This window comes from Mauremys reevesii, linkage group 27 (genome assembly GCF_016161935.1).
Source record: "Mauremys reevesii isolate NIE-2019 linkage group 27, ASM1616193v1, whole genome shotgun sequence".
Classification (NCBI taxonomy): Eukaryota; Metazoa; Chordata; order Testudines; family Geoemydidae; genus Mauremys; species Mauremys reevesii.
The window spans coordinates 6,546,049-6,682,439 of record NC_052649.1 but is presented as its reverse complement, the minus strand read 5'-3'; the positions used below and the strand labels follow the sequence as shown (position 1 = coordinate 6,682,439).

General features: G+C 56.5%; 8 protein-coding genes and 1 long non-coding RNA gene across 16 annotated transcripts in view; 4 read left to right on the top strand and 5 right to left on the bottom strand.

Moving 5' to 3' along the window:
• GRB7 (growth factor receptor bound protein 7) overlaps positions 1-37,743 on the bottom strand; it is a 44,580-nt gene extending 6,837 nt beyond the window's left edge. Inside the window, exons 1-9 of one of the 6 annotated variants that reach the window (XM_039516240.1) lie at positions 37,683-37,743; positions 32,929-33,019; positions 10,343-10,541; positions 9,107-9,248; positions 2,902-3,058; positions 2,359-2,480; positions 1,741-1,818; positions 1,282-1,419; positions 248-358 (exon numbers count right to left, since the gene is read on the bottom strand). In XM_039516240.1, the coding sequence (XP_039372174.1) occupies positions 248-358; positions 1,282-1,419; positions 1,741-1,818; positions 2,359-2,480; positions 2,902-3,058; positions 9,107-9,248; positions 10,343-10,541; positions 32,929-33,001 (1,020 nt within the window). In that variant the 5' untranslated portion in view covers positions 33,002-33,019; positions 37,683-37,743. Of the gene's footprint in view, positions 1-247; positions 359-1,281; positions 1,420-1,740; positions 1,819-2,358; positions 2,481-2,901; positions 3,059-9,106; positions 9,249-10,342; positions 10,542-10,729; positions 10,848-11,981; positions 12,013-14,407; positions 14,435-25,139; positions 25,339-32,928; positions 33,020-33,569; positions 33,699-37,682 lie in introns of those variants that run through there. The other 5 variants (XM_039516239.1, XM_039516241.1, XM_039516243.1 and 2 more) reach the window with 5 other exon arrangements.
• A 5,571-nt stretch (positions 37,744-43,314) lies between these two features.
• On the top strand, positions 43,315-44,781 carry LOC120392232 (zinc-binding protein A33-like). Its single transcript, XM_039516897.1, has one exon. The coding sequence runs from the start codon at positions 43,438-43,440 to the stop codon at positions 44,482-44,484; it is 1,047 nt and encodes a 348-aa protein (XP_039372831.1). The 5' UTR covers positions 43,315-43,437; the 3' UTR covers positions 44,485-44,781.
• A 1,724-nt stretch (positions 44,782-46,505) lies between these two features.
• On the top strand, positions 46,506-50,709 carry MIEN1 (migration and invasion enhancer 1). Its single transcript, XM_039516719.1, has 4 exons — positions 46,506-46,665; positions 47,613-47,710; positions 48,787-48,863; positions 49,461-50,709. Exons 1-4 carry the CDS (start codon positions 46,607-46,609, stop codon positions 49,542-49,544), a joined length of 318 nt encoding a protein of 105 aa, XP_039372653.1. The 5' UTR covers positions 46,506-46,606; the 3' UTR covers positions 49,545-50,709.
• A 2,359-nt stretch (positions 50,710-53,068) lies between these two features.
• Positions 53,069-91,116, bottom strand: ERBB2 (erb-b2 receptor tyrosine kinase 2). The gene is made up of 27 exons (XM_039516718.1): positions 90,246-91,116; positions 73,423-73,574; positions 71,678-71,864; positions 70,669-70,806; positions 70,064-70,132; positions 69,242-69,354; positions 68,823-68,964; positions 68,009-68,125; positions 67,619-67,745; positions 66,873-66,946; positions 66,403-66,493; positions 65,771-65,970; positions 65,303-65,435; positions 64,401-64,491; positions 64,054-64,214; positions 63,723-63,770; positions 63,101-63,239; positions 62,449-62,571; positions 62,105-62,203; positions 61,250-61,435; positions 60,250-60,405; positions 58,899-58,974; positions 58,662-58,808; positions 57,961-58,058; positions 57,091-57,264; positions 56,428-56,701; positions 53,069-55,173 (listed from the first exon to the last, which is right to left on the bottom strand). The coding sequence occupies exons 1-27, from the start codon at positions 90,331-90,333 to the stop codon at positions 54,803-54,805; spliced, it is 3,774 nt and encodes a 1,257-aa protein (XP_039372652.1). The 5' UTR covers positions 90,334-91,116; the 3' UTR covers positions 53,069-54,802.
• Positions 91,117-95,232: 4,116 nt separating this feature from the next.
• PGAP3 (post-GPI attachment to proteins phospholipase 3) lies at positions 95,233-114,143 on the top strand. 3 transcript variants are annotated; one of them, XM_039516513.1, is made up of 8 exons: positions 95,323-95,515; positions 97,807-97,904; positions 99,596-99,748; positions 106,305-106,367; positions 107,330-107,391; positions 108,878-109,014; positions 110,659-110,863; positions 112,313-114,143. In XM_039516513.1, the coding sequence occupies exons 1-8, from the start codon at positions 95,323-95,325 to the stop codon at positions 112,374-112,376; spliced, it is 975 nt and encodes a 324-aa protein (XP_039372447.1). In that variant the 3' UTR covers positions 112,377-114,143. The 3 variants fall into 3 exon arrangements, with proteins under 3 accessions (XP_039372449.1, XP_039372447.1, XP_039372450.1); XM_039516516.1 differs by lacking the exon at positions 95,323-95,515 and adding an exon at positions 96,027-96,058 and having other exon boundaries at positions 112,313-112,376; XM_039516515.1 differs by lacking the exon at positions 108,878-109,014 and having other exon boundaries at positions 95,233-95,515.
• Positions 114,144-116,982: 2,839 nt separating this feature from the next.
• Positions 116,983-118,234, bottom strand: LOC120392100. The gene is made up of 2 exons (XR_005591597.1): positions 117,918-118,234; positions 116,983-117,623 (listed from the first exon to the last, which is right to left on the bottom strand). It is a non-coding gene; the product is annotated as an uncharacterized LOC120392100 (long non-coding RNA).
• A 175-nt stretch (positions 118,235-118,409) lies between these two features.
• Positions 118,410-123,648, bottom strand: PNMT (phenylethanolamine N-methyltransferase). Its single transcript, XM_039516517.1, has 3 exons — positions 123,361-123,648; positions 122,572-122,779; positions 118,410-120,312 (listed from the first exon to the last, which is right to left on the bottom strand). Exons 1-3 carry the CDS (start codon positions 123,512-123,514, stop codon positions 119,877-119,879), a joined length of 798 nt encoding a protein of 265 aa, XP_039372451.1. The 5' UTR covers positions 123,515-123,648; the 3' UTR covers positions 118,410-119,876.
• Positions 123,649-127,031: 3,383 nt separating this feature from the next.
• LOC120392010 (telethonin-like) lies at positions 127,032-129,405 on the top strand. The gene is made up of 2 exons (XM_039516282.1): positions 127,032-127,294; positions 127,897-129,405. Exons 1-2 carry the CDS (start codon positions 127,146-127,148, stop codon positions 128,315-128,317), a joined length of 570 nt encoding a protein of 189 aa, XP_039372216.1. The 5' UTR covers positions 127,032-127,145; the 3' UTR covers positions 128,318-129,405.
• A 2,928-nt stretch (positions 129,406-132,333) lies between these two features.
• Positions 132,334-134,792, bottom strand: LOC120392014 (telethonin-like). The gene is made up of 2 exons (XM_039516287.1): positions 134,487-134,792; positions 132,334-133,892 (listed from the first exon to the last, which is right to left on the bottom strand). Exons 1-2 carry the CDS (start codon positions 134,633-134,635, stop codon positions 133,472-133,474), a joined length of 570 nt encoding a protein of 189 aa, XP_039372221.1. The 5' UTR covers positions 134,636-134,792; the 3' UTR covers positions 132,334-133,471.
• Between the last annotated feature and the right edge of the window lie 1,599 nt (positions 134,793-136,391).

Below are 136,391 nucleotides of genomic sequence, written 5' to 3'. Positions count from 1 at the left end.
GTCCTGACGCCCAGCCCTCCTTTGCGCTAACCACACGGCCTTAATGGTTGCCGCTGGTGTTTCTCCAGTCCCTTCCACCTCAAGAGCGCCCGAAAGGACTTTGCGCACGGGGCCCCTGGTGTAACCCTCCTCACGTCTGCTGGGTTTACAGCAGGGATGGATTTGGCCCTGTTTGGGCAGGGATTGCTTCACCCCTAGGGTGCCAGGCGGCAGCCGTACCCCCTTGAAACACCGTGGCCTCCCTCACCTTGATGCAGAAGCTGAACTCGGTGGGCGTGCCGTAGTGCTTTTTCCCTTGCGTGATGAAGTAGACATTGGACTCGTTGAGGTCAGCGAAATACTGTAGATGCCGTGGGTCCTGGGGAGGAGAGGAAGGAAGAGCATGTGCTGGATTAGGGGAGGCAGTCATGGGGCAGGGCGACCAGGGACCAGGACGCTTCCCGTCCAGCACCCTGAAGGGCCGGAGAGACCACACTCCAGACACTGCAGTGACCCAAGCACATGGCACAGGGGACTCAAACCCAGGAGTCACCAGGGCCTTAGAGCATGAACACCAGGAAGGGAAACCGACTGGCCAGAGGTAGGGAAAACGATCGGTCTCTAAGCAATTTGGGTCTCCCGTGCTGACCAAGGCTGTGGAATACCCATAATAAACGCTGATAATAACTGGCTCGAGGGAATGAAGGGCAGATTTAAATGGCATCAAAGGTCAAGGAAGGGTTTTAAAAATCACTTCTGCTTTAATAGCTCCCTGCGTGCTCATTCTGGATGCCGCTATTCATGTGGCGTCAGTCTGCTGGGCAGGTTCTCAGCAGGGGCACTGAACCAGGAACCTTTGGATTGAATTAGAGGGGCCTCTGGTGTCTGAGCTAAAAGCTCCCGCTCCCTTAGCAAGGGCTGCAGCAGGCTCATCAATAGGCGTGTGTGGCCCGGCCACCACTAGAGGGGTGACGTATGTGTAGCATCAATAGAGCCTGCAGAGCTTCATATTGGGATAAGAGCCTACTACTGCTACCAGCTAAGGGAGCTATTCCTTTAGTGCAAGGGAGGCACGTCCTGTGCTTTGAGCTAACTATCCAGGATTCAAGCCCCACTTGTGACTCATAAAGGGCACAGTTCAGGTCGCTACACCCAAAGTAAGTAAGAACTAGCCACTTCTATAGGAAACCCACGGCCACAGGATGTCTTCAGCCCCACCCCTCCTACGGTGCCCCCTAGTGGTGCTGGGGAGACCTGTTGGAAGGGGAGGGTCAAATCTGCCCAGGGTGGGCTCAGCCTCACCTTAGATGTGCCCTTTGTGGAGTAGTAAAGCCCTGAGCGCCGGAGGGAGAAGTAAAACCTCTTCCAGACCTTGCGCCCAACCTCCTTCAGGTGCAGGAAGCCCTGGATCTCTGGGCAGCTGCCGGAATTGAGGAAGTTCTGCAGGAGAGGAGGAGTTGGGGAGAGCGTGGGAAGGAAGAGATGACACTGAACTGGCCCCAAAGCGTGAGGCTGTCAGGCCTGCAGCTCAAGCATTAAGCTCTCTGACTAACAGGCTGCAGGGCGGGTTTATCCCAGGTGCATTCGCTTTCTCCCCACCCCACCGCAGGCTCATGCTATGCCTGTTTATAGGGCGAAGCTGCTTGTGGGCGGTGTCTGTGGACAGTCCCCAGGGTCACTTTCCTGCTTCAAACCGTGTGGCCCAGAGTCAGAAGTGGGCACCGGCGATGAGTGCCAGGAGGGCAGGCTGGCAGTGCATACCTGGATGAGCTCCGAGTGGGACATGCCCTTGTTGGCATCCAAGCAGCTGGAGACCATCACCTCGGGGAACAGGGACTGCTGGGATCAGAGAGAGGAGATGGTTAGCGGGGACTCTGGGGCAAGCCCAGGCTCTGCACCATAGCAGCCCCCCGCATCTGGCTGGGCACCAGGACCGGCTCCCCTGGGGTCAGGACTAGTGAGCTTGTGTAAGGATGACGTCCTGGTGCACTGGGCAGCTGTCCAGTTAATGCCGGGCGGTGCTGGCCTGCTGAAATTAATCCCCTGGCACTAAGGGGTAGATGCTTAGTCCGGCGGCTTTAGCATATTCAAAGCTCCTTTCCAGCTGGGCAGCTCGAGGACGCTGGGGTTTCAGGAGAAGGGACAGCAACCGGATCTCCCAGCAGCTTCAGGGATTCTTCCTCTGAGCACCACCAGGTCCTCTCTGGTCAGGTCAATGTGTGGCCGGGATTGGCTTCTATCCAGGCAGGGCTGTTCTGTGCCTGGGATGCTCCCTGGGTCCTGCCCACTGGAGTCCAAGGCATGAAAGGCCGATCGTCCCCCCCTTCCACCCCTCCAGGTCATGCTGGGCTGGGTCGCCCAGTAGCAAGGTCGGCTTACCGGTGAGCTTTTAAACAGCTCATACTTGGCAAAGTTCTTCCGGAAGACAAATCTGCTGTCTCCCCCAATGGGCCAGGTGGCCTGGACTTCCACCACCGACTCATGGTCTTCCAGGCACCGCTCTGTGGAGGAGAAAGCCACCGGCTCAGGGAAGAGCCCTGCCAACCATCATGCGCCACAGCACGCTGGGTTAGCGTGGGTCAGCCTGTCTCCTTCTAGTGGCCAGTCTCAGAGACTACAGCAGCTTGTCACCGCCCCAGCTCAGCAAGTTGCTCTTAGCACAAGTGGTAGGAGCTTGTGCTTTGGGGGCTAATAGTCCCTTGGCTAATAGTCCCTCACCCAAGCCTGCAGTTGCACGCACAGACGGGGCAGCATGAACCCCCCCCCAAAAGTTGTGTTTGCATTTGGGCATTAGTGGACACACATGCACAGAACCAGCTGTACACGTCTCCCCCCAAGCTCCTAGTTGCATACACACACTGGTGGCCATGTGCACCAAGCCAGCCGTGCAAGGCCCCCCTGGGGGTGTACACGCCTCCTCACCTAGAGCCAAGTGCTGATGGAGCTCCACCAGGGACCAGCTGTCGTCGTGGAGGGCGTGAGTCTTTTGCACCAGCATCTCGCAGACATGGCGGGCCGTGGCGCCTGCCGTGACCTCCAGCGAGCGGCAGGTGCCATCTTCGCTGAAGACCTTTACCACCTGTGGGGCAGAGGCCAGGCCAGGTTCATTCCCCTCTCCCACAGCCCTACCCCCTCAGTCTGGACACTCCCTGGGCTCCCTCCCCTCCTCACATCTCAGTTGTGAATGCACGAGTGGCTGGGTCAATGCTCTCTGCAGTGGAGGACAGGGTGGGGCGTGGAGAGCCAGATAGCCAGCCCCAAGGGCAAACCCAAGCTGGGCTGAGATTTATCACCCTCCCAAGGGGAGGCAGTGACGTGTGCAGCGTAGCAGGGCGACAGCAAACAAGCCTGTCTTAGCGCCTGCTCCCCTGCTGGCCAGAGCAATTGTCCCCCAAGACCAGTTCTGGGGCATTTGCACTGTTGGATCATACGGGAACTGCCAGCCAGGATCAGCTCCAGACTCCATCTAGCCCAATGTCCTGGCAGGGCCCAGCACCAGATGATTCTCAGGAAGGTGTAAGAACCCTGCAGTAGCAGTGGGGTAACCTGCCACCCCCCATTGGTGGGTCTTATCTTGGTCTCTAATAACTAAGAGATCGGAGTGTGACCTAAGCAGGAGATGTAAAATCTCAGCGTCGGTTTCAGGGTGGAATGAAGTGCTCCGGGCTGGCTGGCTGCAACTGCTCCATGCAGAGGATAAGAACCTTCTACTGCAGCCAACTAACGGAGGTGCCTCTTTAATACAAGTGTTAGCGGACTGTGCTTTTGGAGCAAAAAGTCCCAGGATTGATCCCTGCACGGTTTGGACTCCCCCACCTCCAAGCCAGAGCTCCCCGACACCAGCTCTCTCTGTCTCCCTCCCGTGAGGCCGGGTCATAGAGCAGTTCTGGGGTGCTGACTCTTTGGCATAGGGAGGTTTGACCCCCCGGGAGCCCAAATCCCTCTTGCTGTTCACTGGCCTCAGCCCAGCTATGAAACCCCCCAGCAACTCCCCGCTCTGGCTGTGAGCCCCCCCTGGCTCCCTCAGTAAGTGAGCGGGTAGCTTCGGCGTCCCTCTGCTCCCAGCGCCTGGGGAAGCGGTGCCAGGGATGTGGGTTGCCCAGTGACCCGGCTGCCAGGTAGCCTTAGTCTCCTTTTGTGTCACTGCCACAGAGGGAGCGTTATCTAGGGGCTAGAGCAGGTACTAGGGGTACAGGACTCCTGGGTTCTAATCCTGGCTCAGTTGTAACGTCCATGCTCATTACAGTACTCGGTCGCAAATTGAGGTGTGTAGTGCGTCAGTTGGGGTTTTTGAACGTAACAAGCTCACTGAGTTTCTAGCCGTACAGCCCTTTCACGGGGTGTCTCCTCTGTGTGTGTGTGTGTGTGTGTGTGTGTGTGTGTGTGTGTGTGTCCGTCCCAGCACTGAACCCAAACAGCCCCTCCAGAGGGAGCGGGAGCATTGCCCCTAGCAAGGAAATGGAGGCGAAGTGAGGTGGCCATGGTCACGCAAGCAAGCCCGGGAGAGAGCCAGGGGCTGAACCCGGATGTTCAGCCTCCCGTTCTCATCCCTGTTAGACCGTCTGCCTCCAGGGGATCCTGGCAGGAAGCAGCAGCATGGCCGGACCCTGCCCACAAGGGATTTACAACGAAATCAGCACCTGGGGTGAGGCTGAGACCAAATCCTCCCTGCTAGTCCCCAGTTAACCCACCAGAGGGGGCTAAGCACCCGCTGAACCGGGCCGTACGTCTAACAATGCCCTTTGCAGAGCCGGCCCACTGGGCCTGTTCTCTGCCCTGGCTGTGATGAGGGCCCCTGTGTGCCGGGCACTGCGCAGATACACAGCGAGAAGCAGCCCTTCCCCAGCCTGTGCAGACACCGGGGGAGAGCCAGGCGCTCCCCGAAGAGCTCGTGACACTGTAATCCCTTCGGGGCAGGGACCGTCTTTTCATTCTGCATTTCTACTGTGCCCAGCACCATCGGACCTTGCTCTGTGACTGGGGCCCCTGGGCGCCACTGCAACAGAACTAAGGAAGAGTGGGGAGGGGAAACTGAGGCACGGGTCACAAAGCTGCTAAGGCAACAGCACGAAGGCTACTTAACTCCCAGGCTGGTATCCCACCCCTTGGATCATGCTGCTCAGTTTTCTCTTTCTTCTCCCCCAAAAAATACTCTGATGAGGTGTGTGGTATTGGTATTCTGACAATTTCTCTCCCTCCTTCCTCCTCTGCTACAGTGCAGCAGCTGGCGATAGGGATTACTTCTTTCCCCTGCCATTCTGTGGTGCTGCTGTTCAACATCTGCTGCATCCCACCCCAGAGGTGGCTGAATGTCAGCAGCAGGTGGAGCAATTCAGATTCAATCCCTTCCCTGCCTGGCTGAGGGACTGTGTGAATATCCGTGGGCAAAGGATTAGGATTGTTAACACCCCTCGTCTCTCTGTGCAGCAACCCTTTTAGAATCTGCTTGAATTGAATTAGGAATCGGGGCCAAGGGACCCACATGGGTCCCACTGACTTCCAGATGAGCCCGACTAACCCGTCAGCTTCTCCGTCGGGCCCAACCCTGCTGCCCTGGGCCTTGTGTCATCAGTAACACCAGTGCAAAGCTCTCATGGGAGTGTGCCCATCTCTGCCCTGGTGCAAATGACCGTGCAAGGGGGCAGGGCGACAGGAGGCTGCCCTGCTCTGAACACCCAGACCCCAGTGGGGAGGGGCAGGGGGCAGCCCAGGCCAAGGGGTGGCTTGGGAGGCTGCCAGCTGCTGTCCTGAAGCCACAGGCTCCCCCTTCCCGCCTGCCATGAAGTCTGTGACCTTTGCAGGGAGGGTTCAGGTTTCCTTCAGCACCTTTCTCCTCTCTCCCCAGCTGGTTCTGCTACCTGCTAGGGGCCGGGGGAGGCTCTTTCTGTGGTTGGCTGCTCTCTACCAGCCACCTGAGCTGCTCCTTGCAGACGCCAGCCACGCCCTGAGTGTCTGCGCACGGAGGGGGCAGACAGTCGTTAGGACTGCAATAAAGCAGGTCCTGGGCTGGCCCCGCATGACACCCGCCGGGTGGCTGCTTTTATCTCTATCCAGCGGCCGTTGCCTGGCAGGAACCAGTCCAGGCGCTGAACCCTGCTGTCTCCAGGCCGTGTTTTGGCTATGTGTGCCATGGACCCCTTGCTCTGTGCCCCCAGACGGCCCCTGCGCGGCCTGCCATGGGCATTATCCACCCGGCACCACTGGAGCGCTCTGGCCCGGAGAGAAGCAAAGGGTAGAAAACCCATGAACATGACATGCCCACCTCCCCTTCTGTGATGGCTCATCCGCTTCCCTCCGGGAAGTGCTGAATTTCCAGAGGTTCCTCATCCAGCAGCCAGGCCAAATCAAAGCCAAAGGCACTCGGCTTCTTGGGTTCTGGCTGCTCCGATGCTGCCGACCCCAGGGAACAGGGGTCCTGCTTGCTCGTCCCCTCTGCCAGAGAGACCTTGCGAAGCATCTGCCCCCGAGCTCACAGCCCGGGGGCAGCCTGTCCTTGACAGAGGGTTGCAATGGTAACAGTGACGTGGGCTTCCTGGGAATGGCCCTGATTGGTCTCCCAGGGTTATTGGAGCTGGGAGGGGATGAAATATGGGGGGGGTGCTGCCAAAAGGGGATCGATTTACAGTCAGGCCAGCAAGGCCCCTGGGTGGTAGGACTCAGCTTGGGGGGAGCGTGCTGCCCATCTGGGGCTGTACTGAGCTGCTGATGGTGGGAGGAGTCTGTCACGAGCGTGTTAGGCCTCATGCTGCTGCCACAGGCAGGTCTCGGTCCCACTGGCTGAGGAGCCCCTGGCTTGTGGCCCCCACAGCCTGTCGGGATGGCTGCACTGGCCTCTCGGCAGGAGCTCCCAGTGTGTGGGGGAGGGACACCAGCTCCCACCCTCTGCCCGCTCAGCTAACCCAGCCCTGGGGGTGAAGGGCCACAGCCGAGCCCCAAACCCCGACCCCAGGGTGCCGGGACGCTGCTGGACCCCAGCACTGTCCCAGGGAAGATTCGGGTCTTGCGGCAGCCGTGGGTTGATTTAAGGCTCGTTGACTTTCCAGGGGAGGGGGCTGTGCTGTCCCCTACGCAAGGGCTCCCCAGAACCACCTTGACGCCTGCTACCTGCACTGCAGGTAGTGAGACGCCCCCTAGAGGAGCGATCCTAAAGTGCAATGGAAATGTACGATGGAGCACGCAGACAACACCCCTGGGGGCAATGGGAAGGGACGGGGCCGGCACCATGGGTGACCCTGTGGGAAAGTGACCTGTCCGTTGCTATGCAATCCCTCCCGCTGGCCATCTGCTCCTCACCCCACCCTGGCCCCACTGCTGCTCCTCCCGACTGTGATCAAATCCCCTGGGGATTAGAGCACTCCAGTGCCCCCTCCCGCTCACCCAGCAGCACCCACGCCCCAGATGAAAGGCAAGGGAACCTTTATAGTTATTATTCTCCAAAGCCCTTAATTGTAAGCTTATTCCTTGCCAGCGAGTCAGTAAATTGGCTGCGAGATCTGAGCACGTCGGGACGCACAGACCTCCAAGAGACGTCCAGAGACTCTTCCAGGGGCAGACACATAATCCCACTCTCCCCACCCCACCCGGGGTAGCTGCCAGCATCAAAACCCACAGAGTCCCTGTGCTATGTCCAGTTGTCCCTCCAAACCTGGAGGAACAGCCAAAGATCGACACATGGACAGAGACTGACATGTCTACAGGGCTTCTCGTCCAAAAGGATCCCAAAGCACTTTGTTCACATAGAAGAAATAGAGTCCGCTGTCCCAACCTGCTGAAATGCAGCCACCTCTGGGGTGGAACATGTCAGCACTTTGAGCAAGGCCTCAGTAACACTGCCTAATACTTTAGGGCAAGGAGTGAAGAAAGGTACTGATCTGTAGGGAGAGTTTAGCAAGGGGGAATGGAGCTTTTCAAATTGGGATTTGGCCAGAAAGCCAGGCGTTAACACCCTGGCTTCTTGCAAAAGGTGCCGTGAAATCCTCAGTGACCACGATTGGTTCAGATCTTGAGAAAAACAAGTTCCGGGGATCAGAGAGCAAAGCCAAGCAGATTTGCCAGGGAAAGGGAATTGAGCCTCGAAAGAGCAGCCACTTCCCTCCCTTGTGGTTCAGCTCATCTGCCCCCGCCGAGAATCTGCTGCATTTCCCAGCTGTTCCCTGGCTCTCCTGGGCTGCTCCAACCCGTCTCACCCATCTGGCTTGACTGTGAGGTCTTTGGGGCAGGGATGGTTTATTCAGCACCCAGCCCAGTGGGGCCCTGATCGCTAACCACTACACTGACAAAGATGTTAAATAATAGTAACCATCCGTGTTACTTCCTGCTCATGTTTTCAGTCTCTCTCTCAGGGTTATCTCCCAGCCCTCACCGCTCCTGCTTTAGTGGCATCAGTGAATTTCATTATCTTGTGCCACAACATTACAGGACCCATCTCCCACGTGGGGCTGCCAGCCCCTTTCCCCGCCCCCAGTACCAGCCCACCAAAATCTCTGCACAAGGGGGCACTGATCCAGGTCTCCAGCAGGGGCGGGGGCACTGGGCGGGCCACACTGTGTTGGGGCGCCTGGTGTTTTCAGGGTGCATTGTTCGGCACACCAGGGGTTAAGCGGTTGTGCTGGACCCAGCTAGGAGGCAGGTGATTGCCTGGGGCGGTGTCAGGTGGGTAGTGCTGGAAAGTTTCCAAGGGTGCCTGGAAACTCTCCCACCTATAATTACAAGCTTGTGGGTCGAAACACACCGGGATCCATGCCGACCATCCCTATGGAAACCAACCGCCTGCCTCGTCAAGCCCCGTCATGCCCAGCTGCCCTGCACATCCCAGACTGACCCAGCTCGGGAGTTCGATGGGGCACTAGCACCATTAGTATCTGAGTAACATGACAGGGGAAATGACCCACCCAGGGTCAAGCAGCAGGTCAGCGGCAGAGCTGGGAATAGGACCCAGGAGTCCTGATACCCAACCCCACTGCCCCAACCACTAGACTCCACCCCCTGCCAGAACCAGGGAGAGAACCCAGGTGTCCTGGCACGCAGGCCCAGTGATTCCCCATGTGTCTAACCACTGCTGTGGCCAATGCAGCAAACCCGTCCAGGAGCTGCCCTGCCCTCCCAGCCTCTGAGCAGGTGCACTTACGTGGGGGCCGCTTTCACACTGGGGGCCTTGCCCTGCCGAGGGGCTGCTGAGGATGGGCGACTTGGAGGGGCTGCAGAGCTCGGGGAAGGGGTTGGGGATGGACGGCAGCGACGAGGCTCGCGGCTCCTCCTCCTTCAACTTCCTGCCAGAAAGGAGAGGTTTGGGGTGAGGGCGCAGGCAGTGCAGGGGCCTGGCTCTCCACCCCCAGCCTGCCACGACCCTGCCCTGCGCAGCACGGTGTTTGGCCCAGTGAGAGGGTAAAGCAAGCCCATGGGAGCCACACAGATCCCCATGTAAGAGCCACGCTGAGATCACATGAGCCACACAACGTTCCCATGCAAACAACAGCACACAGGGCGGAGGATCGGGCCCAAAGTATCTAGCGCCTGAAGGCAAACGCGTGCCCAGACCCCTGCAGCCCCTCCCCAGAGACTGACGGCTGTGCCAGCAAAAGCTACCCCCCACCCCAGGCAGCAGTAGCAGGCCTGGTGATTTCAGTCTGCCCTTAAAGGGACTCTGAGCACTCCCTCAGCCAGAGAGCAGAGCGGGCCCAGGCGCTGATATCCAGAGGCGGGCAGGCAAGTTAATAATTAACCCTAAACCCCTTGGCTCTCCCTAGTGCTGTTCCTCCAGGCTCAAGAGCGGGAAAGGAACCTCCACAAACGCCCATTTCCCCATCCCAGGGGCTGCAGCACTACCGGATCCCAGTGAATAGGGGGTTAATGCCACACAGGGGCTGTACATTGGCTTCTTGGGAAGTAAAGGTGTATGGGACGGTGGGGGGGCCAGGAGATTCTGGTTTCTTTTCTGTTCATGGGGAGTGATTTGGTTGCCTTGTAACAAACACTCCCTCCTTGCAGGCTGCACCCCTGTCTCCTCCTGCTGGATCCCTCCCCGTGGGGGAGGGTTGGGGCAATAGCCTCCATTTTGCAGAGGAGGAAACGGAGGTATGAAGAGGGGAAGAGACTCACCCAAGGTCACCCAGCCAATCAGTGGCAGAGTTGGGACTAGAACCCAGGGGTCCTGACTCCCAGTTTTGTGCTTTAACATGATCAACCTTCCAGGACCCTGTGGCTTGGGGGCTAATGGTGGTGAGGGAATCACAGCTCCACAAGGGGACGGAGACACTCGCTCTCCCCCCCACCCAAGGGGGCCGGCCGGACACACTGCTGGGAAAATCATGGGACCCTGTTGTTGAGGGAAGGATGGCGTTTCCCACAATGCCCTGCTCCCAACCTGTTGGCTTGGATGACCAGTGGCTGTGAGCGCTTGACATCGCCGCCGGCCAGCAGCCCGGCCTTGTCCCGCTCGCCCGTGGGGAAGGCATGGCCATTGGGCAGGCTCCGGGCGCGGTCCTGCTCCAGGTGGTCCTGGTACAGGTTGTCCAAGGTGGTGGGCAGGTCGTTCCGCAGCGCTGCCAGGTCCATGGCATTATCTGCAGAGAGAAGGAAGGAGACAGGGATGGTTACTCCTGCCTCTGTGACTTCCCTCCAACCACCGCGCCTTCCCTGCCTGCCATGCCGAGCGCCACATTCAGCCACAGCCTGAGTCGCGCTGGGCCAGAGGCACCACGGCCGTTTGGAGGGGGCACCCCTGCGCCGCACAGAAGAGGGCTGGATGCACCTTCACCCACACCCCACACTGCCGCTGGATCTCGGGGAACTGCACTGAGGTGCACCCCCCTCCTCCAGCCTGGGGCAAAGAGCGCTGCCAGGCGGCAGGAACGGGCCAAGCTGGGGGATGAGGCCTAAGCGCCCATAGGAAGGTTGGGCACCTAGCAACACCAGGGAGAGGCAGCCGGCAGGGAGCACCTGGGCACCAGCCAAACAGTGGGGGATTCCCTCTCTCTAACCTCCCACCCTCAGGGGACCATCTGTGACCGGGGTGCAGAATCGGCAGCACTGGGCCGGGCAGCGATCACCCCATCCCCACGGTGCTTGCACCCCAAAGAGCCAAGCTGACGCTTCATCGGCTCTGAAAGCTGCAGCTTACGTTACCACCGGCTACTCTAGTCAGTGGGGTCCCTCTGGCTTGGCACTGGCGTGGCTAAGAGCAGAAAGCCCCATCTGAGGCAAAGCACAAAGTACCCAAACCTGCCAGAACCCCTCCCAGCCCTGGAGGGCCACCTGCTTGCCCCTGGAGTGTGCCCTGAACTGGGGCTGGATTCCTGTTAGCTCATCCCTACGGTGCGAAGGGGTGCAACCCGCACCCCTGCTATCGCAACAGCCTCGGGCCACATCCAGCAGCCCCCTTATTGAACTGGGTCAGATGACTCGGGTAGAAGCTGACGCCTAATGGTCCCAGATGACGCCGGCTTGGCCAGAGGCCTGTGTTGAACCAAGGTAGCGGGACTGGGTCTGGCAGGCATGGGCTGGAGAAGTCCAGTGGTAAGAGGCCCTGCTGAGCCACAGGGGCAGGCTGGCTTGTTCAGGAACCTTCCACCACCTTTGGTGCTGTCCCGGGAGGCTCGGTGAGGGCACCTGGGGCCTTGGCCAGGAATTTTAGAGCAATCAGGCAGGTCTTCTGGGCACAGTTGTCCCGATTGCACAAGTCAGTCGGCTAATTGCACATGGACTCCGTGCACTAGTGTGCACCCAGTCTCAGGCATGTGTCACTCGGCTCATTGCACGTATTGTTGCTGCCATCTCAGCCCATCAGCACCAAATTTGGTTTAGCCTAAAGAAACATTTGCTGAGGCCGGGTATCGTGCTCCCTGGCACTTCCAGAAACTGACCAGCATCCCCTCTGAGCATGAGCGGTTACCCTTCCATCTAGCCTGCTCCATGCCAGCTTTCTCTGGCAGCCTGGCCAGCTCAGCTGTACCAGATTTTTACAGGTGCCAATCTCCCAGTCTGGGTGTCAATCACTGACTCACCCTGCAGGCTGCACCATGCTCAGCTCTCCAGTTACCTGCGTTTCAGCAAGAGCAGCTATGCTGCTGGCACGATCCAGAGCCCATCTGGCTACAGCCCAATGTGCCGGGTGTCAGAAGGAAGAACTGCAAAGCCAGAATCAGAGGCAGGGGGCGCTGGCATCTGGCCCCTTTGGCCACGATCCGGCAGCTGGCTTCCACGGGGCGCCGGATCCCACGCCTGCCCTTGGCAGCTCCCTTGGATCATTGTTTTCCCTTGATCCACCATGATGGGATGAGCCAGCGTGTGGGCAGGTGACTCAACCCAGCCCCGCCCTTCTCACTGCAGACCTCCTCCACACGCCTCCAGGCTGGTGGGATCTGGAGCCAGGCCGGAGGCAGCGTTAGTGTTTCCTCTGTACTGGGTCCCTTTCCACCTGGCCCAGAGGTTTGTGTTGGCCGCGGAGGTCAGAGCAGGCATTGCCCACACACTCTGCTGTGGAGTAGCTGTTACTGGGGTGGGCATGGCCCAGCCTACCAGCTCCGGACCGGGTGCCTCTGCCCAGGCTGACGCACAAACACAGAGGCAACCAGTTAGCTGCTCTGTTATATCCTTGGGGCCAACCAACTACGCAACATGCTCCATCTAGTTGGTCGCTGAAGGAGCCAATGGTCGAACTGGCTGGCAGCCTGGACTGGGATGTCCAGATGATCCCCCCTGGCCACTCCTGGGCTGCTGTCAGGCCCCTCCCGCTGGCTCGATGACTCTCCCTTTTCCTAAGGTGCCCATCACCGTGGTGGCTGGGCTCCAAAGAGCCACGGATAGGTTAGAAAAGGAGCTTTCTGGATTTGTCTGTGTTGCCGTGATGTTGCGTCTGCCCCCTTCCATCTGGCTCTGGGCGCTGTCGTGGGACGCGGGGTTGAGCTGGAGAAGCTGTGATGGAGTCAGACAAGCTGGATTCTCCACTAGGCCCGGCCCCGGTGAGCACTGAGACAGGCCGGCCGGAGTGTAAAACAGACACTGGGTGGGTTGGATAATGAGGCCAGTCCTGTGGGCTCCGGGGCCAGATTCTGATCCCTGTTACTCCCCTGACTTCACAGGATTCATGCCAACCCAGCTGAGAGCAGGACGCGACCAGTTCAAGGCTCCCATGACACCGCTGCTCCTATCAGCTCAGCCGCCTCCTCTTCCTTCCCTCACACCCCGGGCCCCCTGTTTGCAGGCTGCGCCCCCAGCGAGAGGGGACTCCCTTTCCCACTCCCTGGTGTCTAAGCACTGCCGACCGACCCGGGGATGCTTGAAATGATTCACAGGGCCCCCGTGCTGGTGGGATCAATCCGGAGGAAACAGGATCGCTGGCATCTTCTGTTGCTAATTACATATGTGACCTCTCCTGGCTCCCAGGGAAGGTGAAGCCAGAGCGTGGTGCCAGGGGCGTAAAGACAAGGGAGGCGTGCTCGGCAGGAGCTAGCCTGCCCCACTCAGAGAGATGATAGGAGAGAGAATAGGGTGTTTGGTGGGTTTTCAAACTACCGATGGCTCTTGTGCGGCCTTTCATCACAACACCCCATGCTGCAGGGCAGGGCTTTATCCCCAGTATACAGGTGGGGTACTGAGAAACAGTGGCCAAGTGACCCGTCCCGGGAGTCTGTAACAGAGCTGAGAATCGACCCCAGTGCTCACGCCAGCGTCCTGTCTGCCAGACCAGACGTGCCCTCTAGCTCTGCATGGGGACCAAAGGGCTCCAGGGCCACAGAGCTTGTCACTGGTGTTGGATCCCTGCTCCGGTGAGTGGTAGCCGGATGCTGTCACGCAGCAGCCCAGGCCTGCTATGAGTCTGGGGGTCTGCACCACCACAGGCAGCCCCGTTGTCTCTCCAGGGCAGGCTGAGGCCTGTGGCTGGCAGGGCGGGTGTCTCATGGCGAGAGGGAAGCTGTGCCAGCCCAGTGGGGATTAGTAGGGGACTCCGAGGGCTGGCACATAAGCCGGCCCCCAGCCCCCGAGTTAACCCTTCTCACACTGTGCTGGGGGGTGCTGTCTACAAGCTTGCTCTGCTCACACCCCGTTGCCGGGGGCACGGAAGGGACGGCACAACAAGCCCAACTCATTCTGGCTGTGGCTGCAGCTGACACAGTTTTGGGGAGATAAACAGTGCCGCCCTCCCCCCCAGTGTCACTACACAAACAGGTTTTATGGGCCTGGGAGAACATCATTAAAATCACTGAAGTAGTAAAGTTGGAGGCGACTGCGGCTCCATGGGCATGATGGGGGCGGCAAGGGACACTTCCCCTGCCAAGCTGGCACTCCCCCAGCAATGCTAGGCTCCCTGCCAGCCGGTCGGAGCCCTCCCCACACCAACATCTCCAGCCACAGCAATGTTGCCCATCCAGCAGGGGGTCTGGGCCAGAAGGAGGAGGGAGCATCAGATGCGGGCAGGGGAAGGGGGCACCTGGATTCTCAGCTTGGCAACTTCTTGTTGTTTCCTTCCCTCCCCCGCTCTGCTCTGACTCAAGCCACCCTGGCCTGAAGGGAAAGGGGCAGGGTTCCTTTAAGGCGGGCCCTGAGCTGTGATTCACCCTCACGGCTTCCTGCCTTTTATATCCCGCTCGAAAACATCCACCCACCCCAGACAAACTGCAAAACAAAGCAGCGATCGCCAGGCGGATTGCGCAACGGGCACTGCCAGGCACCACCGAGACACTGGGCGTGGGACCACAACCCATCCAACCACGCTGGGCGTTTTCTCCCACTGCAGCTCCCTGGCATGGGGCGGGGGGGAGTGTAATGGGCAGTGGGCGGCAGATCCCAGGCCTTTGACTTGCCTTGGACAGAACAGGAGTGTTGGGGAGGGAATGGGACAGGAGGTGTGAAGGGAGGGAGTGACCAATCCCTCCCTTTGCTGTCTGGTTTCAAAGGAGCCATCGTGTCAGAGCAGGGTGCACTAGGGATGGCTGCAGGGCTGCACCTTGATCCCTAGGGAACCTACAGGAAATGGGGTGCGGTGCTCCCTCCGCAGGGGCTGGGGGACTGGGAACCACCGACAGGAGTCCCCCATTCATCTAACACCCTCCAAGCAGCGTCAGTCCCCGGTGCCGGACTGGGCCCAGTGATCCCATTCCAGTTGCTAGCCTGCATCCAGAGCCCCTTCCCAGTGGGAAGAGGGATCCGCCCCTGACTTTGCAGCAAGCTCACAGGTAGCAGGTGCCCTCCCCATGCCTGGCGCCTAAGCGTCCTGGGAGAAGAGTTTTTCCCTGGCAAGATCACCAGGAAATCCTGGCCAGGATTTCTGAGCCCCCCCGGGAATGGAACCTGTCCAGAGAGGGGGTAATCTGCACACAGTGGATACAACTTAGCCCCGTGCACAGGCTCAGCACAAGGGCTTGGGAGCCAGCTGTTTTTATAACTATTATGCTTGCTGCTGAGGTCCAAGCTAAGCAGTATTACACTGGGTTTGTGCTTGGATGGGAGATTGTGCTGATCCTGTGGGATAAAGTGTGCTGGCGATCTGGAAAATGGCACCCTTCGAACACAGGTACAGGGTGACTCTCCAGTAAGCGAGGAAGGCCTGGCCTTCGCCACTGAGAGTCCAGGGGCCTTCAATCCTAAATCAATTGGGCGCTTGTGAACATTTTCCCCATTGTCCCCATCGCATGGATGTGATGTAAATCTGAGGCACTTGTAGTGATTAAATCCTGTTGTACCTTGTACTGGAATCCAGGTGCTCACCTTAGTATCCTGGCAAAATTCCAGTCTAGGGTAACTGCGTTCTGCTGACCTACATTCCACCCCAGAGATTTAACGGGGTGCAAAATTCTCCTTCATGTTCTGACTGCACCTGTTATATAGTGTTGCTGTGAGCTGTTACAAACATCTGTGACCTTCTACTCCAAAGGTGGCTGCATTTGGGGAAAAGAAGACATGATTCCCAATCACAGTCAATCTGCTAAACTTGGGATCCTTTAGTAGGCAACAGATTCTATGGTTTTAAATTAATTTATCATAAAACCTCCCCAAGGCAGAGCAACGGGTTTTGCCTCTAATATTTACGTGGTGCTTAGACCCCTCTGCACAGGAGTGGATTCCCCCTGGAACCATCAGCAGGGTACCAGCGTGAGTGTGCTTGGAGATCTTTGCATAGCACATGTGCGGTACATGCAGTGCAGGTAGGACACTGCTTCACACAGCCTAATGGAGCTGATCATCTCTTCCCCCTACCCTGCAGCCCATACGCCTCCCTGCTTCTGGCTAAACCAGTTCTGCAGCTGGACCTCCCCAGCATGATGAACTGCTGGCCCTTCCCTGCTACAGCTCACCCCCTTGGTATCTGGGACATCCAGCTGGCCGGGACGTTCAGACACCAGGTCGCAACGTGGTCCTGAGCCTTTGTCAAGGAGAAGAACCCTGCTACACAAGGCCATACTGCTTCACGCGGCACAGGACTAAGGGGTGAATGAGAGAAATCAAAGGGACTATCAATCCAGAAGTCCATCTGGCCCAGCATCGTCCCCCTAATCTGGAGTGCTGGATGAGCCCACTGGCTCCATCCAGTCTGCTCTCCCCTGTTCCCTGCTGCACAGGATCAGAGCAATGGGCCCCTCTAGCCCTGCATCACACCTGATCTGCCACAGCCAGGCAGACCAGTGGGCCCAGCTGGTCCAGTAACTTGCCTCAGATGGTGACTAAAGCTGGATGAGTCAGAGGAAGGTGCAGTTTTCCTTCCACCCACATGCAGCACACCGAAATCTGCAATACTGTCCCAGGAGGAAAGGTTCCTTCCTGACCCCTGTAGGTAGCCATCGCTTTGTGCCCTGCAGCATGAGGATCGATACCTCTTGCGATTGTATCCTAGTAGGTGCCAGGCTTATTCAGATAGCGCCTCATGCCGCATGGATGCAGGTGAAAATGAACAGCCGCCGGCTCAGACTGAGGAGGGAGACGCCCAAGCCCAGCCATTAGCTCCGGCTGGAACAAATCCTGTAGCTGCCACGGCAATAAACCTGATGAGGGATGTAATCCAATTGGCTTGATTCCTTGGCTCCTTTTCTACGCTCGAGTGCGTTTCTGGGAAGTCCCAAGGTCGCAAAAAAGCAACTTCAGTTTGATGAGGAACAGTAGGCACTTGTAAACAGTGATGCCAGCTCTCCTCTGCAGGGTCTGCAGGTTCCCTGTACTGGCCTGGCCAGCCCTGAATTGTGCCCTTGCTCCAAGGCTTCTGTGGGGCTTTGCCAGGGGTAGAGGACCAGCAGAATGCAGATAATCTCCGGCCATTCCCCACCCCACTTCATGGCTCCTGCGCCCAGCGGCCCCCCTAGCTAGGGCAATGAGGGATCTGGGCTTTGCCTGTTTATGCTGGTTTTGAATGTGGCCTGTGGCTCCGTCCCGGTGCTAGATCCTCAAGTCCCTGGAGAAGGGGCTGCCCGTTTGTGCAGCGCCCGGCACGCTGGCGGCACCCAGCAAAGCACAAACCATCCCGAGGCTGGAATTCATGGCAGGCGCCTGGAATCTACTATCTGCCCTGATTGTGGCACTGGGGAGATCTGGGAAAAGGAAGAAATCCTAGACCCAGGCTAGAGTCACACGGGGGCATGTTTAGAAGATTAAGGGGATGCGTGGAGACGCATCTGCGTGTGGAACTCAGCCCAGCACGGCTGCTGCTTCATAAACCTCCCCGCTAGCACATACCGTACTGCAGCGTGAGAGAAAAGTATGAGCTGGATTAGAACAGAACCCACGAGGGGCCGGGAGGCAGACAGAGCCCTGGGGTTAAAGTCCTCTGAGGAGCCAGAGGCTGCAAACGCAGCAGAATTTCCACAGAGGAAAAAACATTCTCCCCGTAGACGCATCTACGGGTCTGGATCCAGCATATATATACGCTTGGAGCAGGAGACTGGTTAGGATGTCCCCATTTTATAGGGACAGTCCTGATTTTTGGGTCTTTTTCTTATATAGGCTCCTATTATCCCCCCTCCCACACGTCCTGATTTTTCACATTTGCTGTCTGGTCAACCTAAGACTGGTGGTCAGGACTCCTGGGCTCTAGACAGGCCTCTGCCTCTGGGTGAGTCCCCTCCCTTCTCTGTAACTCGTTTTCCCCAGCTGTAAAATGCAGGTGAAGATACTGACCCTAGATTGTTAAGCAACATAATTTTCAGGGATGAAAGTGCTATAGAAGCGCAAAGCAAGGTAGCTACGTTTCTCTGATGTCAGATCACACATGGCATCATGCCTGAAACACCACCCAGCATTTAAACTCTCACATGCCCGAAATACCTGATACATTGACTGTATTACACTTTACAGATATGATTTTCAAAACAGCTTAAGTGATTTAGAAGCACAAGCCTTATTGACCTGCAGTGGGACTTGTGCGTCTAAGTCACTTAAGGGGCTTTTTAAAACCCCACCCCAGATGTCTATCAGCACCTGGGTGCCGCAGTCACAGGTACTTTCAAGATGTTTATAATAAAAATGTTATGTGAGTGTGAGCCAATCATGTAAACTGTTTCAGTTTTATCAGTTGTTTACACAAACTTCTAAGGGTTTTGCACAAGTATATGGGAAATGTTTGTGTCTAAAGTTTGAATGTTGATTAGGCTGCTAATCCAGTAGCTACCAGCAACCGTACAACCCACTAGAGCGTAGTGTCATATGAGACTAGAGTCCTGCTGAGGGCTAAAACAATGACCCCAAAGCTGAGGAATGACCGTATGTTTACACTGCACTGTGAATCCAGGTGTGTGGACTTGGTAATTCCAAGCCCGCGCTTGAGTGTTCACACTGCATTTTAAACCTGGTTTACAATTGCTGGCCCTGGGACTGACAGCCGTGCTAAGGCGTCCACACTGCACAATGACAGGGCAGGGACCCAAATCGCAGTGGTGATGACCCACCCCCCTAGCAGGGTCTGAGGACCTGGGTGCTGACCCGTCAGACTGATTTATGTGTGCACAGAAAGGGAGGCTTGGGCTCAGCTCAGTGCACTACAGACATAGCAAAGGCTACAGGGAGGAAGGGTAATGTAGTGGTTAAAGAGCTGGAGAATTGGGTTCAGTGCCCTGTCTCTGCCACAGACTTCCTGTGTGACCGTGGGCAAGCCACTTAGGACCAGATTCCAAAGGTATTTAGGTACCTAAAGATGTAGAGAGGCTCCCCAGCAGGTGCCTAAATACCTTTAACCATGTGGCCTTTAGTCTCTTTGCATCTCATTTTCCTGTGCGTAAACGGGGGCCACAGACCTGTCCTGCCTCACACGGGATGCGAGGGGGAATGCAGTATTGATTGCACCGATGCTCCAGTGCCTCCGTGACAGACACCCTGTAGCTAGGTAGAAAAACTGCTTGTGTCCAACGGCGTGTCTGCTGCACAGTTTTATACAGGAGTGTAGAAAAGGTTTAATGCCTTTAAGAACCTGGTGGCTGGTTGCGAGGACCCCCAGGATCCTCCCTTGTTAACATATTTTCTAAAATAGGACCCATCTTCCTAATCTACACATGGCCCAAATGGAAATACCAAGAATGCACCCGCCCAGTACAGCCCACTTATAACGAGCACCAAGCCTCCAAAAGCCTCAAGATCAACAGCCTGTCATCATTGGTCTCCAGCAAGTTACAGCCTTGCCGTCTCCCAGTAACTTTGGCTCTTGTTTTGACATGAGCACCGGCACAAGGACTTTTGGTAACACTTTGCTGCCTCAGCCGATGTTCTTTGTCACCTCTCAGGTCCTGATCCTGCTTTTATCCTTTACACAGTGCCGGATCTGGTCCCTTCTAAGTGTTAGAGCAACCATGGTACCAATGTATTGCACGGAAACAGGGGAATACAAGTTCTCTCACACTGGTATAAATAGGAATAACTCCATTGACCAACAGAGCTAGGCCAGCATCAAACTGCAGTGAGAGAGGAGGATGAGGTCCCACTGATCACAGAGGTCCAACCCTGCACAATAATGCTCCTCCCTGATCCATACAGTCCAACAGGGGACATTTCCTTCCTGGCCCCAAGTTGGGTGAAAGGTTTGTAACCTGAAGCATGACAGTGTCCTGGTGGCCCGGGACTTCTTACCATGAAATAAATTCCTGTGCTCTGAGGTTGTGCTGAGTCACCATGCCAAATGAAACCAGCGAAGGGCTGAAATTAACCAGCTGGTCTGGGTAGGTTCTTTGGTTACAGGTTCAAAGAGGGGAGGATGGGGGTCCGTGGTTCCAGCGCTATGAAGACACCATAAGCCCTGCTGTGCATGCAGAGCTGAATGCAGCCACTTACACTGTGTCTACACTCCGGAGACTATATCAGCACAGCTCTGTTGGCGTTGCTATGGCGGCATAACCCCATAGTGTAGACACCATCTACACCGGCAGAAGGGGTCTTCCATCGGTGGAGGAACATCACCTCTCAGAACGATTCTAGCTACATCAACGGAAACATTCTTCTGTCCACATAGCAGCATCTATCCCGGGGATTAAGGCGGCCCAGCTGTGTTGGTCAGGGGGTTGTTAGGCGCTGACCCAAGTTTTAAGTGTAGACCATTTAATTCCCTTTTAATGTGGATGCGGATTCTTAGGGTCTGCCTGCCTAGTCCCAGGCCCGATTCCTTCCACCCCTCACCCAGGGGACCTGCTCCAAAGCGTTACTTTAAGTGATGCTCACAGAGGCACTGGGGGTGGGGCAGGGGTGTCACTCTCCAACCTGGCAAAACAGGGTTGAAGGTAACTGAATGCGTTCCGGTGAAAGGAGGCGGGCGCCGAACTGGGAGAGACACCACCAGAGGCACTATGTAAAGAGCATAGATAGATAGACAAATATCTTGTCTCTCTAACATCCTGGGACCAGCATGGCTACAACAAGACTGCAAACGGATAGACAGGCGGATACTCGGAGACATCAGTGCTTCCAGAATCTCAACTGCACCTCAGAAAGCCAGGTACCCGAATACTCCATCAAAAAGTCTGTTTCTCTGATCTCCAAGCACCTCTACAAAGGGCAGCTGAGAGGCTCAGGCATGCAGTGTAGTAGGAAATTGGGCCACCTGCCGCCCATTCCTAAATTTGCAAACTATTCTGCTCTCTGCCTGGGAGCCTACTCCTGGAAAACAACTTCCTGCCTAAAGGCAAAGCCACTGGCTAGGATGCAAAACACACACCCACACCCTCCCCCCGCCACACACAGAGATGGATAAATAAAAAGACACACACAGACATAATACAGACACACACCCACACACAGACACATGTGCACACACGGACCACACGCACACACAGCCGGACCACACGCACACACCTGCACGCACACACACCCCTCTCTAAAAAAACCAACCCTGATGAAATCTGCAGACGGCCAACAACAGCACGTCCTGGAGAAAGCAGCCCCATTTCAAGTTTAATTTGTTCAACAGGCCGAGGCGAGAGGCTCATTGATCTCGGGGTTTAATCATTCATTTCTTATTTACAGTTCCCAGGGAGGAGGGCACATTTGTCTCCCCACAGCCCTTCTCAGGTTGCTGCCTGCCCGCTAGGGCAGGAAGCTCAGAGTCCATTGTCTGTCTCTGGTCAAGGTCCCAGGCCCATACTCTGTCAGGAGCAACTTCCCAAGATGTTTGTGCTTGAAAGTTCACGTGTGCCGCTGGAGCGGGGAGCAATTTCAAGGCCTGACGTTGCAAAGCGGCTTTCCAAACAACTAGATTCAGAGCTTGGTTTTGCCAGTGGAAATCTACAGTGGCCTCACTTACTGTGGATTTAACGCAAGCCAAACTGAGGTTTGAGCCTGGTTTGCTAAGTGCAGGAAGCCGCTCACTTTCCATTGAATGCAGCCACCTCTATGGTGAAACACAGCAGCTGTTTTAACAGTCGCCGCAATGCTACACGAGAGTTGAAGTGACGATTGCCGCATCCAGTTGAAACATGAAGGAGAATCTAAGGAGGCAGAGCTGGAATTTGGCTAGAATACAGGCCTATAATGCGAAGCATGAGCAAAATGATATGGCCACAAGTGGCCGGGACCTCAGTTCTACATCTCCCCTGAAACACAGCTGGCGAGTTACGATTTGCACTTAGCATCACAAATCTTCAGATGCATGAATTCTGTGAATCCCAAGCTGCCAGCAAACAAGAGGAGAGACAGGAGCCACAAAAATGGATAGAGACACCTGATCCAAATAGTTTGAGAACACGGCCCTCAAGTCAGCATCCTCCCCAGACCTTGCTGCAATGGGCAAGTGCAGATTATAGAGCGGCATCCCGGCGTGGAAACAGCTCATCCTTGACAAAACGACAAGCAGGAAAGACTGTGACGGATCAGAGCTCTGCAAATGGAGAATCTGACTGGAGGGCTCAGAGTGGGGAAATGCACTGGTATATGGGAATCAAATGACCAAAGCACAAAGGCACTTCCTTAACCTCACAGAGAAACACTGTCTGATGCTCCAAGCAACCTGGATGCCATGCCTGAAACTCAGCCCATTATCTCAACCACCTCCTGCAAGACGCTGCCTCCGGGACCTCACAGATCTGTGTGATCTCCTGCCACAAGGGAGCCTGCACAAAAGGCAATGAACAGCTGTGCTCCCAGGGCAAACAGGGGCTCCAAGATTGAGATGGCTGAGAGCACAGAACTGGACAGGTGGGAAGCCCCCAACCAACCACCTGACAACATCCTGGGTTCTAGAGTATGGTGCCTTTCACGGACAGGTTCTTTGACTTTCTAAGTTTCTAATCAAAACAAAGAATCTCTCAGGATAGTACAGGCTCTAGAACCTTGAACTTTGTGTGTTTTCAAAATGAGAACAATTTAGAACTTCCTGGGTTCTACAATGGAGACCGCCTTAAACCTCGGCGGGTTCTGGATTTTAGAACCCTTAAGAACTTTGTTTTGGACAGTAAACGCTTTGGGGCAGGGACAACAGGCCGAATTCTCGGCTTGTCTAAATCAGCAGAGTGCAATGGATGCCGGCCAATTTACACTGGCTGACGCTCTGGCCCCATGACTTGGAGCGCTTTGTGCACTGCTGGCAATTATCAAAACACAGATACTATCAATAACTTCATGGGCTTAAGGAGCTAGGTCCTTTTAGAACCTCCCAGGCTCTTGGATTTCGAACCTTTTAAAATCCAACCGTGCCCATGAAAGCTGTTTAAAGTTTAAGCACGACTAGAGCAGCCACCCAGCCTGCCCGTATGGGCCTTAGTGATGGTTGACAAAGCACCAGCAACAACCAGCCAGCGTGCAGCATTTCTTGGCTCACGGACACGCTGCTTCTTTCATCCCTGCCCTGAATGCCCCAGTGCTCTGCAGCCTGCTGGTGAGCTCAGGACAGCCATGCCTGGCTGAGCGGATGGGCTGTGGGTGGGGAAGACGGGTGCCCTGGAGCTTAATTCATTGGCTGTTCTGTCCCTGCCACCCACTGAGAGACCATCCAGCACTGACAGGCCCCCCAGCAAACACAAACCAAGGGCTTTAATCAGTAACTTACGCCCTCACCTGCCCCCCCAAGCTCAGCCATTAAAGCGTCTCGTAGAAAGGCTGTCTGCCTGCATTTCATGTGCAAGCAACTTCCCAAGGGTGCCAGGCCACATGGGCCAGCAGGGGTCGGTGTGATTTCGACCACAGGACTGAAGGCACTGGCTGGGAGAGGCTAGGAAGTCTCCCCACCTCAGCGGGAGCAGAACTCTTCTCCTGGCAGCCGCGTGGATAGCCAGACTCCGGTTCACAGACCTCGGGACGGGGGACACACAGACATGCATGTAGGCTCCTGCCGGCCCTGAGCAGTCCCCGAGTGGGTGGGCAGCACCCAAAGGGTTAATGGGAGGGAAAGGGAGGACTGGCTTTGGGGACAAAGCCCTGCTGGGCTGCAGGAAGGATGCGGGCCCTTTGTTGACATCCTTGGGCACAGGCTCAGCAGCAGAGGAAATGACCCGAGGGAAGAGGCCAAAGCACATTGGCCCCAGCAGGGCTCAGCCAGGGACTTTCCTGGGTCCCAAGCGGGCAGGCTCGGCCGGCCCCCATTGGCTACACTGGAGCGGGCTTCCATTTGTACCATGTCTCGCTCGTCCGTTGCCCTGGCTCTGAGCAGGGCGACGAGAGACCCAGCTTGGGGCAGGAGTAGAGAAGGGCTCCCCTCGTCCCCCGGCTTCCATGCCCTTCCTCTTTGCAAGCTCAAAACCTGGCCCTCAGAAAGGTCCTCCAGCCATCGCTGTTCTCGTAGGTAACCTGGCCCTGCTGGGACATTCCTGGGGAGAAGCAGCTCCTGCTAGAAGCCTCCTCCCATCCTACTCTATTGTATTTCCTAGTCGGGCCTAACTAGGTCCTTACCCCCCGCCCATCACCACAGCATCAGGTCAGCGCTCGCCAGCGTCGGATTGCTCAGTACCAATGGTGCCTGTTCGCCCTGGGTGCCCCTGACGCGGCCTGCCCATCGCCTGCCCCTGCAGGTACTTTCCAGCATCCACGTTGTGGAGGTGCCAGATCCACGCGTAACCCAGGCAGCTGGAGACGATCGATGGAGCACAAAGGCAGAGGCCGGGGGGGGGGCCCCTCAGCCGCTGAGATAATAAACCCAGCACACAGTCAGGTGCTGGACTCTGGGCTTCCGGGTTCACTCCCGAGACTCACGATCAGCCCCCTGGCCCTGCAGGGAAGAGTTTGTTCCCTAGGTGACGACGTCGCTCGAGGCCCTGGCTTCCTTAGGGTCTGCCTTGCAGTTGCTGCCGCCAGAAGCAGGTGCTCGCCGGGAACCCCTCCCTGTGGCTACTCCCTTTCCCATGGCAGACGGGGATCCCGTTCCCATCTATCACCCACCTCTGCAGACACCCCAGGAGCAAGGCACCGCACGGGCCCCATCTCTCCTGCGTCCCCTCTGCCCGGTTCCTGTCTCTCTCGGCTTTCGCTTGGCTAGGCCGGAACGGCAGGAGCAGGTGGGAAAAGCAGGGTGGGGGAGAGAAACGAAGGGACGAAAGGGAGGAACGGAGGGAGGAAGAGGGCGAGGAAGGGGAGGATGGAACAAAGAACCGACGAAGTCAGAGAAGAGCTACGGCGGAAGAGAGAGCGCGTTAGTCTGGAACTAGGGATACTGCCCCCGAGTCCTGCCGGCCGGAGGAGCACTGGCTCACACACCTGCCCTCGCACCCACGTTACAAACCGTGCCCCGCGTCCCGGACTAGTGTGGGGGGGGGAACAAACCAGCCGCCTACCTGGCCCCAGCGGTGGGGAGACGCTTCGTCTCTGCTGGCTTGACGGAAAAACTGGGGATTCCTGTTTCGCTCTAATCCTTTATCTACCTGCCTCGCTGGCGGCTGGCAGCACACGCCCCCTGCTTGACATCACGCCGGGGAGAGGAAAAACAGCTTCACCGGCCTGGCAGGATCAACAAAAGGCCCCGTGGCAGGTGCAGGGCCCCGCTGCGGCTGCCTGCTTTGCTATTAACTTTGTAACTCAGTAGCTTTGTTGATAACCCGCCCTCCCCCCCGTGCACACACCCACGCCCGGCCCCTGCTCCTTAGCCGAGCCTCTAGGATTCAGCATAGCCAGGAACTGGGATATGCCAACTATCCCCAGGCACCCCATGGTCCCGCTGTTTGCATCAGGCTTTGCCCCAACCTTGTGGGACCAGGCGGGAGACAGGGCCGTGGGTTCACTCAGCCCGTGTGACCACCACAGCCCCGGAGAGGGAGGCTGACCCAGTGGCTAAGGCACCGGGCGAGGAGCCAGGGGAGCTGGGTTCGCTCTGCGTGACCTTGGGCCGGTCTCCCCCTCTCCCCTGTCACAGGCTTAATTCTTCAGGGCTTTCTTAGCAGGCTGCATGTGCCCCCATGGGAACAGACCGCTCTGCGGCAGGCCCTGCCCTCCGGGGGTGCCACCCTGCCTCTCGACCCTTTGCGGGCATTTCGGGGGCCGCAAGCTGCCCTGAGCAGCCGGGGTTGGGTGGGAGGAAGGGCAGCAGTGCCCCCTGGAGGCCCATTGCTCCGAACCGCTGCCATGTTTGCTCTCCCTCCTCCCCACCCGAAATCTCCCCTTTTGGGGCCATTCACCTGGCCAGGAAATGGGCCCCGTTCTGGATCCCACCCAGGGCAGGCTCTGCCCGGTCACTAAGGAAAATAAATCCAGGCTGTTCCCCCTCACCAAACACAGGCATTGGGGCTCCTACATCCCGAAGGACGAGATGAGCCTGCAACCACCTCTGGGGCGCGTCAGGCTTCCGCATTGCACAGAATCGACCCGGCTCCGAGCCCCGTCGCCCTCACTGGCAGGAATGTTCCCTGGCACCTGCTAGGTGCCGACGGGCCCCTCCCTGGCCCAGACGAGACTCCTGCACCTCCTCGCCCTGCCCTGAATCAATGGGCTCATTGTGCTGGGGCAGGATGCCCGTGCCCTATGGCAGCCTGTGTGGTTAGTGCCTCCCCCTCCCTGCCCGGCTGGGTGCATCTGAGAGCCCTCCCTCCCTCCCTCCCACCCACCCCGGCGTTATGAACCCCGCCTGGCTGATCGGCGGGTGTAAGGGGAGCTGGGGAGAGGCACAGCCCGCCGGTGGGGATGCGTCGAGGTGGGAAAGGGCTTTGTCCCCCATCCTAGGCCTTTCCCTGGCTTTATGGACCGACCCTCAGAGCAGCCCTGGATGTGGAAGCACCTGCCATGCCATGCTTTACCCCCAACCCCCTCCAGCTCTGCAGCTTCCCTGGGGGGTCTGTGTCCCTGAGTCCCCCATTCCCCCCAGTCAGGCGAATGTCTTTCCACGCCACCCTTCCCCAAGGCAGCGCCCCGACCCCAGGGGCGTGTGCCACCCGCCAGGACTTGAGATGCCAGGCACCTGCCCAGGCCTGGAGCAGCAGCTGCTTACAAGGGGCAGTTCCAGCTGTTGGGATTCCAAAGTGGTTGGGAGATCTGGAGTCTCCTGTGTCCAAGGGCGCTTGGGGGGTGACGAGGAAGGACGCTGCTCCTTGGGATGTCGAAGGCCAGGCCTAGCGTGGACAGATGCTCTGCAATATTCCCTCACGTGGTTGGCTGATGCCTCTCAATGCCAACCCGCAGCCCCCTGGCTATTCCAGCCCTGGGCTGCCCCCCACAACAACTCTGCCTGCCCCTTAATCTCGACCCACAGCCCTCCTGCCGCTCCAACTCTGGGAGCTCCACACAATGTTGTGTCCAGTACCCACTGTGCTCCATTCTCTTGGTCTGATCTGTCTCTTCCCCTGTCCGGGACTCTCCGTGCCCCTTTGAACTCGCGGGCGGGTGCCAGGCAGGGCCGGCAGACCGTGTATCTCAGCACTCTCATTATGGATTTCATAACTCGCAGAGGACCGTCACTGCCTGGCCCCTGGCCAAGAGCAACATATGTCTGACCTGCACCGTTCAGGGCTCACCGGGAAGATGGGCAGAATGAGAGCAGCCGTGCCGTGCCCGGGCCTAGCTGCTAGGACCTAGCACGCTCCAGGGTGTTTATTACCCTGCCTGGGTACGGAGCGAGGGCTGGGAGGTGCCAGCCAGCCCAGATGTTAGTCAGGCACAGCTGGAAGATGAATTTGAACAGTCACAGAACAGAGCTGCCCCTAAGCGCAGGCTCCAACTTGTTAGCAATGGGGGAAATCTCAGGGGAGGCGATAGGGCTGCCCTGTGTGTCGGGCCTCTGTACCGTCTCCAGGGGTGTCCCTCTCCATACACAGCCCCCTTCCGGGGTCCGGGCTGATCCCTTTGCTCCTGCTACAAGTGCACAGCAAAGGGGCTGGGAGTCCCCTGCGTGATCTGACACCGCGGCGCTGGGCTTCATCCTGCTGAGCTTATCAGCCCATCCGTGGCGCAGGTACTTGTGCTTGGGTATATGCACAGTGTGCGCTTGTGCACCGCGTAGGTGCATGGCGCAGCTTTGCACACGGTGGTTGTGCATAGTGCAGCTATGTGCACAGTGACTGTGCATAGCACATGTTTGTGTGCAGGGTCAGGAATCAGGGCCTACTGCAGAGACCGACTCAGGCGATTTAACCAGGGTAGCTGGTCTATGAGCTGCCTGATTGGTGGGGAGAGTCAGCGAACTGTTCTTAAGCCAGCAGCAGACACAGGTCACTGCTTGGTTCACCTGCTGGAATAATTTAGTCACAGCTGTGATAGTGCCTGCAGCCCTGCTCCTGCCTTCGATCCAGTCTTGCCTTACTCAGGCTAACCCAGTCCTAACCGTTGGCTCTGATTGCTGACTTCTGTTCTAACCACTGGGCATGACTGCCCCGTCCTCAGTGGTGGGTGTGCATAGTCCATGTCTGAGTTCAGGGTTGGCTGCGTATTGCAGGTTTGTACATAACAGCGGTCAGACCAATGGTCCATCCAGCCCAGTATCCTGTCTCTGGCAGCAGACAATGCCCAGTGCCCCAGAGGGAATGAACAGAACAGGGAATCATCAAGAGATCCATCCCCTGTCGCCCATTCCCAGCTTCTGGCAAACAGAGGCTAGGGACACATGGTGGACCTATCCTGCATGAACTTATCTAGTTCTTTTCTGAGCCGTGCTATAGTCTTGTGCAGGATGACTGTGCGGAGTGCAGGTCTGAGTATGCGTGGTGTACACGGGTGCATTGTGGGCATACACAATATTGGCTTGCATGCAGACGGGCTGTTTGTGCCCACACATGCTCCTGCCCAGGAGCCTTGGCTGCTGCAGTGGCGCCCCCTCCAGGTAGCTGGTGCTCTGCACAGAGAGATTTTGTGTGTGTGCCCAGCCAGCAGCAGCAGCAGAGTCGTAAATCCTGACAAAATGCTGGGACAGCATTTTCCACCAGACTCTTGTGCAACGTGCAGGGATTAATGTTCAAAATTCAAAACACAATCAGTGCCCCCCCCCACGCTGTCCTCTCTCAACCCCGGCCGTGGAAGAAACAACTGTGACGGATGGGGAGACGTCAGAGCTAAAAAAGACCCCCACCCACTCACCCAGGGCTCTGCAGGACACATTTCCCACTTCTCCTGCAGCTGGAGGAGAGGGCTTGGGTGGGGACAGGGAATGCTGCTGAAGCCGCCATCGTCCTTCACTGGGGGAGGCGGCCCCATCCCCTGCGTGTCCATTGCCAACACCTGGCCCCAGCTCTGCGGGCTAGGCCCATCGGGGTGTTCAGGCTGTCTCAAGTGCTGATCCTGGCTTTGCCCCCCTCAATCTTGTCTCAGACAAGTCGCTTTTCTGCTCTGTGCCTCGGTTTCCCCTGCACTGGGGTCAGGACAGCAACATGGGGACAGGGACTCAGGCTTTGGCTGTTAATTCTGTGCAATGCCTGGACAATCCATGACAATGCAGAAGTCAGTGCCTCAGTTTCCCCTCCCGCCCTGTGTCTCCCTGGTCTGTTCAGACTGTCAGCAGTTTGGGACAGGGACTGTCTCGCCCTAGGCATCTGTGCAGTGCCTGGCTATGCAGCTGGGTACTCTGCGTTCTGCTGCAACATGAATAATAAGCAATAATCCAGAGCACACCGAGCTGGCCAGATCCTTTGACAAAATGCTCCACAAATCGTGGCACCCAGTGGATACAGAGCCGGACTCTAGCAGCCGGATTTCCTGGCAGGAACCTAACCCGGAGTCCTGTCCTCCCAGCCATGCTGGCTCCAAGCACTGCTCCATCCCGCCTGGTACTGCTGCTCCTGCAGCACCAGGAGGCCTGTCACCCTGCTCCTGCAGATGCCTGAGCCTGGAGAGGAGGGGTGGGGTTGCACATATTGCATTGGGGCAGTTGCTCAGTGCTGCCCTTTCGAGTGTGGGGAGTAGGTCAGGATTCCTCGCTGGTCCCTGCGCAGATGGATTCATGCTGACGCCCCTTTCTGAGTCTGGAACGTCCCTTCCAAGGAAGCCCCTGTCCAGAGCAGCGAGGACAGCATACTAACCCTCTCTGGGCGATCTGCCAGCACACACAGCCTCAAGCAAGCAATCTCTCGGCTCTCTGCGCCAACGCCCTGCTGGGGAGAAGCATAGCCTGGAAAGCAGTGCTTAGGCGAGACCCGTGTCCTAACGACAGCAGCTGGCAGTACTTTCCGCCTTCGGCAGGAGAGTGGAGCCTCTCGTCTAGAGGGTAATAGCTGACTCTTCTGTGGCAGGATCTCTAAGCACTTTACAAGCATTATTCAGCCTTCTGCTGGGAAAGAGGGGAGGGTCATACTGCTCATTATTTTACAGATAGGGAAACTGAGGCATGGATATGTTTGCATAGCACCTGGCCCATTACTGGGGCTCCTAGCTGCCACCTCAGTTCAAATAATTAACAATAAGGGACCTAGCATAGAGAACTGGCAATAGAACCCAGGGGTCCTACTTCCCAGGCCAGGCGACTTGGCCACAGAGAAGCTGCAGCTAAGTCAGAAATCCTAGAAGTCCTGGACTCGCAGTCCCCTGCTGTGATGCGCTAGGAACCGCTCTCTTTCCAGAGCTAGCTAGGAATAGAGCCCGGAGACTGGAGGCTCAGTGCTGGCCCTTAACCACAAACCACCATCCCTTCTTCCGAGAAACAGTCAGCCCTACATCTGGCCAGTTTGGGACCCTCCCAGCTCTGGCCGCGCTGCCCAGCCCAGTGACCGTATCCGGAGCACCAGCCTTACCTCAGCGTCTGCCCCCTTCCCCTGGACACAAGCCACAGAGATCAGCTAAAACCGCCCCCTCCTACTCCACCCTCATCGTCAGTTGGGGATGAGGCTGCTCCACCAGCCTGAGAAATGGCTTGCTGAGAAGACGCAGGGCAGGCAGGAATTGGTCAATCAGCCTGACCAGCCAGTGCCGCCTGCCAGGTGCTGAGTCAGCATCCCAGGCTTGGCCCTCGCACGTACTGATGCTGGTTATAGCCCTAGGCTGGGACTCTGGAAACCTAGGTTCAGTTCCTACTTCTGTTCCAGATGCCCTGTGAGAACTTGGGCTAGTCATGGCCCTGCTCAGTGCCTCAGTTCCCCCCCCCCCCCATTTAAAGGGGGATAATGATCTTCCTGCTTAGTCAGCTCTTTGGGGGAAGGGACTGTCCCATGTAGATGCAGCACCCAGCAGTCTCTAAGCATGTGTAATACTCCCAGAACTCAAGCAGACCCTCTGCTCAATAAATCAGCTGCAATCCAGCATCTGCTGCAGCTTCCTCCTCCCCTGAGGGTGTTGGGGCTCCCATCAGGAGGGGAAGGGAACAAGCCCTGTAAATTCCCCATCTCTCATTCATGCTGCCTCTCCCATTCGCCCAGGCTGCTCTTGGCCTGCTCTTGGCCTGTTAACCCCCTGCCCCTGTCGCTGGGAGTGGAGTCAGGACATTGATCCCCCTTTCACAGGTGGGGAAACTGAGGCAGAAGGGACTTGTCCCACATCACAGAGTTGGGAATAGAACCCAGGAGTCCTGGCTGTCAGTCCTGAGCTGGGATTAGAACTCAAGACATCCCAGCGCCGCACTCACTCCACTGGGTCTCCCGTGTAGCCACATTGGTGTGCTCCTTTAGCACCCTTGGGAGGAGGCTCGGGCTGTGGAGCAAGAGGTTCTGGGTTCTGCCTCTAACCATTGCCCTGCTGGTCTGCATGGCAATGGCGGCAGTGCAGTGATGGCTGTGAAGCCATCTGTGGCCCGAGGTCAGACTTGATTCCTGTCTATAAACAGCCTCCTCTTGCTTTTACCCAAGTCTTGCAATCACACAGACTTCCCGCCAGGTGGCACCGGACTCGACAGAGGCCTGCGCCCAGCATGGGAGCTGGATTAGATCACTAACTGGGCGTTTGAAAGCAGGGTCCCCAGCAATGGGACCATCAGCTGGGCCGCTCCTCCAGGGAGTGCGATGGGGTCACCGACGTCCCCCTCCATCCCCTGTCGCTGCAGCCTTGCTGTGGCGTGCACCAGGTTCGACGGAGTTTAATCCGATCACTGAAAGCAGCCTTCCCAGATACATGCACACGTCTCTGCTGATGCCCCTCAGTCCTACCCCGTATTCCCCTGCATTGATCTTCCAGCCCTGGGCTCTGCCAATATCCCTCCGTCTGTCCTGACCTCCGGCTTCCCCTATATACCCAGCTCTGCCAAGGTACCTCGCCCCGATCCGTTTGTCCTCATGTCCTGTCCCGCGCTGCCGCTCCGTGCGACAGTGCGCGGTTGAACAGCTGTCTTGTCCCCACCCAGCCCACAGGCAGGCCAAGTGATTCCTGTGGGTGCAAACGGCTTTGGGACCCACGGGGACGGAAGAGACCGAAGCCGTCGAAACGTGAGCGATGAGAGATTGTGGCTGTTGGCGTCAGAACAGTAAGATGGTGAGGATGAGCACGCTGGGAGCCTTAGAAATCAATCACTTGAGTGGATGGGTGTGGACGGGGGTGGAGAGATGGATATTTCTCTAGGTAGCTCTGGCCCTCTAGCTGTGGGTTATCACTAGGCCCGTAGGCACCTTTTCACGTTCTCGGAGTTTCGGACCCCGGCGCCGCCCCCAACCAGCGGCCCTCCGAGGACGGCCTCTGCCACAGTGCTGCCTGAAACGCTCCTGAGCCGTCTCTTAGCAACAGTCCCCCATGGGTGGGACAGACTCGCCTGGCACTGTGGGATTGCAGTGCCCAGAGCCAGGAGCTGGGCTGGCCGGCGAGGGTGGCAGGGAGCAGCATCTGGTGCTCTCTAGGGAGAACACAGCGCTTGTGGGGGGGCTGGGAGCCAGGCTACCTGGGTTCTAGCCCCAGCCCCGTTTCCCCATGCGTGGGGCAGGGAAGGTGACGGTGAGCCGCCACGTGGGGGAGTTGTGAGGCTCCTTGGGACCCTGTTTTGCAGGAGGGTCGTTCGGCTCCTGTGGGTTTGTCACTGGCAGGGAGGCCAAGCCACATGCAGGGCTGGATTTATGCCCTAGGTGCCATCTTCAGTGCCCCCCCTTCCCCCCCCCAACGCCTATAGCTGACCTTTGTGTTTTCCATAAAAAAATGAAACTTTTAACCCACTTTTAACTTTTAGGTGCCCCGAGGCACGTGCCTCCTGTGCCTAATTGGAAATCCGGCCCTGGCCACGTGCGGCGGGGCGTTCCCTACCTTTCCCCTGCCTCTGAGCGGCGAGGCGGAGCGATCTCCCTCGGATCCAGGCCCGAATCCTGCGCCCCGACATCCCCAGCTCCACATTCTCCTGTGGGAGAGGACAGGAAGGGTCCCTCAGCCCCAGCACACGCAGCCGCACCCGGGGAGCCGGGAGAACACCGGGCACCCAGTGGGAGAGCCACCAAGTGCGAACAGCGGTGCAAAAAGCTCCCCCAACCCCCATGAGCCCAGAGCTTCTGTGGCCCAGGCAGCCCTCAGCTTCACTACCAGTGAGGGGAGTGGTTAGTGCCGGCGACGGGGGAGCGCCCCCCTCTGGCTGTCTAGATTCTTATACTGCACCCATCACCATGGTGTCTGGGCATTGCTCTTAGACTGTCACTGCATCCCACCAGGCCCTGCCGGTGAAAGGCTCTTCTCCCCCCCCCCACCATGGTGTTGGCTATGGCATTGTATGCGACACCCCCTTTTCCCTCCCTGGTGCCAATCGCCTATAAACAGCAGTGACCCTGAAATCAGTGCCAGGACCCCCAAGAGTGGGCCTGAGGGACCCACTGACCAGGCCCCCCCCCCAAAGAGAATTAGCAGTAAAGTGAGAGACTAGAATCCCCCATCCGTCAGGGGCAATGAGCCCACCCTACCTCGCCCATGGCGCCCACCTCCTAGCGCTCCCCTTCCGCGTCCTCTTGTCCTCTCCTAGCAGTTATGACCATTTCTGTTCCAAACCACCGGCCCCAGCTGGGAGCCTTATCTGGGCTCTTGCTTTGCTGTAATTTCCCAGCTATAGCTCGCTGCTGCTGCTGGCTTTGTGCAGAAAGGGAAAGAGAGACTGAAGAAGAGGGATCCTGTGCACTGCATCTGCACAGCAACCCCCCCCCACACACACACACAAGCTCTTGATGTGCCCTCTGCGTTTTCTGCTGTGAGTTGGGGCACACGCCTTTCTAGACCCCCAGCGAGGACACGTGTTTTAACTGCCAACAAATATCTTTAATCAGAGAATCTCATCTTGCTTATTGACCGTGAATTAATCCAGCCTCAAAGACTGCCCATCCTTCGAGGCTGAGATCAGTATCTTAACTTTGTAGCAGGGGAAACTGAGGCACAGCGCATTGACGTGACTTGCGTGTGGCCACAAAGTGAGTTAGTGGCAGACCTGGGAACAGCAGAAATTCTGCCAGCCAAACCTGTGACCCTCCACCTCACTTGGCAACACTCCCTCACATAGCTGGGAATAGATCCTAGGAGTCCTGGTTCCTAATCACCTGCTCTCACTAGATTAAACTCCATCCTGAACGCAGGCCCCCAGCCAGAGCCAAAAGGAGCAGTAAAGTCGGCCTATAATAAATTCCATTTTAAGCAATGAGTTAATTTAACTCTGTGAGTTTTTCTTGGGAAGCTAATAAGATTCTAGCTAATCCTGCAAAATCTCACATTTGTTCCCTGCTGGGGACCAGATTGAAACCTAAATGTTAACATTTGTATAGTGCCTTTCACTGTGAAAGATCCAGTCTGCAGCACAGGTTGTATACAGAACAACTGAGGATGCAGCCACCTCTGGGGAGGTGGGGTGAAAACTAAAAGTAGCGATGGGGAGAGACTAGCTTGGCGAAGAATGCAGAAGCAAACCCCTCTGATTAGGGAAAGCACCAGGAGCGTCCATGGAGGAGGAGCTGGATTTTCTTTCTTTTTTTTTTTTTAACTCAGCCAGCTGGCTTTAGTAGGCACTGATAAAAGGCGCTGGGACGGCTGTGGGATCCATAAGGTGGTCTCTTTAGCTGTAGGTCTCAGGTTGGTTTCACTGTCGTGCATTCTCCTTGTATGTTAACCCTGCAGCCATCAGGTGGGGAGAGATTGGTTCCATTCCTGGCCCCATCACTGACTTTCTGATGTGGATCTTGGGCAAATCTCTTCCCCTACCCCTTTGTGCCTCAGTTTCCCAATTTGTAAACTGGGGCTGAGGGTATTTACCTGCCTGCCTAGCAAGGGACTGTGGTCGTTAATTGTCTGTGAGTGCCAGCCCTGGCTTTTATAGTGGCCAATTCGCACAGACTTGTAGGGATAGGAACTCGGGGTTAATCACCCAATGATTTGTGACTGCCTGTTCCCAGGCTAGGGTCCCTGTCTGAACATCCCACCCACCCTACAAGCGTCACCTCATCTCTGCTTCCCTGTGGGCTTGAAGCCCCCTGGCAGACGTCTGACACTGTCAGGAAAGTCCACCAGAGGGTACTGCAGAGCAACCTACGGTTCTCTGCTCCCCAAGGAGACAGCTGCCTCCACTCCCAGCTCAGCAGAGCAAGAGGCCAAACAGGGCCTGAACCCAGGTGTCCTACCTAAGGGCCCAGGGCGCTGGCTGGAAGGCCGCTAGGAGCTTGTCTGTGCAGGCAGCAGAGCTTTCTTGGGGGCCAGTCTCAGACTGGAACGAACTCCCATGGGAGCCAAGAGCCACCCCAGATCTCCCCGCCTTTGGCTCCCGGGGCAGCAGGCACTTCTGTGAGCTGTACTCGCTGATCTCTGCACAGAGCAGCATGGCCGTTCCCTGCCCAAAGCCTGCCCAAACAGGCCACGTCAGGCCCAAGACACCCCCAGGCAGTGGGGAAGAGAGAAGGAACCACACGGGGCGGATGTTAGCCGTGTTGCTTTGTGCACGGGGGGAAGGTGCTCAGGTACCGGTGACGGGGGCAGGATAAGAACCTGACTAGATTAGCCAGCCTGCTGCTAAGGGAGAAGAGGGGTGTACATGTTCCTTCAGAGGGGGGCTGAGATAGGGAGATGGAGTTAAAGGTTCCTCGGTGGTCAGCATGACATGAGCTGGGGCAGGGCTCGGCTCAGTTCCCAGGTGGGCCCGCAGCCACATCCCAGTCCTTGTCACCCGCCTCCTGGAGAGTCTCAGTAGGGAGGTCAAGGTTCAAATGAGCCCAGGGCAAGGCCTGGAGGAAGTTCTGTGGATAATTAAGCCCCCCTAGTCTCCAGGGAGCCTTTAGTTTCACCAGGGCTAATTTAATATTTGGGAAGAGGAATTTCAGAGCCAGGGTTGCCACTTTGAGCAGGGCTCTTGCATGGAGTTAATTTGCAGACCAGGGTTCAGTTAATTCAGTACCCCGGCTCCAACAGGGCCCAACATCAGGCATGAGACCCCCCCCCCAGTGGTCACTTATGGAATAACCCCCATCAGTTAGAGGCTGTCTTGCACCCTGAAGCCGGCAGGTTTATTTCCCATTCAAAGTCTCCTCCTGGTTATTTTTACTCCTTTCTGTTCTACTGCTGGATATTCTTGTTCTCTATGTAAATGCCCAGTCCCTTTTTAAAATCCTGCTAAGCTCATTGACATCATGTGGCAGGGAGTCCCACCGGCTAACCATACTTCATCTGAAAAAAGTATTTCCTTTAATCAGTTTTAAATTTCTGCCTTCTAATTTCACTGACTGTCCCATTACCACGACCAAAGATCACATGCTCTAAAAAGCAGTGCCATGAGCATCCAAGCGGCGCTGGCATCCAGGCGGGATTCAAACAGGCTGAAATGAGAGGAGATCTATGACTCTCTCCCTGTCCCAAAGTCCTGCGCAAGGAGAAGAGATCTGGCTGGACCAGTAGATGGGGGCACAATCAGGACTGAGGCTGGATTGGAGCAGTGACGATGAATGAGGATTTTTCCTACAATCCCCAGAAGGGGGCAGGAGTCACCCCAAATTGAACAGAGTGGGGTTCCTCCACCACTCCAGTCCTCCTCCCCCAAGGGCCCCAGTGGTTTGGATTGACAGGAGCTGCCATTTTACTCTCCTAAGCTCCCCCAAGATTCTCAGGCGAATGGTCCCGCTGGCAAAGCAGCAGTGAGATCTGGGTTCCTTTGGAGGCCGGTGCTGCCAGCCTGCTCTGTCCAGCAGGGAGAGTCAGTCCTGGCATCCCGAGGAAAGAAAAAGCCGTTCATAGCTGTACAATTACAGCGCTGGCTTGGCTGCTGCCGCCTCCCATCCCCGCGCAGCACAGAGGCTGAGCTTAGGTTTCCAGGAACAGAAAACTGCTTTCCAGGAATGTTCAGGATAGCAGCGTTTCCAGGCGCCTTCGCAAGCCCGGCCATCCCGGGGAAAAACCCAACAGGACACAGCAGCATGGAGCACCAATCCCCCAGGGGCCGGGAGCAGCCGCGGGCCAGGCATGGCGAGCAGGGGCTGCGGTGCATCAGAGCCAGTCTGCATCCCAGGCTGTTATTTCTCCTCCCTTCCGCGCCCCACCCCGCTCTCGCTAAGGCCCTAGCTAAGGCCTGAGAGCCGGGGCCACATGGGCTTCTTAGTCCGAGTCCGCTGGCTCAGACAGCAGCCACGTTCGGCTGGCTTTGCGTTGCGTTGGCCCCCGTCACACCCAGGAGCAGGGGCTCTGGCCCGGCTCTAGCCCACAAGGGATTTGTCTACACTGGAAACGGAGGGGTGTTCTTAACACCGCTTAAAATAGCAGAGCCTGGACGGCAACCTGGGCTTGAACAAGCTGCTAACCCCGATTCAAAGCTGCAGTGCTGCATCCTCCCTGCTGCTTTAACCTGAGGTAAAAACCCCTCTGTTTCTGCAGTGTAGACGCACCCGCCGCGTGGGTCCGGTGGCAGCAAACTCGCAGTCCCCCTGGTCATTGGCAATCCGGCAGGACCATGCAGGGACTGGGGGGAGCTGGGGCTTGGCAATGTGGGGCCTGCCGCCGGCTTTGGCCCTCGTGGTCGGTGTGGCTTGTGGGAATGGACTCTGGGCTGCTCTCTGTACCTGGCCTAGGGCGGCTGCTCTTTTTGATGCGCAGGGCCATCAGAGACCGTGGACAAGGGCACGGGGTGAGGAGGACGGCAGCAGCCTGATGCCGCAGCGGAGCGAGCTGGCAGCGAGGGTCGATGCCATAGGTGGGCATGGAGCAGGAGAGAGAAAGGGAGCCTGGGTTACCGGCTTCGGCTCAGCGGCTGATCTGCTGCACTGGGCAGCGCTGGCCGCTGCAGGTCCCCCGGAGCTCTGAGAAGCCCCCTGACAGAGGTCAGTAAATCAGCAGCACAATGTGCCGTTACCACCGGCCCTGCCAGGCGGAGGGCAGGCCTGGCCAGAGCCTCCCCGGGATGTCTGCACTCCACAGGCCCCCTGTGCAGGCCTGACCCCTCTGGGCCCAGTGCAGACCCACTCCCACGCATCCCTGGGTCCCAGCTCCTACAGCCTGGGGCCCCAGGTTCCTGGGCCAAACGAGAGCAGGCCACAGCACTCCCGCTAGCGGCCAGGACAACCCTATGCCTAGCCGTTCCCCTCAGCACCGTGCACGCCTGTCGCCCCTCCTCCATGCACACTGAACCCCCCTCCGTGTACACACACACGCGAGTTCTCCCCCAGAGTGAGGGACTCCAGACGTCTGCCCAAAGCCGCAGCCGTGCGGGACCAACGCACCACTGGGCGAGACGGCCAGAGGCGACAATCCTGGAGGGGCCAGACAGCGGATCCCATGGCAGGCAGCAGAGGGAGAGGTGAGGAGGAGGGGATGCAGAGAGGCTGGAAGGAGGCCAGGGGGCTGACACTATCTATGCCTGGGACACCTGCCTCTGAATTCTGGGAGCTCATGAAGGAGCCGCCTCTTGTGATGGGAGGTGGGGCTAAATTCAAGGACGCTGGAGGAGCAGGGAGCCGGAGAAGGTTTGAGATTTGGTTCTGAGGTGGGGATTGTTACTATGCTGGATCTGGGCTTGCATCCTTATGTGCCAGCACCGTCAGTGGCTGCTAACTAGTCTCTCCACATGCACCTGCTGAGGTGCTTAGCCAGTGCCTTGCAGTGGAGATCCTGCTCCCACTGGACTCCATGGAGAAGGGAGGAGGGGGTGCTACTGATGGCACCAGGAGCTGGCTGGGGCTGTGAGAGCCCTGCCGATGTGGCGCCGGAACTGCTGTGGGGTGGGCAGGAGCGTGGCACACAGTGCACACGCGCACTTCGTCTGTGGCCCCATCGAGCTACAAAGAACTTTAGAGCTACTGTCCTGAATTCAGGGACACACTGGGCCCGTGAATCCCCACCTCCCTCCATTGTACAGGTGGAGAAACTGAGGCATGGAGAAGAGACGTGATTTGCCCAACACAGGTGTCTGAGGTGGGATTAGAACTCCTGGCTCCCAGCCCAGGGCTCAGCCCACACCTCTGCACCTACACGTGCCAGTTGCTGTGTGGGTGCACAAGCATGTACACAAGTGTGTACATATTTGCATGCATACACGCATGCACACACATTAGTGCATGCATGCACCTCCACACAGACACATGCACCCGTGCACACACCCAGGCACACATATTTGTGCATGCACACACAGCCACGTGCACATGCAAAAGATTTACACGCTGACACTGGCAGGGCTGGGTCCCCAGGCCAGCAGGCAGCAGGCCCAGAAGCTCCCAAGGCTGTCCCTTGCGCTGCCCCTGTGGTGCTGCGAGTGTCTACTCTAGGAGCAGGTGGGACCCTGTGCTGCAGAGAGGAGATGGCCCCTTGGGGAGGAAGCAGTTACCTTGCGGTGGGAGGTCAGGCTGAGTGTCCTATTCTGCTCAGGGTACGCCTGTGCCTTCCCTGGGGAGCTCCGCTTGCCAAGGCAGGCGCAGCAGAAGACCACCCCCACGGCCTTCTTCCAGTGGAGCAGCCTGCTGTCTTGCATAACCCGATTCATCTCTCCCGGAGCGGATGCTCTTCTGTGGCTTCCACCCGACGCCTTCCCAGGGTTCCCCCACCCCGTTGCTGCAGCTCTTGGGCTAAATCCCAGTGCCCTCCACGTGGCTTTCACAGGCTGCCTCCCCCCTCCTTTCCTCTTCCCCTCTTTAATTGGCAAACGGCCCCATTAACAAGGGCGGGCTCCGGGGGCCCAAGCTTTACTGCCATCTGCCCAGCTCCAGCCCCAGTTCCGAAATGACTCAGCTGGCGGCCGAGCGGGCAGCTCCCTTCCAGCCCTGCACACACGCAGCCGCAGCGAGGGCCCCGTACACTTCACACTTGTGTGATGACAGGGCTGGATGTTTCAAATAGTGACAAGACCAGCGCTGAGCCGGGACCTCCCCCGGCTCCGGCTCGCCGGCCTCTGCACCTGCCTGCCCCTGGGCTCCCTTCCTTCTCCCTTCACAACCAGAATAAAGGAGACGCCAGTTGTTCTGTTGCACGCTGGAATTCTCATGTGCTGACGTGTGGAGCAGCACTTACCCCCGGATCTGCAGACTCCACCTGGTGCCAAGCCATGTCATGAGCTATTTCTGTCCGCCGGCGGGTGAAGGGAGGCAGGACGTAAGCACTCAGGTATTCCTTGCTGGCAGGAAACCCTGGCTGGAAGTGGCACACTGAAGAGCAGTGGGGGCAGGGAGGCACCCTGATCTGCCCCAAGACACCACCGAGCACCCTGCTGCTTGCATGCAGGCCTACCAATCAGTGTCAGCCTGGTTTTTCCAGCACCCTGGACCCAAGGGCATCCTGGCACCTTCAGCCTGCTGCCAAACATATTGGCCGCCAGCGCTGCCTCCCTGCCTTCTACAGAGCGCTGCGGCAAGGAGAGGGTTAACGGCATCACCGCTCTCCTCTGGTACCTCACCCTGCCCTGCGTGGGGCTTTCATTTCTAACAAGGGCAGCTGCACTCCAGTGGGGTGGCCCCCTCCAGCCATTGTGCTGACACGGGGCGCGGGGGAGCTGGGGGAAGCTCGGGGGGTGCTCACTGGTTTGTACCTTGGCTTTGCAGGACACTGATCCTGGCTCAGGACAGACCCAGGGACCAGCGGATCAAGGTCTCCCGTAGGGTTAATCTAAACCCTGGAGATCATGGTGGGCCAGCAGCATAGCTCATTCCCCTCACTCTCGGGGAGGGGCGAGGCCTCCCTTGACACCTCCCATCCCTCCACCGGCTCAAGTGAGGTGTAAAATCTGGGGCCTGGGCCTGGGAGCATGGGGAAGGCTGGGGTACAGAAGTAAGAGCAGCAACCGCATATGAGGGCTCCTGCCATGTACAGGGGTGAGGGTTCAGTTCAATGGCTGTCAGCAGCTGCACCATACAAATTGTTCCAGCCCCGTCCCTGACAAGCTCTGCTGCCCCCCCGGTGCGAAACGCCAAGGCCACTGATGTGCTGTTTTCTCTCCTCTGTCTTTATAATCTCAGAGCTGGATCTGCAACTCCAGGCGCCACCACAGATTTACCAACCTGCAGGGCGAGAGAGAGGTGGATCCTCCATCTCATGGCGCTTCCAATTCCACACTGGCTGCCTTTCTGGAAGATGTTTACCCAAATGACTGGGCTCAGTTTAGGGGTAATGGGGTGAGATTCTCTGGCCTCTCTTATGCAGGGGTCAGATGAGATGATCAAAAGGTCCCTTCTGGCTTTCAGATCTATGCACCTATGGACAGTGTCACTATCTCTGCACCCTGTATAACGGACAGGGGCGGCTCCAGGCACCAGCGATCCAAGCGCGTGCCTGGGGCGACAAGCCGCGGGGGGCGCTTTGCCAGTCACCGCTAGGGCGGCAGGCAGGGTGCCTTCGGCAGCTTGCCTGCAGAGGGTCCGCTGGTCCCGCGGCTTCGGCGGACCTCCCGCAGGCGGGACCAGCAGACCCTCTGTGCTTGGGGCGACAAAATGTCTAGAGCCGCCCCTGATAACGGACCATCTGCCCAGAGCAGGGTATCTTCAGCCTGTTGTAACTGATCACAACTCCACCTACTCCAGAGGCAAACAGCAGCCAGCTGAGGCAGCCCGTGGCTTGAAGAATCCACCCCTGGCCACTGGTTTTAAAAATTTAGCTGGATTCCTCCTTATCTTCCGCCTTTTGCACTGTGCGCAATTGCTACTTGAGGCAGCTTCGTCCCACGCCCAGCAGAACCTATGTTTAGTGCAAAATAAATCTGGCCTCGATGCTGCCTTGCTGTGGAGATTTCACGTACTCACAGAACAGGAGGCATTAGGGTGAGAGAGAGGTGAGTGTGACGGGGATCCCCGGGGTGCAGCCTGGGACCATGGGACCTCTATGCCCCCTTAACTCTCCAGCCTGGGCTGTCCTCCACAATGCTTTGCTAGTGACCAGCAGCAAACCCCTCCAGGCGCTGGGATCACTCAGCACAACCGCACGTGGAGACCCAGCACCCTGCTAGATTGCACGACTGCTCCCAGAGCCACTCATGAATCACACAGAGAAAGGCACCAGCCACATCCCCCCAGCTCCCAGCCTTGTATCTCAGGAATATACCGTCCCGCACTGCTCAAGACAAGCAGTGCAAATTTATTAATTGGAATAATTATTAAGTGGGTATACACCCGCCTTCCCAAAACCTGAGCAGGTTTGCCACACACTTCATACAAACTCACCGGTAAAGATAAATCGTAAAAGAAGTGTATTGCTAGGAAAAAAAAAAAGGTAGATTTTAAGTGGTTATATGTGATAGGCAAAAATTCAGAGTTAGTTACCAAAATAAATAAAATCTAAGCCCGCAGTCTAAACTCTCAACCCTATTACACTGGGCAGCATCTAGAGGAAGCCGTTTTTCTCACCCACTGGATATCGCAGTCCTTAATATACAGGTTTGTCCCTTAAACCTGGGCCTGTCTCCTCTGTTGGAGTCTTCAGTCTTCTCCGTGTCTTTGTTGCTTGCAGTGTAGGTGGGGGGCAGGAGAAAGGCCCAGCATGTGGCCAGTGCTGCTGTGTTCTATGATCTTAGTTCATGTGCTTGGAGAACACAAGTCCGGGCATGGCTTGTGGGCCAGGCAAGGTTGAGGAATTCCACCGGTGTGGCCTTATGCAGGTGAGTCATTGCATTGTAGCTCCCTTGCTGGACAGTGGCTGGTGATTTCTGTTCAGCACCCACCCGGGTATTGGTTACCTCCCTTGTCACGGTCTCTGGAGTGCTAGTATCTGGGCACCTCCCAGACCCACAGCATATTTTAGTGACAACCATACAGGACATTCTCATAACCTCATATGAACGGATGATATACATACAATGGAACAACAGGTTTCAGCAGATCATAACCTTTCCCCTGATACCTCACATGGCCAGCTTCATATGCAAGATCACAGTTATATATAAATGAGGAATATGGGGGTTACAGGGCGCTCCTCCATGGTATAGAATGTCACAGTAAGAGAATCCAAATGTGCTCAGATGGTAGGCCTGGTGGGCATTTCAAACTCAGCCTTTATTCCACAACAGACTTTGTACTGTAGATAAGGAGAGGTTTCCAGCCTTTGGCAAACACCAGCAGATTTCACAAGCAATGAGCACCTGGCCGGGCTCCTTCCACTGCATCCAGGGAAACTGAAACTTAAGCTCTTTGCAGGGAAGAACTGGTAACCGGGACTTGTCCCAGTGCCAGTGGGGCTGGGCTTTGCAGTACGTTGCTTCCTGTGCAGCACGGACAGCTGTTGTCTTGAGGAAGTGCAACCCTGCCAGAGTGCTGGCAGATTCAGCTGTGGGGAAATACCACCACTAAATTCCCATCAGTACGGCTGAAGCAGCAGAGGGAAGGGAAGGAGGGCAGTGGCTCTGCCATGGAGGCTCCTCAGAGGCATCCAGTGGAGCAGAGTGGTGGCAAAGAAATGGAAGACGTGGTCTGTAACTTCCTGGAGGCTCAGGAAGGTGTGGAAAAGCTCCGTTGCTCCTACAAGAAAAGGATCCAGGCTACTCGGAGTGGCCTGCAGTCCCTTCGGGAGGAGGTGATGGAGGACTTCCGGAAGATGCACAGCTTCCTGTATGCTGAGGAGCAATCTGTGATGGCCAAGATTGGCCAAGAAGAGAAGCAGGTACTCAGCGGCCTGAAGGACAGGGTGACGGACATCACCAAGAGGGAAGCTTGTGTTCTGGAGCTAATAGATTACCTGAGTGAGGTGGAGGACCATGATGGGTACCTAATGGATATGGCTGATAGCCAGGTGGATCATCTAAAGGCGGAGCTGACCAGGCACAGCAAGGAACTGAGACACTACAGGCCCACGGTCCTCTCCAGCCCTTCTCTGACATACGTGGTTTGTAGAAGGATGCTGGGGTATGTGATGCGGTCTGCACTGGAGCGCCTCACCCTGGACCCTAAGACAGCCCATTCGCATCTGCAGCTCTCCGAAGACCTGAAATCGGCAAAACTGGGTCCCTGCACCCAGGCTGTCCTGGAGAGCCCCCAGCGCTTTGAGCCATGTCTTTATGTCCTCTGCTCTCAGGATTTCCGCTCAGGCAGGCACTACTGGGAGGTGAGCGTTGGGGGCAAAAGCAACTGGGTGATTGGGGTAGCCAGCCACTGGGTCAACCGCAAGGCAACAGAAGATCTCAACCCTGAAAATGGATACTGGGCCCTTCGGAAGATACCAGGCAACCGTTACTATGCCCTGTCCTCACCCCCAGCCCTCCTGACCCTGGATTCCAGCCCCACCAAGGTAGGCATTTGCCTGGACTACGAGAGCGGCAGGGTAGGGTTTTATGACGCCGAGTGCATGGCAGAGATCTGCACCCTCAGAGGCAACTTCCAGGAGCCGTTGCACCCTTTCTTCTGCCCCGGCCTGGTGCTGGCTGAGCAGGATTATGAGCCTCTCCGGGTGTGCAATTAGAGCAGGGAGAGGGAGAGCTGGCATACAGGGCCGACAAGACGGGGGGGAAGCTGGTACAAATTGCTGGGGCCCAGCGGTCCGGAAGGGGGCCCGGCTTCCCCGGCTTCGTCAGCCCTGTTTAGCTGGTCCGCCCTTGCCGGGGGGCCCAAAAATTTTTTTTCACCGGGGCCCGAACCCGCTCTCGGCGTCCCTGTTGGCATAGAGACCTCTGCCACCCTGGTTCCCTAAGCAAATGAGGGGTCTGGATTGGCTGAGAAGTGAACTCTGAAGTGAACGTGTCAAATCACTGAAAGGAAAGAGGAGAAATAAACTAAGTGCAGCTCTGTGACATCTGGGAGTGTTTCATTTGTGTGGGGTTTGGGGCAAGAGTAGGATCCCTGGATTTCCTTGTGTAGCTCCTGCGTCGTCTGTAGTGATGTCCCATAGCCCCCTGCCCCCAATCTCTGCCCTGATGTGACAAATGAGCTTCTGGCGGTATCGCCGACCCGACAGATTCCAGTATCCTGAATCAGGCCCCCAAAGATGATGAGATCGGCTTAAAAAGCACGAGATTTAAAAAAAATAAAACTTTGGGCGTTGTTTAATCTCGCTTCCAGCAGTGTGGCCTTTAGGGGCCATGTTTAGCTGCTCTCCACAGCCACGGGGCTAGAAACATCCCCCCCTTTTTTTTTTTAAACTGAAAGCAGAGATTCTCGCAGTATCAGTTGACTCTAGGAGCTGGGACTTGAAGAAAAACCACCAAATACTGTAAAATCGCAACCAGTGGCCGGGCTAATGTCATTGCTGGAGGTAGCAAAACATTTCCTGGGGCTTGTATGCATTAGGGAAATTCAAATGGATGTCCTGAGGTGGTTGCACTCACTCCAGTGCACGTCCCAACCAGAGGGGCTACAAGTGGGTGAAAGTTTGTCATGGAAAAAATGGTTCTTGGAAAGACGGTACAATTTGGTAGGGTTGACAAATTTCTAATCACACAAAACTGAACACCCTAGCCCCACCCCTTCCCCAAGGCCTTGTCCCCTTCACTGCCTCTTCCCAGAGGCCCTGCCCTCCACTCACTACATTCCCCGTCCCGCTCTCCCCCACCCTCATTCACTTTCACTGGACTGGGATAGGGGTTGGGGTGCAGGGGGGGGTGAGGGCTCTAACTTGGGGACGGGCTCTGGGGTGGTGCCAGAAATGAGGGGTTCAGGGTGTGGGAGGGGGCTCCAGGCTGGAGCAGGGAGTTGGGGTGTGGAAGTGGGTGAGGGCTCTGGCTGGGGGTGCAGGCTTTGGGGTGGGGCTGGGGATGAGGGGTTGGGGGTGCAGGAGGGGGCTCCAGGTTGGGGGGTGGGGCCGAGGGATTTGGAATGTGGGAGGGGGTTGAGGCAAGGGGTTGGGGTGTGGGAGAGGGTTCGAGCTCTGGGCTGAGGGGTGCAGGCTCTGGGGTGGGGCCAGCAATGAGGGGTTTGGGGTGCAGGAGGGAACTCAAGGCTGGGGGCTGCGGGAGCCCCCCCCGCTCCCATTGGTTGGTTCCCGGACTTTTAACGGCCCGGTCGGTGGTGCTGAGCGGAGCCGCCAGGGCCCCTTTTCGACCGGGCGCTCGGGTGGGAAACCGGCCCCCGGGGCCCCCTCCCGTTTGGTGGAAAACGTCAGCGTCCGGCGGCACCGGCTGGACACGTGACTCCTGGATCTGGTGCCACACGTGGGGGGGGGGGCAGCGGGCTGGGATTTGGGGGGCTGGAAACAAAACCGGCCCCTGCTCCGGGGGTTCGGGGAGGGGGGGTCTCCCCAAAACAAACAAGGGACAGATGTGCCTAGGCGGGGGGGGGTCGGTCCCTATGGGGGGGCGCCCCTGGGTTGGGGGATCAGACCCCAGGGGCCCCCTGGGGGGGGGGCCGAGCCCCATGGGGGTCGAGCCCCGCCCCGCCCCGCCCCGCAGGCAGGTGAGCTCGTGCCCAGCAGCGCCCCGCCCCGGGCCGCCTGCCTCGGCGGCTGCAGTTCCCCGCCTCGCCTCCAGGGGCCACTAGAGCGCGGGGCCGGCGGAGGGCGGGGCGGATCCCGGAAGCGCCCCCTGCACGTGTTCCGGGAACCCGGAAGCGCTGAGCGGGGAGGTGCCGGGCCCGCTGGCTGTGGGGCCGCGATGAGCGAAGAGTCGGAGCCGGCGGCGCCCGCCGGGGTCCGCATCGTGGTGGAGTACTGGTGAGAGCCCGGCCCGTCCCGTCCCGCCCCCAGCCGGGGTTGTGGGCGCTGTGGGCTCTAGGCCGGGTGCTCTGGGTCGTGGGGTCCTAGAGGGGCTGTGTGGGCTCTGGGAGCAGTGGGGCTCTGGGGGCTGCTGGGAGCAGTGGGGCTCTGGGGGCTGCTGGGAGCAGTGGGGCTGGTGGGAGCAGTGGGGCTGTGTGGGCTCTAGGGACTGCTGGGGCTGTTGGGGGCCGTGGGGGCTCTGGGGCTGTTGGGAGCAGTGGGGCCGTGGGGGCTCTGGGGGGGCTGTTGGGAGCAGTGGGGGGCCGTGGGGGCTCTGGGGCTGTGGGAGCAGTGGGGCTCTGGGGGCTGTTGGGAGCAGTGGGGAGCAGTGGGGGCCGTGGGGGCTCTGGGAGGCTGTTGGGAGCAGTGGGGCTGTGGGAGCTCTAGGGACTGCTGGGGGCTGTTGGGGGGGCTGCTGGAACAGTGGGGGCTGGGGGGGCTGCTGGGAGCAGTGGGGGGCTGCTGGGAGCCATGGGGGTCTGGGGGGGCTGTTGGGAGCAGTGGGGGGCTGTTGGGAGAAGTGGGTGGCTGTGTGGGCTCTGAGGGGGCTGCAGAGGGGATCTTGTCATGGAGGGAATGTGGTGAGGGAGTGTTTAGTGGTGGGCTAAATTAGGCAGATGGGAGTTATTGGCAGCTCACAGAGAGGGGACTGTAGTGGAATGGATGCATAGGGGGATGTGGGGTTCAGTGGGAATATGATGGGGTGATGGTCTTTGGGGGAATGCCCCATATCCATTCCAACCTCTCTGCGTGTTGCTGTACAGTTCAGCTCCCACTAGATCTCTGCTCTGTATAGCAGTGGCACTGAAATTCGTCTTCCCCCATGTGTTAGACTCTCAGCATCTCCAAAGCTTTACCCTGTGTGTGCCTTTTCTGACCATCTGTTTTTCTTCTTTTCTTATCAGTGAGCCCTGTGGGTTTGAGTCCACATACCTGGAATTGGCAAGTGCAGTGAAAGAAGAGTACCCAGATATAGAAATTGAATCCAGGCTCGGGGGGAAAGGTAGGATTTTCCACCAAACTTTCATAACTACTTAGGTGCTGCCATGCCAACCTTGCAGCCTCAAAGCTTTGTCCTCTAAAGGCCACCTAGGTGACATACCTTGTATATTGGCAAATAATTCAAGGGTGAAAGGGGTTAAAAGTAAGTGGGAGAAGAGAGGAGACAGCTTTGGTCCCATACATGTGGTTTTCCTATGGGATAGGTAACTCATTGGGCCAGGACCTGCTAACCACAAGAACTGCCTCTTTCTGCAGCCAACTGAGAATATAGGAGTCAACAGGAATGCAGCAAGTGCTGGATCTCAGTGTGAAACCATCAGGAGCCAGGGTCAGGGCTTTTTTGATTGAGATTCATGGCTGTGGAATGCCCTTTCACCAGCAACCCGCTGGAATCTGCATCTTCTAGGGCCCTGGGCAGGACACAGCTCTGTGCATATAAAGAATCACCTTTGTGTTTGCTACACTACAGACCTGTTTTGTCTTATCACAAGGGACTCTGCATCACACATGCATACGACCCAGTCTGTCCCTGCTTAGCACATGCTGTCGGATAAGGTCACTGCCTCAGACCAAGTGATGTGGGCAGTAATCTTAATGGGGGAGAGGATACTTAACATTATTCAGGTTGGTTCAGTTGTACGAGGATGCTGGGATATTACTGTACACAGAAACTGATCCTTCACTGCAGATTTGAAGCTGTGTAATCTAATACAGCAGGACTCCTAGGTTCTGTATCTGAATGTCGTGCCTTTTGGGTGACCAGGATCAAGTCATGTGGATTGCTTTCCTCTTCTGTAAAGCGAGGATAATAGTTCCTGACCTTATGGTGAGGTGAAGGACATTTTATGCAGCTCTTTGAGATCCTTGGATTAAAAGCACATATTTTAAGACAGGCCTAGCATAGGCTTATAATATAGCTTCAGTTTGATATGTTTTTCCTTGTTTGCTGTCTGTGTGCTTAAGCTGACTGAATGCCCTGATCTTCAGCATTGAGTAAGTGATCCTGTGGGACTGATCAGTGTAGTTTGGAAGTGTCTGTGGATTGTTACAGCTCGGTTGTGTTTACTCTTTTTTAAGGTACCTTTGAAATTGAAATCAATGGGCAGCTTGTCTTCTCCAAACTAGAGAATGGTGGCTTTCCTTATGAGAAGGATGTAAGTATCCAGATCCCAGCTTGACCCTTGCATCAGCCTGTGTGGAATGTGCCTATAGGGACACTCCTGTTTACAACAACCCCCTTCTGACCGAGAAGCTTTCTATTTTTGGAAGTGACATGCTTTTCAAAGGCATTTCTTCATCCTAGGGCTTTGCTACTCTCCTCAAAGTGTGTCAAGGCACGTTTCAAACTGAAGGGCATGTTATTACGATCAGAACCCTGCTGCCTGTAACAAGAATTCAGACACCATCCTGAACTCTGCTTTAGTGCAGCTTAAACCACAAACTGTTGCCTGCCTCTAATATTACTTAGCTTAGAAACTTTGGCCAGCGTTTTCAAAAACGAGTAGTGATTTTTGGATGCCTGGCTTGAGACACCTTTTAAGATATCTTGATTTTTCAGAAGGGGGGTGCATCACACTTCTGAAAGTCCGGCCCTTGAAACTGTTTCAGGCTGAGCCCACAAGATCAGTAGACGCTTCTGTAATCTTGGCTCATGCGTGTGGAGAGGGCTGTTAATCTTCTCCATTAGAGGCTTATGGGAGAATCTTTGATGGAGGGTTTAATGCCTTTCCATTCTGTCTCTTGTTCTCTAGCTCATTGAAGCAATAAGAAGAGCCAGAAATGGGGAACCGCTAGAAAAAATCACCAACAGTCGTCCCCCCTGTGTCATCCTGTAGCCCCGGCAGCACCCTCCTCGTCACTACAGGCCTTATGTTCTGATCACCTTCAACTCTGCCCATCCACTCTGAAATCCCATTACCTTGCTGCTTTGCTCCTCTCTGCCTTCTGGCTTAATTGTCTTACTCTATGGCCAGGCAGCGTCATGTGTGGAAGAGACATCAAGGTAACTTGAATCGCTAACATGGCTGTACAAAGAGGCTTGTGGGAATGGCATCACATCAGGTGACTTGGGACCGGGGATGGGTTAGCTGAGAGCTTACTACATGTTGCTGTTGGGTAGGAATGACTAAACTTTGGAATTACTTTGTGTATGCCATCTAACCCCAGACAGTCACCCAAGCCCCGAGGAGGAGGAGAGCGTCCCCACTCCATCATTTTCTACCCCTCTTCCTTTCCATAAATGTCCTCGTTTCTCCTATTGCTGTAGCACATACATGGGCAACTAATTGGCTTGCTGCCAGCCTCCCTTCAAATCCTGGTAGGTTGAGTGGAGTCAACCAGAGACCAGGAGTCCCCACCAGGAGTTCTAAGTGCACTGAGAAAGCTCTGCCTGTTTTGCTTAGCACTGTGGTAATATGGAAATGAGAAAGTCAGTGTTTTGGGGCAGAGAACTGACCACAGTGGTTATGAAGACCTGGTGATTTGGATCAGAAGGTTTTAGAGAAGAACTGAATTGTTCTTAAATGCTAAATACTATTGTTAATCATTTAAAAAAACCCTTGTCACAACCCTTGTCACTGTTTAAACCAGTGCTAAAGCAGGATCAATTAGACATCAGTTTTTGGATAGTAAAATCCCTTTCTTATTTTCTCTCCTGTGAGAACCATAATTAGTGACTGTCTTCTAATTGCCCATCTGCTCCCTGCAGAAAACTTCCCCCTCCACTCCACCCCATTCCTCCTGTTTAACACCCAATTTTCACTTTCTATTGTCATGACTTTGCCCTTTGACACTGAATGCCAAGGGGGTGAATGAGCGAAAGGATAAAGTGCTAAGTGACTTAAGAGAATGCTGGTGTTAAAGATAAGAACCTGGCAGTGCCAATGAAATTCTGGCTATCCTGTGTCTAATTTATGCTTTAAGGGGGGTGATTCTATTTATTATAGACTGTGTATTTAAAAAAAAAAAAGCCAGTAGTAAATAAAATCACAGTAAAACCTTGTTCCTTTTTACTTTGTTGGGGAGTATAAATGACCGGGGAGATTATCACTGTGTTATAAGATAGGGGTACAGTGCACTGGGCTATGAAAGCTTTGAAACTCTAGCTGTGGTTACAGTAGCGCTCAGGGTGAATATTGTTTATGGATTTCAGTCACCTGGAACTCTGGGTGGCACAAAATGTGTCGCTTGTGGATTGCAACCCATTTGATTAGAAAGGTACGTACCTGTTGTTCAGAGAAAACAGTTATATTTGCGCTTGTGGGTGCCTTGTGCTAGATGAATAATTAGCACTTCTGCGTTTCATCTGTGTATCTGCATTCAAGGCAGCCCGTTGGTCTTTTGCCTCAGGTTCTCTTTGTAAAATAAAGCTCAAGTATCAGAGGGGTAGCCGTGTTAGTCTGGTTCTGTAGAAGCAGCAAAGAATCCTGTGGCACCTTATAGACTAACAGACGTTTTGCAGCATGCAAAACGATGCATCCGAAGAAGTGGGTATTCACCCACGAAAGCTCATGCTGCAAAACGTCTGTTAGTCTATAAAATAAAGCTGTCTTCACTGCCAAAAAAAAGTGTGTGCGTGTGCATTGAGATAGTGAATGATGTAAAATCCTAGTGGAGACAAAAGGCATAGGTAGTTTTTTACCTGCATGCAGCTAGACGAAGTCAATCCCAGTACCCCCTGGGGTTGACCTGGTCTAGCTCCATGCAGGTAAAAACTCCCTATGCCTTTGTCTCCACTAGAATTCTACATCGTTTGCTATCTCAACATACAAATGTGCTGTTTTTGCAGTAGATACTCAAAGGAGATTTTCCTTGTGGGTGGAAGGATTAGGCCTTGTCCACACTGTAACAGCATACTGTTGAGTGCTTCAGTGTAGACACTACCTACGCTGATGGGAGGGGTTGTCCCATCGTTTTAGGTAATCCAGCTCTCTGAGAGGAAGCAGCACTGTCTACACAGAGACTTGGGTCGGCTTAACACCCCTGAATGATGTTGTTAAACCAAGCTAATTTTCTAGTGTAGACCAGCCCTAAATTAGTGTTTAGAAATTGTGCATACACAGGAAGGTTAGGCTCTGAGTATTTCAATGCCAGTATGGGTTCCCTGATTATAAAAGCAAATGAGTTAAAAGATAGGAAGAGAGGGATAGCTCAGTGGTTTGAGCATTGGCCTGCTAAACCCAGGGTTGTGAGTTCAATCCTTGAGGGGGCCATTTAGGGAACTGGGGTAAAAATCTGTCTGGGGATTGGTCCTGCTTTGAGGAGGGGGTTGGACTAGATGACTCCCAAGGTCCCTTCCAACCCTGATATTCTATGATAGGTGAACAGCTCAGATGTATTAATGTCTCACAGCTAGCAAGCTCCTTGGCTCAAAGCATAATGGCTGCTGGAATATACAGAAGACAGAGCCAACACAATGGGCCATGTATCACAAAATCCTCTCTCTCTCTCTCTCTAGCGAAAACAACACTGGCAAAGAAATTTGAGACTGTCTCCCTCAGATAGCTTGGCTGGAGACCTGGATAGGATTCCTAGTTCAGCAAATTGGTCAGAAGTGTTTCTTCTCAGATAGATTTTGCTTTAGTGGCCAGAAAAAAATGACTTTACTCTCCCCTTTTGGTATGTTTTCCATCTTCATGAGGATGGGAAGTAGTTTGACTGGCTATCAGGCTCAGAAATGCTGGTTCAGAGAGAATAGACATTTCTGTTCTATCTTTGTTGTTCTACTGTGTTTCCCACCATGATATCTGAGCACCTCATCAGCCCTGAGGAGTTTATAATCGAGGTTAAACTGAGCAGTTGGCCGATTCTAATCAAACCATTCACTGAAAGATTCCGGGTTGAGAAATGCTGTTGGTTACCTTCACTTTTCCCAGCAGTGAGTCAGAAAGGTGGAGGTCTTTTCAGGTAATGCAGGTGAACCTGCCCTCTTAGTAGGAGACATTAATCATCTCTGAATGAAGACTGGCAGGGACTGGAGGCTTCAGATCTCCTTTCTCCCTATCAGATGGCTAAACTGAATTGAATTACTCATCGTAATCATCGTTTAACAGATGTTAAAGTAGGCCTTGGCAATAGGGCTTTGCCATGTGTCTGCCTCAGTTTTCCAGCCTATATAACAAATGACTTAAGCTAGATGGCAGCCCTGAGGGGTAGGTAATGTGGTTACAGCCCTTTGCTGTCCTGCACAGGAGGGTGCAACTGCAGTGCTAAGTGTTACTATCTTCTGTGGATGCTGAATGCTCAATTATTCCTACTTCTAATGTTTGCTGATAGGAGAAAGTAAACAGCAAACACATCTGCCTCAGAGCAGAAAGGGGAGGTGCACTTGGGGGGGGAAAAACACTTCAGACAAATAGAGTAGAAAAACAATGTACAATCAAATATACAAATAGTTTTGATACAAGTGATTAAAAACAATCCATCAGTCACCTCGTACAATGCATAAAACGAACATTTTTAAACAGGATCTGGGGATGTATCACAAGTCAACGTATCCCCCTGGGAAGTTTTGTAAGAGCAAACTTCTCTCTTGCACATGTAGGTCTGGGAAGGTTTCAATGGAGGCACACGTGGAGGGTTTGAATGTTATCTAGGACACTGCATGACAAACCAATGTAAACCTGAACGGCTATAGGGAGAGATTGAGGCTTTCACAGAAGTCTCTCTGTGGGATTACCGCACTGGAAGACCTAAGCCAGTTTGGAAGTGGATTATTGCTATTTAGTGTAATATGTGGCCCTCTTGAATAATTTGGAGGGGCAATGAGTGACTGCCGATTTAAAAAAAAAAAAAGTAAATACTCCAGGTAGAGTGATGAGGAAGCCATCTCATGTATGTGGACAGTGCCACTCCAGTAGGAACAGGCTCTTCTCCTGTCTTTTAGTTCATTGTCTTAAAACAGGAAGTCAAAGCAAGGGTGACCAGCTCAGTGGGTGATCTCATGGTGTGAGAGGTTGTATGGTGGCAAAGCAATACCCGTCTCCACCCCCTATTTGTTTCACAGAGCTCGGACAGAGGCCTGGTTCCCAGCTCCATGGACAGTTGGAATGAAGGTCTGTTAAGTAGGTGGTTGTAGCTGCTGGACACAATGGGAATGGACCGGTACCCTGATCTCCATTCCTTGTCTCTCATTCCCATCCTGTTCTCCAGAATGGGTGCTGAATTGGACAGCTGAGCTGTCCTGTCCTTGGCCAGTACCTGTGCTAATAGTGGTCTGGTCAGACCTCCTCCCTTGCAGCTCTTGATTACTTATTACAGAGAAAGCTCTGAACGACAGTGCCTGCTGCATGCTTCACCCTAGTTCTGTCGGCATGAGCAGCTCTGAATTGTTTAAGGGCAGGGAAGGGCTGCTCACCGTTGCAGTCAGCTCCGATCCTCCACCACTTTTCAACCCTGTCCCGTTAAAGCTTTTCCATGGGTGTCTTAAAAAAACACATTCTTGGTAACCCCCTTCAGGCTGTGAGAGCACATCCAGCTTTATCGGTACCCCAGGTGAATGAAGGCCTGTCCCCCACCCTTCCTCTTAATGACGGTGCAAGGAGAAGAGATGCCAGTGGTTTGCCACCCTTGTAGGCGTCGTTTCACATTTTGCCAGACAGTCAGAATCACTCTGATTAAAGTCCTTGAATTTCAACCCCACCATTGTCCCGGCTCTGGCTTTTTTATGCCAAGCGGCCCAGTGGTTGGCATGTGGAAGTGGGGGGGGTCTGACAATCCCTGCACAGAGAAGGTGGAGATGGAAGAGACCCCGTAGGTCCCATGTTTTCCATAGACACCAAGGTATTTGTCAAAATGAATCCGGTTGCATAGATAAATGAAGGACCGGCTTGTTTGAAAGCAGTGCTCAGTCCTTACATGCTCGCTGGAACGAGACGTGGACCAGCCCTGTTCGGTCCTTCCAGGTCATCGCCAATCTTCAACCAGATCTAATTTTAAGAGGACTGGCAGAACTGCCTTTGAGCAATAGTTACAGGCCTTGGTGCTATTCATCATTACAGGACTCCCGCATAACTGAATTGTTACCATTCATACATTGATACATATCCAAGCTGCCTTGGCTGAAATAGCTTCCTCTGCTGACCAGGCACGGCCGTTAATCTGATGTGTCCGTGGGCGGCGTGATGGACGCAGTGAGTCCGAGATACTCTGGATTCTCGGCAGTCGGAGTCGTGGTGAAGCCGTTGGTTGTGGAGCCCGGTTCGGCAGGGTTGACTTTGGAAGGGTCCTGGTTCCAGTAGTATGGGTTGTCAAAGGCCTGTGTGAAAGCACTTGCCAAGGAAAGGTCGTGTGGGGTCAGGTACTCCGGATTCTCCACTGCATTGGCGAAGCTGCCTTGGAAAGGGTTCTTTGGTTCCTTGATTAGCCCGTTTTTTCCCAGATGTCCCTTTGGCTTCTCCAGCGTGGACACCTGGGATCTTTGGTGCTTGCTGGGCGAGAGGCAATCCTCCATCTGGTTCACGTACTCTACAAATGGGAGACAAAACGTCTAATGAATCACGGAAACTGGGCCTCTTTCCCAACGCCCCATGCAGCTTGGAGCCCTGGGGATGATGCAGGACAACTCCGTCCTGTTTGCTCGTGGTACTTAGTGGACTGATTTCAAAGCTAGGCTTTACAATGTCCCTTTGGGGGCATTGCTTCCCAACCAGGGTAGCTTTATTCTGCGTTCCTTTGCAGCTTCCTCTGCTGGCCATTACCCTTAGACAGGACAGGGGGCTGGATGGCTCAAATTGTCTGGAAAGTCCTGTATTCCCCTGCTGATCAGTCTGAATTTCGGTTCCCTTAGTGGTCTGGGAGGTGAGATTTTATACTTAGACTATCTCCCTTGCTGCCAGTCTTCCTAAGCTCATGATCCCTCTGCCCTGTTTTTCATCTGACCTTGTTTTACCTTTTCATCACTTTTTCCCCCCAGTGCAGAACAGCTTGTTTTAACACCTCCCTTCCAGGCCCAGCCTGGAAACTCAGAGAAATGGCCAAACTCCAAAGCTATAAAGCAACCAAGCTGTAGGTGATGCCAACACAGCATCTCTAGTGCCGAGCACGGGCATCTTTGCAAGAGTCGCAGGTGGGGGCTGTGGGGTTGGAGTGACCAGTTTTGGGACGCATGAGCAGCTCATCTAGTGCTGGATGGTTCCACCCAGTTGGCACAGTCTTTAAAATCACAACCACCCTGTATCATGCTTTCTTATACTCCTTCCTTAGGCCATGATCAGAAATTGCTTGAGGCTGGAGTGTTTCTGTATAATGCTATGCCCTTTGAGGGGACTGGCCTGAGAAACAGGGGAGACAGGGTCAGTTTCCTGCTCCACCACACCTCCCTCCTTGCCCTGAAACCGTAGGCAAGTCACTTAGTTCTCTGTGCCTCAGTTTCCCATCTGTGCCTCCCAGGGGGTTGTGAGGATAATTACATGGCCGTCTCTCACTCTGATGGAAATACTGGAGATAGACAGCGCTTTCAAAGTACTCAGGAATTAGGTCTCGAAAGCTCCTGAGAGCCAGCTAGCCTCATTTCAGAGGGGGAAACTGAGGCAGAGAGGGGCAGGGGACTTGCCTGAGGTCACCCAGTGTGTTGGTGGCAGAGCTGGGTACAGATCCCCATCAGCTGAGCCCCAGTTCTATGCATTTGCCCCACGAACACCTCCCCTGCAGATGCTCAGCTTAGTCCCTGGTCAGAAAAGGGCAGTTTCTGCAGTGGAGGGCTGGGCCCGACCTCCATACCTGGAACTATGCTGCAGGATGCCGGGCTGCTGTAACACTCTGATTCCGGCCCCTCGTTCTTGTCACTTGAGACACTGGTGGGGTCCTCGCTGTAGCGCTGGAGGGTGCTGGCCTCCCGCGTGGGCGGGTTCTGAAGGGCTTTGCTCGCCACGTAGTCCCTGTCGAACATGTCGGGAGTGGGGTCCTCCGACTGCTCCAAGAGAGCCTGGCCCAGGTACGGGTAGTGGGCCGAGTCCTCTGCCTCCTCCGCATCCACCTGGGTCTCTGTCGTGCTCTAGGGAGTGGGAGGAGAACAAAGCGGGAGGGATGATTGCTGAGGACCCTCCTGAGCCAGCTCTGCCTGTGAAGCTGGGATTCAGGCACCCAGCAAGCCACAGGGAGAGGAGTTGTTTTTACCCCTCAGGTGAATGAAGGCAGCATTAGCAGCACAGCAGCTTATTACCTACTGGGCCAGACGGGGTCAGAGCCAGCCTGGCGGGAAGACAGTTCCTGGGTCACCAGCGCCCCCCTCTGCAGCACCTGCCATTCTCCCAGCCAGTTCTGACCTGCTCTCACGTTGTGAATTCCCACCCGCACGTAGCCCAGCGGCCGGCTCGGCAGCCTGGTCTGGAACGCCGCGGTATGGATGAGTGAAGGCCCCGCAGCAGAGTGCACCACACTTACCCTGGTGGAAGAGATCCGGCTGCGGTAGCTGGCGGCGGGGTCTGCATTGAAGAAACCCTGGTGAGGGACCAGGTACTCCTCAGCATCCACCAAGTCCTGCATGTCCTCCTCTTCCAGCAGGGCACGGTAGAAGGTGCTGTCTATGGGACTGGCCGGCCCCATCATGTCGTCATTCTGTGGGGGGCAGAGGAGGGGAGTTTAGGGCATTTCACCCTTGTTCTCATGCTCTACAGAGCACCAAGGACTCCCCAGGCTGGGATCACAATTCCAGGGCAAGTGGGCTGGCAGGACGATACTGCTGGGAAGTTAGCCCGTTAGCTGCTAGTCCTGCTTGCAGCCTCTGTGTACGGGTGATTAACGGCCCCAAAAGGACGTCCCTTGAAGGTTGGAACTATTCTTTGTGCTTCTCTGGCATGTTCCATCACAAGATCCCCAAGCACGGGATGGACGTTCATCCTCCCCATGCCCCTGGGAGTAGGTCGGCGTTATCCCTCCGCAACAGAAGGGGAACGTGAGCTACAGCAAAGTGACTCGCCAGAGGCCGCACAGTGAATCAGAGTCAGGGATAGAACCCAGGAGTCCTGGCTTGTCGTTCCCTGCCCTACACCACACTTTAGCTTCCCAGCTGGTAGAGAAGAACCGCAAGCCCTAGACTTGCTGAGGAGCTGAATGGGGTGGGTGAAGCCAGCACACTTACTGGCTGGGTTGGGGTGTGAGCCCCCTAGTGGTGCCCCCACAGCAGGCCAAAGACTGAAAGATTTTGGGAACCAAGAGGTGGGGAGGGAGATGGCTGGTGCCCGAGCCTCTCACTGAGAGACAGAGACACTCCCTGCCAAGAGCTGTGTAGTGACCTAAGCTGCTTCCACGTACCTGGATGACCACAAAGCGCTGTGGGTCCCTCGCCATACGGGAGAACTCGGTGACCAGCTCCCGGAACCTGGGGCGACACTCCGAGTCGATCATCCAACCTTTGGGCAGAGAGCAAGGTGCCAGTGAGCCCAAGGCATGTGCACCACGTGCGAGACTGTGCTCCCTGATACAGGAGCAAGGACTAGTGCGGGGGGCCTGGTGAAGAGACGCCTCCCAGCCGTTACTTGTGACCCTCTCCTCGGAACACATGCCTGAGCGTTGCCTCGGCCCCAGGAGGCTGCACCACCAAGGCTGGCTTGAAGGACTCTGTAGCGTGTGGTCGGGTCCATCTCGCCTATTTACCCTCTGTCCCAGTTAGGAGTAGGCAAAGCCCCAGTCCCCGTGCCCAGAAGGTAGCCGAGCTCACCCACCCAGGCCACAGGCCAAATGTTGGCCTGTCCTGCAAAGACACCCGGCCCTCTAGGACTGGTTGAACAGAGCTGGCTATTACCCATCCCAGAGGCTAGGCCCCAGGGTCTTTACCCAACAAATTCACCCTCAAGCCTTGGTCACGGAGTAGCAAGAGGAACCCCATCCTCTGAACTCTGGAGCCTTTTCTTCTGCGGCTCCAAGACCAAACGTGCCCCCACCAGTACAACCCAGGAGTGGAGAATGGTGGGGGGTGGCTAGCGGGTGCCCGTGATGGTTAGGGCCCTCCGTACATTTCACCATGATCATGTAGACATCAATGGTGCAGATGGGAGGCTGGGGCAGCCGCTCTCCCTTCTCCAGGAGGTCGGGGATCTCTCGGGCCGGGATCCCATCGTATGGCTTGGCACCAAAAGTCATCAGCTCCCAGACGGTCACTCCTGGAAAGACAGGCTCATCAGGGCCAGGAGCAATGGGACTTTCACCCCATGTCCCTTGCAGCTAGGGATCCCAGAGACAACGCAACGTACCATAGCTCCAGACGTCGCTCTGGTGCGTGAATCTCCTGCGCAGGATGGACTCCAGAGCCATCCACTTGATGGGAACCTGGGGCCAGAAAAACACAGAGCAGACTGAGCCTGTTCATTTCATCCTTGCCTTGTCGTGTTCAGGAGCAGGGAGAAACAGGACTAAGAGCTGCCTGCAGATATAGGCCAGGCTCCCTAGTCAGACTACATCACCCATGATGCACCAGTCTCTCCTCTGGGTGAGGGAACATGGTGCATCATGGGAAGAGCCTGGTGCATAGCGGAGAATAGATGCCGTAGGGACCCAAATTATAGCTGCTGTGAGGCCCCGTGGCCACATTTAGGAATGGAGGAATTTCAGGGTTGGGCCAAAATATTTTGGATTTAGATTTTGTGCTAAGAATTTGAGGTTTTGGACCAGTCTCAGCCAAGAGCTCGGCCATCCATCACAGGCCTTGTCGGCACTCAACAGCAAAACATCCAGCAGGACCCGATGCCAGGAGGGAGGTAGCAGAGAGCTGCTAGGTCCGCGTACAGCAGGGGTTCTCAAACTGTGGATCGCGAGGTTATTACGCGGGGCGTTGCGAGCTATCAACCTCCACCCCAAACCCTGCTTCACCTCCAGCATTTATGATGGTGTTAACTATAAAAAAGTGTTTTTAATGTACAAAGGGGAGGTCGCACTCGGCGGCTTGCTGTGTGATGGGGGGCACTAGTACAAAAGTTTGAGAACCTCTGACGTACGGTCACGGAACGCAGAGCAGCCGTGTACCGGGCTAGTTCCAGCACCGTGCTCGCCGAGAAGGGTGGGGGGAACAGCCTCAGATACGTCATTTAGGTTTATGGCTGCAAGATGTACCCCTGACCTGGCCTGTCCAGATGGACAAGGCTGGACCTACGAGGGCTTGTGGGTGCGTCAGTTTCTGCAATTCGCAGGCCTGGCAGCAATGAGCTGGAACGGTGCCTGGAGTCAGCAGCCCCCTCATCCAGCGCAGCCACTCGGCTCACTCGCTGCTTCTGATGGCACATTCGAGGGACACGGAATGGCAAAGAGGCCGCAGGCGTTAGCACCCCAGGAATACATGACAGTGACGGCCCCTCCCAAATCTGTGCACCCCGGGGGGCCCTGAAATGGCCCTGGTTTGGTTAGCTGCCCCTTGCTGGGCGGTGGGATGGGGTTAATGCAGGAGGCTCTCAGCCAGTTCCCCATGTGCCTGGCCAGCACTGGCAGCTCATGGTTGCCACGTGATACCAGCGAGCCATTGCTGTGGGGAAGTGTGGCACAGGGTGTCTCTGAGTCTGGGCCCCTCCCCAGTGCCGCTGGCTTTTCCCAGTCCAGTTCCCTGGGACTCACCTTTCCCCCGTCCGCGTGGTACTCTGTTTCATCGATGTCCAGCAGCCGGGCCAGGCCGAAGTCCGTGATTTTCACGTGGTTGGGGCTTTTCACCAGGACGTTGCGAGCAGCCAGGTCCCGGTGCACCAGCCGCACGTCCTCCAGGTAGCTCATCCCCTGAGGGGAGGAGGGAGGAACCATCAAGGAGACCTGTAAGCGTCTCAGCCCCATGGTGGAGTTCTCGGGACCCAGCTGGTTTAAGCCCCCCCCCCCGTTAGTGCTCTGCACGTGAGAAAATCTGAAAGCACTTTACAGACATTAGCCCCATTTTATAAATAGGGAAGCTGAGGCAGAGCAGGAAAGAGACTTGCCTGAGGCCACCCAGTGAGTCAGTGGCATAGCCGGGTACAGAACACGCGTCCTGATGCCCACCCTGCTGCTCTAATCAATACTCCCCCTTCATTTATGGCTGGCCATCCTCTGCTTGTGCTACCCCCCTGGGCTGGAAGCAGCCTGCCCCCTGCGGACCTAGGGCTGGCGAAGCAGCTGCTGTGGCCGTGCAGCATGGGTGGGGTAGGAAACAGCAGCCGTGCTTTGATACTGATTGCTTCCTGTGTTTGCGCAGCACCTTTCAGCCTGAAAGAGCCAAATGGGCTAGACGAACGATGCACCGACAGGGATAATGCAGCCACCTCTGGGGAGTGGGGGCAGGGTGAACGACCAGCACACTGCGATTTCAAGAAGAGATTTTTGGCCTCAGGATCCTGCGGCAACCCCCTTCACAGCTCCATGCTTACAAGCCTGGCTATGGGGTCTCTAACACCCACACAGAGCAGAGGGGACCTCAGGGCCCAAACAGCCTGGGAATCCTCTCCGGTGGGACGGCTGAGTCGGCCCTGCTGGAATGTGAACCTGTGATTTGTGGGTGGCAGGAAGGCGCCTGATGCTAGTCGTCCCCCCGGCCTCTCTGGCAGGAGAGCTGCACCTGAACCCCCTCGCCCCACCCTAGGGCTCCTCCTACCTTGGCGATCTGCACACACCAGTTGAGCAGGTCCTGGGAGCCGATGCGGTCCTTGTTCTCCCGCACGTAGTCCAGCAGGCAGCCATAGGGCATGAGCTGGGTGACCAGCTGCACCGTGGAGGTGAGGCAGATGCCCAGAAGGCGGGAAACGTAGGGGCTGCCCACGCCTGCCATCACGTAGGCCTCCTGGGGAGGAGAGAAACTGGCTTGGAGCAAAATCAACCCCAGCAGGACTCGACTTGGGCATCACAGGGGAGACTCCTGCCAGGAGCCCAGACCCGAGAGCTGGCTTCCCACCCCCCCTGCACCACGGAAAGGCCACGTGTGGTTCCACGGGGCAGAGACTCGTGGGCCTGCCCAGCTGGGTTTCAATTTCCACAGCATGACGCAGCCAAGTCTGGGGCCTTGCAGCGGGGAGATCAAAGAGCTGAGCTGCAAGGAAAAGATGGTGGACGAGATGGGTCCCTTGCTCCTCCTGCCACAAGTAATGATTCTGCACCAGTGGGTCACAGGACAGCCTGTCCCTCTCCGGCAAATGGTCGTGCTGGGATGCACAGGCCCAGTTTGGGGGCGGGAGTGGTGTATGGAGGCCGGGTAATACACGTAGGCACCGACTTTAGTAGCTTAGTGGGGAAAGTGCCCTGAGCTGGAGAGTTTGTACCCGCTCCCCACAGCCACGGAGGGGAGCAAACCCAACGTGTGTCAGACTAGGAGGGACCCGGCAGCTCAGTCACACTGAGCGAAGCCACGTCTGGTGGCCAGGGCACGGCTGAGCCTGGCAGGCCGGATCAGCGCCATTCTGCCCCTGTGCCCCCAGGGCAGGTGTGCCCACCGCAGCGCCCGTCTCCCACTCACGTCCAGGATCTCCTTGTTGGCCTTGGGCGACGTGTTCTCTCTCAAGACTTTAATGGCCACGGGGATCTTCACGCTCTCGCCGTCAGGGATCCAGATGCCCTGAGGGGAGGGAGGGAGGGTGAGGGCACTCGCCGGGGCTGCACCTCAGGGCTCGAATGGGCAGTTCACAGGGCTGAGGATGCGGCCGTGGGGCCAGACACTCGGGAGGGAGGGTGGAGACGCTTTCCAGTGTGTCCTTTCTCTCAGTGCTGCCTCAGCCCCAGCCGCTCCCCATCCCTCTCCTAGGTCCTGCAGCCTGGCCCCGGTTCCCCGCTGCCCCCCCACTCCGCCCGTCCCTGCCTCACCTTATACACGGTGCCGAAGGCCCCGGAGCCCAACACCTTCACTTTCTTCAGCTCGGTCTCCTTCAGGATCCGCATCTGGGCTTGATTGGGGAGGGCCCCGCTGGGCGTCAGCGGCTCCACCAGCTGCGAGGGGGGGGGAGGAGGGTCCTGTCTCAGCGAGGGCGCCAGCTGGGCAGCCTCAGGCCCACGGGCTCCCCGCTGCAGCCCCCAGGCGACACGGGGACTCAGAACCCAGGATTGACCCCTCTGCGTGGCACCGTCAGGCCCTGCCCCAGAGCTCACCGTGGGGCAGCTCTCCTGTGGGCGGAGGGGGAGCGGCTGGGCTGTCCCCACTGGAAGATGGCAGGAGGAGTGGCTGTGGGGTATGGGAACAGGACACGCTTGCCTTTCTAAGTCACCTGCACACTTCGCATGGGCCCAACCTGGGCACCGGCCACGAGGGGCACCCAGGGTGGTCAACATCCTCCGTCCCCCTGCAGTAACCCCCCCACCAGTCACTTCTGCCCAGGGCCTCCCTTGGCTCAGCTGGGATCCTCTGGCCGCTCAGGTGCCCTGGGAGGCCTTGCCACATTGCCGGGCACTGCCACGAGTGCCACCGGCAGCCTGCCTGAGTGTGCAGGGCGGGTGCTCGGGCTTGCGGTGCCGTCCGTACCTCGGTCTCCTGCAGGAGGCGCCGCATGGCGTGCTTCCGCTCCTGCTGCCGCCTCCGCTTGATGCACACGACCGTGATCAGGATCAAGACCAGGGCCAGGAGGGCGCCAACCACGCCGGCTATGATGGACGTCACCTGGCTGGGAGAAGGGGGAAGCTGCTGGATGGGCTGGTTCCACTGAGGGGGCCAGTCTAACCTGCGGGATTGGCTCTCTATGGGAGAACGGGGGACAGGGACATGGGGAGACTGTAAAATCCAGGGCCTTCTCCAGAAACGAGCCCCCACGGGTGGCCCATTTTGAAGCTGTGGCTCCTTCGTGGCCGGGTGGTTAATGGTCTGCCTAGGAACAGCCCCTGGGGCTGGGAAGGCTGCGAGGGGGACAGAGCATCTGGCCCCATTGGCCAAACCTTGGCCCCTGCCAATCAGCTGCAGAAGGGATTCCCCTCTGGTGCTTCCTGGCAGAGCGCAAGGGGCTGCAGGTGCATATGGGGTAGGGGGATGCTGAGCAGAAGGCAGATAGCATCAGCTCCCCCCCAGGGAGCGGTGGACCCTGGCTACTGCCCAGGGTGCAGCCTGCCTGGGAAGTTGGCACAGAGGGGGCTGGGCAGATGGGGTGCAGTACCTCGGCTTCTGATCCACGGGGCAGCCGTCTTCATCCCGGATCGTGCACCTGGGGAAGGACCCAGAGACGTTGCTTTGTTACTTGACAGGAGGCAGAAGCGCCATCGAAAATCCTCCCCCGGCCTTGATTTCACTGCCAAGCAGTGGGGCATCCTGCTGGGCTGCGTCCCAAGGGCCCCCAGGCCGGTTTTCCCCCCACCTGCAAACCTCTTCCATCCCCACCTGCTTCGCCCCACTTTGCTGTCTCTTCCCAGGCCAGGCTTGGCCCTTGGGACGCGCTGAATACTGCAAGCAAAGAGCAATGCTCCGTGCCAGCCAGCGCCCGTACTCACGAGTGGCTGCAGTTGGTGGGGCACAACTGGCAGGTGCCATGTTCATCCGGATACTTCCAGATGGGCACAAAGGAGGAATCGGCCTTCACCCCACTTGGGCACCTCTCCACACAGTACTGGGCATCTCTGTAATGGGTGCAGGCCACGCACTGGTCCGCCTCCTGCCAGGAAGGATACAGAGTGAGCACCGTGGGATTGGGGGGAGAATGAAGAACCCAGGAATCCGGGGTCAGTCCAAAGCCTTGAGACACAGTAGAAACTGGCTGGGAATGCAGATCCCCTCCCCCATCCTAAAGGGGCTTTCACGCGATCTGCCCACCCCCCAGGCACCCCGGGCAGCTCCTCACCGATCCGTGGCAGGTCTCCGTGCCATTCTGGGGCAGGCACTCGGGGTGGCAGGAGAGGCAGCGGGTCCCGTTGACGTGTTCCCGGACGGCCCTGCCAGGAGAAAGAGCCTGAGCCAGTTGCTGCACAAAGGCGCATTTCACCCTCACCCCACGGTGCCTGTTGATGGGGCAGGACCAGCCCAGCTGAGGAGCAGGCAGCAGTGGGAGGGCAGAGATGTGCCCCTTCCCCTCTTTCCCCCCAGGGCTGACACAGCTGTTCAGTGCCCAGGGGCCCAGCTTCAGATCCCTAAACTCAGGGCTGGAATGCGGTGCCTCATGTGGGAGGCTCTGCCCGCTCTCCCAGCCATGCCAGAGCTGGCCTGCCTCCTTCCCAGCGGCCCCCAGGGCGCTGCATCGTGGGCAGGGCTGGGATCGGGGCAGTGCCCAGCAGGGTTGTTCCCTGCATTGGTAAAGGACCGGGCAGCCACTCAGGACCCTGCACGATCCGGAGGGAGGGTGTGATGGGGAGGGGGAGCAGGTTGGGGATGGCTCCTAACCTGCCCCCTGCTCCCACCAGGCACAGGCCGCTGAGCAGCAGCTCCAGCACCCCATCTCCCACCCTGCTGCACCCTGATCAGCAAGATCCTCCCTAGGGGAGATACCCAGGGAGTTTCCTCCCCTGCATTCTATCCTCCAGGTCCCTTGGAGACACCCCAAACCCAGGCAGGGCCGCGCTCTCAGTGCCAAAGGAGAAGGGGCCTTGCCACGGCTGGGCCGATGGCCCAGGGACTTGGTGGCATCCTCTGCCCCCATCGCATCCAGCCACAGTGCCAAAGCCTCCCCCTTCTCACCCGGTTCCCCCCCCCCGGAGGCTTGCCGGGCACAGACACGCAGTGAGCCCAGCCGCTCAGACCCCCGCTTACCCGTCCAGAACGTTGCAGGACTCCACACACTCCTGCCCGCGCAGGAACTGCTCGCAGGCCACGCACTGCGTCGGGCCCGGCCCCCAGCACTGCCCCTTGGCACAGAGGTGGAAGCACACCAGCCCCTCGTTCTCTGAGGGGAGGATGCCACAGTTAGCACTTGGAGCCCAGTCTGTCCCCGCCGTCCCCTGGGGCAGCCAGGCCAGTGGCCTTTCCCGGGGGAACGCAGACTCCACTGGGCACAGGCCAGCCATGGATGTCAGCGTGGCATTTGGTGTCAGCGTGACAGCCAGGGACACATGGTACTACGTGGCACTGCAGGGCTGTGCACCAGCCAGCAGAGAGCACCCATTGGCACCCAGCTAACATGGCAGTGCCACTCAAAGCCCAGGTGAGTTGGGCATAGGAGGAGTCCCTGGGTGGGGTAGAGAGCCGGACAGAGCCCTGGCAGAGGCCCCCACCCCTTACCACACTGCTCCACAGGCTTGTTGTCAGTCTGGAACAGCGTCTGGCGCCGGTTCCTGAAGATGGCTTCCCAGGGCACCTTCTGGAGGAAGCAGAGGTTGGGGTTCTGGTGGACCAGCACCATCCCGCTGCTGATCTCCTGCAGGGAGCGCAGGCCCAGCGAGACGATGGACAGGTTCTGCAGCGTCAGGGAGTAGGCACCGCTGCAGAGAGACGTCGACAGGCACGGGGTGAGCCAGGAGGGGAAGGACAATGAAGCAGGAGTTAGAGAGTCCCTGCCAGCCCCACACTCTGAGGGGCTCTGGATCTGGGTCACACCCTCCCACATGCTCCCTCTGAACCACAAACCGTGAGGGTGGCTTTTGTGAGCTGGCATCTGTGCTGAGATACACCAAGCTCATTCCACATCTGGCAAATCCCAGCCACTGGGTTCATCTCTAGGCTTCCACCCTGAAAGGCCCCATCACCACTGCTCTTGGGGAGGATCGGAGGACTGGCTAGTACCACACCCCCTCCAGTGACCAAGAGAACTGGGCACATCCCCAACTGCTTTAACAAGGCTTGCGAGGCCCATCCGTTCTCCGGACCCCGTCCTAGGGCCTGTTCCTCCCCACCCCATGTCCCTGCCTGCTCACTTGTGAAGCACTCGGCCTCGGATGATCCGGAGGTTCTGGAAGATGCTCAGGTCTGGGAAGGTCTCTGGCCAGGACTCGATGTATAAGAAGCCTGTGAAATGGAGCAGGAAGGTGTGTCCTTACTCATGCGAGCAGCGGCCTCCCACCAGCTGGTGGTGGGTCGGTTTCCCAAACTCCTCGGTGACTGACAGGTGCAGGGCCCAGGCCTGCCTCCTGTGGGCACCCCCCCACGCTAAGCAAAGTGGCTTAAATTTCTAGGGCAGGAGCGTGTGACCTTTAGCCAAGGCCCCACTGCTAGGAGGCCCCTGGGGTGGCGTCACTGCTGAGCCCCGTTCAGCGACTTTGCAAGCGAGTGAAATGGAAACAGGAGTCGTTTGCACATCACAGATGGAGGCTGCATCACGCTCTCGGTGGGCACCGGCCGGAGACGTGGATGAGTGAGCCCGAGCGCCAAGCAGTCCCTCACCCACCTGTCAGCTCCTCCAGGCTCCCGAAGCTCTTGAGCTGCTCTGGCTTCAAGGGTGCAGTGTTGGTGGCGGGATCCCTGTTTGAGAAGGAGCATGGTTGGGGAGGGGGATCCTTAGAGGCGTAAGCCCTTGGGACCACGGACACAGGAGGCGGTGGCTGCCCTGCGGCCACGCAGTCGCAGGTGCTACCCGGCCTGATGGGCTACAATCTCTGCGAGGCCCAGCTGGATTTTGGAAGAGTAAATGGATGCTCCGGGGGGGAGCCCCCGCTTCACGCCCCGTGACCCACTCACGTGCACACTCGCCTCGGGCCTGCAAGACTAAGGCCCCAGGGAGGTTTCAGTTTCCAAAAAGGCCTGATCTAGACAGGACTGTAATGGACTGGCTGGGGTGTGCACTGCTGCCCCCTCCTGGATAGAATCAGAACCATTCAACTGTGTGGCATAGGCCCTACACTGCTAATGGTGATTCCCCTTTGGCTCATGCATTAAGGGCTTGGGCTTTGGAGAAGGGACTCCCCTGGTGGCCAGACAGCTGAGCAGGAGTTAGCCAGTTCCTGGTGCCCCCACACAGTGCTCCGACATGCCACACACGCACCTCCTTCACCCAGGACATCTGAGGCCAGAACTGGGCCCCTCCTACCCACAGGGCCAGTAGCTCCCCTGGGGCAAGCCAGCAGGAGCTGTGCTGAGCTTGCCTGGGCTGGACAACAGGCAGTGGAGATGGGGGCACCTGGCACCGCTACTCACCCCGTGAAGGTCTCGGGCAGGAAGGCCAGGCTGCCAAAGATCTTGGTGCAGTGGGCAAAGTGCTGGATGTTGGAGGAGTTGACGGCTCGGACGCCCTTCAAGAAATCCACGCCCAGCCCGTAGCAGCCTAGGAGAGAGCAGGGCAGGGGGCTGAGAGGGGCTGGGAGGGAACCCTGGTGTGGAATAACCCTGCGCTGACCACCCATGTGCTTCCATTCCACCCATCGCGCCTCAGAACGGAGACACCCTTTCAGCCCCCCAGACCTTCACGCGGCTCCCTCTCCTCAAATCCAGGGAATCCCACGTTCCTAAACTGCTGGATGTGCCTCCCCTGGTCCCTCCGGGAGAGGGGCTCCCCAGGGCGGGGCGCAGGGGATGGGGGAACGTTACCTTCCGGGCAGGGCTTGCTGCACTTCTCACACTTCTGCACGCTGGCCGTGCTCACCTCCTGGCTGCCCTGGGGACACACCAGCGTGCAGGAGCCCACCTCCGTGGCCAGATAATTGTCTGTGGGAGGGGGAGACATGGAGAGGAAAGATGGCCCCGTGGTTAGGGCATTAGCCTGTGACTCAGGAGACTTTCCATCAATTCCCTGCTCTGCCACCGACTGCCTGTGGGACCTTGGGCAAATCCCTTCACCCCTCTGGGGCTCGGTCTCTATTCACCGGGGGGATAAATGGCACCGAGGAGCGGGAGGCACCCAAAGGCTACAGTCTGCCCAGCTCACACAGAGCCCGGGTCCGATCTGGGGACTTCACTTTGGTCAGCAAGCTTGGATCCCAGACTCTGACCCTGGGTGGGGGGAAGGGAAATGGTCCCACCCCCACCTCCTGCAGCTAAGGGCAAAGCCCCATTAACCCCTTGGCTGCTGCATTCCAACACGAAGGGCTTTGTTTGCAATGTGGCTGCCCCGTTAGCGGGAATTGCATTGTGTGTTGTGGGGGGGTTTGGAGCGGGGGAGGGCTATGGGCTTTGGAGCTCCGGGAGCCAGACCCGACTTTGGGAAGCGCCAGGCAAACGTCAGTAGAAGCCCCTCCCACCGTCCTGCCCTGCCAGCAGGGGGCACTTTGCAAATGGAGCCCTGGGGGGGGTCTCTCCACGGGGCTAGGGTGCATGGCCAAAGTCCAGCATATGCAGCTGGCGGGAAGTGGGGCACCCCACACAGCCCACCCCCCGGGATCCCCTCGGAGGAAGGGGTGCTTACAGGGGCACTTCCTGACGCAGCTGGCTCCGAAGGTGTAGCGCCCGTCCCGGTTGGGCACCGACTGGAAGATGTCCGAGTTGTAGATAAAAAGGGGTGGGCAGTGCAGCTCGCAGATCCCGCTGCGGTTGACGTGCAGGCAGGCCTGGGGGGGGGGGAGCCAGCCAGCCCAGAGCGTGAGCAGCTGGGACACCCACCCCGCACCAGTCCCTAACCCCCTCTATGCCAACTCCACCAGCTCCAACCAACCTCCCCATTCCATCCCCCCCGCGAGTCTCTCTGCGCCAATCCACTGCTCCAGCCACCCCCACCGCGCCTACCCCCTCATGCCCACACCTGCCACCCCCCCGCACCATCCACTGTGCTAACCCCCGGCCACGCTCACACCCCCGGATGGCGCTAGGGCGGGGGCTGGCACTCACCAGGCAGTCCGAGTGCTTGGGCCCAGTGCAGCCCGCCGCACACTGCTCGTGGCAGCAGTCCGTGGGCTTCGTGCCCTTGCACCTGGGGCACCCGTCGCAGATGCTTTGGGTCACTGGGGCAGATAGAGAAGTGGGGAGGAACCATGAGGACCTGGATGTTTGGCTGTGGCCGTGTGACAGGCTCTTGGCATCTGGGGGGCTCTGCGCATCCTGAAATCTCCCCTGTTCAATGGATCCATTTCCCCCTCATCCCACCCCACTCCAGTGTCTGTGCCTCCTTTCCCCACCCCCCAGCCACAGCCTGCGTTTCCCCAACATGCATCTCCACCAACCGCCCAGCCACACCTCTGCCATCCTCCCCTGGCACCGGCCCCACCCCTCGCTCGTGGCCGGCGACACAGCCGGGACCTTGGCACCAGGGCCGGCTTTACGCCGATTCCCCCGATTCCCCGGAATCGGGTCCTGCACCTAAGGAGGCCCCGCTCCGGGGGTCTTTGGCAGCATTTCGGTGGTGGGGGCCCCACTCCGGGGGTCTTCAGCAGCATTTTGGAGGCAGGGGATCCTTCGGTGCTGTGGAAGACCTGGAGCAGACCCCCCCGCCGGTGAAGTGCCGCCGAAGCCCCGGACCGCCGCCGAGTATTCCAATCGGGCCCTGCGGGTCATAAAGCCGGCCCTGCTTGGCCCGGTGCCCCCAGCCCAGCCAGGCTTTGCAGGGTCTGTGCCCTATTTGCATGGACGGCGAGCTAGCCCCCGTGTGCCCCTGCAGGCCATGGGCGGAGACCTGAGTCCAGCACGGCCTCTCCCCCTGTGCCCGGTGCTCACGTGTCTGGCAGTACTGCGGCCCTTCCCCCCAGCAATGCCCTTGGGAACAGAAGCGTCGGCAGTCAGCACCTGGACGGGATGGAGAGGAGACCGAGGGCGTTAGAGGATGCCCCGGGAGAAAGATGCAGCATGCTTCTGCCTCGCCCCCCTCCGCCAGGCATGGCAACCCCCTCCCCAGGCTCATCGAGCAGCCAGCTGGGGTGCAGGATCCTCGCTCCATGACTAGCCGCCGGCTTGAGGCGCCAACGTCCCCCTGGGACAGGCCAGTCTGGAGCAAAGGACTGTGGGGCAGGTGGGGGAGGCTCAGCTGTGAGTGGCTGAGTGTCAAGCCTGGGGGAGTCATAAACCAGCCTACTGGGGTGTGCCAGGCTCGGTTCCTGAAGGGTGTAGAGGCTCCGCCCCTTGGACCAGGCCCCACCCCTGGCATCTGGCACAGGACAGTCCCACATCTCCTCTCCAGAGCCGGAGCCCCACGAACTCAGCACTAGATGGGACAGGCCAGGTCCGACACGCCGGGCATCTTGTCGCCCCCGCCAAGGAGGCGGACGATCCCTCCCTCTCTGGGGGCCGAGTCGCACGTGGAGGGACCCCACCGGGGCACGTACATGTCCTCTCCCTGCTGCTGTTGATCTGCTGGTGCAGGGCCAGGTCGTTGTGCTTGTGGAAGATGTCGCCCCACAGGATCGTCTCCTGGAAACACAGCTGGGGGTTGCCCTCGATGTGCACCCCGCCCTTCAGGATCTCTGCAGCGGGGGGAGGACAGGACAGTGAGCAGAGCAGCAGGGACAGCTACAGGCCTCCCACCCGCGTGGCCACCGAGGGAGACTGGGCGACACGGGCCAGCAGGTGACCCAGCCCGGCCATCCCCGGTGCTCCCACATGACCCAGCCACGTGACGTTCTCCTGGCGGCGGGGGAATCCAGCCCCCAGTCGAGGGGGCCGCAAGCTTATTTGAAATGACATTAGCCAGGCAAAGCGCTGAGGGATGCTCAGAAAGGCCTTTGACCTTGACAGCTGCATCTGCAGCAGCACAGCCGGCGAGGGCTGTCGAGCCTCATACTCCAGGGCACCAGTCAGCTCTCAGGGGGGCCAGGAAGGATCTCCCCCCACCAACCCCAGTGCTGGGCTACTGCATCGCTAGGAGCCTTGTGCATCCGGCACTGGCCATGCTCAGAGAAAGGGAGATGTGTGACTGGTTGGGCCTACGGGTCTGAACTGGTGTGGCAGGGAGGTCAGGATCACCAGGCACTAGTCTGATCCGGTGCAGCGGGGGGGATACCAGACCACATGGAGCAGAGGTCTGATCCGGTGCAGCAAGGGGGATGCCAGACCACATGGAGCAGGGGTCTGATCCGGTGCAGCAAGGGGGATACCAGACCACATGGAGTACGGGTCTGGTCGGGCACAGCATGGAGGCCTGGATACCAGGCTACGGGGATCACCGGTCCAACAAGGTAGAGATATTGCACTAGAGAGGCCACTGCTTTGCTCTGGCACAGTGGTTCAGTGACAATCAGCTCTTCTAAAGAGGTCCCTGGTGCATCCCCCCTAATTCTGAGTGCTCGCTGGGATGAGCCTGGGCCCCCCAATTGGCTCAGGGGCCAGCCTCCCCACCTGTCAGATGCCTCATGCCCAGCTCCTGCAGCCCCACCGTCCCGGTGGGGTCGGAATTGGCGAGAACGGCCAGCGCGTATTTCTCCTCGTAGAGCTGGGTGCCCCGGATGATGCGCAGGCTCTCCAGCTGCACGCGGCTCACTTGGTTCTGTGCAATCAGCACGTAGCCCTGGACCTCCTTGATATCCTAGATGGGCAGAGAGCAGGGTCAGGGGGAGGCTGGGCACCCGTCAGGCTGAGGCAATAGCCCCTGGGCGGGGCCGTCAGCGGGAGCAGAACCTATGAGCCCTGGAGCGAAGCACAGGAGCTGCTACTGCCTGAGCTAAAGGGCAACCCCCATGTCTCTGCCCATGATCACAGACCAACCTTGGCAGAGCCAGGAGCACTTCAGGCTCAGGCACTTTCATGGGGTCAGAGTGCCCAGGGAAACGCAGCAAGCACCGGGAAGATGGAGACGACTTTCTGTGGGGAGAGCCAGAGATCTAACCTCCCCTGAGGCAGACAAGCCTCTCAGCCCCCTGCTTCTGGGCTGGGCTGGGCTGGAAAGATGCCTCCAGACACGAGGATTGCAGTTCGTAGCCCCCCCCTTGTTCTTTCTGGATCCCCAGACCCTGCCAGGACCAGCCCATTGAGAATGCCTGGTCTTTTAACCAGAGGAGGAAAGAGCCGAGAGTGAGCCCAGCGCCTCGGCAGGTGCTCCCCGCTCTCCAGACCCCTCAGGCAGGAGCGTGTGCTCCACCCTCAATAAACAGGGGACAAGGGGTACCCTCACCCCTGGGAAACTGGCAGCAGCAGGAACAGAACCCGGGTCCCCAGGCAAAGGCTTCATGAGCTGAGCTGGAACAGCTCCCGCTGGCTGAGGAGACTTGTCAAGATGCTGCCCTGTGGTTCCTTACAGGCAGGCGAGTGCGGGGCCCGTGTCACCCAGATAAGAATCTACTACAGCCGCTGGCGAGGGGAGTTACTCCTTTAGCTCCAGCCATAAAGGATGTTGCATTTAGGGCTGACGGACCAGCGGTCAATGCCCACCTGAAGGTGGTTGCTACTGTATGTTATCCCCTGCAGGGACAGACCCCAGTGTATCCTTAGAGAGATCCCAGGCTGGCTGCCCTCTAAGGAGAGCCGGGCTCAGCCTTGCCTGTGAGAAGCAGCTATCCCCCAGCTGAGCCTGATCTGCTGGCTTCGTTACCCGGAGTGACCCCAGCTGTGATAGGGTCAGGGCGGGCTGCACAGAGAGCGAGAACTCAGCCCGGGAGAGGAGTCGGGGGGTGCTGGCTCTCTGGGAAGGGCCAGGATGCAATTATTCTCTGCGGTGGGCCCCGGAAGCCCTCTGGGTTGGCGTTCAGAGGAGCAATGAGATGGAAGGACCTAGGAAGGAACTAGAGGAAGGGCTCTACTAGCCACAGGCTACTAGGAAGCAGCACAGGGCTTGGAGGTAGCAAGTGATCCATGGGCCAGAACCCAGAGCGGAGGGTTCCCCGACCAGCCCCAAGACAAGGCCTGGCCAGCCCAGGGTGGGGCTAAGGAATGAGCCCTGAGGACGGGCTGGGGTGAGACGTGGACAGAAACAGGCCATCGCAAGGCCAAAGAGATGATCAGCTGGGGGCGGGAGAGGCAGGGGCCCTGCAGTGCCATGACCTGACAGCAGGGGCCGCTGTGTTAGCGAGCGTCCCACGGCAGGAGGGGTGAAGGGAGGATGCTGAGCTCAGGGTCAAGGCTCCCCCCATCCCCAGCGAGTCACTCACCTTGAGGAAGGACATGTCGGCGTCTGGCCCCAGGTAGGTGATCTCCAGGTTGCCCTGCACCACCTGGCAGTCCTGGTAGAGGCGGCTGAGGGTGGCGTAGTGGTTTTCTGGGCTGGAGGGACGCCGCAGTTTCATGTCAGTGCCTGTGCAGACTGCAGGGGGGTGGAAAGGAAAAGCCGGTGAGGCTGGGCAGGGCTGATGGTCAGAGCTCTGGACAGGGGCAGAGACGACGGATGCCATTCGGAGAGACACTCGGCACCGTTTCGCCGAAGGCTGCTCCACCCCAGCTGTGGGCGTTCAGCTAAACGGGGCCCAGCCCCCACCCGCAGGCATTTCCCCCAGGGCACAGAGCTGGCACTGGAGAGCTGGCAGGTGCTTGGCCCTTCTGCAGGGCAAGAGAGAGGAAGGGGGGCCTGACCCCTAGTTCTCACGCCTGTGGGGCCAGATTTGCCGTAGAGCTTAGTTGCCATTTACGGCAGGTTTTCTAAAGGGCTTGCTGAGCTCTGTAGAAAGCCCAGCCATTGTGTGCCTCTGGGCCTCAGTTCCCCACCTGTAAAATGGGAGGAACACGCCTTCCCGGCTGGTCTAGTTTGATGGTAAATTCCTGGGGCTGGGATTCTGTTAGCACATGGGGGTGCAGCACCTGCCACTTCAGCCCTAATCAACTACGCCCCCTAGATGCTCCCGTAAATACACAGAAGAGACCCACAGGGGATTATTACGCATCAGCGGCTGCAAGGAAAACGCAGGGCCCTGAACTCAGGTCTCAGCAGATAAAAGCGCCCGGAGTGGTGTTTTTAAACACAGCCTCCTGAAGCCCCCTTTGGTCAGAAGCTGCCCATCTGTAGGCAGGTTCCCGTTAACCATTTCAAAGGTTGCCCATACACCCAACCACTGCTGAGTGGTTGTAAATCAGGCAGCAGCTGTCTAAAGCCTGGCAGAAACCCTGAGGGAGAGATTACAAAAACGGAATTTACAAGCACCCCCCTCCCCACAAAAAAAATCCTTTCGCTGGCGTTTGCCAGGGTCAAGCTGGGTTTAAAGCAGAGAGTCAAGAAACGGTTGCTTGTGCCAGGACTTGTGCCAGACAGAGAGGAAGGGTCTGATGGGAATCGGTGCAATGGAGCATCCGGGCGAAGTGCTGGGTTTATTTTTATCTTGAAGTGGTGGGAGCGGATGCAAAGCAGGTTGGAAGTTGCAGGAGGATTGTGAGGAGCGCCGCACAGCCGTGCGCGGTGCCTGCTGAGCTCTGGAAATCCAACAGAGAGGGAGAGACGCCCACCCGGTTGGCTATTAAGCCTCAGTATCCAAGCCAAGGTTAAACCCCCTCAGCTCTGGGGACAGTTCAGGATTTCCTGTGACTGGAAGCCCCCCGCCCCCAACTTCTGGAAGCGTAGTGAGGCCGGCGTTAATACCCTCCGGGTCACGGACTCACTCCCCACACGGGCTGGACACCGGACGTGTTTAGGAAGTGTCACTTTCCACAGGAAATGCCATGGACTAAAGTAACATCCATTTATCTCGGGAGGGCTTTCAACAGCTTCCTATGGGCTTCCTGTATGACTTCTCCCCACCACAAGGCAGAACAATGGGGTTTAGCCACAGCCCTGTAAATGAGCAATTTGTTTGGTCCCAGCCCCCATTCTCAGCCCCCTCACTGCCTCAGATAAAAGCTCCTCGTGAGTGGGGGAGGCCCCGGTGGGAGGCCAAATGGATTGATGGCTTCTGTGTGTCAGGACCTCTCACCCCCACCATTGTGATCAGCTAACAAAAGGCTCCTGTCAATTAATATTAGACAGAAGCTGTCAACGTGGAACTCCAGCAAGGAGAGTTTTATCCGGATGCCCACAAAGCGTCTTTCCTGCCGGTCACGAAGGCTGAGTGACTCTCCTCCCTCCCTGGGCAGGGGAGTCCCGTCCGCCCCACTTCACAGAGGGAGAAATTCGGCACTCGCCCCAAGTCGCCCAGTCAGCTGGAGAACAGAAACTCAGGAGCCCTGGGTCCCACTCCTGTGCTTTAGCAACGAGATCACACGCCCTTCAGAGCCAGAAAGCCGGCCTCCGAGTCCACCAACACCCCGCCCTTCCCAGGAGTCCCGGCTCATTCCCTGCCCTTTCACCCCAGACCACACTGGGCCGAACAGCCTCCCAGGCGCGTCAGACTGGAGCGTTCCCGTTCCCCAGCCACGCTGCTTGTCCGCTGGCCCTGCTCTTTCGTTCCTGGCCCTGCTGGGGATGCCCAGCCAGATGAGTCAGTTTCACTTTCCCAGGCTGGGGCGGGGAGAGGGGTTGTTCCCCCCCCCCGCCCCCCAGTTTCTGGGGGGAATGTTTCCATGTTGCTGCTTGAATCACTGGTGGGCATGAGCCCTTAGCTCCGCTGAGGGTAACTAAGGACAGAGCATTTGATGGGCCTCCATGGCTCCTCCCAGGGGCACAGGGAACCACTTGCTTTAGATCCTTCCCCTCTGACCCCAGAGTATCCAATCCCCGGCTCCTGTCATGCGCCCTGTTTATATGCCATGGGGTGCCCCCGCTTTACTTCCCTAGGATGGTACGCGGTGGTTAGGATGGGTTGCACCACATTATTACTATCCCTCAATCGCAGCCAAGGGACAGGTGCACGTACCCCTGGATTGGCATCAGCTCAGCACCCCTGCGCCATGTTTCCTAAAATCCCGGCTGCCCCAAACAAAACAGTCCTGATTCACAAAGCCAGCATGGGGTGGGCACCCCGAACCGCTGCGGGCTGGATGCCAGCCAGGTTTCCAAGGGCCCCGGGCATTACGTAACCCAGTTACGCTGGCTTCAAAGCTCTCAGCTTTGCTGCCTCCTCTGTAGCGGGGCTGGGGTGGAGCTGGGCTAGAAAATCAGCCCAGTGAGAGAAGAAACACACAATAACACAAACCCACGCAGCATCTCCACCTCCTGGCTTGGTCACACCTGCTGCTCTGGAGACCAAGGGCGTGCACGCGTTCAAACTAAAAAGCCTTAGCAAACCGCCTTCCAATTCCAAGGAAGTTCCTATCCTGTGCTCCCTAGAAGAGCCCCCCAGAAGGGAGGGGGGAGAAAGGAAAGAGAGAGGGTGATAAACAAGCTGGCTATTCCAAACAGGCCCGACTATCCAGCCCTCGTGGGTGTTGCGCTGAGCGGAATGTCGGAAGGGACTGGAGATTGTTACTCCTACGGCACTACACCTCCAAGGTTAGCTGGTTTGGAAGCTAAGTCTTTTGGGGTGAAACAGGCTCCAGAAGAGCCCAGGATAGGAACCCTGCACCTCAACTTTGTTCCCTGTTCAGATCTACACTTCAAACCAGGATAAAGTGCTGCTGCGGAGCACTGGACGGCTGGAGGTCGTTGGAAAACCAACACGTGATTCTGGCTTTACAGGGCTTGCATGATGAGTGGACTCAGATTAGCTTACAGCGGAGTCCGGTCAGTGTCAGGAACCTTTGTACAGGATTCCCTGGTTCTACTCACGACTCTGCGATTGGTGCACTGTGCGATCCCAGTCAAACGAGGAGTCTGGACTCACAGGTGTTTGTGCAAACCTCTTGTTTGCCCAGGAACACACTTATCAGCCCTGTGAGTTTCCCTTACTGCAGAAGGTTCAGTCAGAATCAGAACAAGACCATCAAAACCAGCTTGGGGTTCAACAAAGAGACTGGTACATGTATTGCGGTAACGCCTCAGCCGAGATCAGGGCCCTATCGTGCGAGGTGCTGCAAAGTCCCTTCCCCAGAGAGCTCACAGTCTAAAGATGGAACTAAGCAGCGCCCCCACACCCTGCCAATACAAGGTGCCCCACTTTGGGGGCAGGGGTTTCAGATCCTAACTAACTAACTAGCTCCTCTCTCTATTACCAAAGCTCAAACATGGGAGAAACTGGGATCTGGATACAGACTCCAATTCCAAGCCTCTGGCTCACAGGTCCTGGCCTATTGTTCACACTTGTTCAGGGAGCTGCAGTTCTATGTAACACAATCCCCGTTGGTGGTTTGTCGGCTGCGGGGATCAGATGAGGGACCTCCGGATCTTAGCTTGAGCGTCTGCCTGCCCAGCCACCACTAGAGGGAGACAGAGCATCACACCGCGTGGGCATGGGTTACACCCACCAGCATAAGATGCGCTGGCATGGGCAGAACAAACACCAGTCAAGGCTGCTGCATCTACAAACCTGATCACGTGCCAGTGGGAAGAGAACTCTCAGGCTGGCACTGGCTGCCTCACCCAACATCCCCCTATAGCATTGCCCCTATTGGATCCCCAGTGCGCACCCAACAAAGGAAACACCACTAATAAAACACATCTTAGGGCAGGTGATCTAAGACCTCATTTTTCTGATTGGCCGGCAGAAAGGAAGAGCACCTTGCGCTGCATGTACTTCCCTCCCAGGGTCCCTCCCTGCAGACAGACACCCAGGGAAAGCAATGCCATGATCAGCCATCCGGCAGGGAGAAAAGGCGGCTGGGATCGCTGCCACTGGTGCTCTGGCATTTGATCAGATAAGCCTCCTTGGCGGGAAATTGACTCTGCAAGGCTCCTGGTAAACAATCCTTACAGCCATGCTGATGGCTCGTTGGAGTTGGATAATCAAGAGGGGGGCGCACTGAAGCGTGGCCTCAGACTCAAACCGAACCCCCAACTTCCCACGGAAGTTGAAACGCTTTGGGAGACCGTTGTGTTCACTCTCCACCTGTTTCCAGGCTCGTGCCATTGAAATACTGGGAGGCCGGAGAGTGTCGCCGGATAGGAACCAAAACCGATGCAGAATCTGTCCTACCCTAGTCTCCACCTGGATTTTGCAGACACAAGCCTGGAGAGTTTGGAGAAGTATCCAAACTTTGAAGCATTTATCAGGACTTCTCGAGAAGCTGTCTCCCTCTCCCCCACCATCCGCCTGTCCGTCATCCTCATTCTCAGATGAAGACGGACTTCCAAACCTGGTCCACGAGGGAGGAGGTTGGCAGTAGAATGGTTCCTATAGCCCCTCTCTTTCCAACACGCATACAGATACCTGGGTGAATGCAGACACGCAGCGGCCAACGTAACTTTAACCCCCTTGCTGCCAGAGTTCTGCTAAATAGCCAGTGCTCCATTGCAACAGCTGCACTTTGATGGGGTGCAAGGGAAGCTATGGAGGAGCATGGTTTCCCCTAGGCAGGCCTGCTGCGGCACTGGAGAGGAAGCTGTGCATGGAGGGCCATTGGCGGATGTGGCATGGCAGCACACAGCGCTGGAGGGGCAGTCGTGCCCGGGATATGGCTGTGCCCGGTGCAGTATCAGAGGTACATTATTTTTGCACAAATCCCTCTTAACTCCCACGCCCCCCCACACACGCCAGGCACTGAAGCAGTTAAACCCAAGTTCTGTCCAACTGCAGCTCATGAAATCAGAGACATGGGTTTTGTAACCCAAGCCCAGCCAGCAGACGCTGGCTTAAAAAACCCAGGCAGTTCCGGAGGAAGCCACTGGACCGGAGGGGCACGCAAGGGCTCCATTTCTAATCACATCCAGAGAGGGACACCCAGAGTCCCTCATCATAGAAACACTCACTCCCGTGGCTCGCTCGGATGTTACAGGTGGCTCTCAAATCCCTGTGTCAGTGGCTGGCGTTAAGTGTGCAGTGAGGGGGCCGGGGGAGCTAGAGGGATGCGGGATTTTCTCCTAGAGTCCAAGTGGGGTGATAATAAAAGACTCAACTGTTAAGAGAGCTGCTGGTCAGAGCCCACCCCGGACAAACAAAACTAGGAACAGTGGCTTCTCCGAGGAATGGCAATAGCAGATGGGCCCAAACCATAAGGCTCAGACCCCAAAGGGTTCTGAGTTCTGGTTCGGGTCACTGAGCACACGCATCAGCTTTTAATACACACCCACCCGGTTGCCCGACATCCCCAGCTGAGGTTGCGCTGATCATTGGGGGAGGGGAGTTGGAAGACGAAGGGCGTTGGGGACAATCTCTATCACCACTGTATGAAATGAGGGGAAACTTGATGCTGGGGTTAGGATTCTAGTCTGGGCCTCAGGAGACCAGGCCTCGATTTCCTATCTCACCATGGGCAAGTCGCTTAGCCTCTCCTTGCCTCCGTTTCCCCATCTATAAAATGGGCATAATAGCACGGCCTTGCCTCACGGGGGCATGAGGACAAATGCATTAAAAGACTGTGAGGCGCTCCGGTAACAGAGGCCATAGGCCAATTAATCCCAAACAGGATGGTGGGTTTTGTGTGAGGTGGATGTTTGCACAATAGGAACTCAGCTGAGACCCAACAAACTCATTGCACTGGGGTCAGCAAACAGCCCGTAGGCCGTTAATGTGCTCGCCCCAGCATCTCTCTCTCTGCACCCCCTGTGCTGAGCAGCGTCGGTAGCAGCGAGTCAGTCCGGTTCTTGGGCTCGATGGGGGGAAGATATGAAGGCCAACAGGCTGTCTAGCGTTCACACACCACTGCAATTACTAGTTACCCCCTTGTTAGCATTTATCCGGAGAGAAAACATTCCCCTCACCAGACAGGGCTGCAGCCCAGGAAGGGGTCAGCTCCGGACCCAGGTTCAAGGCGTGCTGCGCATGGAGGCCAATATTTTAAGCTATTCAGTCGATCATTTAGGGAGAGAAACAGAGGTGTGTCTGTTTATCCCTCCCTGAAACCCCACCTGTGGCTTTCCCTGCTGGGACGCTCTGGGAACAGGGGAGACCCTTGTACCCCAGCTTCTGCCCAAGCAACTCGTGCCTGCGGGAGTTCTGAGTGATGTGACGTGAGTTGTTACAACCACCCCCTAGACAGCTATGAATCTTTAGCTCTACTGTAGCAACTCCTGCTTTTAGGGCTGGCGGTTTCCAGTTCAGTCCCCATTGTGTCAGCCAGGAGGGTGGCTGTTGCATCCGTGAGGAAACAGTTGACCTGGAGATAAGTCTCTATGCTGGGGCTCTTCATGCCTTCTGCTGAGCTGTGGTCGTAGGATACCAGAGGCCTTGGTGCCCCCTTGGTTTGGGCAGATTCACAGAGTTTAAAACCAGAAGGGCCCATCCTGATTGTCTACTCTGACTTCCTGCATAGCACAGGGCAGAAAACTGGCCCCTGCAATTCCTGCCTCCAGCCCATACCTTGGGGTTGAGTTAGAGCAGGGCGATTTCTAGACAATGTTAATCCCTGGATTGGGACAGAAACACAGGAGCTGGTAGCTCAGGGACACAAGTGCTCCCACCTGAGGCTCCCGTTGCTACCACAGACTCCTCGCAGGGCTGTACGGCCAAGGCTCTGCCTCACCCTGTCTCCCCTGATTGATGGTGGCAGCAGGTCACCCCCAGGCTGTTGCCGTTTTTGACGGAACAGCTTTTTCAGGTTGGGCGTGTTTAAAAAGGCAAAGGACTGACGCAATGTTGTGGAGCCAAGCTTCCCCTCCCCGACACACCTCCGCCTCGCCTGCCCTGACGCAGCCTTCGCCCAGCCCTGCCTCCTGCAACCGCTGCGGCTGTCACCATACGCTGTGAGCTGCCTGCTGTCCGCTCACCCAGGGCGGCGCAGGCCTCCCAGGAGGGCGTGGGGGCTCGACGGGCCATCACCCTGACTCTGCTTGCCCAGGGCCGTGTGTGCCACCTGGGGGGCAAGCCAAGATTCTTCACCATGTCCATTTTGGGCCCCAACATTTATAAGTGATCAGAACCAAACTGGGGTAAAATAGCTGCAAGAGGATAATAAATATTGAACAATTTACTTCTTAAAGATGAGCCAGGGCCTGCGTACAACAAACACACAGACAATAAGGCACCAGAAACTCAGAGCCAAGTCCCGTTTGAAGTCCTGGAATGTGGGATGTTTTCCTAGACGCATCCGGTCCACGGGGCAGAGAGACCCAATTCCCATAGAGATGCTGGTGTAACCCACTGGTGCATGCGTGTTACTGGTCTCCCTCTGAGCCGGACCCCCACCATACTTCAGCTCAAATCCAGGATATGGTCCCACTTCTATGACAGCCGCCATCTTGGCCAACACCCCACCAATTGACCCGGGGAACCTCCAGAGCTACGTTTGAGCAAGACAGATCCTCTGTGGATCAGGCACAGGGGGGGAGTTGTACCATGCCCTGACCAAAGGTCTTCCCTTATGCTCAGCTGGGTGGGTGGCCCATCAGGATAGTACAGAGGGAAAACTCCTTTGGGGGGCATGTGTTTCCCCTTGGGGAAGCAGCAGAGTTGCTGGATATCCTTGGGAGGGTTGACCTGGAGTCTCCAGGAATTAATGATTAATCTTTAATTAAAGATTATGTTGTGATGAAATCTCCAGGAATACATCCAACCAAAACTGGCAACCCTCGCCGTCGGCCCCCACAATGGCGGGGGGTGGCACCACCGCGCCATTCCTCCTCGGCTTCTCTCCCCCGCCCCCCCAAAGAGGCAGGCGTGCTAAGGACATCTCATTCCCAGCATTCAGTCCGCAGCGGGGTCTCTACGGGGGACAATGGCCCGTGAGGGCCTGTAATAAAGTCAACTCCCCCCGGCCAGGCATTCTCTGGATGTCGGTAGCCAGTCTCCTAGCAACCGACGGCGGTAGGCCTCAGGCCTGCGTGGCCCAGCTGAATGGGGGGCTCTTATCTGGCGCTTGGGCGGAGGGCAGATTCAAATGAACAGCGCCTCTTAGGCAAGCCAGCAAACAGCCTGGGCCATTCCCAGCCACGAGAGACGGGGACAACTCTGCCTCAGAAGCAAGATGGCTGGGAATCAATAACCCCTGGGCTGCACTGCCCCTGTGCTACCTCTGTTATCCAAAGGGTCTTCACTCAGGATCTGTCCCCCTTGGTCTCCTGGGGGGTGGTTTGCAGCTAGCCCAGCATCCCCCCCGCCGCGCACACACACATCTACTGTTGCACCAGTGGGTCTGCAAACAGGACAGTAGTTGCTGAGCCTTTGAGGTTCACTCTGTGCCCCACAAGCCCCTCACAGTAAAAGCAAATGGCCTGGTCATGCACCCCGAAGAGCAATGCTGCCATTTGGCCCGGTGACCCTACAGCAGAAGCTCACTGGCTGCGCGCCACAGATCACGGGAGCCGGGATTCCATTTGTCAGATTCCTGAAAAGCTTGGGCAGCATCGGCTACGTGACTGAGCAGCAGGGATAAGGGATTTCTCCTGGGCTGGGCTGGGCAGCCTGCAGGCCTGGGGACTTTAAAGCCAGGTTGGAAAAACCTGATCCGCACAGAGATTCAGCAAGATGCCGTTTTGCCTCCTCTCTCTTTGTCACAGACACACAGTTACTTCAGGGAGAGGCTCCTAACTCTCCTTGTTCCTACCCCACCTCCGCAGTGCTAAATTACCAACCCTCCCCAGCCTTCGGCTTGTGGGCTGGGACAGCAAACAGATCGCTCCCCATGCGGCCTGACTGACAGCTCGCCTGGGGCCAAGCAGCTGCCCAGCAACGGCACGCCTCGTGCGTAAAGCCAGCCGCGTCCAGCAGCCTCCCGCCTGCTCTGGGTCACAGGACGTGAACGCGCAGCCTGCTCCTGAGCTGTCCCTTGTCCGGGGAAAGGTTTGTGCTAAATGTCAAAAGGCGAGGAGGCGTTCTGGCCTGGCACAAAGGGGCTGAGTCGGGGGCTGAGTTTGGAGCCGTCTCCTGGATCCCCTTGGGGGGCTCCAATGGGCTGTCCAGCTCCCGGGCTCCTAAACTCGATGTCATTGTCTGCAGCTCTCTCTCGTGCTAAGCCTGGTCTCAGCTTCCTCTGTGTCCTCTGCCCCTTCCTCCTGCCAGCCCCCCGGCACCATTCCTCACTCCGCGGCTTCGCTGCCATCCCCTCCGGCCTGCCAGAGTGCAGCTGCTAACATCCCCTTGTCCTGTCAGCGCTCTGGGGCAGTACCTGACTGGACTCTGATGAGCCAAAGGGTGTCCGACCCCTTCGGTTCAGTCCCTCTAGCCCTCCCCAGGGTGGCTGCCGCCATCGCAAGTGGCCCAAGCTCTGTGCCAGAGCATGGCAGGCTGGGAACCACTGCACCAAACACATATCCGTGGATACATTTATCTCCAGCCCCATTAACTGGGGAAGCCAGCAGGGCCCCCCCATTTCCTGTCCTCACCCATTTCTTATCCACCCCACTACTCAGAGTAGCCCCTGCCCCTCCCCACTGGCTGCATTTCCCAGGGCCCAGCAGGCAGGGCTCTGGAAAGCTGAGTTAACATTTAACAGCTGCTGCTGGGACTCAGGGAGGCTGGGAGAGGTCTGAGTGTGGGTGATCCCTGCTGTGGCAGGAGTTTAAAGGTCACCTTCGGAACAAGCTGGGCCAGGGCAGATTTGTATTTCATGCTAGGCTAGCACAGAGAGGAATCCCCCAGAGGCTGGGGCGATAAAGAGGGAAAGAGAATAATTAATGCCAGGGGCTGAGCTGATCCATCCTTGTGAGCTTCCTGGCTCAGCCCTGCACCATCACAGGGGTTCCCCAGTTTCCTGACCCCCCAACTGAGCGCACGGAGGGCAGCATGATGTGGGAATCCCTTTCGGATTTGGAAGCTTCTCCCCTTCGAGCAGCATGGGTGCTATGCAGAGGGAGGTGGAGCTCTCGAAGGTGTATGTTGTTTCCTAGAGGATCCTGGGACCCAACCAAACTGTCCTGGGGACCATCGTTTGATCAGAACAGATCCAAGCGCGTGCCCAGTGCATAGAGCAGAACAGAGTACGTAAAGCTTCATGCTGCCAGGGGAATCATTCAAGGGGGAGGGTCCCATCTCCCATAGATGGCAAGAAAGCGAAAACAAGCTATCACCTGCAGTCAAAGCTCAAGGTCTAAATGCACCTGCTAATCAAGAGATTGGTGTAGGATTCCAGAGAACAATGAACCGTGGCAGCTGAGATGGGGCTTTCGGTGGGGCAAAGGCCAGAAGGGCCCAGCGCCTGCAGCCAGGGCCAGATTTTCACAAGGGTTCAGTGAGAGCTGCTGGCCTTTTACCAAACAACACCTGGCCCCAGGAGCACGAGTACCTTTTACAGGGGAGGTTTCTCAGAGCTGGATTTGGATACCCAGTAACAATTAAATGGAATCGGGCTTCCAAAATCCATGAGCTTTGGCTTCCAAGTCTCATCCTCCTATCCCCATCCTCCTATCCCCAGTTCTCTCAGGGAGCTGAGGTTTGTGGGGGGGCTGCTGGTGGGGTAGTGTCTGGGCCTCTCTTTTCAAAGCTGTTGCATGTGCTCCTAAGAATAAGACAGGGCAGCTTTTATCTCCGTCCGGATCCATATAAATCATTAGCCTAGCCACACGATTTGTATAATGTTCCTTTGAATCTATTTATCTGCTGGTAGGAACCTGACCTGAACACCTCACAAGCTTTGCATTTATCCTCACACAGCCACATGAGGCAAGGTACTTATCCCCACTGTGCAGATGGGGAAACTAAGGCATGGAGAGGCTAACTGACTTGCCCAGGGTCATGCAGGGTGCAGTGACAGAGCAGGGACTTAAACTCGAGTCTCCTAAATCCCTAACCACTAGGCCCATCCTGCCTCTACAGCCATTTGTTAACCAGGGGCGGGTTGTTCAAAGTAGCCTATGGGAGGGAGGAATTTCCTAAGGGAGATTCAGTGACTCTCTTAGGATAGTCTCAGCTTCTGGACTGAAGAAACCGAACAGCACAGAGAAGCATCACACTCCGCACCTGCGGATCCCTTTATTGGTAGCCTCCGCAGAGGACTAAGCAGGTGGTAGAGACCAAACCCTCCCTGGGGGTCAGGCACAAGACAGGTTGCAGGGATGCTGTGTAGGGAGGGAAGCTGTGGAAAGCGCGCCCTGCTGTTTTCTGGGCTGTCCTCGGTCTGGGGAGAGGTTAAGAAGCATTGGCCTCCAGGGCTGGCCAGCCAGCGTGTAAACTAGAAAAGGAAGGTGCTGAGTGCTGTCCTGCTTGCTCTGTGCTCTCTGAGGGGAGGGGGGGGATGTATCCTGCTGTTTCAGGAGGTGGAATCAATGCTCTGACTGTGATCCCATCTCACCCACATACTAGGGGACGGAAAATTACAACGAGCACTCCAGGGAGAGTGCATCCCAACCTACACAGCCTGAGATGCAACATCCTTGAGCAGGTCCCAAGCTGAGATCCATCCATCCATTACAGGAAGATTGTCCCTTTCCCCGCCCTCCTTCTCTGCTATCTCCCGCTTCACCAGGCTGGTCTGAGGGCAGTGGTGGAGATGGGGGGATGGTGCAGTCTCCTGTCTCCCCAGCTGTGCTTTGCGCCCCTGGCAGTGAATCTGAAGGGAGCCGGGTGCCAAAGAAGGAGGGTTGGGTGCAGGTTGTTAAAGTTGCATAGGAATGTGAGGCAGCCCAGGCGTCCAGCAAGGTTAGTCAATTATCAATCATTAAAGGCTCACTCATTCATTCAGTCAGCACTGGACATTTCGCTGGGAGGCTAAGGGCCTCTTGTTTATACTGCTGTTAAATGCCTCAGTGTGCACAGAACCTGTTTAAAAACCTGGGAGACAGAAAGCCTCTGTTTAACCACAGAGCAGGGCAGCAGCGGGGAGAGCTCCCCACACAAACATGCATCAAACTCTGCTAACAACTCTCAGACCTGACCTGGAGGGAACAATTCTTCAGCGGAGCAGGGAGTCTAGCTTTTAATCCCCGCTAACAAGGGTTCCAATTAGTGCCAACACTTCTCCACTGCAAACTGGATTGAGGTGTCACAAACTCATCACACATTTGCCACTGAAAAAGCCATCAGATTGTAACTGCTACTGACTTGGGACTGGATTCAAACAGGCCACTTAGCTATGAAAGCCTCTATATTCTGTTGACCCGCTGTGGAGAGCATGGGAGATTCCTGTATTGTTTCTATTAATAATTATGTGTGCCTCAGTTTGCCTGCTTGATATTATCTTCCATGATTGCTTGGCATTAAATCAGAGGAAGGGAAACAGACAGGAAACTGAACAATGATGGAGAGAAGGTACCTCCAGAAAGAATACCAAGGGTTTTCCAGGGAGCAATGGTGGGGACAGGGGAAATGGGGGTGTTATTAATTGGGAAATGCCCATCTGCCTGTCTCCAGCTCGGCTAGCAGGTTTATTTTTCCCAGGCCCAAGCCTAGGATCAAATGGACGCTAAACCGTTACAATTCCCCCAGCTAGAGAGGAAGGGTGGTGAGTGGGCAGCAGGAGCAGGAGGGGAATCTCCGACAGAGATGCACAGAGAGGATGCTGGGCGGGCTGTCTGGCTTTCCCAGGCCAGGTGCAGGGGTGTCTAGGATGAGTGCAACTTGTCCAAACCTTGCAAGGAAAGAACGAAGTGTCGGTACGATTCATGCGTGTCGGCCTTTGTTGTTTTAACCCAAGTCTCCCTACTGTGTTCCTGTTGAGTAATAAATAATACTTTGTTTTGAAAAGGCTGAACTGTGTGGCTGCAAACATTATCTGGTTACACAGCTCCTGAGAGAGAAGCCTCCTTCTCAAGGAGCCCCGGGGAGAAACAGGGGCAGGTGCTATCACCCAGGGGCACAGGTGCAGGATGAAATGGACCTATCACTAGAAGTCTGCAGAGGGCAGGGGCGGCTCTAGACATTTCGCCGCCCCAAGCACGGCGGCATGCCGCGGGGGGCGCTCTGCCGGTCGCCATTCCCGCGGCTCCGGTGGACCTCCCGCAGGCCTGCGGGAGGTCCACCGGAGCCACAGGACCAGCAGACCCTCCGCAGGCACGCCTGCAGGAGGTCCACCGGAGCCGCCTGCCGCCCTCCCGGCGACCAGCAGAGCGCCCCCTGCGGCATGCCACCCCAAGCACGCGCTTGGCATGCTGGGGCCTGGAGCCGCCCCTGGCAGAGGGGTACAAAGCAGAGCACACTCTGTGATCCTTGGCATCAGCCCTTTGGTCAGGGATTGTGTCTTACTCTAGGGCTATGCCTCGCCAAGCACAATGGGGTCCTGATCTCAGGTGGGGCCTGTAGGTGCTATTATTTATTATCTATATTAAAAAAAATATCTAAGCAGGGTCTGGAGAGAGTGAATTGACGAGATGACTCTATGGACAAAGATTCCTAATGGAGGGATCCATTAGGCTGTGGAACTGGATCTTAAGGAAGAGTCTGGATGCTCCATCTCTACAAATGCTTAAAACTGGAGAACTGCAAAAGCACAGAGAATAGACCCATGGAACAATCCTGAACCTCCGGGGAGGATGCGATTTAACAGGGCTTTTCCCACTGCAAACCTGGACGACTCCATAGCCTGACCAGGATGTTGGAGATAGTTAATTTAGTTAGATATTTAGATGCACTGATTCCAGGATCACACGCAAAACATCTGCAAACAACACACACACAGACTCACCCCAAGGATAAGCTGCACATAAACCTTGCAATCACCCACTGTGTAAACAGATGGGCCTGACCTTGTGCCCTAAATGTTATCAGATCCAGGTTCTCTTAGTGCCCAAAGTAATTCTACTGTAACCAACAGTGACTTTAACCCAGTGGACCGAATCACGACAGGCGCCAGTCCTGCAAACACTCAAGCATGTGTGTAACTTGACCTACATGAATCATCCCACTGAAGTTAATGGGAAGGCACATGTGTGTCGAGTTGTGCACGGGCTTCTGTGTTTGCAGGATTGGGGCATGCACGCCTGTAAAGCCCTGCATCCCAAAACTAGGATATAGACGTGAAAAATCCCCAGTGACTCTTTTCAATGTCAGGGGCATTATCACTATTTATTTTGGAACATTGTAACTCAGGCCCTGCCAGGATGTCCCCATTCCCGGGAACAGGTTCTCTCTCCTGGGAAATTAGGGAGAACACTTACACACATTTTTTTCAGATATTCTGATCCCCAACAAACACAAAGCACCTTATTGGCATGTGAACTGGAAAAAGTGATTCAGAATTCAGTGTCCACTTGCTGCTTGGATCTCACCATCTTAGCAGGGTTGGACCTAGATGGAATGTATATGGGACAGACAGAAACACACAGGAAACCCAAGCAGTGCTCTCAGGTCAGTAGGTGATGCTCTTTCTGAACCAATGTCCCACCATGGCAGTAAGGGGGACACTGGTGCTGTTTTTTGGCTGAGATAGCAACTAAAGTAATTAAAGATCCTGTGGGATTTTCTCCCCTTGGGAGTAGGGAGCGTTACTCTGGCTGTCTTTGCCAATTCCAATCTGAGTAAATACAGTCTGCCACCCTACATCCCCCTTCACTCCTGCAGATTCAACTGAAGGAGTTTTCCCCTTCGTTTTCTCCCTCAAACCATTGGATAGTATTGCTCTGTGTTGTTAGGCAGCTGATGGGATCCACCCCAGAACTGGCTGCATCTCACCTTGTGAGTGATATATATCCTTACTCCTGTATATGTAAAGTCTCTGAAGCACTTCAGGATCAGAGGTCCTTTATAGAATACTGTTCTCTGAGGGCCACATTACCCAGGAGCTCTTCTCACTAAATATAGTGAATTACAGGGACCCTAGGGCCTAGATATTGATTTAACGTAGACCTGCCCAATTGGCAGATCCAACTCTTACTCAGCTAAGACATCAGAAAACAAACACTACTAGTTAGTAAATATTTGGGTTTGTGCATAAGGTGCTATGGATTATTTACCTAAATCCGACCTACTGGATAACTCCTTGGGAATCAGCACCTAGAATTTCCTGTCTGTCCTCTCGCCCAACAGTCAATAAACTACAAAATGTAACTGCATCAATAAAGCTGCAGCCCCACAGTATTCAAATACAATAACCAGCTCGACACTAAACTGCAGACAAGATGGATGAGGTGGTAACATTTTCAATAAACAACTTGCCTTCTGCATATATCAAAAAGGCTAAAATCTTTTTGGCCTCCCTTATTTCCTCATTGTAAATGTTGAAACACACCAGACAAGCATTCACTTCAACCAGCCCCATCACAAAAATTCATAACATAAACTCCTTTCCAGACTATTTAATTTGTGAGTGAGACAAGAAATAATTGCCCAGGTAAACTATTACTGGATTCAAGATTCATCCTCAGAAGTGATTTCGCACGCAGAGCAAAATACAAATAAAGAGAAAAATTCAGCCTGTGGTGTTCATCCAGCACCTTAGAGTAAGTAAAGACTGATCCAGCCACTGTCCACAACAATCAGATGGGTAACTCTGTCCCCTTACAACGCAATGCTTAGATACACAACTCACTCCAGATCTCTGCATGCAACTTCAGTGTCTGCATGTGATCGCTTTTGTGCTGTTAGGCAAACTCCATGGATCCTATTTTTTAAACCCACTCTTCCCTTGTAACAGCAACAACGAGAACAGGGAATGAAAGAAACCATTTTAAAAACCAGCCTAGTCTCCCCCTCCCTACACTCCTGATGCAACCGCAGTTCTCTGCCTCTCTAGTCACGTCTGGATGGTCCCTGGGAAAGGTCCATCTAAAACAACACAAAACGACAACATCTAGAAACACGCTCCCCAGTGAAGTGGCAGCGCTGCTCTGAAAGCTCCAGCTAAATCAGGACTCATGGGACCCAGTCAATGTCATGATCGCGAAAGTAATTAACAAACTCCCCCCCTCCCCCTCACACCTCATTCTGCTGGGTGGAATGATTAATTTCTGCGTTCTCGGTAGATCTTTGAGTAACGACACTAAGATTGTTAAACTAGGTCAGGTTTCTTTCTTTATGCAAGTTACACAAAACTTCAGACAAAGTTTTTTGGGTTTGCACCCCCTCCCCCCTTTCTTTTCCGGGGCTGCGTGTGCTTCTTTGGAGTTTTCTTCGCCCACATCCTAAGATCTCGCTCCCTGATCTGAAGTTTCTCTTTCCTAACGTCCCACACAAACTTGCTTTTCTCTCTCTCTCTCTTTTTTTCAAATCTGACCCACCTTCTGTGCTCCAACAGCCTGGCAAGAAAGAGGCTAAAAGTAGCCCCATGCAGAAGCAGCAGCTGCTGGGAAGGATCATCTTTTTCATTGCAGACAGCAGCCCATGGCTTCTTGCAAAGAGGGGGCTTCCCAGAAAGTTTGGGTGGGTTTCCCTTCCTTTGCACTCCCAGCTCCACAACTTTATTCGTGCACAGCACTTCCTCCTCTGGGAGGCGGGGACGTGCCGCGCGCCCCCGAGCTGGATTCCAACTCCCTTGGGAGTGGCTAGGCAGTCTCACTCCTTGTAGCATGCCAAGACCATTGTGTGCCTCCTGGGAAAGCACTTCTCTCTGTCCTGTTGCTGCAGGGTCCTTCTGATTTCACTGTTTTCTTTGCCTCTTTTGTTTGGTCTCAGCCTGGGCTGCTCTGGGACTGATCGGAGTAAATGGAGATGTCAAGAAGAAGGATGAGAGCGAAAAAAAAAAAGGGCTGATTGAGGCGTACACATTGGAAAATCTCTCCTAGGAGAAGGCAGGCTTGCAAACTGCTCTAAGAACCATGCCATAGCAGGGAAACTCCCTCCAGATCAAGGGAACTGGGAGGTGAACATCAGCCGCTGCCCAGGGGTTCTGGGAGTTAGGGACAAATCTCCAAAAGGATGCCACTCTCCAGGCGCCTAAAGAAGCAGCTGGATTTTCAAGATGGCTTTCAACAGGAGTGGTTGGGTGCTGTGCCGTTTGAATAGCCGACCACATCTTTCTGTGCCAAAATAGAGGCTCGGCTGCCTTGGAAATCTGCCCTAATAGAACCCTCCTGAAAATTCTGGCCTCCTGCTTGGCTTTATAAGGGTGCTGGGCTCAGAGTGCCCAGCCGCAGTGATCTGTACCTGAGTCTGCGGACAGCCTGAAACAATAGCGTGAACTGCCCTCAAGCGTGTATTTTAACTCTGAAAACTAATGATCATTAACGATTACTTCAGGTGAACATTGTTAAGCATTTTGCTGCTGATCTAGATATGTGAGAAAGGAGAGAGAGGGTCAGACTATGCAGAGCTGGAAGTAAAGTGACTGGAGTTTGGTTTATGAGCGAAAGAACATAACAACGGCCAGTCCGGTTCAGACCAATGGTCCATCTAGCCCAGTATCCTGTCTCTGACAGAGGCCAGTTTCAGATGCTTCAGAGGGAATGAACAGAACAGGGCAATTTTGAATGAGGGGAGGGGGTGGAATAGCTCAGTGGTTTGAGCATTGGCCTGATAAACCCAGGGTTGTGAGTTCAATCCTCAAGGGGCCATTTAGGGAACTAGGATAAAAATCTATCTGGGGATTGGCCCTGCTTTGAGCAGGGGGTTGGACTTAGATGACTCCTGAGGTCCCTTCCAACCTTGATATTCTATCCCTGTTGTCCAGTCCCAGCTTCTAGCAGTCAGAGGTTTAGGGGCACCTGGAGCTTGGCTAATAGCTGTTCATGGACCTGTCCTCCATGAACTTAGCTATGGGCAGAATTTGATCTGAGGGTGGAACTTGGGAGAGCATCCCTGCAGGAGATGTTGTCAATTCAACCCCTGATGGTATAGCTGAGTCTCAGCCAACCCCCTGCATCTGAACACCTCACAACATTAGGAAAGTTTCAGTTGGATCAGAATTTAGTAGCTTGGGTCTATCACTGCCTATTGGGAGAGGAATCAGACTGCTACAGCCATTCTGATTGACTGGGACAACATGGGAAGACCAAGGAGATCAGTTTGGAGGTCAGACCACTAGACAATCAGAATAGCCTGAAAATCTATTAAAAGATGCCCTCCAATCTTCTCTGGGAGGGAATCCTTGCCTCATGCAGAAGATGCCCTCAAAATGCCACACCATCCATCAGGGAACCACAGCACAGTTTGGTTCTGACCCACTGCACAGAGGGTGCCCAACCTCATCTCTCAGTGGATCAGGAGAGGAGACCATGATGCATCATGGGAAATGTAGGCCACATGGGAGATGTAGTCCAGCCATGAAACATAGCCCCCAGAGCAAAAGGGGAGCATGAGACACCCAAACCACAACTCCCATGAGGCACCATAGTGGCATTTCCAAATAAAAAAGTGTTTTTTAACCAAAAAGATTAAATTTACCATGAAAAACTTAAATGAAAAAAATAATGGTTTTCATTAACATTTTCCACAAACTCCCCCTTTCTCAGATAATTCCTAGCTGAGACCCCCAAATTCATTCACACAAGCCACCAAACAGCCATTGGATGGTGATAATTTCCATTCACTGTTCACCTGGAGCTAGAGCTGAACCTATCCCAAGAGGAAGGGACTAACTAGTCACTATCATAAGTAAAGAGAAGTTGGTCTAGTGATAAGGGTCTGGGGAAAAGGACACCTAGGTTCAGTTCCTAGATCTGCCACTAACCCAGCTGTGTAACCTCGGGCAGGTTATTTCTCTCATACTTTCCCCTGCTCTAAATTAGCTTAATAAAACTTAAATAAGGGAGGTTGCAAGACTTAATGCTCTGAAAGCTTGAGGCCCTTGGATTAAAGGCCCTGGAGAAGGAGAAAGTGTCTTGTTAAGAAGAGACTAGTTTTCTTTGTAATTTTCTGGATTATAAACAGAGGTCAATAACTTGAGTACAAGAGAGTATTTCTAGTCAATATCGTAAACAGACAGTGCAGGGTGGGGAGTCTGCTTGTTAATATCCTAAGTGGAGATGCCTAGCCTGGGGCAGTTGGATGGTGTCCAAGAGGGTATATGTATCTCTGGATAGCATGTGCGATCTGAAGCTGAGCAGGTATTGGCACTTCTAGCAGGATCCCATGGCTGGGAAGTTGGTGCTTAATTCCTGTTACCAGCCTCAGAAGACTAATAGACAGAGCTTGCTATATTTGGCAGTTTTCCATTCATTTCCTCCCGTGGCTGGAAGTCCTCATCAGGGCTATAATGGGCTGCCACAGTTCTGTCTCAGAGGAGAGTGTGGTCAGGAGAGGGTGGTTTGGGGGAGGAGTCGGCCTGAGAGATTAGACCCTGGGGAAGGAAATCTTGGAAGCAGGAAGGGCTCTTAGAGAATGAACTCCATTCAAGCCTCTGCTGAGCCTTCCAGGCAGCCAAAAAAAAAAAAATAAAAAAAAAATCCATCTGTTGTTATTGTTTTTCTCCCTTTCCTGCAGCCATTTGAAAATGGGAGGGAAAAAGAAGGCAGGAAAACAAGTTTATTGCTCGTGTTCCCTGTAATCTGTCCCTGATAATAGCCAGGCACCACTTTACAATCCGTGCAATTGTGTTGCAGTTGGGATGTGTGTGAAAGAGTGGGCAGGGAGAGACAGAGACAGGTCCAGGGGTTGAGAGAGTGCAGGCAAGAGAGAAGAAAGAAGAGGTCTCAGGGGACCTTGTCACATTACAAGGATGGTTACAACATATTTGCATCTTGGAGTGTAGATAGGGCCAAGCGGGCTGACAGCTGTACCCTGATTCAGGGACACAGTTTACAAACAGTGTGATCTCATCTACTCCGCAAGATAGAACTAAGTTAGGCGAGCGCTGTCCTGGAACTATTGGACAGTGAGAGAGTGGCTTTGTTTTGAAGGGGTCTTGGGGGATAGGGTGGAGGAACTGGAGTTCCTTTTGGCCTGGATATTTCCAAATCAAACCCTCTGCCAATTTAGCATTAAGGCATTACCTTTTGTGGGTCTTGTTTACACACAGATTTGCACGTGTTTAACTGAGCTCTTGTCTGTATGAGAAAGTTGCTGATGTTTTAACTGAAGGTGTGATTTAAAACTGATTTAACTAAACTGGTGCAAAAGGCCACGTGGGTGCGATGGCTTTGCTTTAAACCAGGTTTTGGTTTGGCTGATGTTGATTAGGAATCAGTTTAAGATGCATGAAAATAAACTACTCTTTAAACCAAAATGTGTCCACACAGGCTTTGCACTTGTCTAAGTAAATCAGTTAAAAAAACCTATTTAAGTTAAACCAGTGTAATGTGTGTGTAGACAAGGCCTTGGTTTGGGGAAATTTGTTTCCTCATCCTACCTTCATTCCCTACTTTTGTCCCCTGCTCTAGCATTAGACAATAGCAGTTTCACTCTCTGATGTGCTGGGCCTGTCCGTCTTGGAGGGGGAAACGGGCAGGACCAGGATAGGACTCTGCACCTGTACTGAACACAGACCTGCCTGTGTGTTTGTGATCATGTTACCATCTAGCAGTTGCAGCCAAGAGGATACAAACCCTGTTACTGCAAACAGAAGAAGGTCTCCCAGGTTGCAGCTGCTGACTGTTATGGTATTAGGGCTTTAGGAAGGCACCATAGGGAATGGCTTAGAAATTGCAAACCAGAAGCAGGCCACTGAAATCTAGGGGCCTTGCTCTTGTGTGTGCGCAGACTGTCGAGCTCTGACAGGACTGGGGTCTAGTAGTTAGAGCAGGGGAGTTTGGAGAGCAGGATTATGGGAACCAATATCCAATCCCAGGATTCCAGATTCCCCTGCTCTAACCACTAGACAACATTCCCTTCAGAGCTCAACTACCTCAGTGGAAACCTGGGGATTGGATATTCATTCCCATAAGCCTCTCAACCTGGAGAGACAGACACCATTTCCCATTATCCTCTCTTCTCCGGGTGTGGGTGGGATGCTTTCCCATGAACCTCAGTGTCTGTGTACCTGATCCTCTCTGCCCTGCGGGGTGGAGGAACAGACACTTTCCCATGAGCCTCTCTGCCCTGGGAGGATAAGACATTATTTCCCATGATCCTCTCTGCCCTGTTGGGCTGTCAGGCACTATTTCCCATGATCCCCTCTGCCCTGTTGGGCTGTCAGTAACTATTTCCCATGATCCTCTCTGCCCTGGGAGTAGACATTATTTCCCATGATCCTCTCTGCCCTGTTGGGCTGTCAGTAACTATTTCCCATGATCCTCTCTGCCCTGGGAGTAGACACTATTTCCCATGATCCCCTCTGTCCGGGTGGGGGTTGGCCAGATATTTTTTCCCATGAGTCCCTTCGCCCGCAGCGAGGAACGTTTGTGCGCGGCCCGTGTTTCCGGGGGGAAGCGGCCCCTTCCGGTGCGGCCGGAAGCGGTAGTCCCATGGTCCGGCGGCGGCGGGATGGCGGCGAAAGGGGCCGCGCTGCTGCTGCTGCTGCTCGGGGCGGCAGCGGCGCCGGGCCCGGTGCGGGGCTCGCAGGGGGATCGGGAGCCAGTGTATCGGGACTGCCTGGCCCAGTGCGAGCGGCGCAACTGCTCGGGGGCCGGCCTGCGGCACTTCCGCTCCCGGCAGCCGCTCTACATGAGCCTGACAGGTACCGCCGGCCGAGCCCCGCCCCCTCGGGGTCCTGGCCACGCCCACTCCGCTTGGAGCCCCTCCCCTTTCGGCGGGCACCCGGCCCCAGGCGCCTCTTACTGGCCTGGCAGCAGCAGCCCCTCTCCTGGCTCCATTGCTGATGCCCCCCCAATGCTGTGCCCCCCCCCCCCCGGCTCCTTGTCCTCACCCCCTAGTCCCCAGCACGTGCCTGCCCTGGCGTTCCCAGACCCCCGCCTGTAGGGCACCCCCCCCCCGAGCCACAAAACTCCTGCCATCAGCATCCTCGGCAAAACCCCCCCCCACCACCACCACCACCAGTTCTCCCAGAGCCCAGGTCTCTCCCTTCCCTGCCTGGAACCTGGTTCCCTCAAACCTCGTGATAAGTCACTCGAAAGGGAACAGGTTCTGGGCATCCTGACAGAGGTGAAACCGGGACACGTCCAGGCTGACAGTGCAGCCAGTGAGCCAAGGTGGGTGAGGTCCTATCTCTGATTGGACTGACGTCCGTGCTTCCGTCGAGCGCTTTTCAGATCTAGGAAAGGTAATCTGAGTGTTGCCGCTAAATACGAGGTGGAGCAGGTTGCTTTGCATACGGAGTGAGCATGTAAGAGACCTTTCAAGGTGAAGAGGGCAGTCAACACCTCTGCGGTAGTAGGACAAAGGAGGGTTAGTGGGTTATAGATTATTGTAATGAGCCGTACATCCAGGGTCTTTATTAAGTCCATGATACAAAATTTTGAATTTAAGGTCCCAGGCTTGTCTAGAATTTAAGTGAGAGAAGTAAACTGATCCTGAGGCTGTTCAGAGGAACCAGTTTTTCCCTGTGGGTCTCCTTGCTATGTTTTTGATCCTGTGGGTGGGTTCAGTTGCTTAGGGTATGTCTACACTACCTGCCAGATCAGCGGGTAGTGATTGATCTACTGAGGATCAATTTATCGCGTCTACACTAGATGCGATAAAATCGATCCCCGATCACTCTGCTGTTGACTCCGGAACTCCACCGCGCGCGAGAGGCGGAAGCGGAGTCAACGGGGGAGCGGCAGCGGTCGACTCGCTGCCATCCTCACGGCCAGGTAAATCGACCTAAGATACGCCGACGTAGCTGAAGTTGCGTATCTTAGGTCAACTCTTCCCTCCCCCCACCCCCCCAGTGTAGACCTAGCCTCTGTTACACCAGATGCCTTGGAGGTGCAGCGGTCATGAGAATGATAGATAACATGAGAGAGAGAGCGCACAAGTAGCAGAAGTGAATCAGCACCAACCTTTAACACAAACTGGATCACCCAGGGGAGAGGAAAGATTTTATGGAACTGATGGGACCATCTAAATCCATTCGATAGCAGTAGTAAAAGTTGTAACCCTCTGGCTGCTCCGTTGATGAGTGGTAGGGTGGTTCTCAGCACAGTTCTAGTGGGCGGGTGTCCACATCACACAACCCACCTCCCTGTTTGGCCTGCTTGTTGATAATCTTAGCAGGTGTACTGAGGACTAAATGGGCTGCAGAAACCTTTCCTCTAGAGGTGTCGCTTCCTGTTCAGACTGAGGTATGTGGGCATAGGGTCTTGCAGTGCTGCTGCCTGCACTGTACCTGCTCTGGGCATGCCTACACAGCAAAGAAAAACCCTTGGCTGGTCCGTGCCAGCCAACTTGGGCTTGTGGGGCTCAGGCTGTGGGGCTGTTTCATTGCTGTATAGACTTCTGGGCTCCAGGACCCTGCGAGGGTCCCAGAGTTCAAGCTCCTGCCCAAGCCCAGAAATCTACACTGCAGTGAAACAGCCCCACAGCCCGAGCCCTGCAAACTTGTGTCGGCAGGCACAGGCCAGCCCTGGGTTTTTCTTTGCTGAGTAGATGTGTCCTCTGAACCAGTAGAAGGGCCTCAGAATTCGGAACAGTCACCTTTGCCTGTTGGAGATCATATTCTCAGGTTCCTTGTTTATCTGTGACGGTAACTTACTGCAAATGCACAAGAATAGCAGTCAGAAAACGCCACCTAGTGCCAGTGCCTTCAGAACTTAAGTCAGTCAGTTGATTTCCTTGTACCTTAGCTTATTACATATGCAAAGCAGGAGGTATGAAAGGGGATGTTGACACTACCAAAGGGATAGTCAGATCAACTCCTGCAATAGGCACCTGGGTGTTGAGCTACATTCCGCAGAGACCTTTCTGTCCCATCCTCCTCCTCCGTCTGCTGGGGATGTGAGCAGCCTGAACTGCTAAAATAAACTCGACATGACATTGTCACCACCTCCGAATAAGTGGCTCCGTCTCTCCTCTTTGTGTCTCTTTCAGGCTGGACCTGCAGAGATGACTGTAAATATGAGTGCATGTGGCTTACAGTGGGGCTTTATGTCCAGGAAGGTTACAGAGTGCCTCAGTTCCATGGCAAGGTGAGCTGTCATTTGGCACAGAGCCATTTGGCCCCAGATCAGAACTCCTGTGACCTGTGCTGCAGCCATGGGAATGCCTCTATCTTTGCCTGGTTTGGCAAACTACCAGCTGTTGGTTCTTGGATCAACCTTGTGGCAAGAGAGAGTCCTGTAATTTCAGGGAACTGCTTGTGCCCTGCCTATGGGCACTTGGTTCCAGTTCACCACCCGACCTGTGCCATGAAGTCCTTTGCTTCATAGAAAAGGATGACTTGGTTGGTACCATTAGCAACCTGCCAGTGCAGGGGGAAGGTGACTTGTTATTTAGAAACTATTCATCTCCTGCAAGTTCTTTTGTCCGTGTTTCTCACCCCTTGATCTCTGCATGAGAAACAGGATCTTTTTTTGTGCAGGTGATTGGTACCTAGTGCTGTGGAAAGTAAGGATGGGCTGTGGTTAAACCTGGGAGTCAGCAGACCTAGATTTGACTTTGGGGTTTTCAAAAGTACCATCTAGTTTAGGCTCTTCTGTTTTTTAAGTGCCCGCCTTAAGATGCCCAGGTCCTGTTTTTCAGCAGTGCTGGATGCCTGCAGCTCCCATTGACTTCAGTTGAAGTGCTGGGCACGCTGCTTCCTCTGAAAATCAGACCTGCAGTGCCTTGGTCTGAACCCCTCATGGGAGAGCTGTGTAAAAAGTAAAAATAAGAGTGGGGGAATAATATGAACGTGCAGGGGGGTTACCGTGGCTAAATTCATTAATGTTTGCCAATCTCTCTGAGAACCTGGCGTAGAAGGTGAGAGGAAAGGCAGAGTATTCTGAATTATTTATTGTTTTCATATGTGCTTGAAGGCTCCCACTGAGAAGCCTACTGGGAGCATCCAGCACACACATTTTTTTATGAAACTTCTAAACAAAGAAAAATCCTTTCCATCCTCATTTAAAATCTGCCGGCACTTCTGGGTTCACTAGAGAGGCCCCAAATGCCATTTTTTCTAGCCCATCGCTGATACCAGGAGCCTATCAGGGCTTTCTGGATCCTGTGACCTCTTTGAATGGTGCATCGCTACTGATCCCAGGGGAGCCTGGCATCTTCAGAGAGGCTCAAAAGAATTTTAAACAAGATCATTTAACCCCCCCGTTCCACTCCTGTTTCTGTGCCAAATGCCCCTGATAACCCGGTGAGTGGAAGAGCCTTAAGCATGCGTGTCTGGGCTTGACTTAGCTCTGATTTCAGCATTGATCCTGTTTCCATTAGGCATCCTGAGGAATGTATAGAGAGACAGGTTTGGCTTGTGGTTCAGGCACTTGGAACGGGGCTTAATTCTTGGCTCTGCCACAGACTGTCCTGTATGACCTTGGGCAAGTTGGTCTCTGTTAGGGATGTAAAATGTTAATGGTAAGTGTTAGTCTTACCAGTTAATCCCCAGGCTGGCTGGCCGGCCTCAGCAGCCCCAAGCCGGCCAGCCCCAGCAGCTAGAAAGAGGAAGATGAAAGTTACTATGAAAGCAGGTGAGATTTAAAACATAGCTCAGACTTGTTCCTAGAACAGAGTGTTTGAAATTTTTTTCACCTGGAGCTCCAGTCTGGCGGTTCCAGCAGGGTAGAAGGTTTAACTCCTGACACCTCCAGCTGGCAGGGAAAAATGGGAAGCGTGAATTCGCCTTGTTAACTGTGTCCCTCTTTTCCCTTCCCCTTCTACTTTTATTTTTTAGTGGCCCTTTTCCCGCTTCCTGTTCTTCCAGGAACCTGCATCTGCCTTTGCTTCTTTCCTTAACGGACTTGCCAACTTTGTGATGTTGACTAGATACAAAGCATCCGTCCCGCCTTCATCTCCCATGTACCACACCTGTATCGCCTTTGCCTGGGTAGGTAGTTTGGAAACTTCTGTGGCGTGTTCCCTCTCCTCCTTCCTTTCATTCCTCCTCCCCAACCCCTTTATAGAACTTCCTGTTTTGTTCTGTTTTTAATAGTGACTGTTTATAATAACTTTCATTTAGATAGCGCTTTGCATCCCCAGCCATTTGCAGAAGGGCTTGCTAAAATGCAGCCACCTCTGGAGTGGCGTGCAGGAACTGTTTGAAAGCACAAGGGGTATCAGATCTGTTGAAACTGAGGAGGTACTTGAGGGAGGAAGAATACAATAGCCCCAGGAGGAGTTTCTCCCTGAAAATGAAAGACACTTGGGTAACTTGCGGCTTTCACTTTGAACGGCTTAGATTTTTTTTTAGGAAGCACATCCCTGCTAAGTGATGGCAGAGATTTCACACACATTGCTCTTGATCCTGAAATTGACACCATGCAAGTAGCCTGGCCAGGCACTGGGCAAAGGCCCATCCATGTCTTGTCCTGGCCTGTCCTGTCCTGTGCCCGGCTGCCCAAGCCGTTTCTGTGATTCTGGAGACAGGGACCAGATTTTGGCCCTCACTTGTAAATACTGGGTGTAACAATTTGTGTCCAAGGAGGAGAGAATCTGGAGAACGAATGAACTCGTGTCTGGAATCCCACTTCAAGGGTCTTCTAGAAGCAGGTTTGCTGGATAGAGCTCGGCTCTAGCCACATTTAGTGCCTAGAGAATTAGAAATGAATCGTGACTTATCTCTGTGTCTCCCAGTGTGCTGACCACAACCCCAGTTCTCATGGAGCCTGACCGGGGTCTCAGCTGTAAACAGAAATCCTCCACAGCCCTGTTATTCATTTATCCCCAGGGACTAAATGGGAACTTGTGACAGAGAGATTTAGACCCTGTTCATGGCATTGAAAATATAATTTCCTCAGCTTTGGGCTAAGGGATGTGAGTGGCCGTTGTGCCTGGATTGGTGAATGTTTGCGCTGATTTTTGCCGGGCTGCACATGGTGGTTACGTCCATCTCTGCAGTGCAAGACTGCGGACTGCTCAGAGTCTGAGGCATCCTGAGGGACCATTCAATCGTCTGACCTCTAACGCACACCATAGAATCTGAGCCCGATTACTTGTGTTTGGCTACAGCATCTCTTCCAAACGAGCGTCCAGGCTTGATTTGAAGCTAGTTAGTTCTAATGGTTAATAATACGCACTGCTTTAAAAAAGAAAAGAGAGATAAATTGTCCTTTATTATGGGGTCCTATTATGAGGTCATCCAAGATGGCAACAAACCTGCTTCATTCGAAATTCAAAGCTTTTTAAAAAGGTGAATTGGTGGATTAGCAAAAATAATTCCTGCACAATAGCTTGCCTACTTCTAGGACAGTGAAAGCAGTGTGCAAACTACATACGTGCAGTGAGGACAGATAGATGGGGGAGTACACTACTCAGGTTTCCTTTAGATACAAGGAAACGTGACCTTGCACCTTGCCCAAAGGGGATTATAAATTCCCCTTGTGTATTGTTCCCAACCGCACATTATGGGGCTCTTGAGTTAGCAATGAATAGTGCTGTGTGTGCGTGGAAGAGAACAGACCCTCCGCTGTCACTGTGTGGGGCTGTGAATTGCCATTTTAATGCAACAGATTAACTTGACTCATTCTGTATTGCTGAGTTCCTTGGGTTGCAGCCTCCTAGACTTGCTGCAGGTGCTGTACTGTGTGGTGCTGGATTATCTGGCAGCTCTGTGGCAGCCGAGTACAGCAGTGCGCCTTCTCCCCCAGGGCCTGTAAGAGTGCTGCTTAGTATTCTGGGTTCTGTTGGAAAATTGCTCTATTTTAATCCAGCCAGGCCAATGAATCGAGTTACTCTGGTTTACGCCTGCTGCTGAGAGCAGGATTTGCCTCTTTTTGTCTGTTGCAAGGTGACTACGCGTCACTGCTCCAGCTTTCAGCACCATGCTATTTGATAGTATCAATTTTTGACTGATTAAACCGTGTTTGCTTCCTGGGTTTATTAATTTAGCCTTTGGCTTGGTTTTCCTTCCTCCTTGAAATGCGATTTATTTCTTACAGCTCCACGGAGGGTTTTTTCCCCTTTGTTCTTATTCTTCCGTTACCCAGCTGTCATCTACGCCTTAAACATTTCGTCTTCCTTTAACTGCCTTGTTTGGCTCCTTCACAGTGTCCCTATTGACTTTCTTTTGTGAGTTTGCTAGAACTTGGTAGAAGGACCTTTGCCCAGATGGTCCCTGGTAGCCAGGGCTCTGTCACTGAGCTTACGGTTGGAACTTCACAGGTGCATAGAACTTACCCTGGTCCATTAAATCAGGATTCTGCCTCCAGCCGACGCCAACACCTGATGCTTCAGAAGTAGGTGGAAAATGCTCCTGGCTAACCGTGCCCAGTTGCATGTGGTGGGGAGTTTTCTTCCTGACCCTGTGGTTGTCAGTCTGTTCCCTGAAGCATGAGATTTGATTTACTCTTAGTGCATCATTACAGATGATATCGATCATACAGTTATCCAGCCCTCGTCTTGGCCTTTTAAACCTTGTAACAGTGCTTGTGTTGTCTGGCCCTATGCCTGTGCTTTAGGGAACTGGTCTTATGAGATGCTGAGTATTGTCAGCTCCCTGGGACTTCAGTACAAGAGCAGGCCCTAGGTGCAGGGTTGGCTGGTATCTGTGTAGAACAGGCTTGTGTTCAACAGTGTTTTGTGACTGTTGTGATTCCACTGCTGGATACAGGGAAGGATTCTCCCATAGGCTTTGTCGGCACTGGGAGTTGGAATGCTGCTAACTATACAATCTGAAACGTGAAGGCCCAAGTTCTTAAAAGTATCCAGAGTTCTCCTCTCGGCCTGACTCCTAGGGGGCCTGCCGCCCAGTGCAACTCTCAGCCCAGAGCAGGGCACGCAGTGCATGGGGAGAGCTGGGTGCCTCAGGAAAGGATTTTTTCAGCCGCTGGCTAGCTGGGTGGGGAGTTGCGTAAGCTAGCTGAGGAGAGGGACTTAGGCACTGAAGGGGCTGGCTTGGTGCACACAGTCTGAGAGAAGTGCCTTCGTCTGCCCAGGATCCTCAGCTGTGAACCCTCTCCTGGAGGTAAGGGCTGACCTGGCTTAGGTGCCTAAGTCATGTGTGCCCTAGCAGCCAAATCCCTGTCTCTTTGTTTCCTGTTTCACTGGACACTTCTTCTCACTCTTGCTCTGCATTACCCTGTACCCCGACTGTCTCATGTGGATGCTCTGCAGCCTCTCCACCGATTGGATGGCTGCCTCCAGCCCTCCTGATGTCGGGGGGCAGGTAACAGGTGTTAGGTGTGCTGGGAGCATGCCTGCAGGACCAGGCTCTGCTGGCGAAATTGGAGTTCCTGCTTCTGGGCTTCGGCTTGAACTAGGGCTCTGAGCAGCTGTCGGGCAAGGTCAGTGCTTTGCAAATGCCGACGCTGGAAATGTAGGTGCCTAGGCAGCTGTGGAGCGGCCGTTTTGAAAATGTCAGTGGCACCTAAAATGGTGGATGTAGGCGGCCGTGTGCCTCTTTAGGTGCCCGGGTACCTTCTAAGGATCTGAGCCCAAGTGTGGACAAGGACTGTTGTGTGCTTAAGTCACAATGAGACTTGATGTGGGGTGGCAGTTTATCCTACACCTGCCTCTGCAGGACACATGGACCATGGGTCTGACCCACTCTTGGCAGTTGAATGTGTTTAACATTGTGTGGGCTGGCTGGGGTTAATCCCAGTGTCCTATCAAGTTAACGACCGGCTGACATGCTGTTAAACACCACAGCATTCGCTGGAGACCAGGACTAAGCCGTGTTTGATACGGGGTGGTTAACGCATGTTCTAACACTGGGTAGCTTTCCAAGTGCAGCCCATCTCTTCGTGCAGTGTTGCCATGGGAGGTGCAGCGAAGTCATATGGGGTGGAGATGGCAGCTGATCCAGGAGTAGCATTGTGGGAAGTTGTTCTACAGCGTCTTAGCAGAGCCTACAAAGAGGCATGTATGGGAGCGCCACCAAAATTTGACAACCTTTGGATCTGCTTATCAAAGCACCTGCAATTATGGTTCTAGGACAGGCGAGGCACCGTTAATAGTGAGCAAAGGCTGTTCATTTGTCTCCAGAGCAGATGAGGGCAAACTTTGTGGCCCGAGGGCCACAGTGGGGAATAGAAATTGTATGGTGGGCCATGAATGCTCACAAAATTGGGGGTGAAGGCTCTGGGGTGGGGCTGGGGATGAGGAGTTTGTGGTGTAGGAGGGTGCTCTGGGCTGGGACCGAGGGGTTTGGAGGGTGGGAGGGGGATCAGGGCTGGGGCAGGGGTGCGGGAAGAGGTGCAGGTTCCGGCTGGGACTGCGGACTCTGGGGTGGGGCTGGGCATGAGAGGTTTGGGGTGCAGGATGGTGCTCCGGGCTGGGATCGAGGGGTTTGGGGAGGAGGATCAGGGCTGGGGCAGAGGGTTGGGGTGTGGGGAGCGGCTCAGAGGTGCAGGCTCTGAGCGGCACTTACCTGAAGCAGCTCTCAGAAGCAGCGGCATGTCCCTTTTCCGTCTCCTATGTGGAGGTGCGGCCAGGCGGCTCTGCACACTGCCCCATCCGCAGGCACCACCTCTGCAGCTCCCATTGGAGCGCCGGAGGGGGCCATTGGAGCGCATAGGAGCTGGAGCGGGGCCATGCTGCGGCTTCCGGGAGCCACATGGTGCAGCCCCCAACCCTGCGCCCTGGCTAGAGCACCAGAGTGGGTCCATGCTGTGGAAACCGCGTGGTGCGGCCCCCAACCAGAGCGCCAGAGCAGCCCCTGAACCAGCACCCCGGACGGAGCGGGACCCAGCTGTGCCACATGGTCCAGCTCCCGACCCAGCGCCCTGGCCAGAGTGTGGCCGGGCCAGGTGATCTGGCCCCCAGCCCCACCCCCCAGTAGGACCTAGCGGGCCGGCTTAAAACAGCTCGCAGGCCGTAGTTTGCCCACCCCTGCTCCAGAGCATTTAAACAGCTGATCCCAAAAATGTGCACAGCCCCATTAGCTGCTGCCAGTCCTTGCTACATGCTTCTTCAAATCCAGTTTTCGTGGACTCTTGATAATGAGATTGACGGGCTGTTTAGTGGAAACGTGATTCAAACGAACAATTGGCACTTAGCGGTAGTCACTTAATCCTCTCCCATCCACCCCATGCCTTGGCTAACGAGATGATGAAGCATAAAGGGAAATCGGAGTCTTGCTTCTCTTTGCAATACACTGGGCCGTATCCCTCCCTTAGCTAACTCCGAAACCCACACCCCTCCCTGGGCATCAGAGCCCGAGCTTCAGCCCAGGGACTCTAACCTTTGCTTGGATTGTTTCTTTGTGCTTAGTCAGCTTCTGGTTTCTTTAGTTCTGCACGATGATTGATTTCACTCTGGCAATTGAAGCTCCTACCTGTGTCACTTAGGAGCATCTTCTTAATCTAGTAATCGGAGACACCTCTGGGCTCTGCTTCCTCTGTTCTAGATCACTTTATGTAGATTGTTTTCCACCACATCCCCACCCGGCAAGGCTGAGCTGCTTCAGGTTTATCCTTAATAAAATAAGAAAAGCTGGTCAGGGTCCCCCTTTTTGAATCTTCACTGTGGCTTGTGGGCTGATACTTTTGGAAGAGCAGAGGGCATTATTTCGGTGTGGGCCCTATGAACATCTCAGGTATGTAGCCCAAAGCTGTTGATTTAATGATCTTATAACCCTGTTTGAAAGAGCTCAGTTGCTTGCAGGGATTAAAGAGTTGCAGGGGAGAGAGAGAGACTGGAAAAAACAGGTGTTAATTGTGCATCAGGAGGCGTGGAACTCTTATATAAGATAGCAGGCACCGTGCTGGAGGTACAATGTGTTTTCACCTAAGGATTGCAAAGCTTTCTCCAGGCATTTAATTAAGCTCACAAAATCCCTGAGAAGCAGGTATTATTTTTGCCAGTTTAGCTGTATAAACAGAATTGCAATAAATGTCATCTAGGAGCTATGCCTCAGTTCTGTTTTATTTTTAAATAGATACACTGCAGCAGAAAGAAAAAAATGTAAACGGTGAAAACCTCAAAACCATGTAGAAACGAGCTTTAAAGAAAGTAAAAGAAATTCTTCTAAGTGCTCTTGTAGGTTTTACCAAGAGGTCAGGAGAACAGGGCCCTCGTCCTACCACGAGGCATGGGCTTGACGCAGGAATTACTGGATGAAGTTCTATGGCCTGTGATACTGCAGCTCAGACTAGATGAGTGTAATGGTCCCTTCTGGCCGGACAGCGCTAGGATCTTTGGCAACGGCTGGCGATAGACTGGAGGTCAGGTTAGGCCCTCAGTTCCTTCTGTGCAGTTCTGTTGGTGTCCGTGGTGTTGCAGGGTGCACATGAGAACAGACGTCGACCCATCTATTAAATGTCCTTTCTGGTTCAATGGTGCCTTCACTTATTAAACATTAAAGGGCTTGTAAAAAGTCTGCCCCCAAGTTGTCCTTTTGTGCGCGCTCTCGACTGAATCCCATCTCTTGTGTTTCTCTTAGACCGTCAGCTCTCTCAGGCGCGGGACTGTCTCATACAGAACATCTAACTGTCTGCCTCTCTTAGGTTTCATTAAATGCCTGGTTCTGGTCTACACTCTTCCATACAAGGGAGACTGATGTAACCGAGGTGAGTGTTACCCTGCTGTGGGAGCTTTGCATGTCTCGGCAGTTGAGGATCTGCTGTCTACCCTTGCTTCTAAACCCCCTGAAATCTACAAGGCAAACCCTGGGTGTGAATGGGGGTGAGGAACACATGGCTATTCTCTAGTTCAGTGTCTGCTGAGACGTGGCTGAGAGAGACCTGCCCTTACCTCCATAATGTTCTAAGATGCCCCTATGCTGCTGGCGTGAAGTTGGGGGGCTGCAGAAAGGGATCTGGTGAATCTGTCTGACCTGAAAAATGGGTCTGTTTAACGAATCTGTGCAGCCTCCAAGAGGTGTCAGTGCCCTCTGTGATGTGAGATAAACCTACGAAAATGTGACTGACTGTAAAACCACAGACTCCAGTGCTTGTCTCTGACACTTGGACTGTCAGCTGTTTGGGCTGGGGGCTGTCTCTTTGTTCTCTGTTTGTACCGCACCTAGCACAGTGGGGTCCTGGCCAGGAGTGGGGCTGCCAGGTGCTACTGCCGGACAAATACCAGAAACAGGCAGCCCGTTGTAGCATCTGAAAAGACATTGAATTCACACGGAGACTAGCTGGCTGCATTTCTTCTTGTACCCCGTTGTGTCCTGTCTGTCTGGGCCCTGATCCAGTCGATTTGACCAGTACATAGTCTCTCAGCATTACGGCCCATTTATGTTCACTGTGTGCCAAGTCCGAGGAGTGCTCACTCGAGCAAACTGTCAGTGGCTCCTGAGTAAGGATGGAGTTAAGTCCCCTGGAAACTAATCTGATATTGTTGCCTTCCTGTGCACAACATATGTTCTAAAGACTCTTGAAAAGAAATTGTGGGAAGTTCCATTTGTAGAACTCTCAGCCCTTTAAAACCCTGATCTGCCTGACGCTCATCAGTGTCTCTGCTGTCCCTCCTTGGCTCTCTTTGTTGCTCTTCTACCAATGATCTAACCCGGCCTCTTGTCCCACAGAAAATGGATTACTTCTGCGCTTCCACCGTCATCCTGCACTCCATCTACCTGTGCTGTGTCAGGTGAGCTTCCTACGGTCCCTATCTCCCTGAGATGATGGGCGTGTCTCTGGCTTCACAGCTACAGAGTTGGCTGGCAGCCCTGCAGCTAGATAAGCTGGAACCTGGTATTTACTTTCCTCCTCCCCTCTGTGCTATGGGAACCTGACTGTGGCTTTGTTTAGCCAAGGAGCTGGGGAGTGCCACTTCTCACACCGAGGGGAATGCTCTGAACTTCCGATAAGGGACAGCAGCATTGCTGCAGCCTAACATTCAGGAAGTGAAGGCAAGAGACCCATCATAGGATTGTAGGACTGGAAGGGATCTCAAGAGGTCTAGTCCAGTCCCCTGCACTCATGGCTGGGCTAAGGATTATCTGGACCTGGCCAGAGCTGGTGTGTGCCCATGCTAGGGTTAGTCACTTCAGGAACAGAAGTAGCTATCTGTAAGTGCCAGTGAGGTTTGTATTCTGCTAGTGTCCCAGGGCTTGGGGCTTCTTATTGCTGTCTGTCAGCACAGCCCAACGCGTTCAGCTGGAAGCGCTGGCGTACACCAGTGCCTCGCCGTACCTGGCTGTTTCTGGGGCAGGAAGGTGAGCTAGGAGATCCATAGTAGTTAAGAGGCAGAAAGACCTCTGAGTTCACGGACTTCTGCCCTGCAAGGGCAGATCCATCCTCTGCCAGGGGGTTGTGTCAGATACTAAAGAGCTTCTATACTTCCAAGAGCATAAGGCCAGAAGGATCTTTTAGTTCTGCTAGTCTGACCTCCTGTGTGGCACCAGCTGCCCCAGACTGAGCCCAGTTGTGTGCCATAGGGAGAGAAAGGAAGATGCCATCGAGTCCCTGGGGCGGGGGGTGCGTCTTGTTTTATCCCCTTCCTCCGCAGCGTCGAGGATGGCCATGGCTGGAGGTGGGCACTGGGCGGCGGGGTGGGCCAGGGTTCTGAGGTGACCCCGAGCAGTCAGTCTCTCTCTCTCTCTCAGGGCCTTGGCTGGCTGGTTCTTGCTCACATGCTCAGGGTCTATCAGGTCTCCATATGTGGGGCTGGGAAGGAATTTTCTCCCACATAAGATTGGCAGTGACCATGGGGCTTTTTCACCTTCCTCCGCAGCATGTGGGGATGGGTCACTTGCCAGGATTTTCTGGGGTATCTCACTTAATCGTTTCTGTGCCGTTGTGGGGGTGCCCTGGGCACTGGTGCACCTCGGTCCCTCCTGTTCTCTGCCTGCGGCACTCCCCTGGGCTGTGATACTTGGCTCTCGTTAGGTGCTTGGGGTTAGCATGCGGGTGCTGGGAGGAGTTGGTGGCGGGTGCTATACAGGAGGTCAGATGGGATGATCTGATGTCCCTTCCGGCCTTGAAGTCTGGGACTCTCTAGCGGCTGGGAATAGATCAGGTGAGACCTCCTGGACTTGCAGGAGCTGGGGTGAAGCCGCTGGTGTGTCCTGCAGGAGCTGTGTAAGCTGCTGGAGTCTGAGAGCTTCTCTGCATTGTTTCGGTTTCCATTGTAGGACCCTGGGTCTGAAACGTCCAGCCTTTGCTAATGCCTTTGGGGGTTTTCTGATCCTCTTCCTGGCCTGCCATGTCTCGTACCTGACGCTCGTGCGCTTTGATTATGGCTACAACATGGCCGCAAACGTGGCGATCGGTAAGGCCCGGGGGAGGCTGGAAGGTGGGGGCAGGGTGGGCGGGTCGGTTTTTGGTAGTGACTTGGAATGAACATGAGCAATGGGACTGTATATAATTCACACACCGCCACATGCTGCTCAGTGTCACCCCCTGGGCGGGATTTGGGAATCCGCGGTGGTTAGACAGAGTCTGTCTGGCTCTACTTTCTGGCGATGGCGTCTCCTAGCTATTCCACTGCATCTGTGTGCTGAGGAAAGAGGGGCTGATCCAGTCCCTGGGAATTGGTGTTCTCCGTAGCCCAAGGTGGGGTGGCTGTTTGTCTGCTAAAGCTAAGGACTGCAGCTTGTGTGGCTGGGGAAATCACCAGGACAGTCCTGACATGGTGCTAGTCCGACTTCCCCCTTCGAGTTAATGGAAATGCCACTTTCTGAGTAGCCTGGCACCGCCCCAGACCCCTGCCATTGACTTGTGGTGTCAGGCCGGACATTCTCCCCTGGTGCCTCCATTTCTCACGTCCCCAGCTCTCCGTGTTCTCGCGAGTCTCACATTACTCCATGGTTTACTTTGAGCCCCAGCTCCTGGCATCGTGTTTTGTGAGAGTCGGTTTTCATCGTTTTTAACAGGGTAACTTTGCAGCCCTCTTGGCTTCAGAGGCAAGTGTGAAAACATGACCCTGGGTGTGTCGTAAAGGCTCTCAAAGAGGAAGGCAGCCGGAAGGCAGAATGGGCTGTAGATGGCTACGAGAAGCTGACTGTGCAACTGAAGCCTGGGTGCCACATGGGCACCGTGGTGATGCCCCTTCCTCCAGCCACGCTCTGCCTCCTTGCTACGTTGGCAGCAGGGAGGCTGGTGTCCCTATGTCCCTACAGCTCTGTGGTACTGCAGGGTCAGCGTGGTCCTGAGGCAGGGCCCAGAGTGCATTGCAGCACACCGCCGGGGGGCTCTGGACGGTGGGGGCATAGGGACAAATTGAGAGGAGCAAGTGATCAGGACACTGATTGGCCGGCGGCTTGTTAATTCCCCAGAGGGTGACGTGTTCGGGGGAGTGGGGAAGGGTGACTATGGGGAGAAGATCACGGGGTGAAGAGGAAGGGACGTGGCAACGTTAGGCACTGTGGGACGGTTGGCAGTTGTGGCTGGAGGGGAATATAGTCTCCCCCCATCCCAGTGGGATGCATCCTGGATCTGAGAGCTGCCTGCCTCTTGGGCTAGCCGGGGAGAGGGGAGCTAACGTCGTGGCAGAGGCACATTTAAATGACACTCATATCGGCTTGTGAGCCGTGCTGTGGGTGAGTGACGCGAGGGCTGAGTCACTTATAGGGCCCGGTCTCTACAGCCAGGTTCTGTGCCCTTGGGCTGGCAGAGGACAGAAACACCCCCCAAGAGGGTGAGCTCAGCCTTTGGGGGAGGGGAGGCAAGGCAAGGGTGGTCAGGGTGTTGGCCAGCTCTCAATGGAGCCTGATCCTGGCTAGCGAGATTGGTAAGAGGAGCTGAGTTCAGGGTGGGGCTCCAGGAGGTGGGGAGTAACCGTGTGGGTGTGGAGTAGAGGAGGTGACTCCTTCGCTGCCCTTCCGTCTGAGCAGCAAACATCCACCCAGCCCAAAGAGCAAGTCCTGCTTCCTGTGACCGTGAGATCCACCGCCCCGTCCCTCTTGCCTTCCAGGCCTTCTCAACCTCTTCTGGTGGCTGGGCTGGTGCGTCAGGAACCAGCAGCGCCTCCCGTACGTGCGGAAGTGCGTGGTGGTGGTGCTGCTCCTTCAGGGCTTGGCGCTGCTCGAGCTCCTCGACTTCCCGCCCCTCTTCTGGATCTTCGACGCACACGCCATCTGGCACATCAGCACCATTCCTGTCAACGTCCTCTTCTACAGGTCAGCCTCGGGTGCGCGGTCTCTGGGGGGCTGTCTGGGCGACAGAACTGTGCAATGATTCGCCAGGCAATTCCCCGCTTTGAGATCCACTCCCTGGGGTGGCTACCGCAGGAACGCAGACAGCGCAGCAAGAAGCTCTGAAATGTAATCCCCTGTTATGCAGCCACGCTGCCATGTGCTGCAGCTCCAGCCGATCTCACCAGCTTGGCAGGGTGGGTTAGACCAAGCCACGCCTGGAAAGGGGTGCCCTTGACTCGCAAAGTGGGAACTCTCTCTAGCCTTTGGCATCACAGCAACAAGCAGTTTATGGTGAGTTCTTCCCAAATGGGAGCACAGTCCGGACAGGCAGATCTTACGACCCACCAACATTGAGAGCAGGGAGGAAGGGAGATCTCGTGGTTAGGCTGCTGGCCTGGGACTCTGGAGATCACAGCCTCCCTGTTTGATCTTGGGCAAGTCACCTAATGGCTCTGTGCCTCAGTTTCCCTACCTGAACCGGGGGGTAAATGCATTAACGAGTCTGAGATGCTCAGGGACTAGGGACGGTTGGCCATACAAGTACCTAGACAGTGTGCGGGATCCCTCAGCATGAGTGTAATCCTGCCCCATTAGTGTCCCACCAGCCCACATAGCCTAAACCAGGAACCCAGCAGGGAAGCCCCCCGGTGCAGAGCCGCGTGTGTTGGCAGCACAGGAGCCAACGCGGGGCAAGGACTTGGCACCGTTGATGTTTTCAGACGGAGTAAATGTCATGTGAGCTCATTACGGTTAACAAGCTAACAGGGTGTGAGCTGTAGGAACTAATTATGCGAGCGGTGCCCTTTAGAGCACCGCTCGCTGGCGGCCAGGCCTGGCTGCCGCTCCAGACGGGAGCTCACAACTTCACTTCTGCCCAAGGACGCTCGTGCTGGGTAGGCCTGTTTGGGTCGGTGGGGGGGGACGGTGTTATGTCCAGTTATGCAGGAGTCCGTTTTCCCCCCGCCCCATCTCTCCCTCCCCAGGATCTGCATTTGGACATCACCCACCCAGAGTGTGCCTGTCCACCCTATCCCACCCAAAGAGAAGATGCATCCCATTCCCAAAGCTCCCCCCCCCCCCATGCCTTCCTGGTCCCCTGACCCAGCTGCCAGCACCCCCAACCTCCTTGCAACTTCTGATCTATAGCGAACACAAAATGGTGGGTTCAGAGTGCGGCTGCTGGGAAGAGGTGGTGGCCTGGTACAGGTCAGACTGGGTGACCCGGTGTCCCTTCTGCCCTGGCACTGACTCCATATTGCATTGCCTGGATATTTCTGACAAAAAAGACCCTTTTCTTTTGGAATTAGCCTGCACTAGCTGCCACTGCAATGGCTTGGGTTCAAATGGGGCAGTTTCTGGCTAGAACCCCCCTCCGCCCCCACAGGCCACGCCGCCTCCAACTCGCTCACGCTGCTCTCATTATCCTTGCAGTTTCCTCCGTGACGACAGCCTGCACCTCTTGAAGGCGAACTCGGACGTTCTGAAAATAGACTAAAGCTGTCGGGGAGGGGGCCTGCCGTGCCGAGAGGAGCTGTCCCCTCCCTGATGGAAACTGTCACGTGAGACCTTCTGAGCGCCTTTCGCAGCAGCATGCCGGGTCTCAGGCCAGCCGCTCTCGAGAAGCGGTGCTGTTGTGCACTTTCATGGAGTCCCTGTCCAGAACCTGTGGCCATGCTGAGACCTGCTCTCTGCCGCCTTTGACTCCTGGGTGCACCAGAATCCTGGGTAAACGTCACCCTCCACCAGAGCTTAGTTTTGTTTCCTCTTTTTTTTGCCTTCAGAAGTTTTAATTCTAATCCCATGACTCGTTCCATTAGAACATCAACGATCCATCTCGCCCACACGCTCCCCCCCACACACTGTAATTAATGCTCTTCTGTGCTACCGGGCAGCATGGTGCGTTTCCGTTTCCACTGTTATGAAATCTGTTTGATTCTCAGCTTGCTGAGGGATTTCAGGCGAAGTGGGAAATGTTGGTGAACCAACTGGTGACTCGGTAGACTTGGAAGATGTCACGAGCACGTTGTGGGGACATCTGGTCATAAAGCCGTGTGGCCCACAGGACCTCAGACTCTGCAGTCAGCCGCTGCAGAAATGGGTTGTTGTAAATCTGTGTAAATACAACGTACGCTGCTCTGTACCTTGGATTCACTCGTCCTCTGAGAATAGAGCCTGTGGCTCTGCGCCGCAAAACCTTCTTCAGTAGTTGTGGGGAGGTGGATCTCCCAGTTACTGGACACTTGGGGGGAATGTGGAAGCTCTTTGCTGTGCAGAGATGATGATGTTTTTGAAATGGGATTCTCGGTGCAGTGTGAAATGCCAGGCTGACTCGGGCAGTTCAACTCCTATTTTTCCGCTCCTTGACAAACCTGCTCTGATGAATCCTGTGTGCCCTATAGGGGAAAATGCCCCTTTCTTGCAAGGGGAGGGGGTGCTAAGGTCCCCCAAAGATTCCCTAGTCCCTGCATGCCACTTTGTCACCCACATGTTGTGGCTAGTCCACCATCCTTTCTGGCTGCTAAGTGCTGAGAAGGGGCTCCCTGCAGCGCTGAGATGAGGGCTAGAGGAGGGGGGTGACCCCCCCCCCATTATTCCAGTTGCTGAGGGGAGCAGATGAAAAACAGAACAGGACCATTCTGTGCATAATGACATTCCTGGCTTCCCCTTTGCAATTGCATTAGTCAGGGGCCTGCTGTATGTTACAGGATTAAGGCCTTACTGAGTAAAGTGAAAGGCTGAGTGCTCTGGGCTCCGCTGGCAAAAGCAGAGAGACCAGGAATGCGGCAGGAAGCCGAAGGGCTCAGCAAGTGCCTTCCTGATGGCCAAAGGGAGTTAATGAAGTAGATGTTAGCTCGTCGCAGGTGTTATGACTATTGCTGTGTTGCTGTGCCACCACTGGGTGGCGAGCGTTGCCAATCCATTGACATTTCAAACTCCATCTCTCCCTGTCTGAGGTTTACAGCCGGGCTGGTTCGGTTCTCCTGAAAGCTCTCTGGCACCCGTGTGCCCTGTGCCACCCGACAGGCTGGGGAGCCCGTCGGTCTGGGCATCATCCATTGGCTTGGGCGTCCTCCAGCGAATTCATGCCTTGTGTCTGAAAGGGCCCAGCCTGTGTGTGACCCCGTTAGGACCATTCGTGGTTCTGTTAAAGGCTTGGAGTTGTTAGCTCAGCCGTCTACTCTGCATGGGGCTGCAGTGTTTGATTGGGGGAGTGAGTGTGTGTGTGGCTTGTTTTCAAAACTAGATTGACTTCCATTGTTAAGATAATGTCCAGGTGTGTGGTTTTTTTGAGGGGGGGGAGGCAGGGAGCCTGGATTTTGTTCTTGTGGGTGCGGCCCTGAGTAACCTCCATTGCTGGGCTGGGGTGGGCTGCCTGCTCAGCTCACAGATGTGACGAGAGAGAAGCGGGTAATACACAAGCTGTTCCGAGCAAGGGATAGGAGGCCAAGAACTCGCCCAGGGGTCTGAGGTGCAATGAGTCTGGGGAACTTGGTCCCTTCAGCACCGACCCCGCAAAGCGCTTGCTCACCAGTAAGGACCTGAGTGGTTCCAGTGACTTAGCTGGGAATGCCCCAGGCTCTGATCCAGAGCCCTTTGCGGTCAGTGGACAGAAGGTCAGACGTCCGTGCTTGGCGGACTGGGCCGTACAAAAGTCTGCGAGGATGATGGCTTGGAGAACATGAGCCAAGCTGGGAAGACCTGGCAAGTGGCTACCTAGAGGACTCATAGTTATGTTGACTGCAGTTAGCACAATAGCTTGTGTTCAGTGGAAATTAGACACTATGGCAGCATGGTGGTAACGAGAGAGAGAGAGAGTGCGTGCGTGCGCGCCTCTAGATGTAACTGACTACATACCATGATGTTTGCCCCTGCCTAGGGGCAGATGCCTGTCCATCTGTATCTCTGTCGCTGCTTCGGCTTATTGTTCAAAACCCAAACTCCTGAACTTAAGCTGCCTGTAACATCCTTGTCCCGGTGATGAGGAAATCTACAGCCCGTATGTTTGTCCCAGCTACGTAAGTGTCTCTCTCTTCTCTTCTGCCTTCCCCCTCGTTTAACCTGCCTGTCGCCTTCCCAGAGAAACCACCCAATGCCCTGGCTCTCTCCCAATTCCAGAGCTTGTAAGTTCCACCGCTGCCCAGCTGCACTGAGCCGCTTAATGCAGAGAGTGACGTCTGTGGAAAGATCAGTCCAGACAGGCCACCTTGAAAGCTTTAGGAAAAGTAGAGGCCAGCACAATCCTGGTCCTTATCGCTTATTAGCCCCTGCTCCGAATTCCAAACACTCTACCCTGGTATCCTCCATTCATCTTGCTTCACAGAGATCCCAGACTAGCCAGACCCCTGGGTGCAGGGGCCCGTAACTTTGCAGAGCCATAGGCAGAGTGAGCGAACGGAGGAGTTGGATGACTCAGCAGCACTTTGTTGTCTGGCTAGCGGAGAATGCCAAGTCCAGCCAGCTGCTGGGGCAGGGAAATCTCAGGGTAACAAGTAGAATCCCCTTCCTGCGGGTGAGAGCCGTTTGCGGAGGGGTGCAGAACCTGCTGCACGGGAAGGGTGCATCTGAGCAGTGCGGGCCAGGTGCCGGGTGGCTGGAACTGACTGAAGCTTTTCCCACATTCAGTGCATGGTAGAGGGATCCTTCTCTGGCAGAGCCCGGCTGGGCAGTGATGTGCCTGACTCGCTGGGACCTCTCTTGCAGCCAGCGGATTTAGCTGGTCTCTTCCCTGGAGGGATTCTGTGTCTTCCCGGCACTGGCCCATGTGGTTCCACAAGGCCATGCCCTCTCCTCTCCCTCGTCTTCACTCGCAGTCCCACCCTGTGGCCATGCAGCGGTCCAGAGCCGTGGCTCTAAGCAGGGCTCCGCTAAAATCACCCGGAGGGCAGGGCTGGCATTAGACTCGCTGGGGCCAGCGGCCCTTCTCCCCACTGCTCTGCAGGCCCAGGGTTCTGACCTCACCTTTCCGTCCAGCAGCCCTCCCAGGGCCTTGCCTTATTCCCGCAGTAGTCCATGTCCTGAGTCTCAGGGGAAGCAAAATGCCCTGCCCCTGGTTTTAACCCTTAGTTTTCCTTGTTCGCTGCGCTTGTACATGTGCTGGAGCAAAGAGTTTTCAGGCTAGTTTAAAAACTCCTGTTGCACTGGGAGCCCTCCCTCCCCCTGGCTTTCCACCGGAGTGCTGAACCCCAGCAGGGAGGAGGCATTTGGTGTGACACTGCAGTTAGCAGGGTTGTAATGGAGGCTTCTCGTGGAAATTCTTGCCAAGAACAGACTGATGGCTGTGCGTGCCAGGGTGTACAACAGGTGATGGTACAGTGAAAGCAGGTGTGTGTGTGTGTGTGTAACGATTGACCCCACTGCAAAAGCAGCTCCTGCCTCAGAGCTCTGTGCCAACGTCTTAATGAAACGTCCCAGTGTGTAATTTTAGAAGTAGAAAACAAACAGCACATCCTCCCCAGATAGCTCCCAGCCAACGCAGCACATTGTGTGCTCGCTCGCTGTCCGTTCACCCTCGGCGCTATCACCAGAGCCTGGCATCTGTTTTTCACATGGAAAATGACCGGACATTCTACTGGCATCGCCCCTGCCAGCCACTTCAGCTGGGCTTGGTAACAGAATGTCCTGAAGGTGACCTGAAAGTGCTGTTGGTGGGAGCAGCTGCTTTGCTGCAGGGGAAGGGGAGAGTGTAGATTTGTGGGTTTCTTTTTCCTCCTCCGTTTCCGAGGATATTTCCTTTTCTGGTTATACAGGTGATGGGTTGGGATAATCTGTATATATCATGGTAATAAGGGAATGGGGGCAGATTTTCTATCACCGTGCAGCCCCCACACGTGTCGTATGGGGATGTGAATGTGACTGACGTGTATTCTATTGCTGTTTCACTTCTTAAATCAGCCCTTTGGAGCGTGATCAATTAATTGTATTAGACTTGGGTCAAGTCGGTGATTTTTGCAAGCGGTGCAAACGAACCTTTGGCAGTATTATTGTCCTGGGTTCTGTGAGAATAAAATTGTAATGAATCTAATAATCTCCACTCTCTTCATCTGTTGATTTTTTGCCCCCAAATCTCCACCTAAAAGAAAAAGCATTTGGAGTTGCCAAAAATGTGAATAATGACCACTCTTTAATCCCCTCTCTGCCTCAAATCCTGAATTAAGTGGAGTGCTGTCACGTGGCCAGCTGGGGAGCGGGGCTGGGAGGGTCACGGCGTCAAACTCCAGGCCAGGAAGCAGCCACCTCCAGCTGGGGATCAGGTCCAGGAATTACTGGGTTGGGATGGAGGGAGAATTGACTGGAAGAAGTGAGGGTGAGATGGGAGCTGGAGTGGGGTTGGTGGTGCCAGCTGTTGGACATCTGTCATTAACAATGGACAGACCCACTGCAGTTGGGAGCAGGGCTGGGCTTCTTACCAGGAAACCTGATTAGAGCAGGATCCCAGCCACTCTCCTGGCCCCCATCCTCTAAAGCGCATGGCTAGGGGCCAGCCAGGAGACTCGGCTGCAATCACAGATTCGGCTTATGCTCTGTGGATAAAGCCTGGCCCATATTACCGGCCTTCCCAGCGTTTGGATTGATGGCGCGGTTCGGATACTCTTTAGACGAGGCAAAAAACTGTACGATCAAATCAGCAACTCCAAGGCAGGTGGGCTCTGCCCTGTGCTTTCCTGGGCTGAGGCTGACGAGATGTGAGGGAGCACCTGGCAGTCAGGCCATGGGGAAACTTCTGTGCCTAAGGATGCAAGAGCTGTAAATAAAAGTCGTGGCTGTACTGAACGCAGCTTGTGCGCTCTCTGCCAAATCCCGCTCTAGAGACAGGAATTGGGAATGGGGGGGGGGGGCTGTCACTGGGCACAGCAATGACGCAGCCAGACCTAGCTCCTGCCTCCCAGCAGCAGCTGAAGCTCGGGAAGGGGAACTTCAACCTAACCTCCCTGGTGATCAGTTAATCCCTTGAACAGGGCTCGCTGTCCTGTCCCCCGCGGCTACAGACCGTGCTGACGGGTGTGATGTCAGTTCTCTGGATAGTAACGTTACTCACTGGCCTCACGCACGAGCCTAAATCCCTCTGCGCTGCCGCTGGGGCGGGGATTGGATTTAAAGACTGGATGCTCACTTGAAGCCTTGAATTCCTTCCCCACTCCCAGCTGCATGAACTAACTAGCCCCCTAGGAGAATGAGGCCAGCCTGGCGCCATTGTGACCTGATGGCTAAAGAAGTGGTGACGTCATTACCGACCTGGCACGCTCCAAGGCAGGTACTTGTGAGTGGTGACGAAGGAGCACGAGCTGGCGGGAAGCAGTAGAGAGACAGCCTGTCAGACTGACTGCCCATGGTGCTGGGGAGCCGCCACGTCCATTTTCAGTGACATTGTGGGGCACGGAGTCGGGCCTCTGAAAGACGCTGTGGCTTTAAGCTACCTCACCAATGCGACCTGCAGGTCCCGCGCGGGCTGCTGCAGCCCCGAGAGGAAATTAGAGAGACCAGCCAAGGGCGATGCTCTTAACTCACTTCAGCACCATAAAATCCCACCCTTGGCTTCCAAACCATTTTTTACTAGAGAGAGTTAACTAGAGAGGGTCAATGTGGGGTTACTGTGCCCCCCACCTTGGGGAAAGACCTATTTTTTTCCCCAAAAAACATTTCTTTAAAGGGTTGGTTCCAAATTCAACATCCTCTGTTTATTAAAGTCGTCAGCTGAACTATTAACCACGTTGGGATTCCTTAAATAGAGACTCGCATCTGCTTTGTAGGCTGTTTGCTTAACGTTTACACTTCCCCAGCTCAGAGTGAATCTAGACAGCCTGTTTGCCTTGATTTTTATAGCTTTTATTTTCAATGGATTCTCATGCAGTAAAACAAAGGCAGTGTGTGTAGCTCTCAGAGGACAGCATGGAATACGTATCTATAGCCACCCAATAACTATCTAGATAAAGTGCCGTGGAAATCATGAAAACATCTCGGCATTATTAGGTTCTCTGGAAGGTTTTTTTTAAACATACAGTAAAATTCTATCTGTTGGGCCTAAATTATCTGGGGTTCCCACTAAAATTCTTCAGCAGATGGGATTGGTACCAAAACTAAATTGTGCTAATTCTGAAGTTGGAATCCTGCTGAAATTCTACCTCGGCTAGTTTTGTCTTCTCCCTCTACAGTGAAATTCCAGATTGGGTCATTTATATTCTGCCTGCCTCCTACTTCCCTTTCACTTTCAGAGGGAGTGGGAGGCGGTTTTTCATTACCTGTTCTAAACTCTTGTGGAATGGTACTGTCTGCCTTTTAGCAGCTGGTGAATTCTGCCCCAGAGGTGGCTGCATGTCACGTGGAGAGAGAGAGAGAACTAGTGCATTGAGTGCAGGATCAGGAATTGGCTGAGTTCTAATCCCAGCTCTCGCTCTCTAACTCACCCCTACTTAGTTTCTGTGACTCAGTTTCCCTGTTTATAAAACAAGGGTGGTAAGGCAGAGCTGCTTCACAGGCTGGTATGCAGATTGATTGAAGGATGTAAGCATTTTGAACCCCCCAAAGTGCTGTAAAAGCACCCAGAGCCGATAGGGAGGGGCTCTAGAAATGCATCCCCCAGGTAGGATTTCACTCTGTTTGTACGGCACAAGGAGAACCTGGGTGCTGCAGCAAGCCAGCCCTGCCTGATGCTCCAGTAGCTGCTCACACCCCGCTTGGCCCTACATGGACACAGGGGAACAGGACCTGCCATTAATAGAAGCCTAGAATTTATGAATGAAGAGACCCTCAGAGAACCAGCTAATCCACCTGCCTCCAGTTTTATTTAACCCCTTCACTGCTAAATCAGCTACCACATGCAAAGGAGAAGAGCTCTGGTGGAGGGGGTGTTAACTTGAGATGCATCCATCCTAGGCAGATAAGGAGAATCACGCAGCATCTATTGCATTTCTAGCTGCCAAGCTTCACTCTGCTGTGGGACGTGCATCTTAGCAAAGAACAAGAGGATTGCCCAGGCCTGCCTTCCTTGCCACGGGCCTCAGGCCACGGGCTTCTTCTGTGCGTGGACAAAGAAGACCCCACTCACGTCATCCACGCCGATTTTCAGGCCGGGCGGCATGAGGTAGGAGCGGAAGTCGTGGATGTGGTAGCCGCTCTTGCTCAAGGCCTCCCTGACGTCGGCCTCGCTCACCGGCACCACTGAGAGCTTGGCCTCGCCAGCCAGGTAGAAAGTCTCCTCCAGGGCGCCAATGAAGAGGAAGTGGCCGCCGGGCTGCAGCAAGGTGGTGACGTTACGCAGGGCTCTCTCGAAGCTCGGCCGGTCGGGGCTCACCGCTTCCAGGCAGAAGGTGGAGACCAGGGCGTCGGCCGGCTGGCACAACTGGGAGCCCAGCGGCTCGGGCTGGTGGACGTCGATGGGCAGGATCTGCCTCAGTTTCCTTCTCAGCTTCTGCTCTTTCTCCTTCCACTGCTCCCTGTGTAAGCCAGACAGGAATGAGGCCTGGCCGTGAGAAAGGGAGCGCGGGAGTCGAGCAATGGGCAGCGGCGGGGGGTGGGGGGGGAGTGTATCCAGCTGCACCAAGGAGGGAGAGTGGGTGTTTAGGGTGCTCCAAGGGGGATGATGGGCTCAGAGGAGCCAAAGGGAAATTCAGGCCGAACCGGCCCACGGAAAAGCGCCCGATGGGGTGGGGTGGGGTGAGAATTTTATGCCCACTCCAAGTGCTGTGGTGATAACACCAGAGTCTGACATGGAGCTTCCCCCCACTGCACCCCTCCAGCCCACCTCAGTGCTGGAGAGATCAGAGCCATGGTCGGTTCCTATGGAGAGGGACCCATCTCCATAGCTGAGACTCCTAGGAAGCGGGGGTTTAGCTCGCTCCGGCCAGGTGCCCAGCCGCTTCCCTGAGGAGCCGTATAACCTAGGCTAGACAGAGCTCTGGGCAAGCTAGAGCGGGGAGGGACTCCGGAGCTGCTGGGCAGAACTGACCTGACTTTCCCGGGGGTAGGAGCTCAGGGCTCTGTGCAAAACCAGCCCGATTCGGCTACGCGCTCACCAGCATCACGTCCATGCTCCTTGGAGCTCCCAGCCTCTGAGGCAGAGGAGCCGGGCTATGCTGGGGAGCCTGGCAGCAGGGGAACGTCAGGTTACACGGCGAGATCTGGCTGTTTCCAGCTCCAGATTGTCCCAAACGCAGCGTGGAAGCAGGTCGGGTTCACGCTGCCACGGCTGTTTTGGCACAAGGCTGTGGGCGACTCCCCTTTCTGAGTGCAGGGTGGTCCCAGCTCTGAGTTCTGGGGTCACAAGGGTGTGGGTGTAGGTTTTACCTTCTCTACACGCGGGAGATCATTTTCCACCCCCCATCTCTCGCTGCTCCCAAGCAGGGTGGTCAGAGCCCCTGGTCCTGGGGAGGGTACCCCGTACCCTGGGGAGCACCCTGGTTGCTTTGCAGGCTGGGAGATCAATGTGGGGGCTTTGCAGTGATGCTGCTGGGGCCCTGTGCCCTACCCAGAGCTGGAGGAGTGACGTTACCAGACCCACGAGCCCCCCCCCCCATCACTGATACTCTCCGGTTGTTGTTTGGAGCCAGCAATTTGCTTTCCCCGAGCAGCTCCTACCCCCAGCCCTGCTCCAGGAGCCGGGTCCTCCAGCCAGGGAGCCTGGGCTGACAAGCTGTGACGGAGCAGGGGCTGGGGCGGATTGACCTGGGACTGTCTGCATTGGTGATGGGGATATCAGGGGGTGACTTCACTTGGGGGACGATACCTGAGCCCGGGAGGGGGGTTGGGGCCAGGTGACACCTTGGCCTGGGCAACGGCAGGGGGAGGAACCGGGGGGAGGCTTGGGGAGACGGCTGGAGGGCATTTCAGTTTGGAGCTGGCTGGGGAAACAGAGGCAGCCCCAGGGCTGGGGTCTCAGTTCCCTGCCCCCCAAGCTGGACCTGACTGCGGGGGTCCTGTTGTCTGTGCCTACAAGCTCTGGTTTGGGCTGGGTTCCTGTTGTCCAATAAACCACCTGTTTTACTGCCTGGCTGAGAGTCCCGGTGAATCGCAGGAAGTTGGGGGGTGCAGGGCCCTGACTCCCCCACATTTCCTGACACAAGCGAGTCTGGTGCGAGCGCCTTGTGCTTCCAATCCCCCAGTGCCACGCTGCCTGGCTGGCAGGGCAAAGCCCTGGGGGTGAGGCCAGGTGGCCGGTGAGCGGGCCCAGGACACTGGGGCTTGCTGGGTGTTAACTTTGTAACGCTGGCTCCGGGTGAGCAGAGGAGAGGGAGCGACACCCGGGGCAGTCACTGGGTGAGCTAAGTGATCGGGGGGGTGTCAGTGTGTGTGTGAACGTGTGGGACACGACTGGGCAGTGGTGCGCTCCCTGTGACACACACTGCATGCACACGCGTCTGCTGGCTAACAACGCCGAGGCCACCCCGGCTCCTTTAACTCTGTGTCTCAGCAACCCCCACTCTGCCCTAGGTGCTTGTCACCCAGTTGCTAAATCTCCCCCACACCCCCTGGGTCCATTTCCAGCCGGTGAACAGCGAGTTTGGGAATTCAAGCGACACCCTCAGGTCACACAACCAGCCCGGACCACGGAGCATCAGCCAGACCGGCTGCTCCATCCAGTCCTGCTCGAACGCCCCTCGCTCCCGCACGCAGCACCGGCAGCTCTTCCCCTGGCTCTGGTGCCACCGGCCAGCCTGGTTCGCAGGCTGCCCCCTCCCGCCCCCCCAGCCGCCTACCCTTTGCCCTCAATCCGGCAGACGTGTTTGATGTACGGGCTCCAGTCGAAGCTGTCAGGCTCGTCCTGCACCCACCGGCGCAGCACCTCCCGGTTCACCTCCAGGTAGTCGGTGGCAATGATCTCCTCGAAGTGGTCGCAGGCGCTCAGGAGCTGGTAGATGGTGGGGCCGGAGCCGATGTCGAGCAGGGTGCGGCCGTGGATGTCACCTGGGAGGAGAGGGAGACTGGTACAGGGACGTGTGCTGAGGGGTGTGTGTGAGTTTTTGGGTTACCCGCTTTGCGGTGGAGGACGCTGTGAGAGCGGAAATGGAAGGAGAATTTCAGCCAAGACCCAGGCCCGGTCTCTGCTGGGAAGCGTTTCCCCGACAGCCATATGGGTACAGCAAACCTGCAGGGAGACACCCTCAGCCCGGCCAAGAGATCCTTATACCCGTTCTCCACTCGAGCTGAGCCTTGGCCACAAAGGCTTTTTCTGTGCTAGAAGTCACAAGACGTTGAGCCTAGCAGAGGTGAGGGGTGGGAATCGTGGCTCCTGGGTTCGCTCCCCCGAGCTGCCAGGGGAACGGAGTGTAGTGGTCAGAGTGTCAGGCTGGGCACCAGGACTCCTGGGTTCTGTTCCCAGATCTGCCTCTAGTGCTGGCGTCAGTCTGTGCCTCAGTTTCCCCATCAGTAACAGAGAGGCCGTGACACTCTCCTCCCTCCCAAGGCAGCTCGGAGGCTTCATCCACTGATGCCTGCAAAGCCCTTTAAAGGCTCATTTCCAGCGTCTGTCTCACCCCACCGCTCACCTGTGGCGAAGGCCTCGGCCAGGCAGCGCAGCTTCCAGGGCACCACGCAGTCCTCGGAGCTGAAGTCGGCCCGGGGCGGCATGTAGTTGTTTTGCAGGTAGGCTCTGGGGTTGAACTTCTGGTAGCTCTCCCCGACGGCTGCGATGCCGCTCATGGCTGGGGGATCGGCCGGCCGGCTCACGCCCAGCTGGGGCCGAGGGAGCCACCTTTATAGCCCCTGCCCTGGGTGGCTCAGGGTGTCGCAATGCGCTAATCGGCCCAATCTGATTAGGGCACAACGTGCGGCAGGCAGATGGGACCTGGTGCTCCCCGCAGGGCGGATGGAAATTGAGGCCATTTCTCTAGCTGCCCCCCTCTGCCCCCCCCAAGCGCGCCGGCCCCCCGGCCCAGCCAGGCGGGGAGGAAGCTGTCTGCAGTGATTGGCTGGACATTTAGGGGAGTTAATGGAGGCGCCAGAGACACGTCGGGGGTGGGGTGGGAGATTAGTTTATCTTGCACCGGATGATCATTTGCCAAGTGTATTGAAAGGCGACTTTATTGTGGCCGTTCATCCCAGCTAACCAGGTTAGTGTCAGCGCCGGGGTGGGCGGACCCACGTCCTGCCGCTCTGGCAGAGCGGCCGTTCCACCCCCACCAGCTCAGCCTGCTGACGGGCTCTGGGTTTTCACAGTGAACGTAAAGCTTGTGAAGAGGAGAGTAAGGGAAGTGCCAGCTCCCCCCACGGCTCTGCCGGTGCCCCTCACTCCCGACCCGCAGCCCCATTGCTATTCCAGCCCTGTGCTCCTCCCACGGCTCTGCCGGTGCCCCTCAATCCCGACCCGCAGCCCCATTGCTATTCCAGCCCTGTGCTCCCCCAACGGCTCTGCCGGTGCCCCTCACTCCCGACCCGCAGCCCCATTGCTATTCCAGCCCTGTGCTCCCCCAACGGCTCTGCCGGTGCCCCTCACTCCCCACCCGCAGCCCCTGCCAGCCCAGCCATGGGTCTCCCCCAACACACAGCTCTATTGATTCCTTTCCACGTAGGCCCCTCCGGACACAGGTTGTGAATTGCTCTTTAACTGCAGGCTGGTTCTGTGACGTGCTCCACAAGGAGGCAGCACGTTGCACCAGCCGGACCCCAGCTCTCAGCCAGCACCTGCCCATCCCCGTCGCTCCACCCTGGCTCCCTGGTGCTTCCCATGGCAGGGGCGAGATGGGGCTGTCCTGAGACACCAGGCGTTAGGACCATTCCCAGCACTGGTCTGGCCGGGGGAGATCCATCGCAGCCAGGGGGGAAGGGGCAGGGGGCGTCCCTTTGCCACCTCGCCTCCAATTTCAGCCTCCCAGGTGGGAACAAACCAACTCTCCTCCCAGCCCATTCATGGCAGCTGGATCCGCTCAGCCCCCCGGCCCCCACCCGCATGATGGGAAGGGGCTCATTGGCACAATGCAAACCAGGGCGGTAATGGAATTAGCGGGCAAGGGGGGGCGGCCTCAGGGCCCTGTCAATTGTGCTTGTGAAATATCTCTGGTGCAGCTGATAACGCCAGGCCTGGAACAGGTTAGCGGCCCCAGATGCTTTCAGGCTGTTTTGGAAAAGCTGCCTCAGCTCATAAATTATGTCAGCGGAAGGCCATTAAATGGGACCGATCCCAGCTCTCTGGTGGGGCAAACGTGTTTTGATCCGTGAGCGGCTGGTGGGCTTTTCGAGGGGGGTGGGAATTGTCACTGGCTGCATGGAGGTGGGGGGGTCTGCCGGGGCCAGGCTGACAGCCGATTCTCCAGCCCCCGCCATGCGATACCAGAGCTGGTGGAAGAGCATCAACTCCACAGCCCAGGGTCCTCTGCTGACCCACACAGCAGGGGCTGCTCCCCCCCAGCGTGCCCAGAATGGGGGGCATCAGCCTGGTCAGTCATTGGGCTTCCCGCTGAGACCAACACCCAGAAGCCACTTACTGGCCATGAAGGATCCTGGGGCCCTTTCTGCCAGCCGAGGAGGGGCACTGACCAGGCGTCCTGATACCATTTATGTTGCTAGCCCTAGGAAAGGCCATTTCACTAGGGTTGGGGGGGCGGGGGAGGGAGGGAGGGAATGGAGGTGCTGTGGGGGAAGGGCACTAGAAGGGTCCCACAGCAAGTGGGGAATAATAATATGAGTATTATAGCACCTGCCACCCAATGATCAGCTTAGAACCCAGGAGTCCTGGCTCCATGTGACCTGCTCTAAGCTACTCCTCTCCCAGAGCTAGGATAGAACCCAGGCGTCCTGGCTCCCAGACCTCCCCCTCTCCTGCTCCCTCTCCCTCTAACCACTAGACCCCACTCCCCTCCCAGAGCTGGGAGTAGGACCCAGGAGTCCTGGCTCCCTGCCCCCCAGCTCTAAGCCCCAAGTCTCCACCCGGAAAGTGTGAGTCCTTCACATGCTGCCGCACCCTCCACCCCGCCCCCAGGAATCCTTGGCCCCAGGGCAGCTATAATTAGCCTCATCCCTTGGCCCTGGCGGGACAGCCAGCCTGGGCTGCGCAGCACATTTTCTCCCAGCCGGGCGAGGTTTTCACATTGCGTCTCGGGCCGGGGGAGGGTGCTGAGCGCACGGGCTCACGCCATTGTCACTGCCCCGGGTGGGCCTGCCGGACACGGGGCTGGGAGCTCGCCCGCCGGGGGAGCCACTAACACGGGGGTCTCCAGGGTCAGGTTTCAGGATAAGCTCATCCCCCAAACAGGCCCCTGTGCTCCGTGGGCTGGGACAGCGCCGAGCCCGGCCCGTCAATGAGACACCCAGTCTGAGAACCGCCCCAGCTCTCGGTCCAGCTGCCACATGCTCTCTGGGGACCTCTGGGCTCTGCCATCCAGGGGCCACTGGCTCAATTGGGGCCCCCCAGGCAGCCGGCCGGCCAGCTCCGGTGGGATCACCCCGCCCAGCTCCGGGGCTGGGGAGAGCCCTTTAAAAGCGCCACCACCCCTTTTCCCCAGAGCCCCGGCCTTTGAAGTTGTGGGAGGGAGAGGAGTGGGCTCCAGTCAGTTACAGCGGGGGTGGGATGGGCTGCGGGCCAGGACTCCTGGGTTCCATTCCCAGCTCTGGGAGGGGAGTGGGGTCTAGTGGTTAGAGCGGGGTAGGCGAGGGTATCAGAATTCCCAGCTCTTCCATTGATTCCCGCTGAGCCCCAGAGTAGATCACGTCCCCTCCCTGTGACCAGAACGCTCCTCCCGCATTGGGCTGGGGAGTTGCAAAGGGTTAATTCACACCCGTAAAGGGTTGGGCCACCTGGTGTAGACAGTGGCCCAGGACTAACCCCCCCCATCCCCCGCCCCCATAGCTGAGACCCCTGCAGTTTCCCAAAGGCGCCGCGAGGGGCGGGGGTGCAAATGTTGGCCTGGCAGGGTGAGCTCTGGGCCAGGGCTGGTTTCCAGTAAACAACCAACTCGGGTGGTGTCCGGTGTCTGGAGCGCTGGCGAGTGACCGCGTGGGGCGGATATAGCCCCTGACGACGCGGCTCGGAAATAGCAGCAGGGAAGCTACATAAACCCCGGCCCGGGCAGCCACGTACCAGGGCTCAGACACGCAGCCGGACTCTCGCACACACAGCCGGGCTCACACACAGAGCCAGGCTCACACTCACACACAACTGGGCTCACACACAGAGCCAGGCTCACACTCACACACAACTGGGCTCACACACAGAGCCAGGCTCACACACACACACAGCCGGGCTCACACACAGAGCCAGGCTCACACACGCACAGCCGGGTTCACACGCACAGCCAGGCTCATCGCCCCCCCAAGCCAGGCGTCCCGCAGGGCGAGGATGTTCGGCAAGAGCGTGGTGCTGCGCAGTGCGGGGGTGCTGGCGGCGGCCGAGCTGGGCTGCCTGGTGCAGGAGGAGGACGTGCTGCGGCACGAATCCTTCACGGCCGAATGGAGGGACCTGTCGCTCTCCACCAGGCCCGAGGAGCGGTGAGTGGGGGGCGCGGGCACCCTGGGCAGCGGGGCAGGGCACTGGGATCCCCGTGGCCCCGTCCCTGGGCTGAGTGGAGCCCTGGGAGTTTCAGCCGGGGGTGGGGGGCCCTGGAGCAGAGCAGGATCCCTGTCCTGGCCCCCACTCCGTGCCCAGCCAGCCTGGGACAGAGGGGTCGCAGCCCCCGGGCACAGCGGTGCCCCTTCCCCTCTCCAGTCCCAGCCCAGGCCCCTCCCCCTGCGGCTGCCCCGTCCCCCTGTCCAGGAGAGAGGCAGCCCCAGCTCTGGGCCGTGCCCCCAGCCCCCCAGCCCTGGGTACAGCGTCTGACTGGGAGCAGCGGGTGGGGGATGGGGTGGAGCAAGGCCCCCGCTGCCCCCAGGCCTGCAGGGCACCTCCCCCATCGCAGGCATCTGTGGCGATCAGGGCAGAAGTGGCCCCAGAGTCTCTCGCTGCCCCATGGCTCCAGCGGTCGCAGCCCCACAGCCTCAGGGGGCGGGTTGGGTCCTTGGGCTTGTCTGGGCTCCCTGCTCCCAGGAGGAGATGGGGGGGGCTGCCGGTTGCTGCTCCCTGGGTCCCTAATGCTCCCCCCCCCCGTCCCCAGCTGCTCCCTGCGGGAGGTGGACGATCGGCGCAAGGAGACGTACTGGCAGCAGCAGGAGACGCGCTTCGTGGTGCAGCGATCGCCCTGGCTCATCATGCGGCTGGGCCGGCTGGGCGAGCCCCTGGGCCGCTACCACCTACCCTACCAGCGGGCGCTGCCCCTGCCCCTCTTCGTGCCGGCCGACCTGAGCGCCAAGGCCGAGCGGGGAGCCACCCCGCCCCAGCTGCGCCGCATGATGGACTTCGAGACGGCGCTGGCCGGGGGTTCCCCGCCCAACGGGCAGTGCCGGGACAAGAAGGCCGTGGCGGAGATCACCAAGGAGCTGCCCCCCGTCGTCCAGCCCAGCCGGCCCGACTTCGGCAAGGGTGACTTCCCCCGCTCCCTGTCCCGCTCCCTGTCCCAGGAGGCGCAGAGGGGCTGAGGGGCCGGGGCACGGACCTGCCCGTAGGGCTCTGCGTTCCCAGCTCACGGCTCCCCCTGCATGAGAAATACCCACGGTGAGCCGGGCAACGCGGGGTTACTGTAGAGGCCCATCTCTGGGCCAAAGCCATCCCGGGCGTAAGCTCAGCGAGGTTACGCCGTGGCTGCATGTGGCTTTTCGAGTTAGACTGTGAGCTCTGTGGGGCCGGGACCATGGATTCGTACAGCACCATGCATGCTGATGGAGCTGCAATTGGAACTCTGTCGCTTTAAGAACGGCCTTCCCGGCTGAGCTGTCAATCAGCTGTCAGCAAGGCTGTCACAGCAGCTGATGATCTTTGGGTCTAACAGCACAGTGGGGGGAGGGAGTGTGGGCTAATGGTTAGAGCAGTCAGGGGCAGGGAACCAGGACTCCTGGGTTCTAGCCCCAGCTCCGGCAGAGGAGTGTTGGCTAATAGGTAGAGAAATGCGGGGAGCTGGGAGCCAGGACTCCTGGGTTCTAGCCCCAGCTCTGGCAGAGGAGCATTGGGTAGAGGAGTAGCGGGAGCTGGGAGCCAGGACTCCTGGGTTCTAGCCCCAGCTCTGGCAGAGGAGCATTGGATAGAGGAGTAGCGGGAGCTGGGAGCCAGGACTCCTGGGTTCTAGCCCCAGCTCTGGCAGAGGAGCATTGGGTAGAGGAGTAGCGGGAGCTGGGAGCCAGGACTCCTGGGTTCTATTCCCAGCTCCAGGAGGGGAGTGTGGGCTAGTGGTTAATGCAAGTGACTGGGAGTGGAGAGAGTGGGGTCCTGTCCCTAGCCTGGGGAAGACCAGTGATTAAGTGGAGATGAGGGCAGACCCGGGAGGTTGCAGTTGCCGGCAGGGGGGGAGCACAAGGCGATGCTCAGCCAGCCGGCGCTGCAGGAGCAGGATTAGTGCATGCGGGGGATGAGTGGCTCCCCCGAGACGTCAGGACAGGGGTGACCCCGGGAGCTCATTTGCATCCTCAATCCCCTGGGGTGATATTCTGGGGCAAGGAATTGACTGTCAGCGTCCCCGTGTTGGGGCACTCGGTGTATGAGGCTGTCTGGGTAATAAAAGGAGTAAAGGCGGCACGACTCTCTCCTTCCATTCGCCGTGTTAGCCGTCCTGGCCCGGGGGAGCCCGAGGGATGGGACGGGGCCCCAGGCCAGCACACAAAGGGGGGGGTGTTTGCAATGGGGGCACCAGAGCTTCCCCTGGCATCCTGCTGCTGGGGGCTGGCAGAGGCGAGTCTCCCAGCTGAGAACGAAGCCGTGATGCTGACCCTGGCTATTTTCCTCGCGGGGCCTGTTCATTCACACCACACGGCCCCCTCCTAGCGCAGAGGAGGTCACGTACGCCACGCAGGCAAATGCCTGAGTCGGGAGGCCCTGCCTGGCTCCCTGGCACCCCAGACTTGACTGCACTTGGCGAACAAGGCGGAGAGCAAACGCTTCCCGCTGGCCACAGCCCCCCGGCCGGAGCCTTTGCTGCCAGCTGCGTGGCTACAGCACATGCCAGGCACCCCCCAGTGACGCCTCAGGGCCTTTGGTTCCCCCGGATACGGGCCTTTGCCAGCTGAGCTCAGGGAGACGCTGCAGGGCAGCGGGTCGAGGCCATGCGCCCGCCCCAGAGAGTTTTGGGGATCAGGGCAGCCTGGTAGGCGGCGTCCCCTTGAAGACTGGCCCCCCTGGCACCCAAGGGCTCCTGGGAGAGAGATGGATGCCACAGCTAGAAGTAGTTTGCTGCCTTTTGCCGGGGGGGAAACCCGCATCACTGTCCCCCACCCCAGGCCAGGACTTGGTGGTGTCAGAAAAAAAGAAAAAGGGGTGAAAAGGGGAGGGGGGGGGAGGGGGGGCAGATGTGATGCATGTGTGTGTGTGTGTGGGTGGGTGTGGTGGGTGTGTGTGTGTGTGGGGGTGGGTGTGTGTGTGGGGGGCTAAGAGCAGGGGGGAGGGGCAGGGCTGAGGGCAGCTCTGCATGACTGCAGCTCTGCTGACTGACGCAGGGTGCTGCCTGGCCGCCCCGCGCAGTCCCATCACGCCCCAGTCCCGGCCGGCACTCAGCACAGCCCGGCTGGAAGCTCCATAGGAGGGGCTGGGCAGAGGCTGGCAGCCAGGGAGGCAGCCAGGGAAGGGCAGCAGAGGGCATGGCCGGGCCAGCCCAAGGTCAGCAGGCAGGGGTGGGGGTGGGGCAGGTGGGTGGGGGTGCAGGTGCCAGTGGTGGCATTGTTTTGGTCCATTGTTGTGTGTGTGTGTGTGCAGCGTGTGTGTGTGTGTGCGTCTCATCCTGCCCATGTCCCCATCCACCCCAGCCCCCCCAGGCAGGGCTCCAGGGCCTCTCAGCCTTGCCCAGCTCTGGCCGGTGACGCGCCAGCAGGGAGTGCCATGCCAAGTGCCCCCCTTGCAGAGGTTAAAGAGCCTCTGGCCAAACCTCCGGTCCTTCCCCTGCCCCCCCACCCCCCAGATCCTGGCGGTGCCAAGGACAGAAGCTGTTTATGGCCTTGTTAACGTTCTGCACTCAGGACAGGAGCAGGTGGCGCTGGGGCGGGGGGGTGAGGGGGGGGGGGAGGAACACAGACACGTCCCTGCTGCACTAGTGTCCCGGCCCTGGCAGCAGGCACGTGGCTGGGCTGCTCTGCCCATTGGACACGTGGAGCGGCCCGTGCGGGTATCGCATCCAGCACCAGAGACGCTGCCTTTAAAAATAACAGTGCAATGTCCCCTGCAGGCTCTGGTCCCTGGCCAAGCGCCTCTGTTTAGAGCCATCGCCTTGACAGCACCCTCCCCCGCCCCGGCCGGCTGGGCACGGGACCCAGCCTAGCCCGGCTCTGAAAGCAGCTCCCTGCCCGGGCGAGATTTAAGCCCAGGAGGCCGCTCTGGAAGGGCCAGTCCCAATTCCCTCCTGGGCTCTCAGGCAGGAGACTCTGGGGGCAGTGCCCGCCTCTGCCCGCCAGACCCCAGCGGCAGCAAGTCCTGTCTCAGCTGGGCCCGGCAGGATTTGCTCCCAGCCACAGCTGTAGCCAGCCCATTAACCCCTTCCGCTGGCCAGCAGGGAGCCAGGGCACCGACGCCTGCTGTTACGTGTGTGGGCGAGGGGAACAGAACATGGACCCCCCCCCCGCCAGATCCTTGTCTCCTCTCAGCCCGTCCCCCCTTGGCCCCGCCCAAACCGCTGCTGCCTTCAGGCTCGTGCAGCACATCCCTGGAGGCCTCACACCACCATGGCTTCTGGGCAGGGAGGCACCGAACAGGGCCTGTGAAAAGACAGTGGGGAAACTGAGGCACCAGGCCGGGGTCACATATCAGAGCTGGGAGTGGAACCCAGGAGTCCTGGGTCCCAGTCCTACATTGCTACACGTCATGGTGCTGAAACCATCCGTGCCCCTTTAATAAATGAAGCTTGTACCCTCTGGCCCCCCACCTCGACCTCCTGGAACCCCAGTTATGGGCTTTCTCCTGGCTCCCGTTAACTCTTGTCCTGCTGCTGTCTGCCCTGCAGTCCCCTCCAGCCGGGCCTGAGTGCAGCGTTCCCCACTGAGATCCCAGCTGCTGGGATGGCTCCTGCATCGCGGGCAGATTGACGGCTGGGAAGCCCCCTGCTCCTTTCCCCACCCTGCCCCTTTCCAAGGAGAGGGGCCAGCGGGGGGCTCAGCCCCTCTGCTATCAGCCCAATGGCCACCTCTCTCGCCGTGCAAATCTTCATCAGCCTTTCAGCCGGAGTCACTGGGCTGCGACGGGGGGACAGGGTATGGCGCCGGGCCCCTCCAGGCACCAGGCAATTCCAGCTGTGGCCAGCACCACCGCTGGGCTAGCTCAGAGCCCAGCCAGCTGTTGGGGGCAGGGTCAGTGCAGCCCCCCCAGCGATCGCTTGCGCATTTCAAAGGAACAGGACCAAGGCGGGACCGTGGGGTCAAGACTGGAGTTTTATTGCAGTACAAGGAAAAGTCATGTGGATAGAACCGCCCCCCGCCACACACACACCCCAGCAGCTAGTACAACCCTCCCTCCCCACCCCCCCCGGAGCCGCAGCGCAGCAGCTCCCACCCCTGGCTGATTTCCCCGTGGGTCCCCCATCACGGCCCTGCAGCCCCCAGCGTGCTCCTCCCCATCACGCTGGTGTTTCAGGGCTCCCATGCCGGCAGCGGGACGTGGGTTACTTCGCCCAGTGAAGGGGCTGGGATTCCCCTTGATCTCACCCGTGGTGGCCCCTTTGCTCCATCCCTTCCTGCATTGTCCTTCAGCGGCCACGGTGCCATCCCCCGTCCCCCCGGGCAGGACCTCGCCTGGCCCTTCCTGCCCCCTCTGCTCACTTGCCGTCGCCACGTGTGCCTGCTCCTGATCCCCCGCACAGGGAGGGGCGTGAAATCAGGCTGGTCCCAGCTCCCTCCTCCTCCAGAACCTCACCCTCCCCTCGCCTCTGAGCGCTCAAAGCACTTTCCATAGGGGATCCCCCCAGCCCCAGGGAGGCAGCTCAGTCACCCCGTCACAGTGAATCTGCCCCAGGCCACCCAGTGAGTCAGTGGAAGAGCTGGGCAGAGAACCCAGGAGTCCTGATCCCCCTGCTCTAAAAACCACTAGACCCCACTCCACTCCCAGCGCTGGGGACGGAACCCAGGAGTCCTGATCCCATCCTCCCCCCTGTAACGTACTGGAACACAACCCAGCGGTCCTGCCCCATGTCTACACTGCTCTCCACGGGACCCCGGCTCGTGGCCTCATTTCCAAGCCTGCACTTGAGGGGCCGCACAGCAATGGCAGGACGGGCTCCCTAACCGAGTCAGAGTAATGTCTGTGTGGGCAAAATGGAGCCTTGGGCTTGACCCCACGTCAGATCTGGGGCTTGGTGTGCTGTGTAGACATACACATTGTGTCCCAGAGCCAGGAACGGGACCCATCAGCCCCCATTCCCAGCCTTAGCCAGGAGGGTGTAACAGACGGGAGTGGAGCCAGCTTCCCGCTTGTCGGCTCCTGCCTTGTACAAACCCTTGGGAACTAAGGAAAGCTCGGTGAGGGGCACTCGGGGTGGTGCCCTGTGCCCATGGCAAGACACCGCTCCAGCCTGGCACCCGCCGAGGGTGCCACACAGACACAGCGCTAACACAGACAGCACAAGGGGGTCGCACATGGGCAACCCTGGGGCTAGGCATCGTCTCCCCTCAGCCCCTCTGCGCCTCCTGGGACAGGGAGCGGGACAGGGAGCGGGGGAAGTCACCCTTGCCGAAGTCGGGCCGGCTGGGCTGGACGACGGGGGGCAGCTCCTTGGTGATCTCCGCCACGGCCTTCTTGTCCCGGCACTGCCCGTTGGGCGGGGAGCCCCCGGCCAGCGCCGTCTCGAAGTCCATCATGCGGCGCAGCTGGGGCGGGGTGGCTCCCCGCTCGGCCTTGGCGCTCAGGTCGGCCGGCACGAAGAGGGGCAGGGGCAGCGCCCGCTGGTAGGGCAGGTGGTAGCAGGCCAGGGGCTCGCCCAGCCGGCCCAGCCGCATGATGAGCCAGGGCGATCGCTGCACCACGAAGCGCGTCTCCTGCTGCTGCCAGTACGTCTCCTTGCGCCGATCGTCCACCTCCCGCAGGGAGCAGCTGGGGACGGGGGGGGGGAGCATTAGGGACCCAGGGAGCAGCACCCGGCAGCCCCCCCATCTCCTCCTGGGAGCCCAGACAAGCCCAAGGACCCAACCCGCCCCCTGAGGCTGTGGGGCTGCGACCCCTGGAGCCACGGGGCAGCGAGAGACTCTGGGGCCACTTCTGCCCTGAGCGCCACAGATGCCCACGATGGGGGAGGTGCCCTGCAGGCCTGGGGGCAGCGGGGGCCTTGCTCCACCCCATCCCCCACCCGCTGCTCCCAGTCAGACGCGGTACCCAGGGCTGGGGGGCTGGGGGCACGGCCCAGAGCTGGGGCTGCCTCTCTCCTGGACAGGGGGACGGGGCAGCCGCAGGGGGAGGGGCCTGGGCTGGGGCTGGAGAGGGGAAGGGGCACCGCTGTGCCCGGGGGCTGCGACCCCTCTGCCCCAGGCTGGCTGGGCACGGAGTGGGGGCCAGGACAGGGATCCTGCTCTGCTCCAGGGCCCCCCACCCCCGGCTGAAACTCCCAGGGCTCCGCTCAGCCCAGGGACGGGGCCACGGGGAGCCCAGTGCCCTGCCCCGCTGCCCAGGGTGCCCGCGCCCCCCACTCACCGCTCCTCGGGCCTGGTGGAGAGCGACAGGTCCCTCCATTCGGCCGTGAAGGATTCGTGCCGCAGCACGTCCTCCTCCTGCACCAGGCAGCCCAGCTCGGCCGCCGCCAGCACCCCCGCACTGCGCAGCACCACGCTCTTGCCGAACATCCTCGCCCTGCGGGACGCCTGGCTTGGGGGGGCGATGAGCCTGGCTGTGAGAGAGAGCCCGGTTGTGCGTGTGTGAGCCCGGTTGTGCGTGTGTGTGAGCCTGGCTCTGTGTGTGAGCCCGGTTGTGCGTGTGTGTGAGCCTGGCTGTGCGTGTGTGTGAGCCCGGCTGTGTGTGAGTGTGAGCCTGGCTGTGTGTGTGTGTGAGCCTGGCTGTGTGTGCGAGAGTCCGGCTGTGCGTGTGTGAGAGTCCCGGTTGTGTGTGTGAGCCCGGCTGTGTGTGAGAGCCCCGATTGTGTGTGTGTGTGAGCCCTGGGTACTTGGCCGCCTGGCCAGGTCCAGGGTTTAAATACCCTCCCCAGTGCTATTTTGGGAGGTGTTGCTGGCACTGTGTGGGTGTGCACATGCTGCACAGTCATGCCCAGCGGGTGTGTGTGTGTGTGTAGCCAGCCATCGGATGTATAGGAGTAATACGCCCAGGGCCAATGCTCCAAGCCGAGGTTAACAAAGCCCATAGCTGGGGGGGGGCACTGCCCCCCTGGAAATCATCCCCCCCCGGTTTCTTACTCCCAGTTTGCTCAGGTGAGTGATCGCAGGCCTAAGCCCCCGGAGCCGTCACAGTTCCAGCAGCCGAGGGCCGGGCCTGACTGCGTTTCAGCGAGTGACGCTGGCGGCCGCAGGACTCAGAGAGGGGCGACCCTGGGAAGCGGGTGGCTGACGAAGCAGCCAGGTGGGAGCTCCGGGCTCTGTGCTGTGAGCAGCCCCTGCCCGCTGGCGCGGAGGGGAGCAGGGACCGTTCCCTCTGGCCGCAGAGCGAGGAGGACGCTGCTCCTGGGGCACGCAGGGGCCGACCGGGCTGGGAACACTCCCCTGGAGCCCAGACCAAACGTAGCTGCCTGTCCTGTGACTGGGGGGCGCCAGGGCTGCCGTACCACCTCGCCCAGAGACTGCGGGATGGGGAGCCTGTTTCTACACGGCTTTGCTTTCCTTTACCCCAGTCGATCCCCTCTGGAGTGGAGCTCAGACCTCTTGTGCTCTGAATTCCCCCCGGGGCCGAGAAGACCCATCCCTCCCCTGGCCCCAGCAGGGCAGTAGGACCAGCCACGCAGCAGAGCCAGAAATTCAAATCTGCCACCCACTGCCAGAGCTCTGGTGATGGCCGGGCCCATGGGAAGCCAGGTTGCCTTCCTCCCAAATTTCCCACAAGACCTGAAGCTTGACCACCGGCACGTTGCATAGACTCTGCAGCTTATCTGCCCTCCTAACGCTACGACACCCTACACCAGGGCAACGCCACGCGGCCCGATGGACACAGGCCCCTCGTAGGAGCAGACCAGGGGTTACGAATAATTCTCAAAATGGACACGTGTCATGTGTCCTTCTCATAAAAAGACTTGACCAAGCTCCCCAGCCCCTTACGATAATGCTGAACACAGGGAGGTGAGAGACATGAAAGGCTCGTTGATGCCGATGGATCTTGGAAGTCACAAAACAGCTCAACCGAAAATGGATTTTCCTCAGTCCAAGCTCGGCGGGGCGCTGTGTTGCTTTAGGGAGAAGTGGCCCCTGAACCCAGCCAAGGTTGGAAGATGCTGGTAAGGCCTTTTGTTTGCCTGCTCCATTGGGTGCATGCCCCGACAATGCTGGTGGAATGGGAGCTGGCACGGTTTTGATCACATCTGGCTATTGCAATTGGAAAAATGCACTTTCGCGAGGCAAAGGTTTCATCAAACCTGGAAGCTGCTTAGCCCCCTTGGAT

Coding starts and splice junctions, on each gene's coding strand:
- LOC120392010 (XM_039516282.1), top strand. CDS start 127,146: ATGTTCGGCAAGAGCGTGGTGCTGCGCAGTGCGGGGGTGCTGGCGGCG. Junction 127,295..127,896: donor TCCACCAGGCCCGAGGAGCG/GTGAGTGGGGGG, acceptor CCCCGTCCCCAG/CTGCTCCCTGCGGGAGGTGG.
- MIEN1 (XM_039516719.1), top strand. CDS start 46,607: ATGAGCGAAGAGTCGGAGCCGGCGGCGCCCGCCGGGGTCCGCATCGTG. Junction 46,666..47,612: donor CGCATCGTGGTGGAGTACTG/GTGAGAGCCCGG, acceptor TTTTCTTATCAG/TGAGCCCTGTGGGTTTGAGT. Junction 47,711..48,786: donor ATCCAGGCTCGGGGGGAAAG/GTAGGATTTTCC, acceptor CTCTTTTTTAAG/GTACCTTTGAAATTGAAATC.
- LOC120392014 (XM_039516287.1), bottom strand. CDS start 134,635: ATGTTCGGCAAGAGCGTGGTGCTGCGCAGTGCGGGGGTGCTGGCGGCG. Junction 133,893..134,486: donor TCCACCAGGCCCGAGGAGCG/GTGAGTGGGGGG, acceptor CCCCGTCCCCAG/CTGCTCCCTGCGGGAGGTGG.
- ERBB2 (XM_039516718.1), bottom strand. CDS start 90,333: ATGAAAAAGATGATCCTTCCCAGCAGCTGCTGCTTCTGCATGGGGCTA. Junction 63,771..64,053: donor CCCACCAACTGCAGCCACTC/GTGAGTACGGGC, acceptor GTCCTTCCCCAG/GTGCACGATCCGGGATGAAG. Junction 60,406..61,249: donor GGTGTGTGCAGATCGCCAAG/GTAGGAGGAGCC, acceptor TCCTCCCCTCAG/GGGATGAGCTACCTGGAGGA.
- PGAP3 (XM_039516513.1), top strand. CDS start 95,323: ATGGCGGCGAAAGGGGCCGCGCTGCTGCTGCTGCTGCTCGGGGCGGCA. Junction 95,516..97,806: donor GCTCTACATGAGCCTGACAG/GTACCGCCGGCC, acceptor TGTCTCTTTCAG/GCTGGACCTGCAGAGATGAC. Junction 107,392..108,877: donor ATCTACCTGTGCTGTGTCAG/GTGAGCTTCCTA, acceptor TTTCCATTGTAG/GACCCTGGGTCTGAAACGTC.
- LOC120392232 (XM_039516897.1), top strand. CDS start 43,438: ATGGAGGCTCCTCAGAGGCATCCAGTGGAGCAGAGTGGTGGCAAAGAA.
- PNMT (XM_039516517.1), bottom strand. CDS start 123,514: ATGAGCGGCATCGCAGCCGTCGGGGAGAGCTACCAGAAGTTCAACCCC. Junction 122,780..123,360: donor GGCCGAGGCCTTCGCCACAG/GTGAGCGGTGGG, acceptor CTCTCCTCCCAG/GTGACATCCACGGCCGCACC. Junction 120,313..122,571: donor TGCCGGATTGAGGGCAAAGG/GTAGGCGGCTGG, acceptor TGGCTTACACAG/GGAGCAGTGGAAGGAGAAAG.